Raw genomic sequence first — 121,674 nt, 5'->3', positions numbered from 1 at the left:
GAGGAGGAGGAGGAGGAGCATTAGTGTGTTGCTTCTGTTTCTCCAGCAGGAAGAAATGAAAGAAGAATCATTTGTAAAACAACAAAGAGACATTTAATTTGTTTCTCCTGTGGGCAAAGTGAGATACAATGTAAACATGTACAAGATACAAAGAAAAGATCTGGAAAGGGAAAAAAGAAAAAAAAAAAGTCCTGTTTTCAAGAGGAATGATGCACAACTTTTGTTTGTCAAACGGATCGTTCATGAGTGGAGCAGGTTTCTCCTCGTCTCCTCGTCCACATGGCGTCGCGTTCAAACACAACTCGTTCACTGACCGTGGTGAGAGAACGGAGAGAGAGAGGGAGAGAGAGAGGGAGGAATGAGGACAGCAGCACCTTTGGTCCGCCTGCGAGCTGAGCTGAGCTGAGCTCTGGTTCTGGTTCTGGTTCTGTGGTTTAACATGCTGGTAACGGATTGTGATCAGATTCTACAGATCCAGAGCTCCACAGACTTCCTGCTTCTTGGTTTTTGGCACTGATGGGGGGGGGGGGGGGGGGGGGTTTGTCACTTGAGTGTGGAGCGATGGTGACAGGTGTTACGAAGAGTTCTGCATCACTGCGGAGAACTGTACCCCCGTCTCCCAATTTCATTCGATTTGAAAGTGTTTTGCAGGAAAACTTCCCCTCCACCCTTTTAACTGGCTTCACACAAGTTAAAGTATCGTGAACAAATGTTATTTACCTCTTTACTAATTTTATTCTAATCAAAGTAAATAAAATGCACAGACAAGGGGTGCACTATTTGGCAGTCTGATCACAGTTGCATCTCGTTCACGGTAACTTGTGCACGGGACAAAAGATTTCACCGTGAGAATGCTGGTTCATTCAAAAGAAGAGCGAGGACGAGGACAGAATTTGTTTCAATTGGCATTTTTTGACAATAATGCTGTCGCACGTCTTAACGTTAAACTTTCTGAAACCTGCCCAAAAAAATGTTATCATTTTATTTAATAATCATTTCAAGACACTTTGCATAATATAAGCAAGGCGGAACACCTGCCAAATAATGTGCCTCATCATTTAAAAAAAAAAAAAAAAAAAAAAAAAATAGAATGCATGAAATTAACTGAATATATATATATATATATACTTTTGTTCGTCTGAATTTAGCAAACTGACAAACTAATGGTCCACAAACTTTGTTTTGGTCTGTTCAAGTCCAAGGGTGCACTTTTTGGCAGCCATGCACAACTTCAACTTTTAATTGGAAATGTTAAATATCTAAAATGCCCACAGACTAATTCACATGAAGTGTATGAGCAAAAGAATTTGACCCCAAAGGTATCTAAAATGAGAAGGTACATTATTTTTCAAGTTTCTTTTGACCACTTGCCAATCACTCGGGAGCATGATTTGGCAGTCGTGCATTACTCTGCGTAACACCAGGGCCTGCGATGCAGAAGCTTCCTGATGAAGAGCCAGACCGCAGATTTCGATCAAGATGCATTGTTGTTGCGGCATTGTGCTTCAGCGGGACGCCCTGTTCCTCGACACGGCCTCAGGACTGGAGCTCAGGCGTTCGACTCCCACCGGAGCCTCTAACCCTCTGGTCCGCGGCCTCGCTCGTTCTCTCTCATTCACAAACACAAAAACCTACAAAGTGTCCTCCTTAAATGAGGCGTCGCTCAGAGGAGCCCCGTCCCAAACTCTGAAACCCTAAAGCTCTCGATACTCTGCGCTCACACCCTTACACACTCAACTTTCTTATAGAAAATCACCCCCCCCCCCCCCCCCCCCCCCACCCCTACTAACCCCCCCATAGGCCGATCACAGACCCCCTACAAGCTCTACACATTCTCCCCTACAGACCTCCTGCAAAACCCCCGTAAAAAACCCCTTTACACAGTTACTATTTCATTTTCGGTAACTAATAATTAGTCATCTCAGTACTCCTTCCTCTAGGCCCCTCCCCCTCTCTGATAGGCCCCTCCCCCTTTCTTCAGCTCTCAGAATCCCTCACTTGATCCACTTGACCTCCAGCTTCACCTTCCTCCACCTGCAACGGTCCCTCTCATCATGAACACACACACACACACACACACACACACACACACACACACACACACACACACACCTGTCATGTCGGCTGTGTCGAGGAAGAAGAGATTCTTGGCGCTGCCGCCGCGACAACGATTATTGGAATAAACAGGTTTGGCTGGGACAGTTTGATTCTTCTGTTCAATCAGCTGCAGGAAAAAAATGAGCTTGAGTCACATGACCAGGCCTCCATTTTTCTCTTAGCTCAGCATAAACACAACACAAAGCCTGTCTGGTGGAAGTGAGCGTCTGAAACACCCAGAGTGGGAATTTCAATTATTCTTAATGTTTGATTTCAGCAAGATGTCAGGATCATTATCTTCTATAGATGGAATTTATATTCCCACAAACTTCACTGATTCCCAACCTGGGCTACGGGCCCTACTTGGGACACCAGAGGTCACAAAGTGGGTCCCCAGTGCTTCCAGGTTATAACTGTTGACTTTGACTGCGTTTCGTCTCCATGCTAAGCTAATAAGCTAAGCTAATTGCTTTTGGACGTGGGTTTGTTTCTTTTTCCCGCAGTCGTCAGGTCGAAGGTTTGAACCCCGGAGTCATTTCAGACGTCCTGTCGGAGGAAGGGAGTGAACAGTGTTAATTCAACTCCCATGTTTGGGTAAAATGAGGCGGGACAGTCGCTAACTGCTGAGCTCAGACCAGAACGAAGGCAGCTGATGGATTCCACTGAATCGGCATCCGTGAAGACGATCTGAAACCGTCTCTGACCGTCCGGCAGAAAGGCCACGAGACGGCAAACCGACTCCAGAGGAGGAAAGTAAGCAAGTAAAGAAAACGACACAAGAAATGGTCAAAAACTTCCAATCAGGCACAAACGTGACAGCTCAGTGAGGACCCCCCCCCATCCCCCAACACACACACCAATGAAAATCCCCCCCCTTTTTTTTTTTTTTTTCTGCTGAGTCGTCCATACTGCCCCCTGCTGGGAGTCTCCGGTGGTCACGTGACGGCTGCTTTGGTCCTCTGATTCCTTTTTTGTGGTGCTTTCAGGGCCCATATGAAAGGCTGGCAGTTTGACTGGTTACACCCCAGACCCCAACCAAACCAGGACCCCACCCCACTCTGCACACCTCATGGCATCCTCCTCTCATTGATAAAATATGATTTCTTTTTTTTTTTTTTTCTTTTTCTCCGTATCTATTGCACAATTCCTCATAATCTGACAGGAAATAGAAAAGAAAGCATGAATAAAAAGATGCTACACAGATAAATGTTTTTGCTCTGCAGGTGAAGGTTCCCTTCCAACAACAAGCGATATGCAGCCATACAAATAATTATAATAATATTCATAATAATATGTGCTGGAGCCAAACGATAAAGTGATTCCACACATTTACACAATGCCTTCGTCTAAGAAAAAAAAAGATAAAAGAATAAAAACGAAACCAATTTCTTCACTTATTTAGAATTTTTGGAGACAGGTTTTCCGGGCAATTAAAAAACAACATTTCTCATAACTGCAATAATTTATATTTTTATTATTTGTTGAGCTTAAAATAGTCTGAAAAACTTTGATAAAAATGTTTTTGACCAGTATTTAACCTTAAAATTATAAGAGTAATTAAAATGAGTGGGCTTTAAAAAACTTAAAAAAAAATAAAATAAAAATAAAAAAATTGTTTCATTGTATTTATTTTTGGGAACAAAGTGTTTCGCCTTCAAATGACTAAAAATAATAAAACATTTTGATTGGAAAAATCATCTTCAAATGGAATTTTATGTCTTACAAAATGTAAAGTAAAATAAACAAATACAACTGATAAAAAGGAATCAAGGAAATAAAAAAAATCAACTGTAATTACAACGTTTTTTAAGAAATTTAAAAAAAGAGAGCGAAAAACGAAGGGCCCTTAAAAAACACAATTACATTTTTATATTTCTATATGTCATTAAGTTGTAAGGAATCTTGAAAAACATAATAAAAAATGTGATTTAACAATGGAAGAGGAGCCCAGTCAAAATGTCGTCATTATAAAGAACAGAATATAGTTCCACTTTATATTCTTGATGGATAAATTAAACAGATCTGGCATCTTTTTAGATTCAGTTTAGTTTGCATAGAAAACCTGTTGATTGTGAAATATATAATATATAACTTTAATAAATAGGCTTCGATCAGGCATTATGTAAAGCACAATAAAGATGAAGGAAGTGTCCATGGTTTGTAAAAGTTGCAGCACGCAGCATGGAGGAGAAAAATGTTTTTTATTAGAAAAAAATTGCCCAATAGGAAACAAATTTTAGCTGCACTAAGATTGCAAAAAAAAGCAAAAAACATTTCTGTACAGTTTTGAGAGACTCACTGACCAGCAGTGCATTTCTTATTGCACTGAGGTAAGAAGGAAGGTGGTGTAGTACCTGAACGCCTCCACAAGAGGTCTCTATTCATCCAATTCCACACACAGACTTTCTGGAGAAAGAAAAAACAAATCTCCCCTTCTCATATAAAATATTTAAGAAAAATAAATAATGTGCTTAGTATTTACTGCATCTTTACATTAATGCACCAAAACAGTTTTAAAGTGCATTAATTCACCAAACGAAACCACTTCGTTCCTCATTATTGTCGTTGTGCGATCACAAAGTAACAAAACAAAATGTTTTTTTTTTCTTTTTTTTCAGTTGAAATAGATAACTGCAATCTAGCAGGTACTGTACTTTTGTTTAATACTATGATACTGTCCAGCAGAAACATAATGAATGCAGCTCGTTAGAAAATGTATTTCAGCAGTCTTGAACATCAAGCCGTCTGAATGTGAAAAGTTTCAGCTCAGAGTTTCACATCTTTAGGTTTCACGTCTGCGCGGTGGGAAAAAAAAAATCACTTCTAACTTTAATTCTTATGGCTTAAATTCAAGTGGTTGCATTTGGATCGTTTCATCGAAACAATTTTCAAGATGTTAAGAAACTAAACTTCCTATTAACGCCCAAAGTTGCATTGAAAAATCTAATATCATTTATTTCTTGATAAATTTGAGGAAAAAGTATCAAGTGCTTCCAGGACATGATAGAAAAAAAACAACAACTTATTTTAGGCATTTTGGTGAGGAAAAAAAAAAAAAGAAGCATAATTACCATCATAAAAAAAAAAAAAATGCCAATGAAATATTTTTTTTCTCTTTGGTTTGATCACATTTTGGGTAAAAACTAAACTATGCCCCACATTTCCAGTACTTGTTGACTATACTGCCGCTGTAGCGGTCTTGTTACACGTACAAAAAACAAAATATATACAAAATCAATTGTTCCTGGAGCTACAAACACAGTAAACCTTTGTAAACTAATTCTTCTGAGGTGGTTTGGTTTTAGAGGGACTCCAGTTGCTCCTTAGATTTTCCAAGAAATTTCAATTTCTCTTCATTTCAAGTTTTTCAGGTTGTTGTTTCTTTTATCACTAAAAAAAATAATAATAAAAATTCCAGCCCAAACGGTTACATCTGGGACTGAAGATGTGAATATTAACATGTTTCTGTTGGATCTTCGACAAAAAAAACAAAAAACGATGTGGGAGCTTCAACTTTTGCAATTCTTGGCTGTTGGTGGAAATCAGACGTCGCAAGAAAGCAGAAATAATTCTCTAAGAAGACTTGAACCAACACAAGAAGACGCTGCAACATGAACGATAAAGCGGTGGAACAGATTCAAACGTCCTCGGTTGGCTCGACCGCTTGAAACTAAGTGAACCTTCTGGTGACTCGAATCTACGATTCTCTCTTGGATTTGCGAGCGATGTGGAGCTCTGTGGACGGAAACCTGGGCGCTCGGCGGACGAGCCCCACGGTTTTGGAAATACTCTCGGTGGTGTTCATAGGACTATGGCACTCTGAAGAGATTTGGTTGCTCTGATGTTTTTCCCCCGTTCACCGCTTTCGGACCTCCGTTCAGATGATCGGATTCAAAAGGCACTTATCGGCCATCGTAGTCAGTGATGGGCAGGGATACACGTCGCCGTTACCCTCCTCTGCTTCTGGATCACACAATGGAAACCTCTTTAAGAGGTCGTATCGCTCCCATTCATATCATCTTATACCCAAAATACTCCAGGTTTGCTTGCTCAGAAAGTGACCGAGTCCACTTGTCGGTCGCTCTTTCTCAGGCAAAATATTTCAAATTTTTACACTCCTTTTTTTTTTTTTGTCCGTATACATTTTTAGTAAACCAGCACTAAAAGTGTCCCACCTCCCCTGATTAAAACGTATTTGTTTTCACACACAGCCTTCCCATAAGTGTACATTTTCATGGACATATTGCTTTCAGGAGATTGTGGGTAACATTCGCAAGGAGCAATGCCACTCAGGTCTTTGGAGACATCGCCAAGAAAAGGGGGGGAAAAGGATTAGGGTAAAAAGAAGGATGGTTGGTTTCATTTTTTGCGCTCTAGGTAGTTGGACGGGACCCAGCCTTTGCGGGGTATCAGGCTGTCCTGTACCTGGCAGTACCACCATCCGTTGGGGTTTCTCTCCAGCACCTCCAGACAGGTTCCCTCAGTGAAGCCCATTGTCTCTTCGTCGCCTCGATAGTCAGCGATAGACACGTACACCTCCCGGCCCAGGTTGTTGTGGATGAGCTGGTTCTTCTCGATGGGTTTGGGCCGGACTGCGGACACGGGGATGCCGTTACGTTGGTTGACTCTGCTCAGGGCGTCTTGGACATTGCTTGTGCTAAAGGCGCTCCCCGAGGACCCCAGGCTGGAGCGCTCGGCGGGCCTCGTCTGACTCTCCACAACCACGTGAGGCCGCACAGTGCTGAAGGAGGCATTCCGGCGGACGCCAAGTGTCGCCGAACCGGAGCCGTAGTGGTCGCTCCTGCCAAGGGAGTCGTTTCTCCTTAGCGATCCCGTCATGTAGTGCGTGTCCTTAGCGGGCTGTGTTGTGGTCACAAACACAGACTGAGGCCTCACCGCCACCTGGCGCACCCCGTTCCTCATCCGAACGCCTCCATTAACTATCCCAGATGGTTTAGTGAAGCCACCGGGGGGCTTGGAGGGGATGGGTGGCGAGTTCCTCCTGATACTCTGATGCTGCTGGGCCAGGCCCTGGATGTTGATGTTGTTGAGGGTCAACACATGCTGCTCGTTCTTCTCCAGGCTGTTTGATTTGCTCCCACCACTTCCATGGCCGTCTGATTCCAACCCACCTATGTCAGCCACCTGTCGGACAGGTTCCAGATAGTATGACGGAGCCCAGCCCTCCTCAGAGCCACATCGGATGTACCACCAACCACTTTCCTGCTTTTCAAGGACCTCCACCTCCACTCCAGCTGGGAAACTGATCTCTGAGTCCTGGACCTTCTTATAGGCATCCAGGGCGCGGTAAAAAATGGGGCCTTCCACGTCAGAGTCACCACGGCTTCCTTTAGAGTAAACAGAAGACAGATCTGAGGTACTGCGCGAGCACATTGAGTCTTCTGAAGAGATGATGGAGCCTGTTTCAGAGTCGTCCCCACGAGACGGTTTCAGGGTGTGACGATATTGACTAGTAGGCCTCAGCTGCCTTCTCAGGGAGGTGATATCCGTCCTCTCAGGACTCTGCGGCTCTGACTTGGTCAGAAGGGGCTTGGGTCTGACGGAAGGCTTCGGCCTGGTGGAGGGACTCTGCCCGATTCTTTGCTCTACGTCCCGGTTGAAGGCATTGACTTTCTTGGGGCCTCTCGTCAGCTCGTCAGACGAGGAATGGGGGCTGTTGTCCTGTGATCTGAGGCTGATGTCAATGTGGCGGCCCAGCGTCTGGCTTCTCCGAGTCATCTCTGGGGTCATGGTTTTCATGGGTCTACCAGGGAATGGTGAAGAACCAGAAGGTTTTCGTGGGACTGTGGACGAGTGGTAGCTCCTTGGAGAGTTGGGTTCACTGGAACCTTTAGCAAGGGTCCCTTCGAGGCCTCGGCTGGGTCTGAAGCCATCATTCTCGTAGATGCACTCCTCTTTGGTGATCTCCTCCACAGACCTGTAGGACGTCCGTCGATGAGCAAACACAGGCGAGGCCTTGCAGACCGGGGGCGACACCTTGCAAACCGGGGGCGAAACCTTGCATACCGGAGGCGACACCTTGCAGAGAGGCGGGGATGCCTTGCAGACCGGAGGGGGGGCCTTACAGACTGGAGGGGAGGCTTTGCTGGAAGGAGGAGAGCTGCGGTATTTGTCCCCCATCATGCTGCTGTGCTTCACCTCCAGGGAACGCTCCTCCTTCAGGGAATCGGTGTCAGACTCACCTTCGCACCCAACTGCCGGGACGTCATATTCCGGCTCTTCGTACACGGGTCTGCTGGGCGGCTCCGTAGGTTTGGAGGCAGAGTTCGCTTGAGGGGGGGCCTCCTCCGAGTCTTGCTTCTTGACAGGCGGCGCTGGAGGCGGGACTTTGGGGCGGGTCAGCGTGCTGCTCCGGCGGCTGAGGTTGGGCTTTTTACGCTTGTCGATGTACGAACAGGGGGCCCAACCCTCCTTCTCCCCGATCTGTACATACCACCAGCCTCCGGGGTTCTTCTCTATTACCTACACAACAGGGAGAACATATTTAAAAGAGAAAGGTTGAATATTTCTTGAAATCAAGCCATCTTGTGTGGTTTTAGGGTTTGTTTTTAACACTTTTTCAAGAGTATCATTTAAAGAGTCTTTTTAATCTTGTAGCCATACTTTGGTGCAACTTCTAAATGTCACTCTCTACAATCCCCAGATGTAGCATGTTTGATGTATAAAGGTGCTGATTTCAGTTTGGCACCAGCCTTACTTTACTAGTCAATGCTGCAGTGCTTAGAGCAGATTCAAAGAAGTCAATGATGACCAACATGAGATTATACAAACTGAGCATTAAGTTTAACATTAATGCACAGCGCTGTAACCAAAATCCAGCCTGGCTTGACATGAATAAAAAACAGTCATTAGTTTAGTTTCTGGGATTTATTCTTTAAATTACACTTCCATTAGTGTTTTCCCTTGTTCATATCAAGCTATTATTGTACATTACATTAAATTAAGTTTCAAAACATCTTAAGAATGTCATTTAATTAGGGCTTATTACGTAAAGTGATTCACACGATACACAAATGCCACTATTTAGTGAAGTTTTCTTTTTGAACAAAATTATATTGGTGATTTCATCTTGATGGATTTTACAAAAAAATCTGATTTCTAATGTGAGTTTTTCTTTTACTAAAAATAACCAACTCTGAATTAGAATCTAAACATTTAATACAATTGTAATGTTCAGTTTATTCAGTTGTTTGATGATGTAGCATTACAAGTGACTAATGTCAGATTGATTTATTAATTTGAAGGATATGAAACGTTATATTCAATAAATTACATATAGCGCTAATATTTTTTTATCAGTTCTTTTCTCATTTATATTTCTCATTGTAATATTCTTTTTGTATTTCTTACTATTTAATTCAAATCCAGTTTTCCCTTATCAGCCTATTATTTCATCTTTTGCTATATTTGTGTTTGAATTTCTTTAATAGTCTTGTATTTAAATTTCGCTTCCTTGTTTTCTCGTATTATAACTGAATCAATCATTTTTTCAAGCTCTTTTAATCATACCAACCTTCATGAAAAGTGCTCTAGAAATAAAGTTTGAATGTCTGAACAGGTTGTTCTTCTATTAACCAATTTTTGGGACTTTATTGTGAAAGATCGGAGCTGAAAAGTCAATTAATATAGCCTTATATGTCACATGGTAGTAAGAAAAAGTAATAATAATTGTAGCTACAATAAGAGAGTTACAAATCAATATAAAATATCTAGAAATTAAAGGCATAAAGACAATAGGAGGTTTTTTTTTCTTCTAATCTGCTGTTGCGTCTTTCAGCATTGAAATGATTGAAGAGGTTTAACACTGTTTACATTCGCTGGCTGAGCAGAACCTGTGTTATCTCTGTCTCTTCACAGAGTCGGTGAAATCTGCCCACATCATCACATCTGCACACAAATCTCAAGGTCGCATCTGCACTGCTTCACACTTCCAGCGCGGCCGCTCTCTTACGTCAGCCTTTTGTCCTCCGCGAAAACTGATGCCGTCAGAGATGGAGGACTGGAAGTCTGCGATGGTGTAGTACTCTGCTTCCACAGCAGGGGGCTCCGGTGGCTTCGGTAACTGGAAACCCTGCAAACAGACAAAAGAGAGAGAGAAAAAAAAAAGAGAGGAGACATGAGAGGCTGACACATCATGAGCAGTCACACTGTGTCCCAATAATAAGAGAGGGAGGAAATGTTTCATACGTGATGCATCTTTAATCATGTGATCATTTGCATATTGAAACCAGCACAGGCACAGATTCTCACAATGAAAGAAGAGAATGGATGTTTATAATGTTATCACATTTTGGACAGTTTTCCTATTTTCTTTGTATAATCCTTGACCCTTGATCTGCTCAGTAACTCTTAGTTTTCCTCTGGTTTCTCACAAACTAAATATGAGTTAATAACTGGCTGTTTAAAAACTGGGATGAAAGCGTCTAAAACAGAGCTCCGACGTCTATCTGAGTGCTACGATCTGTCACAGTTCAGGAATATGTGTTTCGATTTATTGAATGTGTCAGAGTTCTACAGCATGTCATAGTTCGAGAATGTGTCCTGAAACATGCAAGCATTTATGAATGTTATGGGTTTTTAAAACCTTGTCGGTTTTAGGAACGTAATAGATTCTGTCAGAATCACACATACCTGTCAGAATGCACAAGAATTCTAGAATCTGTACGAGTTCTAGAATGTGGGTGACAGTTTGACAAGTTTTAAAACTCTGCCACATTCTCAAAGTTTTAAGAACGTAATGGAGTCTGTCAATAGAATCACGCACAGCTGTCAGAATGTGTGAGAGTTCCAGTATGTGTTAAAGTTATAGAATGTATGTGAGAATTCAAATGTGTTGGGAGTTCAAAAAATATATGAGTTATCGAACGTGTCGCGAAGTTGTGAAACGTGTCAGAGTTCCGGAACATGAGTTTTAAAGCGTGTAGCACTTTTAGAGCTTGTCAGCTTGCTTACCAAGTTGGTGTCTCTCCTTGGAGGAGGTTTTTGCCGCAGGTTTGGAGACCCTGACAAACAAATAAATCAAGTTAATCCATATTCGTTCAGAAATAAAGGCGATGACGAATCAAAGCCGGGCTACAAAGCTTCAAATGAAGTATGATGCAGGTATCGAGAAACTCCAACAAACGTCTGATTAAATCTCTCGACAAAAAGCAGTGGTAGTGAAATTACTATGATAGTAAGTGCAGATAAAAAATAACTAGTTACTTGGTATATTATTGCACAGCTAGCATTGGCATTAGATAAGCTGGATGTTAGCATAACTGTTACCTACTTATGTATATTACATATTTAGTTCAGGATTAATAGGAGTATTCATTTCACTAAATAAGAGTTTACTGACACGTTAACCATAAAAACAACAGCTTTGCCTCATTGTAAAGCGGGTCAGTCTATGTCCGACTGCGGGACCAGGCTAACGCTAATGCTAACCACAGTGGCTGCCAGGAGTCCGTTCACGATGAACTTCTTTAGTAAACATGAGCTCAGTGATACAGAGACAATGATGCCAATCATGCTAATGCTGAAGCCAGCAGCAGGGCAGAGAGACGGCGGGAAAACCGGTAAATGTTTAGAATGAGTTTTGTTCACTTTATGAACTTGAGCCACAACATGAGCGCAGACACACAGCGGCGCGAGCGCCACCTGTCAGGTTAGTGTGACGGAGGCTTCGTTACTCGATTTCAGTCTCTTTAGATGAAAGCTTACCTATCGCCTCAAAGCCTAAACAAAGGAAATGACAGACCTGAAAGTGCCGTACAAACTGTGGGAATCTTTGAATCTTGAAATGAGCAAATGGACTCACCCATCTCCACCCTGTGAGGAGCGACTCGGGCCACGGCGGGCGACCCCGGCTCGCCCCGGGCTTTGCTTTCGCTCAGCGCCGCGCTGGCCGCCGCGATGCCCGGACACGGGCTGTTGGTGTCCCGGCCCGCGCTGAGCCGCCGGCCCGTCTCTGCGTTGATCTCAGAGTTGTATGGCATGGGCAGGCTGATCTCGCTCTTTGAGATGTGGCGCTCGGGCGTGCTACCGCCGCCGCCACTGCCGCCGCCCTCACCGTCCGTCTGGATGTCCTTCTCACTCACGGACTTCTTCTGCAGCAGGTTGCTGATCTCCATGATGTTGCCGATGATCTCCACCGGGCCGGTCTTCTTGCGGGGGGAGAAGTCATCTTTGACCTTCTTCAGGTACGAGGCCGGAGCCCAGCCCTCCTTCCCCAAATACCTGATGGTCCAACACACAGACGGGACGCCACGACTCAGGTCCCGTTTCCACGACAACGATTCAAGTGAAAACGCATCGTTTTTGCATTTTCTTTTCAGAAAAGTTTTGCGTGTACACACAACGTTTTGAAAATGAACATAAACATTTGGATGGACAAAGTTGGATTGTTATTACAGAGATTCTCAACTATAAAACTCATAAAAGTCCCAGGAGTACAGGGACATGAACTCCGGAGGTAAACATTGTTCTAATTGTCCATCTACATTTACAACAGCCACGGTGCATATTGAGCAGTAGCAGCAACTCAGAAAAAGTTGTGTTTTGGTGCAGTTGGGGCACTCTCAAAAAGTTGCGTTTTTAGGGGCTCTGATCTCTGTTATTGTTTAAACAGACGTCCAAAATACTACGAAAAATCAACGTTTTCACTTGAAAAAGTTGTCATCTGAACGATTGGGGCTCCACCTGCAAAGACTAAATGTCTGGAAACACCTCACACAGGAACTGTAGTTTTCTCCTCAACTGGATCCGAAGTTTTCTGTTGTTTGTGGTGGAATAGTAAATCACAGGTTTGTTTTTGTTTTTTTAACAATAAACAGATTTTCTCTCATTTCTGATGTTGAAATGATAAATATGAGTCAAATATTAAAGAACAGATCATTTGAATTCTGTTAATCTGAGCAGCCAAAGGCAAGTAAACAGATTACGTAACAGAAGAGAAGCTCCTTCCACACATTGACAAGCTAAATGAGTCTTTTCATCCGACTCATCACCCTCCAGATGTGCCTGTTTTCTGCTGGGAGGAGGAGCGACGGCTCCTTTTCATCCCCTCTCATGACTCCGACCGCAACCACAAGGAGTCCCCGTGACTGAGGAGTCTTTGTGGAGGAGCGTGAATGAACAAAGAGGAGCCTGCTGAGAGCAGCGTGACTCACACGTACATCTGGAGGATTAATTTCTGCTCCGAAATGAATCTTTAAGGCATCAAACATGGAACAAGAGATTTCCCTACACATATTAATGTGTGTGTGTGTGTGTGTGTGTGTGTGTGTGTGTGTGTGTGTGTGTGAGAGACCCACCTGATGAACCACCAGCCCTCCAGGTTCTTCTGGATGACCTCCACTGTGACCCCCTTCTCGAAGCTCACCTCGTCTTTCCCCTGGCTGCTGTAGGGCTGGATGGTCACGTACTTCTCCTCTGCAAACAGCAGAAACTCACAAAGTGAGCGAAAACTCGACCGACCAACGGTCTTTACACCGCCGTACGGCTTTCTGTGTTCCCACAGGGGTTTCTGAAGGGAAAAAATGTCGAGCGTGACCTACTTAAGATGTGAAAAGTCTTTCCAAACCAACACAAACAGCACTATCCTCTTTGTCCTGCTCAACAATAACAAACGGCTCCCTCTACTGGACAAGCTCAGCGACCCGTTTTGTCCAGACAGACGTGTTGGCGGCCGCATCAGGACCGCCCACGTCCCAGTCGGAGCGCCGCTCCTCTCTCACGCCCTGCAAGCCTCGCAGGACCCTGCAGGGAGGGAAGCCTCCGCCGGGGCTTTATCGGCGAGCAGGAGGAGGTTCAGGAGAGGGGCAGAGGAGGACTGACTGAGAGGTCGGCGCACAAGTCAAACAGTGGGGAGGCCAGGAGAACTGAGAGCAGCCAAACCCAGATATTTAACCAGAGAAAGAGACGTTGACTTTGATTCGTGGTCACACTTTTTTATGTCCAGAGTAAAAGATGGAGTAAAAAGCAGATTCCGTATAACTCAACTTCATATAGAGGTTTATGATTACAACAACGCTGCAAAGCTACATGCACACGCACACGCACACGCACACGCACACGCACACACACACACACACACACACACACACACACACACACACACACACACACACTGGTATTTACTTGAATAATCTGTTTTCCTTCAGTCGTCTGAAGTCAGATTCTCTTACAAGGAGTGAAGATTTGATTCATCCAACTCGTGGAACGTTTGTATTGTTCTTTCATCCATCCATCAACTATTGCATCATCCATCCATCCACCCACACATAAACAAAAAATTGGATGGCTGGATAAATGGACGGATGGTTGATTGGATGGATGGTTGTTTGGTTGGATGGATGGATGATGCATTAGTTGATGGATAAATGGACAAATGGATGGATGGATGATGCATCAGTTGATGGATGAACAATACAACGTCCCACGGATTGGATGAATCAAATCTTCACTCCTTGTAAAAGAATCTGACCTCAGATGACTGAAGGAAACCAGATTATTAGAGTAAATACTTGTGTGTGCGTGCGTGCGTGCCTCCAGTAGGTGTGTTTTGTCCCCTCCAGCCTGTGGAGAGGAATGTGAGGAGCCTGCTGGGTGTGGAGATGTTTGGAGAAGCTTCGGGCCAAGAACAAACAACTAACTGAAGAATCTGAAACCATTAAATCAAATCTGCGTGGATTTACATCACACATAATAACTTTGATTCTTTACATCTGTGTTTGAATTACCTCCATTATCATTGAGGCCCAAAAACAAATACTTTCGCAAGTTATTTACTTTTTGTTACCAGTAAACAGTGGAAGAAATTGACTAAATTCTAAATAAGTAAAATACTGACTGTAAGAGATTAAATAGCTTGCTTGAAGGAATAAATACTCACTGTAATCAATTACTAATAATTGCAATTTGCAGAAAACTGCAGCCTGAGGAGCAGTAAGATGAAGACTGATTTAAGTCTCAGAGTGAGACTCCACCTCCACCATCTGCAACCAATCAGGAGCCTCCGTAGTTCAAGACACACTGAGCGCGCGCTGGGCTCGAGCCCGGCTGAGTCACCGAGAGGAGTTGAGTTTAAATTTAATCTGAGTCTAGCTCTGTGAGCCGATGTGTCACAGAGGGGGAGGAGAAGCGAGTGTCAGCTAATAGAGCCGGCGAGGACGCAGCGGCTTCCTTCCATTAGAGTGTAAATCTGACATGATCGCTCTTTGTTTTCATCCTCTGCTGAATCAAACCGTGTCTGCGGAGCAGCAAAACCTCCCCACAATAAGTCTGCACAGCTTCTATCAGGCAGGACACAGCAGGGAGGAGATCACTGTGAGAGGACCAGACACTTAATGTTGGACGGACAGACGGATTACCACTACCTGATCTGAGTCAGTCATTACAATGTTTTTGATAGTGGCTTAAAAAAACGTTGGGAACTAAGCACTTGAGGTCAGAGTCAACCTAGTGCAGATGGTCTGACATTGTTTTTGGACAACCGATAGAAAAAAAATCAGGAAGTGATGTCACAGCTTGAAGATTTCCAAGAAGGCAACTTGTTTACCAAACTTTCTGCTACTAAAAGTCCGACTTTCTGTGAGCTTCATGTTTTTTATCATTCACACATATCGATAACGTACAAGCAGTGTTGTAGTCAAGACCACCTAACCCGAGACCAGGTCAAGACCAAGACCAGAGCATCGCCAGACCAAGACTTTAAGGGGCCGGGACCGGATCAAGACCAAGAACAAAACCAAGACCTTAAAAATGACTGCTCTCGAGTACTAAACCACTACATACAGGACAGTGTTGATTTTCTCTTGTACTCAAGTCTGTTGTTGCAGCTGATTCACTGGAGAACCACAATGTGCACTTATTCTCGTACCCGAGTTTATACAATCCCCGAGTCCAACAGTATAGCAGTTAGAGAAGTTTTAAAAAAAACAAAAGATGGCAGTTTGTAGCAGCATCACCTCACAAATCAGACACTTATCAGCTTCTTACTATGGGTTCTACCTGAATGATTTGCATATTTGCACTGACAAAAACGTGTGTTTGAGTCGCAGCTTCACCACGTCGATGCCAATGAATTGGCTGAAGAAATGAACCAGGAACTCATGAACGATCTTGAAGCACCACGACGACAGTAGAACGACTGTTCTTGGTCATCTAGTTTCACGTAGCCATGATGGCGCAAAGAAAATGTCACAACGCTTGAGTGACGCTAACGCTCCGTCTCTGAGCGCTGGTATTCAGGAGGAGGTTTCATGCGCCGCTCTCGGGTGGCGACAGCGAGCCGGTGACTCATCCGTGCTCTCCAGAGGTCCGCATGATTAAAACCAGGCTGCAGGTCGGACCGCCGCCTCACTTTCACACTTTCCATCAGCTCGCTGGAGCCCTGCCCGGATCTTCTGGGAGATGCCTGCTAACCTGCTCCCCCGACAGGCTGCTACTGAAACACTTCACACGCTCCGCCAGCGAGGCCGCAGTCCTCGTAAATCACACGGGAGCCACAGAGACCCGCGACGGCGAGGTCTGCGGTTTGAATCCTTAATTTGGCTGAGGGGGAGAAAGTGCAGCGTGCCTCACTGCTGCCCGCTACAACAAACAGGATTAACAATGTGGGCATAACTTACTGTGAATCATCCGCCTGGGGCTGTTTACCATGGAGGGATGTTTGTCTGTATGTCTCAGTGTGTTTTCAGAAGCTGCACACGTCTGTGTGTGTTTGTGTGAGTTGGATTCCTTTAGCGGAACCTCAGATCCCCCGAAAATCAGCCGATTAATCGTACATCCATGCAAGGAGAGGATGCAATAAAGCCAGAGAACCATTTGAAAACACCTTTCTTGACAGATATGTGCAAACAGGAGTATTTAAACGAGGGTTTTCCACGCATTAGAATCTGTTTACACAAGAACAATCTCCAAACAGTATTGGTTTTGTGTTTGTTCAAGCAGGAAGTCGTCAAACATATCGGCGCATTACGGCAAACAAATCTGAATTTGCGCCCCCACCAAAAAAAACAACTAAGAACAAAAAACAAATTCCAGTGTAAACAGAAAACATGTACTGTAGTAGTGCTCTGTGATTACAAACAGAATATGACAGGGACTGCACCGGACTCAAACAACGCGAGCCTGCAAGTACATACAGAGGGCAAACAAAACCCACTCTGAACACACAGCTCTAATTACTCGCACACAAATTTATATATAAAACAAGTTTTTCATGCGAACAGTCATGTAGAAAGGAAATGTAGTATTGTTTTATATAATATTCGTTAATTCCTCTTTTACTGGAGGATGAATTAAAAAAACAATTATAGCTCAAGTTATGTTTTTAGTTTAGTTTCGCTCTTTTGTATAATTGTCTGATTATTAAGTTAAAGCGAATCACTACTGCAACAACTCCGCTGTCTGACCGCAAAATGATGTGTGAACACCTTAGTCGTGCTTAGTGTGTGTGTGTGTGTGTGTGTGTGTGTGTGTGTGTGTGTGTGTGTGTGTGTGTGTGTGTGTGTGTGTGTGTGTGTGTGTGTTCACCTCTGCTCTGCTGGCGGTTGACTATCCCGCCAAGGGTCCAGCGGCGATCCAGCCTCTTCAGGTGGGCTTTACGCCTTTTAGTGACTGATGATAATGATGAGGAGGAGGAGGATGAAGATGGAGAAAAACAAACACAGAAAAAAAAAAAAGGATTTAGCATAAGAAGCGAGAGTTAGCTGTGGTTAGCAGCAACAAAAGTTTAAATTCAACTTTGAGATCAGTAGAAAGACGTGAACACTCTTGTTAAACATGACAAAGATCAGTTGGGACAGTGATACACTCTTGGGTTGCAAACCACCACTGGAGAACAGGAACCTATAGGCGGCCGCTCACTGTGAGATTTTGTTTGTCTCAGACAGAAGACAGACATCATACTGACCTAAAGTCTTTGGTCTCACAGTGCGAGGAGGTCCACAACATCCCCACTCCCACCATCTCTCTACACTTCTCAGTGTCAGGCTGCTACGAGCGAAAGCTGCTCACAACCAGCAGGAAGTGATGCGACGATTAAACTTAATGTTGAACAAAACCTTATGAAATGTCAAAGTTTAGCAGCTAATATACGTATGAGAAGCTAACGTCACTCAGGTTTAACTTTGTGAAAACACATTTCTGTTTGAAATGTCCTGCTAGTTCGCAGATCACATTCAAGGCTTTCAGTACCTGAGGCAGCCTTGCAGCTTTATGGTACCTCCACCATGCTTCACAGTTCAAGGCTTAGTTGTCAGCCATGATTTATTAGCTTGTTAGAATGGCATGAATTCTCATTATTAAAGACATCTGAGCCTTTATTTCATAGCTATGTGATCATCATCCACTTATTGTACATTTAACTGTTTCTTAACCATCTATCCCCAGGATGTCTGTATACATCATCATGCATCCGATGCAAACCAATTCTTATTCACAATGACAATGCGACCGAGATTCAAACACAAAAACTGCACTCATTCAACAATGAAAAACACTTTAAATGAGTAAACCTTTTTAAATTGAAAACAAAATTGCTTAATGAACTCAAAACAGTGAAAACAGAAAGTTGTAAGTGCTAAAAAACCATAACAAAAAACTGCAGAAAATGTAGTCAAATGTTCACCGTCATAAACTGTAATCATGAAACTTCAGAAATACAACATAAGATAGAGTTTTTGCATATATAGTGAAACTATATTTATAACTTTATGAGCTGTTTTATCCTCATTTTAAAGGTTAAACATGCTCAGTGGCTCCAGTCAAATGACATTTGTTGGAAAGTCACAGAATGGGCCACAGACTTCTGGATCAGAGGACTGATGGATGGAAACAACTGTTTTATTCTTTCTTTGCTTCCATTAGCTCCACATCTGACCTTTCCTCCCTTCCTCTGTATTCCACCTCTTCCTCTTTATTCCACCTCTCCCTCTTTATTCCACCTCTTCCTCTTTATTCCACCTCTTCCTCTGTATTCCACCTCTTTCTCTTTATTCCACCTCTCCTTCTTTATTCTACCTCTCCCTCTGTATTCCACCCCATCCTCTGTATTCCAACTCTTCCTCTTTGTTAAACCTCTTCCTCTTTTATCCACCTCTCCCTCCTCCATCCGTCCCAGCTCAGCGCCGCCGCTCTCTGACTGCTGTTGACCTCCTAATTGAAATATCAGCTCAGCTCGGCACAAAGGGAAATGTTATTCTGAGGTAATTTCAGCAGAGGCCTGTCAGTTCCTCTCCAGCGAGCTGAGATGTGGGATCAGATTACAGAGCATGTACAGATAGTGAGATGTAATAGAGGAAGAGGGGGGGGGGGGGGGGGGGGGCAATAAGAAATGACCATGTGTGCAAACAGGAGACATCAAGTCTAATAGAGTGTGTGTGTGTGTGTGTGTGTGTGTGTGTGTGTGTGTGTGTGTGTGTGTGTGTGATGCTATGCTATGCTATGCTATGCTATGCTATGCTATGCTATGTGATTCGTTGAGTAAAAAGCTAAACGTCCACCCCTTGGTCAGTTAGCACCAGAAAACATATGTTGTCAAATGTTGTCATAGCTTGCAAATCGCATTAAATACTGGGAAGAGTTTATGCTAATAGATTAATGCACACCTTGCAATGTGTTACTTCCTTAACTTGCGGGCTGTGTTATGAGATATATCCTGAGATGCTGGGATCCAGTCTGAGAAGCTAACGCAACTCGATGAGCTCCAAAGAACTGCTTCACTTCATTTTTTAAAGGTTTAAATACTAAAACTGACTTATTGGCTCACTGACCATGCGTTTTTCTGAACATTTCAGCACATTTGCCCGGTCAGCTGGTCTTAATTTAAAGTTTTACTCAAGTTTTGAACGACATTAGCTATGCCATGTCATGCTACGCTATGCTAATGCTAACACGGGACTAATGGTGCTTTCCATTTGCCTCGGAGAATCTGAGCTGTTTTCCGAGCTATGACTTGCCAAAACATCAGAGTGAAGCCAAACAGCGAGTGCAACCTCCCCAGTATACCCAAAAGGGGTCCTACACGTGAGGTAGTCCACCAGAGCATTAGGCTCCATCTCCAGAATGCAGCTTGACAGAAGATTTAACTGTTTCTGCTGCTGCCACCATCAAGTAAAAGTGTGAGCATGAGAAAGGAGAAAAAAAACCTTCAGTAAACCAACCAGAGCAGTACAAAAAAATACAAAACAGCGACTGTGGCAGCTGTGCAAGAGCTGTATGTATGTGTGTGTGTGTGTGTCCGGTTCAATGAAGCAGGAGTTGCATGACAGACTGAAGATGTTTGATAATCCCATTTTCCTCTGCAGAAAGAGTTTATTACTTGTATTTATTGTTGGCGTGTTTGCACATAAAAACAAAAGGGGGTGGGGGGGGCTATGATACAGTGATGAAACGCTCCATCCCTGCAGTCAGACTAAACATTGGGGAAGAAAAGAGGTCACAACACAACGAGCCTCCTGCAGCCTCTCAGGGGAGCTGAAAGGAATTTTGTGTGGTGCCATAATGTTGCAGCCCCTCCTGGCTGAGGTCGGGTACCGTTTCACCATGGTGCTGTGGCCTCCTGGGCTCCTAACGTACGACTGGAAGTGTGTGTGTGTTTATGCTGGTCTCAGACTTACAAGTAAGATGGGGGAAAGTAAAAAAATTACTGGGATGCATGCAGACATTTCTTGAGATTACGTCTATGTTTTATTTACAGTGTTGATTGCAGTAAAAAAAAAATTTAAAAAAAGGAACTAATATGAAGTTACGAAAACACTCAAAAAGCTAAAATTAGATCAGTTAGTGAGAGGAAGATGCTCTATTGAGATTTATATCTATAAGATACGATAAGATTTGTATCTGAAGGGACAACAGTTAAAAGGATTAAGATGCTCTGTAACAGCGGTGGCCAACCCGGGCTCATGAGCTGCATGCGGCTCTTTGCCTGTCAGTGCCTTTGATCCATTAACTGAAACCATCAGCGTGCGGCTCGTCCAGCTATAAATAGTTCTCATGTGAAACTCAGAGTTCAGATTTTCTTAATTTGTAGTCGAGTGCATCACTCACCACACAGCACCATGATCAACTGCAACATCATGTCACAAAATTGAACACAAAACCTGCTTGAACAAGATAATAACAATGGGAAAACAATAAAGGAACGATAAGAGGATGATAAATTAACAGAAATACAGAACTATTAGGTTCTACGCTAAATGTAGAAATAAAGTCCTGCGAAGTATGATCCATAATCCTCTGTGCTGCCCCTCTCCGACAGCTTCAACTGTACTCCACAGCTGTCGCTACACTATGTTTGGTAGGTTAGGCTAGTTAGAGCATACAATGGCAAGTAAACAAAGGTTCAAGTTCAGATACGCCAGCACAGGCCGGTATGAGGCTACACCTGCTGAGAGCAGCTCGTTAAAGTTACGCTTAAAGTAAAGTAACGTTTTAACAAAACGTCAACAACACACAAATGACGCCTCTTTCCCATCGTTGTGAGGTAGACAATATGCTACAAGCTCTTTTTTTTGTCAAAAGTAGTTGTCTTTGGAGCAGCAGAAACACCACTGGTCTCTATGAGCAGCCTGCTGTGTGATCAGAGTGCAGGGACCGTCTGCAAATTATAAATCACTGCAAAAGCGAAGACAGATACAACAAAAATCACATAACGTGACTGGTATTCACTGCAGTGTCAACAAAATCACTGCAGCCTTCACTTGGTCATACAACAACACCTGTTTGATAGTGATATAGGGTTTGTAGTATCTGTCTTTGCTGTTGGAGCGGTTTTGCAATTTGCAGACGGTCCCTGCAGAGTTGTGTGGGCTGAAGGGGTGAAATTATTCCTGTTAATGTTGTAAATCCACTCCTTGCCGACTGTTGTCTAACTTTTGTAATCCCATATGGAAATGTGTCATACATTATGTGTGTATTTTCACTTTGTCATTTCGTGTTTGTGTGAAATAGGGAGTTTTGTTTATTACATCACTTGGCAGGAAAAATATCTATTATCTGGATAACATCAGTTAGCGAGAGGAAGATGCTATAAAACCTTGTGTGTGCTCTAACCTTCTCCAGTTCTCGAGGTTCCCAGATCAAGATCGTCTCTGGTCCCATTCTGAGAGTCCAGGTATGTTGCTGGGACCCAGCCCTGCTCCTCGGATGTGCTGACGAACCACCAACCTGCAGACACACAAACACACACACACACACACACACACACACACACACACACACACACACACACACACACACACACACACAAACACACACAACTGTTAAGCACAGCTAAATGTCACAGGGAGCACCAAAGTTGCAGCACAGTGAAAGAAGCCGAGGGAAAAGGAGATAAAGTGGTTGCATCACTCGTCACCTATTGCACAATGCTGAATAATGTTTCAGTCTAACCCACCCAAACATTCTAGGAAAAGTGTGAAAACATCGTGAGAGTATCAGAATACTTAAAAAAAACAGAATCGAAACACTGTAAAACTCTAAAATACGGGTCATTTAAGCAGAAATGTTGTTTGTGTAGAAGGATCATGTGAGCTATGCAAACGGCTGCGGAAATTGTCCAGCCAAAAAAGCGAGACGCTTTAGTCCATGTCAGTGTTAGAATAAGAGATGCAAACATTTCAGAGGCTGAACGTATAAAGAAACTCCAAGAAAAACCTGGTATCTTTTGCTCAATATGCATTGTTTCTCTGCTTCGGACCACCTGAGATCAAACTGGGTTGTTCTGTTTCCCCTGAACTAAAATTTTATTGAACATCCCTGATCTGCTGTCGAGGTATTTGACATGAATCCACGGCTGACAGCCTCATGGAAAACATCAGTGGATCTGTGGGCAGCTCAAATATGTTGATTTGTGGTGTTTAGTTGAGACGTTGGAATTATTTCTGCCAGAAAACCCTGTCATCACTGGATTTTATTGCTTTTAAATTATATAAAATGTTTGACCGATTTCTGACCTTTTCCAGCTTCCGGGAGTTTAAAAAATATATATTTGTACTCAGGAAGGACACGCCTAACAAAGTGTCAAACTGTTGGTCTGCAGTTTGGGTTAAACTGTTCCTGGTCTCCCTCTGAAGAACCTTGAGCAGAGACTCCCAGAGCAACGACAGTCGACTTTTATAGTTTCAACCAGCCGAGTTGACTCAACAAATGAAACCAATAGAACAACAAATGGTTACACTGACATCGAAAGAATTAAACTCAATTGATAAAGATAAAGCTATTGCCATTCATGAAAACTGAAACTTCAATGGGTCCAGATTAGATCCCGGTGGAATGCCACATATTATAATGACTGTACTTGAGCCAGAAAACTATTTAACATTAAATTGTATTCCTCCAGATAACAACCAACAGTATAATTAACAGAGAGTAATCATTACTTGTTACTCTACTTCAGTGGTTCCCAATCTGATGTCTGAACTCATAGAGCGGTCTGAGGCATTGCCTGAGGACAAATTTTAGAACCCAAAGCAGAGAGTTCAGAACTGTGTCAAAATGGAGAGAAACCCAAAGCAGCAAGGGACCGTGGAGGAAACAAAATCAAACAAAAACATCAGCGGTTGCAGCTCCTGCATGGTTTAGTCATATTTTGGTTCGAAGTGCTGGATTTCTTCACGGGAGCTGTGTGTGCATCCTCACGGACCTCAGACGATCCCCTGGCCGTGGAAACTTTGTGTTTTCATTCTTAACGGTTTTTTCCGGCGCTGCCAAAGCGCCGCCTCGCAGCAGCCAGAATAGCTCGGCCCATGTGAAACACATTACAAGCGTCCATATGCTGATTCACTGCGAGTGCCCGAAAAAAGCTGCAGCAGAATTAGAGCCACCTGTACATGAGGGAGGAGGGAGCCGCTTTTCCTTTCCTCGTCCCACCTGGCACACAAACACAAATGTCCCACCCCGAGAGAACCACCGAGGGGGGCTGTGTACCTGGAACTGATAAGAGCCGGCGGAGGCGGAAAAAAGGAGGCGAAGCGACGTTCACGCTCAGAGAAAATTCTGCTAATTAGGAGAATAAAGAGACAACAGATTGAAAAGAGACGACTGCAGCATTCAAATTTCAAGCGAAGCGTCCTCACAATGAGGACAATCGTGAAGATTGATGCCAGAACAACTGCAGATGTGGTGAATTAAAAGCGTGGATTTCTTCTTCAAGGACACAAAAGAAAAAGAGAAACAAAACTGCCGCAATTCTGTTGGACTGAAGCAAGACAGATTACGCAACTTCAAACTCGGGGTGCAACAGTAGAGGTAGCCCACGGTTCGGTCTGGACTTTGATATCTATACACTGGAGATGTATGCTCATATTGCTCATGTTTACCTATACATATGGAACATGTTTCAAGCAACATTTGCAGACAGTAAAATCTCTGTTAACTGTTTTCACTCCGTCGTCAGCGTATTCAAACAGCGAAACTGAATTGAATCCGACGCCGCAGATTTGTGTGACGCAGGCGCGCGGCACTGAGAGAGAGGGCGCGCAGGTCCAACGCATCGCAAAGCTTTCGTAAAACATCTAAACTGAGCTGCGGTGGAAGCAAAACAAGGACAGATTGAGCAACTGCGCAGGTTTTTCTCACCTCAGAAATACTTTTTGCTAAACTATTGTAAGATGAAAGTAAGACTTTGCGACTGAGCAAACAGCCCCGTAGTGACGCCTTGGTAGACACCGCCTAGTGGCCTGCAATACGATGCGTTTCTATGCGAGAGAGAGAAAAAACGCTCCTGTGGACACGAGAGGTGAACGCCACCTTCTCCGGCTCCAGTTGTGGGCGGAGCCACAACAGCGCTTAGACATTAACTCGTGGGGAGTGCTTTTGTGGCCTGTGGAGCATCAATTCAAAATTAATTGCAAAACCGCCATCCATACGGGTGTGTTGAACCGTGCGGGGCCAACTGAATATTTCAGTATCTTACCGGGAGCCGTTGCTCGTCACAGCTGACAGAATTCAGTGTTTTTAAAAGGATTCACTCTCTTTTATTAGTTTGTCAGATCTCACAGACCAAATACTTCTGCAGTATTTATGACTAATTACTAACATTCAGAAAGGGTTTGAAGCCACACACACACACACACACACACACACACACACACACACACACACACACACACACACACACACACACACACACACACACACACACACACACACACACACACACACACACACACACACACACACACACACACACACACACACACACACACACAGTGAAAAGTATGAATATGTAAGGCAGCAGAGGAGCTGTAATTGGCGTTCCTTCCAGCTCTGAGCTGTAATTGGACTTTCAAGCTCACACCGTGTCAGCGGCTTTAATTGGCTGCTTTCTGTCGTGGAGGGAAAGCAGAGGTCAGGGTGAGCACGGCGGTGCAGCAGCAGAGCGGCGCAGGCTTATCACGGCCCGCCACAGGCCCGCCGGACCCTCTGCGGACCGGGAGAGGCGGGGAGATACATGAGGAGAAGGTGGTGAAAAGAAGCAAGGGAAAGAAAAGAGTGGAAGACATTAACAGGGCAGGGGGGGTAGCAGATGTTTGGCTGCAGCTTCAAAGCTAGCTATAGTTTTCCTCGCTAATCCCACATCAAGAGCAAGGCGGCACACGTTCTGTCCACGCGATGGTTGGAATCGGTCAACAGGTTCACCGCGACGGATTTTTGACATGTGACACACAGACGTTGCACACAAGGCGACTGTCATCCTTCCTCCGTGTTCCCTCCTCGGTTTGTGACGAAGAACAGATCCATGAGGGAGCAAACGCAGCCTCCAGAAGGAGCTGCTGCTTCTCTTTCTGCAGAGTAAGCACTTTCAAAGAAACTCCTCAACTCAAACACAGCACAGAGCACCGAGAGATGATTCCTTTCGTGTCTCTCTTCCTATTGTCTTCCTAGTCCTCGACTGTGGAGATATGGTTTTGCCGATGTTTGCATAATCTCCATATTTTTTCAGCAATAAAAACTGAAAAGAACCAGAAGATCAAAACACAGTCATCAGCAAAGAGAGGCACTTTCTGTTAGGGAAGGTTTGGTATACTAGGCTCTGCTGCTTATCCCACAAATGCATGTTCCTTACAAATGTAGCACCATTCAAAAGGTAAGAATTCAGGCTTTCCAATGGCATGAGATTCAAAACCAAGAAACTTTGTTACAATTATGAAACAATCTACCAAACACACATTTTCTTTGAGGTGATAAGGAACGCCCGTATCTCATCAAGGGCCTGATTGCTTCCCTCTCTTCTCCCATGGCAGCTCGGGAGATAAAAGGGAGGAGCCAGAGAAACACTGGAACTGGAAGAGAAGGAAGCAACAGCAGAGCAGATGGGGAGTGGAGGAAAGGGACTGCGTGGCCTGAAATGTTCACTCGACTTCAGTCTGTGCAGCGAAGCCCTGAGAAGCTTTAATGCGTCCCATCACTCAAAGTACAAGCACGCAAACTACCCAGGAACAAAATATCTTCCTCTGATACAGAGTCAATAAAGAAGTCAGATTGGAAAAGTTATTCCAGGCCTCCCGAGAATGATCGTCACGTTTATTTTCTGCACAGCCGGCGTTTGGAGACTCGCTGCCAGGAGTCGTTAGGAGTCCTGCTGAGTCATCAGAACAAGAGCGGAGCAGCTCTGTGTGAAAGTACCTGCTGCTTTTTGTGATAAACCATCCGAACGCCTGCTTAAAGAGACACGACAACTAACGAACTCCGTCAAACTGCTCCTGAGCATCTGCTGGCAGAGTGATACCGACACAGAACTTCATCAAGCTCTGATCAAACAACCAAGCTGTTTCTTGATTTCTGCTCTCTTTTGTTTGGACTCTGTGTCTCTGAAGGCTTCCGTCGTGTCTGCTCTACGATTACAGCAGCAGATCCTTTCTCGAAGTTGTAATATCCAAAGATCGGACTCGTTTGTCCAGCAGATCTCACAGATGCTTCATTAGATTTAGATGTGAGGAGTTCGTTAACACCTCAAACTATTTCTGAACCATTTCTATCCAAAATGCGTCAAACACTCGTGTAAAAGATATAAAAAAAACAGTTGTTTGCTTATTGAAGAGTTCATCAGTGATACTGCTTCCATGAAAACATGGACAGTCTGTAACCATGATGAGGAAGCTGCTCCATATCTAAGCATAAAACATTGTCCAAAGAATTACACTGCACCACCAGTTCATCTTCTTCCCACAATGCATTCTGGTACCAGGCGTTTACCACACTCACGGACCACACTCATGGATCGTCCATGACTTTGTCTCCAGGTCAGCTCTGATAGATCCTGACCAGTGCAGACCAGGAAACACTCCACAAGAGCTGCAGGCTTGGAGATGGTCTGACCCAGTCAGTATCGAATTGGCTCAAATCTTCACTTTCAAGAAAAGAATTTTCACTTCCTGCACCTCCTAACAGGAGCCATCATACAGAGACAATCACTGATATTACCTGCACTTGTCAGTGGTCTTAATGTTATGGCTGATTGGAGTACACATATGAGACAAAGAACTTAATGAAATCCCTGTGTGTAAAAACAATCGTACGCGTCAGCGCTGCCTGGATTGCCAGCTTGACGAACCCTCGCCTGAGGTGGACTGGTTCTCATCAGAGTGACTCAGAAGATGTTAGATAAGAAACGTCTGTCTCACAGAGGATTCATACAGAGGCTGCAGGCCAGCATGAGCTCTGACAGCCTGCATCAATCAGGGTGGTCCCCCTTCTATCCAGGAGGCGGTCTGCTATCATCTTCAGTCTAAGCTATAGCATTAGCCAGATTCAAACCCAGGCCGTTAAAAAAGGTCCTATAACCTGCAGTGCCACGCTTTAATCTGACCAGAGCCACATGTGTCTGTTAGAAAAGGTGAAGAGAACACCACAGTGCAAAGAGCGAGAGTATGACAGCCCGTGTCAGCACATATGGAGGTTTGGTGCAGAGGTCAGCAAGGCCTCGGTGAGCATTTAATCAACAATACTTATAGAAGTCGCCCCGCAGTAACAGGAACCCCTGAGTTTCATGAACAGCTCCAGTCAGGCAACATGAGTTTCACACTCCGACGTAACGCTTCCACGTTAGTGTCAAACAAAGAGCAGGACCTGGAAATCTTCCCGGACTTTCGTGGAAAAAAAAAAAGGTTGATGGTCCACTTGTGCTCCGTTTTACCATCAGACACACGTTTTGAAGTGTCCAAAGGCGTTAATCCCACAGAATGTCAATCAGAAAGCTAGATATTTGCGCCATGCAGGTCTGAGAGGTGGTTTGTATAATGAACTGAGGTTGGAGGTGATGTTTTCACATCATAAATTCTATGCATGTGCAGGTGAAGTGGGAGGACGTGCAGCTTACTTTATTGTAAGATGACATTTAAAAGGTATTGCGATAACCTGAACGTCTTTTAATGCATTTGAAATGACAATTGAGACATTTATCTAAAACAGTCAGCCTGTGAGGCAGAGATGTCCAAACATTATGACCACTGACTCCCCATGCGATGGCTCCTGTTATGTTGTTTTTCATCTAAAGTCTCCATTTGAAGTGCTGAATGTGTTTTTACTGTGTAAAATACAACAATCATATCATTATTATTTGAGCTCTGAAAGCTGAAGCTTCCAGGCAGCTGGATATTTTCTTGATTTCAGTCAAACTGAACTCGTGTTTCTCGCTCAGAAGCTGAAATTATTTCATAGCCTGGAGCTTCGTATCCTGAGCTAACAGGAGCGTGCGAACGACCCGACGCTCCTCAAAGATCTGCAGCTACTTTCCGAAGAGTGGAAAAAGACAGACAGATGGAGAACCTGACGGAGGACACTGAGGTCTCATCGTGGGCGACGCCAAAGCGTCTCGATGCCCCCCGAAGCTCTGCCAGACCTCCTGGCAGTGCGTCTTCGAACACCTCCACCAGCTGACAAGCAGTCACATCACTGAGAGACGTCCTCAGCAACTCACAACTGAAAAGAGGAGATTTTCCAAAACCGAGGATTATCATTAGGGCGCGACGGATTAATCGGGAACGGAGAATAATCTGTAATCAGCCAAAAGTTGTCCAATTGACGCAGATGTTCACATCTATTTTTCAATAATAAAATGCGAGGAATATGTGGTTTTTTTTTTTTTCCTGATGTCCTTGTGTTACGTATCTATAGATACAACCGACGGTGCATTGACTGAATTGATCGGTTTACCTCAGTGATAAGTTAACTAGTTTGTGAAATAATCAACAACTCAATAAGTTTCCCATTGCCCACGAAGTGCCTTGCTGTGTTATTCCTGCTTGACTGATATGTTAGCTCGTTCTCCGTCCATGCTTTTATTGCTGCCACCACATTGACCGTACGTCGGCATCTTTTATGTGACACATCGAAGCACGTCAATACTAATCGGCGTATTTGAGTTAACGCGTCACTTCAGCACTTAAAAACTTAATCAGCTGATACATCAGTCATTAAAATTTTTGATTATCCTTATCAGTATGGCCCTAATTATCATTGTCTGGAAGCGAGACAGGAGGAAGTGGTCCTCCAACCGAGGTACGCAAATCTGTCGAATCTCTTCAAATCAGCTGTGACAAACTGCCCCCTGGAGTCTGGATGGCTCCTCCGGCTGGCATTAGGCTGCAGCACCTCACTAACCCCCAGGATCCCAATCCGTCTCGTCCTGGAAGATCCATTAGTCTGATGAATCAGAGGGAGGACGAGGTATTCTTTCCCAGCCACCTCAGAGCAGCCTCAAGATGGTTAACCACAACGACGTCACGACGGAAGACATTTCTGTCAAGGCATTTTTCTGCCTTTACTAGGTAATTGACAGATTATGAAGAAAAATTACAATTAAATCCAACAAAGAACATTCAGTAACTCCCCCGACTCAAACCTTACACACACTTTAGGCCCATTTAGATCGTGCATTAACATGCATTTTCAAGCATTTTGGTGACTGTTGACACTTTTTGTCTCACATCTGATCAGTGGTACAGTGGTTAGCAATAGGTTTGATACTGGGCTTTTTCGATGAGTGGTTTGCATGTTCTCCTTGAGCCTATGTGGGTTTATCTGCATGTAATCCAGCTTCCTTGCACTGCCCGAAGACATGCTCCTCCAGAAACCACTGGAACAGGAGCAGGAAATAATCGAGTACTGCTTTTCAGTAACAGCAGCAAATATAAACATGATGTATTTCGCGTAACATTGAGAGAAATGTGTGATGTAAAGATTTGCACGTTAACCTTTATGGACTCCTGGAAAGCGGCAATTCTCCATCAGTTTCTCTCATACACAAGTCTGACCTTTCCTCTGCGTTTCCTTCACATCGCTTCGCTCCCATACACTATACTTCACACAGATTTATCCTCGCCAGCTGGGACGTGGTTCCCATGTCCAAGGAGTCCTGCTTCCCTCCCCCTTGACCTCCAACCTCCTCCCCACTTCCATAAATCTCAATCCAGACTTCCAATCCAGTTGCACCACGCTCGTGCAGAGATCCAGCGAGCTCCACGCCCACGCAAAGTGGCCTGCACGCATGCGGATGGTTCATCGTGTGGGTCTGACTCGCGGGGTCCGAAACCTGACAACAACAGCACCACCCGACTCTGGGTCTGAGCTTGAACCGATGTCAGGCCGGGCCTGCAGATGCTTCAAAACCAGCAGAAACATTGTGTGTTGGAATTTTAAAAAAAAAACAACAAAAAAAAAACATAACAGCATATTAATGCAACACACCATCTGTGTTCAATGTGTCGGAGAGGATTTGAAGAGGGGAATACAGAAAAATATGGATTCCAGCATTTCCTGGAGAGGATTAAGAGATATCGCGGCTCTCCGCTGACACGCGCCGACGAGGGTTTTAAGGAAAAATAAGCTCTAATTAACAGCCAGGATGTCAGTGTCTCTGCTAAGTGTAGGAAAATAACAGGGAGCAGCGAAGCCTCGAGAGCTGGAGAAAGAGGCTGTTTGGGATATTATACCAGCTCTCATGTGTTTGTCTTGGCATGGCTCCCGACTGATGTCATCATCATCACCATCACCATCTCATCATCACCATCATCATCATTGTGGCTGTTGCTCCACTTCTTTGGATGACGACAGCGTACATACCCAACTCCCTCAGCCAGAGTCTCGTTTTTAACTCAGTGTGTTCCAACAACATCTAACACATAAGAGTAAGTTTTAACGACACAGAAAAAAAAAAAAAAAAAACTATTCAAACATGATACCTGGCAAATTTTCAAAACCAAATAGCAAAAACAGCAAGAAGTTTAAATAAGGACAAAGGAAATACAAAACCAAAGAGTATGAAAGGAATTTCCAACTAGTTCTCTTTTCCTGTTTTGTTTTGTTTTTTTTGGTTTTTTTTAATGGAGAGTATCTAAGATTTAAGTACAGCTCTACCTCACTTATCCGGACTTCGGTTGTTTGATACCTCGGTTATCGAGTACCTCGTTTTTCCAGATCTCTGCAGTGCATCACGTGATAACCGTTTGTGCTCCCAGACGTGGTCCCAGATTTTAGCCTGGAGGTTTTATGGAGCAGTCCCCAACCTTTTTACACCTCGGACTGGTTTTAAGCAACAGAATTTTTCCCCAGACCTGCAGGACCATGTATGAAAAGGCCTTCACAAGGCTTAACGATGCATGAAAAAAAAAAAAAAAAGCGCTGACGTAACTGATGCGTTTTTCCAAAAATAAAACTCAATGCAGACTAACGGAAATTGAAATGGTCATTTTCAAAGTAAAATTTTTTATTCTCTCTTTGCCAAACTGATCCACAGACACTGCGTTGCCATCGTTGTTATTATCTAGACAACTTGGGTTATCCAGACACATGAGAAAGTGAATCTGTCCAACACTGTCTGGATAATTGAGGTGGGACTGTAATACCACTTGGGTGGCAGCAGTGAGTCACTGCCTCAGGATTTGAGTAAATTCCTCTTTATATTTGTTTTAGTGGCGGCCAAGAGGTTAGAGAAGCAGACTTCAGTTCGGGAATCCCACAGCTGATGTGTCACCACTGTGGCTCCCTGACGAAGACCCTTCACCCCCATTAGCTCCCTGGGGCGCAGTAATGTGGCCACACCTCCACATCGTAGACATAGGATTGGTCCATGTGGAAAAGTTTTCCAAAAAAGAAGTGAATAAGTTATCTGTCAAACCACTGGTCCACCAGATGTATTTCCCAATCAGGTATTCTACAAAAAAGATTGAAAACTGAAGCTATGCCTTTCATTTTGACCTAATGACCTTTGGTGTTGTAAGCAAATTATTTAAATGATGTCATGGAGATCAATCAAATCAGACTTGATCCATCAAATCAGTCTTGTTGTGACTATCTGATTATTTCACTTCATAATTTGATGGGGAGAGGAAAAAAGCGTCTCTTTGTGTCATGAAGTTTTCTGAACAATGTTACAGAATCTCCTGGTACAGTGGAAGAGCTGTCCCATATGAGGGCAGGTTGAGGTCAGAGACTGAAGGTTTTATCAGGATTGGTGAGGTAAACGTGCCTCTAAAAACATGCGTCTTAACCATGTTGGCCACTGTTTTTTGGCCCAGAGGATGACGACAGTACAGCCACTCAGCTCTTCAGACGAGACCTCCTCAGAGTCGAGGAGTAAACTGTGTCAAACATTCGGAGCCTTTTCTGCAGAGCAGATGGTGGGATTTAGAAAACAGGATCAGAGGGAAGGATCACCACATAACTCAGACACACTTATGAATAATCATTATAAAAAAAACGACCAAGCAAAAATTCAAAGAAAAATTAAGAAGTCACTGAGCGTCCAAAACATTGATAAACAGAACAAGATGAAAGGAAATTAAGACATCCAGGACTTATCTGGAAGACGTTTCCTCTTTGACCCAAAGCCACATCACAAAAGAACAGCACTCATTCAGCAATTATCTCATTCAGCCTCGCGAGGGTCAACAAAGAAACAAACATGGGGTGGATCCTTCACAGAAAAGTAGATCCAACCGTGTATCTGTCACATCGCGGCGTGTAATCACTCAAAGATGCTGGAGCCGAGATAACTGGAAGAGAACGGGTTCCCATGCGTGATCAGCAGCGTGCAGATAGGAGTGAAGCCAAACACTTCGCGCTGAGCTCCTCTGAGTTGAGCAAGATGCTGGCTGTTAGCACGGAAAATCAGATCCAGATAGGAGATTCCTACACAGATTTCCAAAGAAGAAAACACTCTCGAGGTTCTGTCAGTTGTGGTGATGTTCAGTCTTTTTGTCTGTAGGTTCAGTCGACGGTATATAGGTCCAGTCGGTTGTCTCTCGGTTTTGTCAATTGTTTTTAGGTTCCGTCAGTTGGTGCTCGGCTCACTCGGTTGTGTTAAGGTTCATTCGGCTGTCTCCAGGTTCAGACAGTTGTGTTCGGGTTGAGTCCTTTCTCTTTACATGCAAGTCAGTTGTTGTTACGCTTACTCAGTTCTGTTTAGGTTCAGTCGATTGTTTAGAGGTCCAACCGACTGTCTCTATGTTTTGTCAGTTGTTTTTTGATAAGTATTTGTTGTTTCTATGTTCAATCAGTTGTTTCTTGGTTCCATCGGTCGTCTGCATGATTAGTGATTTCTTTCTCGGTTAAGTCAGTTGTCTCTGGGTTCAGTCTTTTGTCTGTAGGTTCAGTCGGTTGTTTCTAGGTTCAGTTTATTTGTCCCTACATTCTGTCAATTATATTTAGACTTGGTTATCTGCTGGGTCAGTCGGTTCTTTAAATGTTCTATAGGTAGTTCCTGTTTCCTCGATTGTGTTTAGGTGCAGTCAGTTGTATCCAGATTCAGTTGATTGTTTGAGACACAATGAAAACTTGCATTTTGCCTTTTTTTTAACCAAAGAAAACTTTAGTTTTAGGAAGCAGTACTGATTTGAGACCGATCCATAACAAACGCCGACTTCTGCCAAACAAACAGCTCCTCCAGGTGGTGCCAAGCTCAATCCTTGGAGGGTGAGTAAAGAAAAGGAAAAGGAGGGAGGGAGAGTGTGAGTACAAAAGAGGTGAATACTGTGAGGAGTAAAGTGAATAGATGGAGGAAAGAAGCTGGAGCTCTGAATGTGTCCTGAGAGTGACAGTGATGAAAGCTCTCAGCACATGTGTGAAGAAGCAGGTTTGTTTTGGTTTTTCTGGAGCAACTCACCGCTTTCGCTCTTCTCGATCACGTCCACCGTCTCGCCGGCCTTGAGGCTGATCTCTGAGTTCTCCTGCCTCTCGTAGTTGGCCACGGCCACGTACTGCTCCAGCACCATGGGCTCTGAGCTGTCCATCCCTGAGGGGAAGAAACAGGCTGTCAGCCACCTGCCCGCAGTGGCTCCCCGCGAACGCCCGCTGCCCCTGACTAGGCTGCTGCCGCCGCCGCGCACCCGGGGCGCCGCCATCGGCTGCCGCTGCGCCTCCCCGACCAATCAAAACGCGACCTTGCGACTTGGCTGCATAGTCCCAACCGTGTGGCCATATAGCTGAGACCACCCCCGACCTCGGAGGGATCAAACTAGGAAGGGACTAGGTGAGGACGACGCTCGCAGGGGCCGCATCTCGCTCCTACAGAGGCTCCATGACAGATCGGAACCGAAGAGGGACGAGCAGCTCACGGTCGCAGGGGACGAGAGCAGCGCCAGCGAGGGAAAAACGCTGGAGTTTCTGTGGAAAATCAACAGTGCGGTCGAGAGGAACGGCCTCCCCTCGGCAGCAGTCGGGGGGGTGAAACACACCAATCATGGCAGCCGGCTCTGCTGGCCTTAAATAGAAACATATGAGTGGAGCAGAGAGAGAGAAGGAGGTTGGGTCCATGTTTATGTGAAACAAAAGAAGTCAGCGTCGCTCTGTTTTCACTCTCTCGCGTTTAACCGTTAACTCGCCGGCTGTGCTCCCATGCAGACTTCCCTCACACCCTTTTGCTCGTGTTTGGCCTCAAAGAGACGGCAATTTTTTTGCATATTTAAAAATCTGAAGTATTTTAAGTACTCTAACACTTTTGTAACAGTTTATTGGCTTGACTGGAAACAAACCGATCAAATTTGTGTGGCTTAAAAACTAATAAAACTCACATATGCTACTGGAAGAGTGTTTTTACTAGTTTTTACAAGCTCCTCAAAGTAAAAACGAACAATGTATTTGAGAAAGAAACCTTTGCATTTTAAAAAAGATAAACTTCAGCTTCTGATCAATCCTGAAAGTTAACACTGAATTTGAGACATGTGCAAGTCAACTTTTTCTACAGTAGGGAGTCTGAGCTGAACGGGATCGCAGGAAAGCTGCTCCAAAGCTGCCTCTGTCTGAGTCCATTGTTGCTTTTAGTAAGAGCCAAGGCCGTTGACTCAACAGCTGCTATTTTACTAATCTCTTATTCACCCTACAACATGAAAGATGTCCCACCGTAAGAAACGTGAGCATTAGCCCCCATCCACAGTACCTGTGGTTAGGATTAGCATGCTGGAAGATTGTCTCAACTGATCAATAATAGAAGGGCTGCAGACTGAACAATTTAGTGAGCAGATGGTGGAAGAAGCTGCTCGCAAACATATTACCAATAGCATGCAAAACACGAGACATGAAGCAGAAGAGAAATAACCTGAAGTCAGGGGTTATAGAGCATCTTCCCCCCCACTAACTTCAGATAAACTTAATCGCACCAACAACCTACCGAATGCTAATGCTAACACCGCAACAATAAAGTTATGGCACTATTATTAAAACACTTTTCAACGTGACGAGTTACATTTCTTCTGCAGTATCAAGTAAAGTAAATTTTTTGGGGCAAGTAACGCTACTGTAATCAAGTCTGTGTGTTGGTCTTTTAAATCAGCTCCAAAACTGCCATGAGTACCTCTAAATGCTAAGCACACAATGTCCTGCATGTCTCATATTAAGTTGTTGAGTCAGGTTGGATTCGAGCAGCTCGAATAAAGACTCAGTCTGGAGCTTCCACACAGTGATTAAAACATAATTAAGTGTCGCTGCATGTTGAGTAAACTGACAGCAAGCGGTGGGAAAACGCTCACAGCCCGACTTCCCTCGGCCGAGGCAGAGTGTTGCTCTCCGTCGCTCTGTAGAATCGATCTTCCAGCAGGAAAGGCAGAAACCGGGTACATATTGTGAAAGATACGAGCGGCCGGCATGCAGAGAGCCATCAAAGCCAGCCTGGGGTAATAAAGCAGTGCAGACGCAGCTATTTAAAGACTCAACGCTGCGGTGACGGAGACCACGCCTCGCAGAGAAATCCCAAAGACCTGTTACTTTCTGCTGATAGTCGGACTGCTGAGATCTGAATGGCATTTCTTTAAAGTTTTCCCGAACAATTTCTTTTGTGTTGCTGCTCATGAGCGCTCAAATAGAAGCACTATACTTGGGCATTGTTGGCAAACATGTATCTAGCAGACCAAAATATACCTTTCTTCTTCAAATAAACACTTGAAATGATGAAGCGACTTGCAAATGACAAAATTATAGAGAATTTAAGTTATTTCTATTTATTTACACTAACTTTTTTTGGGAGTAATAACAAACCAGGGACTATTGCAGACACAACGATAACAATAATGAATATAAATTCAACTGATAGTCCAAAAGAAACTCCTGTTTTATTTCAAATACTACCAGTGAGCTTGTTTTCCCAAGCACTCAATTTAGAGTAATTAACAGTCAACCTGATATAGCCAGACGAAAAACCCCACTCATGCAGAACATGCAAACTTTACACCAGAAAGGCCAGAGTTGAACTGGGAATTCTATCAGTGTGAGGTGGCAATGCTAACCACTACATCCCCATGTTAAAGTAGTTCAGTAGTGTTCCTAATTTGTCCACTGGAGGTTGCACTGTATCAGTAAGCGTAAAGGACGGAATACAACTGAGCCATAAACGCCAGTTAGCTTGGTGATAGCAAAGGAGCATTAGCATCAAAGCTACACTGCTAAAGGCTGATGATGGACAGAAAGTGCCCCAATAATCAAGCACATGCCAAATGTAGGACACGCTACAGATCCAAAGTAATGATAAACAGCAAGAATAGACAAAGACAATAAATAATTTGCTGGATGGATGGATGGATGGATGGATGGATGGATGGAGATGCAGAGCTGGATTTGGATGTGAGCAGCTTTGAGCAGTTAGTTTGCATGCAGAGCACAACGCTTCAAACTGAACAGAGACAGAGACAGAACCAGAGGCAGAAACAGACGCAGCTACCTGAGGCCTCTTTCCTCGGACTGTCTGTAAAGCCGTACATCCACACTGCAGACAGAGAAGAAAAGGGAAGAAGCAGAAACATTATTCAGTTTGGCAGCATGCAGAAGCAACAAAACCACAGCTCCACCCAAAACACACACACACCCACACACACACAACCCTGCTGCTGCTAATGGAGCTAATGCTAATGAGCTACCGCCTCATCAACTCCAGCCTGAGGCCAGTAAAGTGCATCTGAGGGCAATTCTTCCACTGCGTATTCCAAACAGATCTGTGCCTCCAGCCTTTCTCAATCTCTTGACGTGTCTTCCACTCTGGACCTTCTCGAATAGTCTCTTTTAAAGCTACCCCCCCCCCCCCCCCCCCAAAAAAAACAAGCTCTAGACCAGGAAATGAAAGACCATGCATCAGACAGCAGACAGCAGAGGAGCAGAGCCAGGAGCTTTTTCCTAGAAGACAAACTAAGATTTCATTGTGACTGTTACTGCCCTGAACCAGGACCAGAATCAACATCAAGGACCAGGAGATGAATCCGAACCACCAAGGCAGCGTCAATAATGTTGATCCTACAGGATCGACCATTGGTTCGGTGTCTTATAAAAAGAGGATCCAACCACAACTTCACCCTGTCACTAACAAACACTCTTGCCATTGGATCGTAGGTTAAAAGCAGGAGAAAAGTCGAAGGGAAAAAAATGCAAACTTCACAGACAAAAGCTTTGAACCTGGATTCAAACCTGGGCAACCAGGTGTGGCAGTAATGAGGCAAAGCACAGTCAATGCTTACAGCAAGATGGCAGAGGCGGCTGGTGAAACAGGACAAGAGAAATACATCAGGAGAGTAAACAATATTATTAATCAAAATATATTAATCAAATAATAGTAAAAATAATGTACATTAATTGATGAGCAAAATAATAGTTGGAGCCCTAAACCCGGTTATTCGCACGGTCTCTACTACCTTCTCTCATTTGAGCCACCCTGAATGAATCTCCCTGCATGGAAAATGGTAAATGGATTTCATTTCTATAGTTTTTCAGCTGCTTGAGCAGTCCCAAAGCACTTTACACCATTACTCACATTCACCCATTCATACACCAATGGAGGCGGCTGCCATGCAAAGGTGCCTAGTCCACACTAAATATACAGATTTTCACCTTCCGAGTATCGGTCAGTAAAAGCGTGGTTCTGTTTCCAATCCTCATACTGTATCTCCACTCCACTCACTCATGTGAGGCAATAAAAGTCAAATCCCCCCTCAGTGTGTGTCCCCCAGTAAGCCTCTGGAGCTTTACCCTGGAGCGAGGGGGTGGCGGGGACTTGTTTGGGGGGGGGGGGGGGGGGGGGGGTGGTTTGGGGCACCGGAGGTCAAATCCTGCACACTAACTCCCTGCATGGATGATTACCCAACGAGCTGCTGTCAGAGAGGCAACATCTGAATGATATTAGCACACACACACACACACACACACAATTGATTTCTTTCAGGTTTTGTTGAACCAAAAAAAACAAGAGTCTTCATCGTCTGCATTTTAGGCCCTGTTATTTAGACTAGTGGTTCCCAACAGGTTTGGGACCCCCTTGAGGAGGCGCCAACCATTAAACAAGGGTCAGAAGATTTGTCTGCGCTGATGTTGTTAGAAATAGATTCAGACGTGTCAAAGAAAAACCGAAAAAAAAGATTGTCTACAATTTTACGTGGAAAATAAAGATAATAGTTTACCAACCAGGATATAGGAAGTTTAAACCTATTTACTAAAACTGTAGTTTATGTTGCATTTATGAAATGGAAAAAAAAAATGACAGTGAGGATATTTTATTTTGGGATTTGGCCATTTTAGATAATTTTGCCGTTTTAGCAAATATAGCTATTTAGCCAATCTGAAGGGGCTGTGAAGAAAATTATGAGAAATAACGCAAACAGGAAGGAAGGTCAAAGATGAGGCAGCTTCTCAAGATTGTCAAAAACCAACTAAAGGCTTTGTGAACTTAATATTTGTTTGTCTCTCAGAATCCACTGAGGAAAAAGGAACATTTTAGGGCCCAGTTTTAGTACTTGCTGAAAATCTCTAATATGTTGTCAACACATTTCTTTGTCATTACACTCATACAAACACGTAATTCCAGCATGCCCCCCGGGTCTTCACAGTCACAGAAACTCCAGAAGATTCCTGAGGCATCGTGTCACAAGATCCCGTTTGAACAATCGATCTCGCGACATCGTGAAAAACGATCAACGATCAGTTTCACAACATTTAAGACTATTCGCGGAGCTTCAATACTCTTTCTGGCTTTTTTCAGGCTGAATCGGTCAAATGTTGATATGAAACATATCCACTTTGGTGTGATCGATTTAATTTCCAACTGCCGGTTGGAAATTTGTCGAAATGAGTGGTCATGGTCTTTTTTTCCTGTATTGGTTTATTCTATGTGCAGAAGTGATAGAAGTGACGAAAGCCCAGTACATAAAACAAAGGAGGCGGCGACGACTCGGAGCGCAACGTTTCCTCGAGGGTACCTTGAAATATCTACCTGCCCTGCGCCTATGTGCTGCTGCAGCCACAACAGTAAAACACTCAGCCAGGACGTTCAATGATAAACCCAGGCTGCCGGGATCGAGGCGACCGATCACAAATTACAGGTAACCGCTATCGATTCCACGCGGGAAGCAGCCGACAGCGACGCTAACAATGTCAAAGCTGCAGGCTCGTGCTAACTATCATTGATGCCCCGTTTAGCAAGAGGAGGAGAAGGAGGAGGAGAGGAAACCACAGGCGAAGGTGTTTCTGCCCGAGTGGGACGCAAACGTAGCAGAGATAAATAGATTTGTGTGCACAGGGACACGTTAGCATTGACAACACAGCTTTGATCGTCCTCCCTGCGCAGGAAGGTCACGCCGACTTCATCTCTCAATCCCACTACCCCATTCTTAAAGAGTCTTAGTTACTTTGCGAGTTGCAGTGAAGAAAATATAACTAGTTACTCTGTAAAGTTCTTGTGTTCATGAAGGTCCTAGAGTTGCATTATTGTAGTGTTAGTGTTAGCATTAAGCGTGAAGTGAAATCTGGAATTTCTAATGTCGTACTGTCATTGCTGCCAAATAAAACATTCGGCACGATGGGGAACCAAGAAAAGCGTGTAGAGACACTGTAACCGTCATATCACCAGCCTGGAGAATACTAATTAGTTCTGACAGCTTCACAGATACGTAAACACACAAACTGCCCCTGTCGACTACAGCTACACACACACACACACACACACACTCCTCCGGGCAAACACAAGAGGGAAGGCAGGGGGAGTCCAAAGTCCTGACCTCTGAACCTCCCGTGACCCGAGTCGACTTTCAGATAAACACAACAAACCATTTGTCGTCTCTGTCGCCTCCTGCTAACGCTAGAACACTGCGTTATCATTCAAAACTTTCACTGTAGCTTGTTTATAGTTTCAGGTCTTCAACTGTACTTCTCACGTTGTGCAAAACATTCAAATAAATCTACTTTAGGACAGGTCCCCACATCTTTCACTGAAACCAAGGTTAAATAAGCGTTTTTGTCTTCTTTTTAAAGTTGATTATTTTACATGAACGAATTCATCAGATCCTGACAGCACTAAACAAAAAACAAATAGCGATGGTGCAAAACCGCTAATGCAGGGAAACAGTGAAGCGTCTAAAACTGCAAAGAGAGAAAGAATGAAAGAAAAAAATTATAATCAAATAAAACCAGCAAAATGGCCGAAATGGCTAAACCAGCTAAAATACTACCAATGCTAAATGGGTTGTAATTGTTAAACATTGAAAATGGCAAAAACTGACCAACAAAAAAAAGGCTAAATGGCCATTAAAGTGTTAAAAATCTACTTTTAATCTCACAACTCGTCAGAATAAGTTGGAGGTTTTAATGAAAACGTCGGTGACAAAACTCTTTTATTATTAGTTTTGTCTTCCAACTTTAAATTCAGATGTTGGCAGATTGGAGCCTCTATTGAATAAAAAAAAAAAAGAGAAAATACATTGAGCAGTTTCTCATTATTGTCTAAAAACTATTCCAAAACAAAATAACTCCAGTTTGTGATAAATGCAAGCGTGTCTGCAGATGATGTTACGGTCTTTAAAAATCGCACCTGGATTTTTTTTTAGCTGCGTTTTAACACAGAGCATTAAAACGTAAACGTAACAGTATAAAATCCAACACGTGAAGCACGTTATTCTCAGGAAACGGTGAAGTCTGAGTGAAACTCTGAAGGGTTTTAGCCTCTTTAGCCATCTGAGCGGCTTTTAGCTGCTCAGCTTCATGTGAGCCACTCGTATAATTTACACGCTGTTGGTTTAAGGTGGACTGACGGAGACTCCCACACACATGAAGGTTTTACTGGATAATGTGACTCTATTCATGGGTTGTTGTTTTTTTTTCTTCCAATCATAATGACCTTTCTGAGTCACCGTCCTTTTATTAAGTAGAACACTGTAAACAGAGAATTTTGATGGAAAAGCACTTTTTAGTGGTCATCCTTGATATTTCCTTTTGATTTTTTTTATCTTATTACTCTTAAAACATGGGAATTATCATTTAAATGTTTGTTTTTTTTACTCATCACTGACAATGTTTTGGGTTGTATTTTTACAAACTAAATTGTTCAGTATTTTACCCATTTCTTTTGTAAATTTGGTTATATTGCCTCACAATCGTATGTAATTTAATAACATTTTTGATTGATCGGTTTTGTTAAATACACAAATAAAAATACTATAAGAAACACATTTTTAAGGTTGAAACAATTTTGGTGACATTTAATGCATTTAAACATACTTTTTTTTTCATGGTATGAATGTACTTTTTTCCCCCCACAGAATCAACAGTTTGTATGGTTGTTTTTTTTACATTTTTAAAGTCTTAAAATATCCTTTAATCTTGGTTATTACTTAAGAAAGGTTCATGCATTTCACTGAACGCCCAAAAAATGGTTAAAAATATAGAATAAGTAACATACATAATGCATGTTTTCTCTGCAATAGGTTCAGAAGTCAGTAACACACACACACACACACACACACACACACACACACACACACACACACACAAACACACAGACAGGTGGCGGAGACTCACCTGACTTGCGTTTGGATCCATAATCCCTGAAAGAGAAGCAACAGAATAGAGACATGTTAGTGACGGCCGCAGGACGGCTGCATTTGTACGCAGGACGCTCGCACGGCTCGGCTGCACCGACCGAGGATGGAGAGAGACGGAGGGAGGGGCAACAAGGGAGGGGGGGTAATACTGGCTGGCTGCCTGAGCTCTCTGCAACAAACACTGATGAGTCATGTGACTGTGAAGAAGGAGCGCCACCATCCTCCTCCTCCTCCTCCTCAACCCCCCCCCCCCCCCCCCCCCCCCCCCCCCCCGAGTCGTTCTGTCTGATGGACTATAATGGGATTAAAAGGCACCAGCTGGAGATCAGATTGGAGGTTGATAATGACTCTGGGAGGAGGAGGAGAAGGAGGGAGAAGAAGACGAAGATGGCCAGCCAGACGTCCTGACTATTTATCCTAAAAGAATTTTTCCATTTCAATTTTTCCATTTATTTTATTTGTCAGTTTAATTGTTTTGTCTTATTTATTTCGATTTTTTTTTTTTTTGCAATTATTTAAACTATTTATAGTAACTCAATATTTCTATTCTAAAATGATGGAGCTCCTATACGTTTACACTCAGTTGTTACAACACCCCCACCGCCCACTGGGGCCCCCTACTTGTTGCCTTCCGATGGAGGTGGCCTTTGGATAGCTGAAATTTGTCCCTATTAATGACAACACAATGGATTCCCCCCCCCCTTTACTTGGACGCTATTTTCAAGAGATGGCTGACATCGGTCGATATCAATGACAAAATGACAAAAACCTTGTACTTATACACTACTGTCAGCATGTCATTAATCCCCCTAATGCGGCCTTCTTCTGTCAAGAACCTGGAAAAGAACAGTGATTTCGCCAACAAATCATGGAATCCTCCTCCATAGAGTCCTCGACTTTTCATGGTCTTGTAGCTAGAAGAAGGCATCCAACCAATGGCCAACTTGGGTTCATATCAATGACAACAGTGTGGCGCCCCCTGCAGGAGGTCCCTGCCTTGCACTTCGCATGCTGGCGAGCTAACAAAGAGACACGTCCATCGCAGCCGAGGGACTGCAGGTCCCATTGTTCGATTCCCTGAAGTATACAGATATTAAAGAAGCCTTTGTACGAGCTTTCCACCAGCGCGGGTTTGCTGGAGAACAGAATACGTTTCATTGTCATCAAAGTGGGACATCAGGGGGCGGGGCTTCAGCCCTGGCCACGCCGGACACACGCCGCCTCTAATTCGCCCACAGCGGAGGTATTATCAGACCACAGGCAGAGCGGATGTGTCTCAGTGGAAAGTATGCTGAGGACGGTTGGGGCCCCGGGGGGGGGGGACATATTTGATGTTTTCACTCCGAGCTTCACACTGTTTCACACTGTTCAAGTCTATGTGGATGTTTGCATGTTTTCCCTGAGTGAGAATCAGAAACACTCCGGGTCACTTGATTGACTCTATTAACGGGTTTCGTTCGGAGGACGTATGGAGTGAAACAGTGTCAAATCATAGGAGCATGTAGCAAATACTAGTGGCAATTTGCAAGTAGTAGGACCAAGTGGCATTAAAGAGAAGCAAATAGGAGTGATATTAGGCTAGTAGTATTAGTAGCATATAGCAACTAGCAAGTATTGTGGCCTCTTGTGGCCGTGTCCACAAGAGTCAAAACTGTCTTTTTTCTACCTGGCGGTTTTTTTTTCACCATTCACAAGACACGATAAAAATTACACAAAACGACGTCGGACATATGCCAGGCCCATAAGGGGCAGTGCAACTCTGCCACAGAAATACACCAAAAATGGAGAAGAAGACGCAAAAATTCTTGTACTTGACAAGTCCAACATATCCCCTCATTAAACCAACTAGCATCAGTAGCTTCTGCAGCACCATCTGGGGCATGTAGTCCGCCATTGTTGTTGTTGTACGTGACGTCATGGAGGGGGTCGTGGGGGTCATAGGGTTGAGAGGTGGAGCCATGACATTATAATTTTCTTGCCAATCCACACGTCAAAGCCAAAGTGGCGTTTTCAAATTTCTCTACTCTGGAACCCGTTAGACAAACAGAAAAAAAAGTTTTCTGGCTCCCAAAATGCTGTGCCCTGTGGATTATCAATCAAAAACAATGTGGTTACATGAAACGGCATTGTCATGAGGACGTGGTCTTAGTTTTAAGTCGCAGGTATCTGACCCCATTTGACATGGTCACTTGAATAATGTGCTCCCTGCAGAAATCGGATACATTTTCAATATGCATGTAAACAAGTTGTCTGGTTGAACAATGACCATACAGAACGAAGCTAAGAAAAGACGTGAACGGAAAGTACAGTTCAACATTTCATTCGCATTCATTCATTCGGACCCAAAGTGTTCAGGACTTAACAAGAATTTAGGTCATTTGTGGAGACAGTCGTTTAGGTCGTGTGGTCAAAAGGCCCCCCCCCCCCCGACAGTTCTTAAGCATGGATTTCTGCCCGGGGCAACAAAGAGAGAGGGGCAAAACATTCATGCAGTCAGCACATGTGGAAACATACAGAATCGGCTGGGAGTAAAGGAGGAAAAATCTGAAAAAAGTATGTGAATGTATTGCTCCATCCTTCAGTCCACCACAGTTTGATATGGTGGCTGGTTATACACTGTGCCAATTGAAGAAGCTAACGGTAAACGATGTCCAAGAAGAGGACAGCAATGAGATCTGTCTGCTGGAAAACAGCATGTACTTTGCTAAAAGTAAATGTATTTTAAAAGGTTAAAAAGTGAAAAAGGCCTACTGAAACCAGTAGATTCTGGTTGCCTGCAGACACATAAACTGACAACTTGTTTTCATTGCACCTAGAAAAGTAGTGGCAGGTCGCAATAATTACTCACAAGAGGAAGTAGCAAGATAGAGTAGCCGGAAGTAGTAGCAAGTGGGAAGAAGTCTAAGTAGAAGCAAACATTACCAGCAAGTAGGAAAAAGAAGTAGCAAGAATAAGTTCCAAGAAGGAGCAACAGGTAATGACCAAGTAGTTTGTAGCAGCAGAAAGTCGGTAGGCGTCGTAAGCAAGAGCAGCAAGAAATCATAAACACAGCAGCAAAAAGTAGTAAATAATAGGGGATACCAGCATCCACTGCTGTTGTTGATGTTGTTGTTCATTGCTCTGGCGCATGCACGGGGTCACAGGGTCACGCGGACCCTCGCGTACAGGGGTGAATGAGGATATTTACGTGACAGCGACCAATGCGTACCCTGCGGACACGCGGAAAGTATGAATTAGCCTTAAGGTAGTCACAGCACGCAATTGTAGGAAGTAGTGATGAATAAAAAGTGGCAGCTAATTAGCATGATGGTAGAGAAGTAATGGCAAGTAGCAGAAGAAATTCATTATCGCAGCTAATTAGCATCAAAATGATCCAGGTTTTGAGTAAAACATTACTTGAGTAGACATTTAGCAAGTTAGCAAAGAGGCTAACATTTACCATGTCAGTGGGAGCACACCAGGCTATTTCTGTCTTTATTTTCAGAGGTTTGGGTTTGGAGGCATCTGTAAAGCATTAGGCTATAAAGGAGGGGTGGGGGGGCAAGAGAGAGAAGGGTGAGGGGGCAGAATCACAGAGTCCAGGGTGGAACCGGTGACCTGAAGTGTTCCCTGGAGGCTGCAGCTTGGTTCCTCCGTCTCCTCACAGGAGGAAGGCCATGTGTGGCGAACACAGAGGAGAACCTTGCAGAGTTTAATGAACCTCAAGGACTTCTGTTTTCAAAGAAATGCTCGGCTAGCTTTAGCGAGGGGCGTTTCCGACACGTTGAAAGTGGAAAAACACGAGATGTGGTGACAGATGTGGGTTACTTATTTAAAGACGGATGCCAATGCGGCATTTGAGACGTTACTCCGACTGAACTGGGATTATGGTGTTTTCTTTAGGAGTGAGCAAAATGAAGCTGTTAGCTGTTTTAAGCCTCTTAAAGAAAATCAAGTCACGCCGATTAAAACAAAGATGTTGCTCAGTTTCTGCTCACATCAATACAAACAGACAAACCTTCAGTTTGGTTCTCCTTTACCTCTGTTTCATGCTAAATTCAGGCTCATGCTAATGTTACCAACAACGAGACACCGTTTATATTGTTGGACTGATCCTTTGTCCACACGAGCCAAAACTATCTGTTTTCTCTCCATCATTCTTGCAAAGTTTCCCATCCACACAGTAAACATCTTGCTACACACGACACCATAAAAACTACTTAAAATGATGTAGTACATATGCCAGGCTGATAGGTGGCGCTGCCACATAAATACAACAAAAACAGAGAAATCAAGAAATCCAATATCTTATTAAACCAAATAGCATCAGCAGCTTCTGCCGTACGATCTGGAGCATGTCATCTGCCATTGTTGTCGTTAAGTGACGTTGCTGAGAGCACCGCAGGGTTATAGGGTAGAGAGGAGGGGGTGATGACATCATCGTGTCCATCCACATGTCAAAGCTGAAGTGGTGTTTCAGAATTTCTCCACTCTGGAAGGCCTTTAAAAAAAACACAAACACACATTTCCAGGCTCCTAAAACACAGCACCATGTGGACGATCGGCCAAAAACGATGTGGTTACATAAAACTCCGTTGTTGTGTGGACAGGGCCGAATAATGCTAATAAACATTTCTCCTAAAACAATATGGAGACACCTGTGGCTGGCCACTCCGCCTCACTCCACATTCTCTGCCTCAGCTCCCTCCACTGCTCACCAATCAAGCCAATCAAGCTCTCTATAAAGACTCCTCCTCTACCCCCAGTACTCATCATATCATCTGTTTCCCCACCAGGGTAACAAACTAGTCTTTGAAGAGTCTGAGTCTATGTTCACACTGCCGGCAAATGAGACCCAATTCCAATTTTTTGCTCACTGTGACCCATAACTGATCTGTTTTTGTGACAGTTTGAATGTTGCAATTCTGATTTTTTCACACCAGACCCAGAACTTGATCGTATATGGTACAAAATTGGATATGTATCTGATGTCAGGTCGCATGTATGCGACTTCCACGTCATTGGGATGAGATGGAAAATTGTGTCTTGTCTTGAGAGTTGCAAAGAGAGACGCAGACGGATGAATTTAAACGTCTTTCTTGACATTATGAAGCTGTAGATTAACTGTGTCAGTGAAGCTCCTCGCGTCACAATCCCACCACTCCTGGCTCCGAGTCTGCGTCCACAAAATGTACTGTGAACACGCAAAGAAATCTCATTTCAGCAAGAAATCAGAATTGAGCGTCAGTACCTGCACTGTGAATGTAGCTTAAGTGATCAATCAGTTGGTTATTATTATCATTTTATTTTACAGTAAGCGGCTCGTTTGTTTTCAATTTTTCAACCAACCTGTTCTCGCAGCTACCACAGTGTGGCAGTAATGAGCCACCTCTGGCTGTAATCTACCAGCACACCAGGAAAAAAAGCCAACAGTCAATAGTTGATCTTGTTTTACATCATTTGTGCCACAGCACAGTCAATCAACGCTTTCAGCAAGATAGCAGAGGCGGCCTCCAAAAGGTCTCAATAAATAAACCGAGAAAAGAGATAAATCAGGAGAGAAAACTTCATAAAAAGCGTCCTCCAAAGTGTGAGAGCACTTCACACTAAATCCACCTGCGTGACCTGCAAACTGAGACAAGGTCAAGACAGCAGTTAAAATGTATGTCGCTATTGCTGACTAAAAATGAATGAAGCTTATTGTGTCCGCTTTGAGCTGTTTTAAAGAAATTATTTCAATAAATTATAAATAAAATATAAAATATTCTAAAGCTAAACTACAGCTACAGCTTTCTGGACAAACCCCTGGACCGCTCGAAGAAATGACTGAACAAACCAGTAAACATCTTGTTATAAGTATCCTGAACAAACCTTTCAAGGATAACTGTCCCTCAAAGAAATTACTGAACCAATTCGAATCTTTTCTGGAAGAGGTTAAGTTTCTGTAAATAACCTTAGATAACACTTTAACCCACTTTAATGGTGAGTGTGAAGCTGCTCTGATGGTGTTACACTCTCGAATGAATCATTTTGTCAAAAAATGTCCCGGGAGGACTCTTTAACAGAGATGCCAGGCTTTGATTTTATTCTCTTTGCACCACAGGACAGAAACACTTTCTCCACTGTACAGCTGAATGTCTGTTCAAACAACTTCCACCTCAGATAAGCCGATTGCAGCAGAGTGACATCAGCTGAGCTGCAGTTCCCCCACAAACAGACAGGGGGCAGCAGAGCAAGGGACTGCTGAGGTTGATTCCTGCTGTGGGGCAGCATGAGGCTCCTTCTCATCAGAGTGAAGAGTCAATGTTCTTATTACCACCTTGGACAACAAACGGCCTCTTTGTGAACTTTTCTTCCGGGAAATGTCCACCCTGAAGCTGCTGATGCCAGTTCAATGTAGTAGGTACTTGGATCTCAAAATAAATATCCAGAAACTACAACAACACCATGTCCAAATATTCGGATAATTGGTCCAAACCTACTGACAGCTACAAGTTACTTCAGCTTACAACATGCTAGTTAGTTCGTAGAAGCACAACTTGCTACATGCTACCGCTAGTAGTGGCTAATTATCACTATTAATTGATACATGCTTAAAATACTTGCCAAATGTTACTCCTACTTGCTACAGGCTACTTCGACTTGCTAAATGCTACTACTAATTGCTGACTGTCACTAATACAGTACACTAACACAGTAATAAGAAAACTGAAAAACTGTCAGTGTGCCTGCTGAAAACCTTCTAGTGTAAGGACACACACACACACACACACACACACGCGCAAACTCAATTCAAGACTTTAAATCAATGGCCAATCTCATTTCTGACTCCCCTTTCCCCTCCCGCAACACCCTGATTCATTTTCATTTGGCTGATGCATTATGGGTAGGGAGCCCATCCAATTTAGCCTTGACACAAGTCGAGTCTCCGTCTGCATCGTAACATCTCACGGATCATTTAACTGAGCCAAGCATCCTCCCGCCGAAAGTGGATTACTCTTGTGTCCTTTGACATTTTACATGTGCACGTATAATTTCCAGAACAGGCCAAGCCTCTGGCCCTCGTGTGATATCTGCCGTCGCCACAAGTGGGCCCCGTCCCCCAGTTTGAGAACCATTGATGTGGCTTGATTTGATTGTGTGTGAATTATATTCTCCGTGAGTATGACAGTTTTGAGGTAAACTGTGGTGCTCCCCAGGGTCCAGTGTTAGGATCCGTGTTCTTCCACGTGCTTTGCTTTTTGCTATCAGTAAAGTTACAGATCCATGAGTGACTTGAGCGTATATTGAGTTTTCTTCAGGTAATTACACACGTATTCAGGCTCACGGGCTGTAAAAGACGACTTTCTCGCTCTGCGTCACAGACGGAGGCGAACGGGCGACGAGGGTAGCGCACACACATTATCGATGCCTCGCCACGTGTACGTCTCCATCTACTGACAGCAAGATTAATGCTACTTCTTTATGCACTAAAATACAGGGAGCAGAGAGAGAGAGAGGGAGAGGAGGGAGGACAGAGGGTGATGGAGGGCACGAGTCAACTGAGGAAAAAAAAAAAAAAGAAAAGCATAAACGAGACGCGAGGACGCAGGTGAGGCAGAGAGCGGACGAAAGCTGTTTGATCAGAGAGCGACTGTGTTGGCGGCGCGTTGGTAACCTTGAGCTGTCTCGTCAATTAAACATATTTATGAGGGAGAGTTTGGATACGAAGAATTAAAGGAGGAGGGGGAAGAGTGAAGCGGTGCAGGAAAACACTGGCAGACAGAGGTCACCGAGAGAGGAGGACGACGGATACACAGAGAAAAGTAATTAAAATACAAAAACAGCGAGAGACGAAGCCTGGGTCCAGAAGGAGGGCTGGGATGCAGCTTCCTCAATGCATACAGATACATCACATAGGATCACGTCACATTGTATTCCAGATGAAATATCTTTTCTGCTTGAATCAAATCGCTGTGAACAGACTTCACTGAGGATGTATTTCCATTTAAAACGACTTTGTTTCACATGTCAGCTTTTAATAGAAATCTACCAGTTTTGGACTCAGTCCTGATATTTAAGAACGATTGCTCCTTTTTTTTCTTTTTTTTTTTTTGCAATCTTCTTCTTGTTTGTAAATGACAGTAATGACTGTGTGAGCAAAACTTTTTATTTTGAATATTTTCAGCTGGGTAAAAGTGTTTCGCAGTCATAACACTGATATCGATGAGGAGAGAAAACAACTACCTTTGAATAGAAGCCAAGGAAACATTTGCATAATGAATATTGTTTTTTAAATATTGTTAATTACATGAAAGTTGGCGTGAAACAGTCAGGATTTTACCATTACGGACATTCCCAGCACTTCTACAATGAATGTACTACAAGACAACGTAAAACCAGCTTGACTACTCTTGGGTTTATTTAAAATCATTTTAATTAAGTGCATTTATATGAAGAATATGAATTTGTGTTTTTTTTAAACAAAATTCCTACTTTTAAAATGTTCACAATACAGTACTTTTGAATTCATTATTGGATTTTGTGCATAATAATGATCATTAATTGCAATTAATTGTGGTAAGTCATGCCATTTAAAATTGTAATCGTTGGCTGACACTAATTTAAATCCTTAAAAACATTTTAACTACGGTCAATCACTTCAGTTGATTAGATTGAGTGAGTGAGTGAGTGAGTGAGTGAGTGAGTGAGATACTCACTCCACAGGGGGGTTGACGTCCTCCACTTTCGTCTCAAAGAAGCGCAGCACCTCCTCGCTTTGAGAAATTTGAGGCGGGAGTCGCACCAACGCCTACATAGGGTGGGGGGGGGGTTACACAGAATACATAATAAGGCTGAATTCAAACACAGTATAGACACAAATGTGTGTATATATATATATATATATATGTTAAACTTAAAGCTCTTTGTACCTAAAGTTGGAACCACTCACATGTTGTTTTTGACAACAAGCAAAAAAATATCTTCTTTTTACTGCAACAATATGACGAAGGGCCTGTTTATATGGCAATGAGTTCAAGTGCAAATGCAAACCTTTTGTTGGGTTTTGGGTTTTTGTTTACACAACAACTGTATTATTTCTGCAGCAGTTGGCACAAACCAACCAGAAAGGTGTGGGTTTAATGCTACTGCATTGCCAAAAAGGAAGCAAGCTCAGTGATGACCATTACTGCCCCCTGCTGTTCAGTTCTGGATCTCAGCGTTGAAAAGCCTGAAAAAAGCTAAAAATAAAAAAAATGTTTTAACTTGTCGCTCCCTATTTTCACAGATTGGTTATCGCGCTCTTGCGGGACACTTTAGACCCATGTAAACAATAAAAACAAAACATCTTTTTTTTTTTTTTTTTTAAATGTTTGTTTGATGCATAGAATCAGACAAAGCTGCAATTCTTCTGGTAAATAAAGCAACAGAAGCCTCAAGAAAATGTTTTTTCTCAAGAAGCGACAGACAAATATTTAATATCGGGATTACATAAACAGTGTACACTTATTCACTGCTTTATTAGGTACACCTGAACTTTTTGTATTATGTCTGAGTCGGCTGGACGAAAGGAAATGTTTTAATACTGGCCTTTCTGCTATTTCACCGTTCACTCACGTTAACATTACATTCGAATTACATTAGAAACCCCTCCTGGATACTATTGAGTTGTGTTCAACACTATGAATTACAACCAAAACTCCAACTATCCTCCTTAATCAAGGTGCCATTTAAGGTAAAACTGTTGCAGTAGATCACAGGAGATTGTACCTTAGTACAATGTAGTGAAGTGTATCTTATAAATGGCCCTTTGTCTGTATATTCAATCAGTAAGTGAATGCAAGTACTGTTTTGCTGACTGACAGTTCAAAACTCCCTGGTGTTGTTTTCAGGTTGTTTCAACCTAATAATTGCTTTAAAAACAAAACACTGAACTAACACCTTCTGTTTTTCATTTGAAGGAATGCCATAATTAATGCTAACTATCCAAAGTGTTTGGTATTATAATTGTGTTTCATTAACATTGAGGATGTAGTTCTGCTGACGAGACAATGCACCAGCAACACAAAACTTCTCAAAAGTCGTGCTTTATCGCCTCTTCCGTTCTTGATTATTTAGATGCAGACCCGGTCAGAAGGGCATCCTGTGGCAGAAGGTGGTGTCTCTGTACAGACACTGTCCTTTAAGCTCTATAACATGAGTGTCTCCAGCCTGCACTGAAACCGTTTCTGACTGAACTGAAGCAGTTTGGATGCAGTCAGAGTCTGAGCTCATGTTTCTCTCATTTGGAAAGCGACGGTATACCTTCTCAAGGGAGAGGAGAAATAGCCCGGGGTTGTGGTGGAAGAAGGAGCTGAGTTGCAAGACAAATCTGTCTGTTGACCGTCCGGTCATTAACTTTGGCTCATGACCCAACAAATGAGATTGCGGATACAAGCAGCTGGAATGAGTTTTCTCCGGAGGGTTTCAGGCCTCATCCTTCCTGAACGAGTGACAGGCTTGAGTATCCAAACAAAAATGAAGATCAAGCTGCTCCTCCACGTTGAGAGGAGCCAGTTGATGTGGTTCAGATGCCCCCCTGGTCAGCTTCCATTAGACATTTCAAAAGGATGTCCAACTGACATTTGGCTAAGCCCCGCCTCCTAACCGCAAACAAACCAAGAGCATTCGACTACCAACTGCCTGGACTCGGACAAACATTCTCAGCTCGGTAGAGAAACATCAGAGCTGGTGACACTTGTTCTTTTCTGGGCTATTTAAGCTATTTAAGATGCAAAAATGGTCAAACAATATGCCTCGCGCTCACGGCAACAGCGACATGAGGTATCCTGAAGGATGAACAAAGGGGTTTACTTTATTCCATTTCCAAAACCCAGGTAGATCCAGAACCCGTTGGAAAGATTTCCCCTGTGGTGTAGAAGTTCTTGGATTCCCCCAGAAAAAAAGAACAGATGGATGGACCGAATTATAAATACGGCGTCTGTATTCATGCCCACTTTGCTCCACATCCACCCAGTCGCAGTAAAATCAAAGAGCAGGTCCAGCCGCTCCCTTCCTGCATGTTTATAGAGCGAAGCTGCCGCACAGCCAGAGAGACGATCTAATGTCTGTCTCACCATCTATATTTAATGATCCAATCGGCTCCAACCAAAGGAGCAGCTCGTGCACAGCGCCGGGGTGCCGGCCCGTGAACGCACACGACAACACACCTTCACCTTTCATTTAAGTGGCCGCAGTCTGAACCAACACCGTATTTCATTCATCGCATCCTGTATTATTCAGCGCGCCGGAAACGTCAGCTCGGCTCGCAGCGAGCGCCCACAGCTGGCCGCAATCTCCAGAGAGCCAGCCCGACGACCGGAGCGAGTAATTGTTCTTCGCCTCACAAACAGGATGCAGGAAGTAAACAGCGAGGCGGCTGTAAACATTACAGCGCTTCAGGTTATTTGGATAATTCCAGAGGAAGATTCTGCAGAGATCAGGTTCATTTAGCATCTCCTTTAGCTTTTTAAACTTACTTAGCTGACACTGACACTGCTCTATAAGTGTATGCACAGAGACAAACATACGAATGTGCTGCACACTCTGGGTGCTGCTCCTGAAGCCGCACGCCAAGAGGAAGGAAGGAAGGAAGCAAGCAAGCAGAGGGAGGGAGGGAGGAGGAAAGTATACAAATCTGTGATGGATTTTCTTTTTTTTTTTTACTAATAAGAGTGGGGACAGGAAGTGATAAAGCAAGTCTCCCTTCAACCGTCGAGTTAACAAAAGCTGACACTTTGGATTTATGTTTCGTGGGGAGGCGGAGATAATCAGACCTGACTTAAATGAAGAGATGAGAAGCTTGAAAAGATGGACGTTTTATGTAAAGTTGGGGAAGTTTGATGCAGGACCGGCTCGACCTCTGAATTCTAACGAGCTCGGAAAACAGAAGCACACTGCAGAGTTTTCATGTCTCAGGGTGCAACGTCTCTGTTCACACGCTTAATTTGAAAGATAACGATCTCTGCTTCCTGAAGCGGACGAGTGGACTGAAACCTTTGAACAGACTAAAACAGCTCCAAACAAACTGAAGGCGTTGGAATTAAAAACACAAGTCAGACTGGAAAAGTCCACAAAGGCCGAAGAGACGACACTACGGTGGGTAACGGCAGCATCTCTTCGGTGCAAGTCTCGTTTTTCCAGAGTTCTCTGACTAAGAATCAAGACAAAGTAGGCTAAAGAAGATCTGAGCACTTCATGCGTGCTTTAATACTGTTCAGGTTACCTTTCCAAGAGCTGTCTGCATGTTGGTAGTTTATCTCCGCTGTTTTCTTGCTGCTTCATCTCGTTTTCATTAGTTGATGAATCTGTTTCTTTCAAGATGAGCTAAAATCTGGATTATAGAGCATCTTCCTCCCACTTAAGGGAAAGGATCTTCCTCCCAATAATTGATGGAACTTTGAACCTAACAAGAATTGAGTCAGTCATTACAGTGACCACTGCATACGCATTCACAAGTAGTTTGTTTATTATATCATGTAGAAGAGAGTCTCTACACATATAGTGATCGATCTGCTGGCGTATGTCTACGTTGTAGGCGAGTTCTAGCAGACATTCAATATACGGGACACAGCGAGGCGCTCTGGGGGAGCTGATGGGAGGCCGGGGGTCTTGCTCAGGGAGTCACGTTGCATCTTTTTTGGACTGTGGAAGTAAACTGGAGTATCGGTGGAAACCCGCATGGACACAAAGAGAACATACAAACCCCACACAGAAAGGACCTGGCCGGGATTTGACCTTCTGGCTGTGAGGCTCAGTGGGACGTGGGTGAGTAGAACATGGATCATCATATCAGATCAGATCTACAGTCTTTATTCTGTCGTTGTTGGCATCTCGTCTTCAGATTTGTCTGAATCTGTGCCACAGTTTCTCGGTTGACCATCAATATATGGCTCAAATCTGTACGGTCTGACATCCAACGCTCCAACGAACACTCTCTTATGCTCTTCTTCTTTAAAAAAAGTCTTCAACTACCGCAGAAAAGTGTGAAATGTCAGAAAATATTTTTGCTTTTCGGTGGGTCCATCGCATGTGAACAGACTACACGGATCATGACCTCTGTCCCCTGATGGGCCTAGTGGGCTCCCCAGAGCAGAGAGGGAACTGAAGGATGTTAACAGTAAGGCCTCTTTATTACCCTGCAGTAGTCATCGATGAAACGCAGCCGCTTCATGGCCACGTCTCGCACATGACTCCTCCGGAACAGGATTTTGCCTGGAGGGGAAGGAGAGGGAAAAGAAAAAAATCAAAACGGAGGTGAAGGAGAACATATGAGTGACAGAACGAAAGAGGAGAGAACAGACAGGGAAAGAAGCATGCGAGCAGCGACATGTGCTGATACGGAAGAGAACCGCCACTGCTAACTGCGCCATGTGATACTCAGTCAGGCTAGCAGATAGCGCTGATAAATGGAGTCGGAAGAGTCCACGTCCCACAGAGGGGGTTCTTGCTGACTCCTTTGATCTCTGTCTCCATTTATCAGGCTAGCAGATAGCACTGATAAATGGAGTCGGAAGAGTCCAAATCCCACAGAGGGGGTTCTTGCTGAGTCCTTTGATCTCTGTCTACATGGCAACAGACAGAGATGAAAAGATGTCATCAACCAAGACATCAAATGCTGAGCTGATGATGTCACAAGCTTGAAAGGCACAGATGTGGGATGTAATAGGAAGGCAGTCCTGACAAAGCATTTGTGTGATTGTATTCAGAGTTGTACAGTAGCATTTCTGACTGGAGATTGGCAATAGATTCAACCACAGCAAACAAGAAACACAATCCCACTGAACAACCAAACCAAATGAAACTACAGAGCAGACGTCAACTACTCAACAAGATGGAACGTGGACAGAATGTAATCCGTCGTCAATCTTCATTTATTCCCGGAAAACAACGACCATATCAACCGATTATCCGGCAAAAAAACTGGAGGACGCAGCAGAAGATGGATGATCGCGCGTACGCCATACATCGGGAAAAGATCCTGAACGCTAAACCTGTGGTAGACATGTCTCTACCCAAGACGTTCCATTTAAGAGACAGGATCACACGTTACCCAAAGGCGAAGTGGTCCCAGAAGATGCCAACCAAGGCGCAAAAAAACATACCACCATCTTCTCCTCCTCCTCTTTCTCTTTCTCTTACTCATTCTTCTTCTCCCTCTCGTTCTCCTCCTTCTCTTGCTCCTTCTCCCTCTTGTTCTCCATCTCGTTCACCTTCTCCTTCTCTTTCTCCTTCTCCATCTCGTTCTCCTTCTCCCTCTCATTCTCCATCTCCTTCTCTTACTCCTTCTCCCTCTCATTCTCCATCTCGTTCTCCTTCTCCATCTCGTTTTCCTTCTCCTTCTCTTACTCCTTCTCCATCTCGTTTTTCATCTCATTCCTCTTCTCTTTCTCCTTCTCCATCTCGTTCTCCTTCTCCCTCTCGTTCTCCATCTCCTTCTCTTACTCCTTCTCCCTCTCATTCTCCATCTCGTTCTCCTTCTCCTTCTCCCTCTCGCTCTTCATCTCGTTCTTCATCTCGTTCTCCTTCTTCCCATTAGAGGTTGCCACAGCTGATCATCTTGGTTCTGAGAAGGAGGGAAAGGTTTGCATCATCAGAGGAACGGAGGCTGCGGGAGGGAGTATGGCAGTGGTGCAGGTGTCTGTGGTACCGCTGTGCTTGATTATGGAGGGCTTTGTGGGTCAGGAGGAGGACTTTAAACTGGATGCCTTGTGGGCACGGGACCCAAAGGGAAACTCAGAAGGCACGGGGGCCAAAGGGAAACTCTGAACAGGGACCGACAGGTCAGGGAACACGGTAAACTTGCGACTGGGGAAAACACGGGAAACTAGAGACTGGGAAAAACACGGGAAACTAGAAACTGGGAAAAACTAGAGACTGGGGAAAACACGGGAAACTAGAGACTGGGAAAAACTAGAGACTGGGGAAAACACGGGAAACTAGAGACTGGAGAAAACACGGGAAACTAGAGACTGGGGAAAACACGGGAAACTAGAGACGGGGGAAACAGTCTGGCCTGTTTCCCAATGACCTGTTCCTGTCTAGCCGGACTGGAACAGGCCAGACGGGAACAGGTCAAAGGCGCACAGGCCGGGCTGGAACAGATCGCAGAGACGGGTGATGTTTTTTTGAGGTGAATGAAGGTGGTCCAGGTGATCTGGTTGATGTGTTTTTCAAAGATGAGGTTGCTGTCGAGAGTGATTCCAAGACTACGGATGTGAGGTGATGGGGAAAGGGTGGAGCTGTCAATGGTCAGAGTGAAGTTGTCACAGTTTCTTGTGAAGGATTTGGAAAAGATGATTATTATGTCTGATTTGCCATAGTTCAGTTGTAGAAAGTTGTTTTCCATCCATATTTTTATTTCAGTGAAGCAGTTGGTCAGGGTGGAGCAGGTTGTTGGGGTGCTGGATTTCGTGGAGATGTAGAGCTGTATGTCCTCAGCATAGCAGTGGAAGTGGAAACCATGTTCATGTATGATATTACCGAAGGGGGAGGATGTAGAGGATGAACAGTAGGAGGACAAGCACCAAACCCTGGGGGATGCCTTGCAGTAGAGGAGTGATGGTGGTGGTTATTGATGTTGATGAATTGATGTCTTCCTGAGAGATATGACCTGAGCCAGGAGAGAGCGGTACCGGTGATATTTAGGGATGATTCCAAATGGGAAAGGAGGATGGAGTGGTTGATTGTGTTGAAGGCAGCAGCGAGGTCGAGCATGATGAGGATGTTGAGCAGGCCAGAGTCTGCAGAGGGGAGGATGTCGTTGGTGACTTTTAGAAGGGCTGTTTCAGTACTGTTTTGTGAGCAGAATCCAGATTGAAAAGGTTCAAACAGGGAATTGGAGATGAGATGGGTTTTGATTTGGGCAGCTGCAACACGTTCCAGGATTTCTGAAAGACCAGGGAGGTTGGAAATTGGACGGAAGTTGTTCTGTCCAATATATCCACCAGCGGGTTGGCTTCAGTCAGGAAGTTTCTCGACACCAGCGTGCCCCTGTCAGATAGAAAAGTGACCCCCATGGAATTTATATTATTATAGAATTCTGACCCGCCCAATGGAAATGTGATCCACTCCCATTAAGTCATGGAAAAGTGACCAATGTCTCAACACCTTACATACATACTAAGGGAATAGATGATATAGCATTAAAATAAGCATGGGTCAATAGTCTATTGCACATTGTTTAGTCTTGAAATAAAATTTTTGAAATTAATTTAAAAAAAAGTTGTATTTGTTTTTTGTATACACAGACTTGAAAACCTCATTTCTGTGCATGTGATTGCATATAGTAGTGCCTTATTTTGAAATTGTATATAGGAAAGGAAAGATCAAATAACACACAAAAGCAGTAGCTTATGACGTAACCAGTATTATTTATATTAAACATCTACATTAGAACATTCTTATTAGCAAAAGGTAAAGTTTCATATTAGGGGTCAAAATTGTATGGGGCCGTTCATTTTTCCATACTAGAAAAGTGACCAGCGGGGTCACAATTCTATATGACACCCCCAAAGTTCCCCAGAGAGAAAGCTCGCAATGCAATGAGCAAGGAAACAATCCATCACACCCTGAGGATTCAGTTTGGAGGATGCAAAATGACACAATGTCGACTGGCTTGTATTTCCAGTGAAAACGCAGAACTTTCTTTGGGTTTTGGGCATCCGTCTACCTGACAACGGAGCATGGAGTCACTGTAAACACAACTTTTTACTTTCTCAAAATGGCTCCCAAGATGGAGCTTTCTGAAAACGCGCCGACTCGGTCACCTACACATGAGTAGATGGAAAATAAGAACAATGGTTACCTCCAGAGTGTCATGACTCCCAGTGCATAGTCTACTGGTTCTTGGCAGTTTTATAGAGTATAGACAGTCACCCAGAACAACAATCCAACTTGGTCATTTGTCCGTATGAGTGTCAGTGTACTCTCATTGTTAGGGTTTACAGTGTATTGTTCTTCATGTGCATGTGTGTGTGATTTTATTACAATAAAACCAACAGCGGCAACTCGTGGCTTGGCCTGCAAACTACTTTGTTTTCTGTGTTTCTGTCATTGCAGTCTAAATGGACATTGTTTTCAGAACGTTGCCATGTATATGCAAAACTTTTCTAAACTGTAAATGCAAAAACGATGCCTTTGCACTTGAAACATTGTCCTGTAAACGGGGTCTCAATCAGGTTCAAGGAGTCTATTCAGCTGCCCCTTTATTTCTGCTACACACTGAACAATTTTACTAATCTTATAAGTTTACAGCTAGCCACACTGTACGACACGATTCTGATCAACTTTGGGGATAACATGAAGTTGGCTATATGCAGATTGCACGATGAAAACACAAGCTGGATCGCAGCCTACGATGTACGTGAGTCAAGGTAGTAGCAATAAAAGCAAGAAAAAGTGTGCATCATCCACGAATAAGGAACTTGTGAAACACGAATGGAGCCATTGCATTTGTGTGTTTGGAAAGAAGTCCCAAAAATGTTTATGTTTACATCCCACATACTTTTTTTTGACGCCTTTTTACTATTGTAACCGCAAAGCATCTATTTGGGTTTAGCGTCAGTGTCGCACTAATCTGTACGTCATTTCATACTATTTCTATTGATTAGTTAGTTGACGGAGGTTGCAGCAGCAGTCACAACCCAAATTTCTGACACTGTCAGAGGTTTATCGCACGTCATCTTTGGTCGCAAGACAATGACATCTGCCTGTCTGACAATACGACATAGGACCACCGATTTAGAACCAAAATCAAAGACATGTCCACAATTGTCATCTGTCGACCGAAACGGCCAGAAATTGCACAGTATGTTGCTTGAACATACACAAAAGACTTTGATGGTTTTTAATGTTGCTTCCAAACACAATTTCACCTGATGTATCACCAGGGGGACGCCATGGACTGATATTTGATTAATATTCATTCATTCATTCATTTTCTTCCGCTTATCTGTTTCTGGGTCGCGGGGGTGACAGTCTGAGCACCGTCTCCCAGATCACATCGCACCATTTAAGAGCCTTCCTGCAGGTGGTGAGCCCACAGGAAGGTGGCACCCGGCGTGGGACACGAACCCACTACCCGGAGATTGTGAGTCTCATGCTCTACCAACTGAGCTAGCCAGGGGCTTGATTAATATGATAAACAGTAAAACTTTACTGCTCGAAACGATTTCTGATCAGTTTTAGTCCTCGATGTGTGAGTCATATATCAGGTTGTGAGCCTACTGGGTCAGGAAAACAAGCGTGCACGCACCCGCACCCGCGCGCGCACACACACACACACACACACACACACACACACACACACACACACACACACACACACACACACACACACACACACACACACACACACACACACACACACACACACACACACACACACACACACACACACACACACACACACACACACACACACACACACACACACAGTGACTGTGTGATTAGTAGAATCACTGTCAGCCTTTCTGTCACGGACATCGAGCTGCCATAAACACGACCATCGATCACGGCCTTCACTGTGTGTGTGTGTGTGTGTGTGCGTGTGTGTGTGTGTGTGTGTGTGTGTGTGTGCGTGCGTGCGTGTTTGTGTCATCAAATCAGCAAATTCATGCATAATCATCACCTGAGTCAGAGTCAAGGAACAAACAGCGCACAGACTTGCAGGCATGAAAACACAGCTGAGATCTAAAAGTCACACATAGTGCTTCGTCAGCAGTAATACACACACACACACACACACACACACACACGCACACACACACACACACAGAGCTCGTGTTGAGTGCACCCATGCAATATTAATGTGTGAGGCTGTTGCGGCGGGGCAGCAGACGGTTACCTGGGAGAAAGGGGATGATCCTCTTCTTGGGGTCTTTCTGCCCTCCCTCGATCGGGAACTTGTCGAGAATCTGCATCTGTGGAAACACCAGCACGCCAAAACTGCTCAGCTTTGTGTCTTTTCTGCGTGAGTGTGACGTAATTACATCCACATCTGTCCCATCTCATGTGTTACACACATTTCTAAATAATTTGGGATGTATCTTATACTAGTTTTGAATATCCTTTGGACTAGTTTTGGGTTACATTTATATTTCAGGTTAGTGTTGGATCTCAAATTTTTTCACTGGTTTACAACATCCCAAAGCAAAATTGGTTCAAAGAACAGGTCAGACCAGGTCAGACTCGGTGCCCGTACACACAGCAACGACTTCAAGTGAAAATGCTAAACTTAAGTTACGTTTTGGGAGTCCATTACCCGCTATAACCACTGAAAACACAACTTTTTGAAAAATCGCTCCATAAGTGGAACTTGTCGAAAATGTTTGGGCTCTGTCGCCAAGGAAACGGGACAAGATCCTGACTTTCTGGAAATGCTTAGGACCCGTCTCCTGGTTGGCAGCAGAAACGCAGCGACTCTGCATGCTCACCACGGCTGTAATAAATAGTTTTTCTGCACATGTGAGTGGATGGACAGTAACAGAAATGGCGGCCTCCAGAGTGGCTTGACTCCCAGTCCATCGTCCATATTGGTAGTTTAAAAGTTGTCAGTCCCCTGGAATACCATCCAATTTCTTGTCTGCCCATATGAATGTCTGTGTGCTCCCACTGTTAATGTTATAGCGCATGGTTCTCTACACGCGTGTGTGTGTGTGCGTGTGGTTTTATAACAAAAACAACAAACAGCAACGAGTGGCCTGGCATGCTAACTACATTGTTTTCAGTGTTTCTGCCGTTGCCGTATAAACAAACATAGTTTTCAGAACGTCGCCATATAAGCGCGAAACTCTTCTGAAACTAAAACGCAAAAATGATTAATTTTCACTTGATACATCGTCGTGTAAACGGCAATCAGGTAAATGTGGTCCATTCAGCTGCTTGCATTAACATGAATCTAATGAACCGTGGGCACGACATGAAGTTTGCTGTCGACACAATGAACTCGCAAGCTGAATCGTAGCCTGCGATGTACGTGAGTCGACGTGATTGCGCAAGAATAAAACGTCATAAGTGTGCGCCTTCTATCCTGCTCAGACCAAGTGAGACGACCTGCATCTGACTGCTTTCTGCCCTGCGAGCTGCACACGGACATCTTTTCCTTCAAAACAAACACGAGCGCGAGTCCAGGTGGTGAATTTCTCTCGGCACAGAGAAGAAAAGCGGCCAAAATAAATAATAAAAGGAAGAAAAAAAAACACACACACACACACACACACACACTGGTGCCAATGCTTTTTGCTTCACTTCTCAGACTTCACTGTCTCCTTGGTAACCAGCACGGAGAGACGGCCGAGACGAGTTGTGAAGAGCCGTGATTGGACGGCGGTGTGCAGCTCTGGACCACTGCTGGAAATGTTGGAGTCAGGTAAAAAAAAAAAAATAATTGGGTTCTTCTCTGAGCTGTCGATCCCAGTGACGTCATGTTGACTGTTGGTTTCAGAGCTGTACACGCACGCACACGCACACACACAAACAAACACGCACGCACACACACTTCAGCTTCATAAGTCCTTCACTGTTACTCTCAACGCTCACCACAGCATGTATTTTATATATTTCGAACAAATTTTCCATTTACTTTTAAGCATTTTTTGTGAGGAATTTTCTTTGCAAATTTTAGATTAGTTTAAGATCAAAGTTTAACATATTTTTGGACAAATCTTGGAAATATTTTGGATAGAATTTCTGCTCCACTTGGGTTATATTTTGTCATATTTTAGACTCATTTTCAATATAATTTAAACTAGATTTGGACACATTTTTAAAAGCTTTGGTCATATTTTTGACCTAGTTTGGACTGAGATTGGTTGTGGACAATTTCTGATATAATTCAGACCATTTGGAATCAAATTTGACATATTTAAAACATATTTTGGTGTTTTATGGCGTTGGAAGACTTTGGGACATGTTTTTACGAACTTGGAATATATTTTATTTTAGTTATGGTCAAACTTCACATATAATTTAGACTCATTGAATAAAATATAGACTAGATTTGTTCAAATTGGAGTCATTCTAACCATATTTTGGACTACTTTTGAAAAATTTTGGTACACATTTGTAACTAATTTTTAAGTTTAAAAAATTTACTTCCGTGCAACAAATCACGAATTAGCGTCTACAATGCAAATTACATAGATAGCATCACAGCAAGAGTGGCAGTACAACACAGAACACCCCTGCATATCATATCCATATCACTGTCAGTATCATATCGTACCATTATAATGTCGACATTGTGTCAAGATATCATCAGTATCATGTCTGTATCGTGTCCATTTAATATTTATATCATGTCACTTTAATATCAGTATCATACCTCTCATGTCAGTGTCGTATCATTTTGTACCATTTCGCATAGGGAATAGAGTTGAGATTGTGCCAGTATATTATCAGTATCATATCTGTATCATATCAGTATCAGTTTTGGATCGGTTTCATGTCAGTATCATGCCAATATCGGTATATCATCCGATATCGTTTCATATCAGTATAACATTGAGATATTATCAGTACCATATCTCTATCTTGTCAGTATCATTATTGTGTCAATATCAGTATCATATAAAACCATTTCACATCGGTATCGAGTCATTACGATATCGTATCATATCGTTTCATATCCGTGTAATGTCCACATATCATCAGCATCATATATGTATCGTGTCCGTATCGGTATCAAACATCAGTAAACCTCTAGCCCACTGTGCTCATTCATTCACTACAGGACACTGAAGCAGTGGAATAAGTGCGACAGCTGGTGGAGCTTTTGCCACCAGCAGAGGTCTCACGTCTCTCCCTCATGAACGAGCCAAACAAGGACTCTGTTATTACCCATGTGAAAGAAGCTCAGAACCATCTGAGGAGCTATTTCTGTCACCACACTGACACACATACCACATCACAGCCTTTATTTCAACCCCCTGTACATCTGATGATCCGACACACACACACACACACACACACACACACAGAGTCCTTAGAATAGAGCCTCTAAATAAGGAGCTCGGACAGTCGGGACAGTTACTGTGATTGACTGATGTCTCACTTCCTGTCTGTGGTCATGTGACTGCAAGGGTTCACCCAGGACCCCGACACGCACACACACGCACACACACAGAACCTGTGGAACGTCTCATGACCGGCGTGACGAATCAGCCATGTGATGGTGGTAGCGTTACCGCGGCAACATGTTGATAGGAGATGGCAAACTCGCAGTGATGAGTTCAATGACCTCGTGTTGTTTCACGCAAAGCAAACATTCTCTCATTACCAGGACAAGTTCGTACCCACAATGCAACACAACGAGTCGCTGCCGTGAGGTCTGCCTTCACATTTTGGGTTTGCAGTGAAAATCTGAAGTCAAAAAATTTCCAAAAACAAAGTGACGACTTTCTTGCAAAGAATTAGTGACATAAATTTGAAACTTCAGAATAGAAGTTTCAGAATAAAAGCAGCGGGGTGATTGTGTTTTTGTCCCAGACCACAGGAGGAAGTGACGAAAATATGTTTCATACAATGTGTCGATGTAACGATATGATTCGCAATAAATGCAAACACGTTTGTCTAAGATGTTAATGTCTTTGTTCTTTGTTCTTGTGAATAACAGTGCTTTTTCTCTCGACACTGATTTCCACCAGAAGCGAAGCTTCTAAATGTGTGTGTGAATCAGTAAAGATAAAATTAGGAGCCTTGCAGTAGTTTGTGTCCTGGCAGTGGTACTCAAAACAATGACAGTCTTCCTTGTCATGGTGCCAGACTCTGCGAGAGATCCGGTTTGAGAACCGGATCAGGACGCTCCCGTCTCGTCCCCGGAGTCTTGTCAGGGGTCCTGAGCAGTCTGAGCGGCTGTTCCCACCCTGCAGCTGCCGTCCCGCTGACAGCCACATGAGGCCAAGCGCCACGCCGTGTTGACACGTCCGAGGACACGGCTCTGAATCTCTGGACAAACCCTCCTAATATCTCCCGGGAATCCTCCCACACCCCTCAGAGCATGCAAACTCTCAGGTTTCACCCCGGTGTGAGGATCCAGACCTGCTGTCATCACTTTATATTTAGAGGCGACTGTGAGGGGCTGTCTGGGAAACCTCGCCCCAACCTCACACTGATTGTGACTCTGCTAAAAATGAAAATCACCAAAGGTACCAGTCTTGCATGTTGAGCTATTGACAGCTAGATTTCTCTCATTATTATCCATGATTGTAATAACAGAAACAAAAAGCATATAAGAGAATTAAGGCAGAGGAAGCAATAAACGCATGAAAATAAGAACTACTAGCAGAAAGAATCTATAAACTATGAATAAAATGTGTATAAACGGATATAAGGAGCAGATTTTCGATGGTAAACAAGCACATAGTGCGCTAAAACGGCAACACACACACACACACACACACACACACACACACACACACACACACACACACACACACACACACACACACACACACACACACACACACACACACACACACACACGTCTCACAAGGCTGGGAAATGTTCCTGAGGAGAGTCAGCGGGGATAATTCAGATGTCAGTCAAACCTCTATTTGTCCAATCATTGCTTATTGACCTGATCACAGAGACAGCTTCTCTGATTGGCTGAGCAAGGAATTGACCCTCCTACTGATACTGTATATAAGAAGGTCCGTATGAAACTCAAGAAAGCTCCAGTTTGAGCTGTTAGCAGTACACTAAAAGAGACTCGCGAACAGGACTATGCTTTAGAAACTCTGCATACGATTCATGATATACTTGTTTTAGCAAACAGAAATATGCAAACAGAGGCATATCAATAGACATATGTTAGGAGTTTAGCAGTTTTCAGTTCCCGGTTAGTTTTTCTTGAAATAAGGAAGCTTTTTGTCACTCTCATCTCCTAACTCCACAAACGTTTTTGACAGTTTTGTCCTTTTCTCGCGATGTCCCACAAGTAGCTCTACTGTACTCAGTCGGCCTAAATTTAGCCCACCCCGCTGATCCCTTTCACTCGGCTGTGGGAAACACTAACATACCCAACCCCTCAACCACCCAACCCCACCTCTGGGCCCGTAGTGGAGCGAGGACCTTGGCCGAGGCGGTCCTGTCAGAGTGCCTGATTGTAACTCAATAGAACAGGTCCAGTGTTCTGTGTGTTGGTGTCCTTCCTCCTGCTTCTCTGCCATAAATAAAAACAGAGCGGCCTTCATTCTGCCCCGCCAACAAAGCGCCCCTCATCGGGGTGAGTTACAGTGCGTCCACTGAGCACCTCAAGGACAGATGGGCTGAGGCGGCTGGCTGACAGGGCTGAAACGTCCTGTAAAGCGAACAACATTGTGACCAGCAAGCTGACAATTAATGCTAATGCTAACAGTGTGCCGAAGCAGGACAGAGACAGCAACTGTTTTCATTTACCCACAGAAAACCTAAAGAACTGTAACTCTGTGAGTAGTAATCCGTTACTAACAAGTCATCGCTTAAAGTAGTGCTGATAAAGTGACAGATTACTTTTTTAATTTACGTGTTATTCTGTTGTTAATTGACTGAGGTCCGCTAACGTCACGCCGGTCTGTGCGTGTTTTATTTCTCATGACTCATCGCAGTGGTTTGGAAGTAGCTCTGCCTTAAACCGAGTTGTTACTGCTGAATTCTTCAGCTTTATGAGACAATTAGGCCAAAACCCAAAGTGGATTTTTTAGGTTTTCGCTCTACTTTGTACATGCTTTATCAATTAGCATAAGCTAGACAACATCAACTGAAGCAGTGGAACATTCCCACCAATTGCTGCGCACGTTAGCATTAAAGCTGCTAACTCACTGTTATAACCCATTTTCACACGTTAGCCTTCCATTTACGAACTTACTGGTATTTTCAGTTTTCCGATGCGAGTTGTCAAATGTTTGAGATTCTGTATTTTCACTTTTAGTTTCAGTTTTAGCATACAAAAACAGCTAAAACAAAATAAGTAGTGATTTAAATGGTTCATGGCCTGATTCTTAAATCCGAGCTTCTATTTTTAGTCATTGAAATGTGACTGAGGGAGTAACAACATATTTCTCTGTGATGTGACAAACTTAGAACAATAGATTTATTACTTAATTTAACTGTTTTATTTAACCAGTTCCATTCTGCTGATGTTTAAAAATACATACTAAATCATTTTACCCATGTGGGTGGGGGGTTTGGGGGGGGGGGGGCAGTTCGAGCCTGGCAGGGTTCAATTTGCCCCAGGAAACCCTGAAATTAATCGAAGGACAATGGCAGACGGCAGAGAGAAGAGGAAGGCAGTTTTCTCCCCCTGGTGATGTGGGCAATGTGGGATCAGCCCATTTTTACCAAAGTAAATGACTCCCTGCAGGGCCATTCTGGCAATATTTCACATTAATATATTCTCTCTATTATCTGTAAATGGGCTCTTCTTTTTTACTAAGTAGCACTAACATGGCTGCTGTTATATTTTACTCTGAGTACAGTCGGTGTGTAAATGTAACCGGGCATTAGAGAGCCGAGCAGTCGGGCCGTCATCGAAGACATCAAACAAATTGGTGAGTGAATCACCATCAAAGCCTGCAAGGCTTTATTTCCTGCATTAGCACACACTACATGACGAGTCGGCTTTGCTTTGGGGACAGAAGTCGGTCAGAACAACATCTGCGGCTGCTCCGGGTTGGACGGACGCCTGCAGCTGAAACCAGCGTGTTTCCAGGAAAACCGGACGACTCCGGCTATTACCAGAAAAACTGCCCAGGAATCCAAAGTTTGAAGGAGCCTCAGTGCAACTGTTTGGAGGAGCCTCACGTGTTTCGTTGGGTGAAAGCTGCACATTCTCTACAGCACATGAATGTCCAATCTGTTACAAATGTTACTGAAAGTAGCAGAGCTATATTAGCACATTACGTTATAAAGCAACATTCCCTACAGTGTTATAGCTAATTGCATTATGTAACATAATATGATAAGAGACGGTATGAAAGTATGTATTAATATGAATAAAATGACTATGTTCACCCTCTACTCCCTTTTGACAATGATTTCTTTTTAAAGAACACATGCTAGGAACCTGCCCCCTTTGGCTCTACTCGGATCCACCCTGAGTGAGTCCCATAAATAAGAAGCTGAGGACCTTAACACCAAAGCTGATTTAAAAGGCAGCCAAACTTTTACTGGACGACTCGATAGGAGAAACAAACAGAGTTGTGCAATCTTTGACCCACAAACCCAACAAGCTCTATCTGACTGGAGCAAATCCATTCGTGAAGCGTTCGGGTTCATTGCCCCCCCCAAATGGAGGGCGTTCACACTTTGTCTTTGTAGTCCACTCTTGCACCAATCAACAAGTCAGCCGGGGGGGTCGGGTCTATTTCATCAATGGGACCTTTCAGAGAGGAACCTTCCCTCTGCTGATTGGAACATCATTTCCTGCTGCACCAGTACACTGCCGCCATTGAGGTGTGCCCCCTGGAAAGCTCTCACCGCTGCCCTTATACTTTCACTAGTGACCCACAGACCTCAGGACCAACATACATATGGTCTCAGCTTGCAGTAGGCTGAAGGTGGGGGGTGGGGGGGTACACAAACATTGGAACAGTCAATCTGAGAGACCCAAGGAAGATTGCTGCTTCGTTCCAGACAAAAAAGTCCCAAAGCAAGAAGCTTGACGTTTTAAAGGTGCAGTAACTGATTTATGCAATGTCACGTTTGTGCAGCAGGTGGCAGCGCTGAGTCACAATCACCAGACAAGCTCAACTAATAGCTACATTTTAGAGGCTCACTACACAAGCACACAAGGAACAAGCAGGGATGGTTTGTAGACTTAATTTTATTTCTGCGGGCGATACACTGGATGTCTACACGTTGTACCACAAATTTACCGTTATGGTGATATCAACAGGCACAATATCTATCTATCTATCTATCTATCTATCTATCTATCATCCATCTATCCAGTGAACGTGTAAGATGCAAGCAGTTCAGTAGATGCCGTTCATGTCTTTGTACCTTAAGATTTGTCAATAACAATTTCAACTCTTTACTTAGTCAATTCGTGATATATCATGCAGCACAAATGTTTTTTGTTCTTTATACTTTAGAATAGACCTAAAACTGAGCAAATTTCAGTGAGTGAGCGAAAAATTTGCGGGTTCCAAATAGCTAAACAGGATGTTTACTGGGTAGGTGAAAAGAATCATACATATTGCAGCTTTAAAAAACCACCAAACAGATGAAGGGTGTCAACAGCCCCCCCTGCAGACCCCCTGCAGAGCATGCTACTTTAAACTAAGGAGGACTTCTTGCTTGTGCTATAAAAAAGAAGCAAATCTGTCAGCCCGCTGACGTTTTGAGGGCAAAGTCAGGCGAGAAAAGAAGATGGAAGGAGGGGACACACAGACGATCCAAACAACCCCCCCGCCCCCTGAACCCCACCCAAAACAAAATCACCGTGCCCCACAGATCCACAGAGGCCATCAGGTGAGCAGGCTTACCTGAAGGTCGAAGAACTTGCTGTATCTCCGGTAGATGATGTGTGACGTGTTGTCAGAGTACGTCACGTTGATGAGGTACACCTGCAGGAACAAACACACGTTCAGAACTGAACAATAAAAAATATTTAGAAAATAATAATCAATGTCTGTTATCACATGTACAGCACTGGTTTCCAAGCAGAAAGCAAAGCCTTCTGCTTCACTAGGGGGCGCCACAGAGCAGTTAGCACAGCTGCATGGAAAATGTGAGGTCAGGGAGATGCCTTTTCCAAGCAGGGTGGAGGGATGGATGGATGGATGGATGGATGGATGGATGGATTGTAATACCAGAGGCGTCATGTTTACGTCAGAAGGTAAAATCTCAGAAAAAAAAAGCTGAGGAGTCAGATTATGCGTAACACTGAGCGTTTGAACCCACCCCCTCCATGATGTCCTGGTCAGCAGCAGGAGCTTAAGGAACAGACTCATTCCACCAAAGTGCACAACAGTGCACCACAGGAGATCCTTCATTCCTGTGGCAATAGGACTCTAGAACTCCTCTCTGTAAATAGTGTTTGTTGTGTTTGCCACTTATTCTCACTCTGCTATGCTACACCAGTCACCGCTGAGCTTAAACCCGTATATATTGACATTTTATCTAATATTACTTATTTTAACTTTAAACTGCAATATTGATTGCCTTACTTCAACTTCTCTCCAATTCTTTCTGTGTGGAGATATGTCACAAGAATTTCCCCCAGGGATTGATAGAAGTATTTCGGATTCGGATTCAAGCTTCACTGAGCTCAACTCCACCACCACAGAGACACTGAGGAAGGACAAACTGAAGGGACTCTATGATAGAGTAGCAAGTTAAAAGGCTCGAAGGAGCCGATCTGCTGCTAGCACTGCGTCCCCCTCCCACCATGCACACACGTCCCATCGTCACAGGCTGATTAGCTGAGATGAAAATGTGACTCTGCAGGCAGAAGGTTTTCCTCCACCTGCAGTCTGCCATGTTTCTGAGAGTGTCTGTGACTTGTGCAGCATTACCAGTGATCCAACTACCAGTGAGCACACTGCTCTCTGAGTTTGTCTTCACAACACACCAAGTCTCATGTCCTCTTTTGGAGTTTCAGTGACACAGTTTCCCAAAATATCTTCCCGCTGTATGGGAACGTTGGTAAAACAATGATGTTATCAGAGCAGGAAGTGGTGACTGCGGAGATGATGGAGGATCGGAGAACTACAAACCGACAGAACCAATATTTCCCATTAAAAAAACACCACCGAGGAAAACCTTTTACAGTTACCGATTACGTTTTTCATGGCGTTACTGCAACTAAAAAGTAAAAAAATTACAGTCAAGGCGTTGCAGCTGTATTCTTGCAGCGGTAGCATTAGCTGAACTTTCAGCACCCAAAGACTGATTAATTTTTGCGGAGCTGACTTTACATCAGTTTGTGCGAGGAAGATGTTCTATAATCTGGATATTAGCTCTTCTTGAAAAAAACACATTTAATAATATTATAATCGACAAAACAGCTGAGATAAACTACCAAAACAGACAAAAAAGCAGCTCTTACAAAAGAAAAAGCGAACTCTTATTTAGGCACACTAATGCTAATCACAGGTACTGTGGAAACAGGCTAAAGCTAATAGCCCTTACAGTGGAACATCACTGTTGTTTCTGTTAGGAGTTAGTTGAGTATTATATAAAGAGGCTCTTCTTCATCTTTGTAATCCTTACACCTTGTAACGTCATCTTGAAGTCCGGATTATGGCTCGCGGGCCTCATGTTGGACCGCTCCTGCTAACGTGGGGAGAATGTGGAGTTCATGCTGTCATTTCACTGGTCCGGCCCTTTCTGAGTGTAAATTTAACTGTATGTGGCCTGTGAAGTAAACCAGTCTGACCCCTCTGATGGAGATCAAACCACAAAACATCCAAAACCTCAGAGGAAGGCGGAAAAAAAAACAACCACCAACAACCATCTACAGACCAGCACCCAAAAATATCAGCCCGCCACTAAAGGGCCAGCCCGCCCCGAAATAAACTCACATCTGCTGCTGCTGCTGCCTCTCAGGATGAAATATCTCTAATTGAACCTCCATTTTTCACCTCCAGGCTGTGTTTTCCTCACCTTTTCACTAAACTGAAATAATCTGACATGAGCTGGAGTACGTTGGTTCGTGAGGGCTCAGAAAGGCTCAGGAAAAAAAAGAGGAAGGAAGGACTCAGAAAAATGTCAGCTAATGAAATAATCCCACAGAGGAAAATGATCCGTTTTCACAGATTATCTGGGACTCATTCTGAGCTATGTCGGGGCTAAAGACACAGCCTTGAGACGGCTGCAGGGCTTCGCTGCGTGCCCAGACTGATGGAACATTCCTGAATCGGGCTGAAATGTGGGCGAGGTGGCCATGCTCGAACCTTCACATCGTCTCGTTGTTTCGTGTTTTCACGTGTGGAAACAGGAAGGTCTGAAACTGAAGTAAAATGATGAGAAAACTCAGACACGACGAGGAATCACTCTGAGAAGACGGTGAAGTTGCATTGTTTGCCTTTGAACTCATCAAAACCCATCGCAGCCCCTCCCCCACTCACACTATGGAGACGTGTTTTACCCAGAATGCATTAGGATTCATTAGTGCTGACCTAATTGTCAATTAGCATCCTTTAAGTTAACCGTGAACAAGACTGTTCTACATCAATACCTGCAGTTCGACTAAAAGTACCCGGAATCTTTAAATCTTTGTACTTCTCTTCAAAGAACTAGAAATGTTCCTTTGCCCATTGTTGCTTGAAGTTCATCAGATTTCCGCCAATCAGGCTGGTTATAAAGAAGAAGAAAAAAACAATGACTGGAAATAGAGTACATGTCCGATCCAGAAGAAGCTCAAAGATGTGAAAATACAACTTAAAAGTGAAGAGAAAAGTCCATTTCCTGGATTGATTGATTGAGACAACAGTGAAAAAGGACGACTCTTCAAAGAGACAGATCACAATATCAGAAATACTCAAGTACTCGAAGTTCAATGAGGATACTTATAAAAACATTACTTTTTAAAATGAGGAGGTTGGAATACAACGACAAGCAGTCATCCAATCAGAGATTTTCAGCTCTGAAAGCCACACCCACAAAATTACTCAAACTTTGCAAAGTACCCCACAACCATTTTCACAGGTATAAAAATGACCAAGGAACAACATTTGGAACCTGATATTAGTGGTCGGAACATTGATTGAAGTTCTTCTGATGGTCCCTGGTACTTCTAGGAAAAATAAAGGAAAAAATTGAAGTTGATCATCACTATGGTAACGTGTGCCAGAACATAAATTAACCTGAAAGAAGTTTTTTAAGAAGTCCTTCCTCCATCCCACCCAACACGGAGCCTCACTGACCCCACTTTGAGGGACGACGGGTAAAAAAGCTCCCATTCTAAATTAATAAAAAGAAAAGTACAAAGAGGCAGAACTACTATCAAATATTGTTTTGCTGAGTGGGGAGAGTTACGTTAAATCAGCCAGAAAACCTTCCGGTATTTATTGGAAAATTAAAGCGTCTTACATTTATAATGGCATTTAAGCAAACTTTTTATATGAAAGTACCCACTCAATGAAAAAAACTGTGATTTTTATTGGAAGTGATTTTTTTTTTCCTTTGGATTTTAAAGTATTTTTGATTTGTGACACGTTCTTTATTAGACGTGTCTGAAACATCATTCAGAAGAAGAAAAAAGACAAATAAGAAGTAAAACAAGGAATAAAGAAGATTAAAAAAAAAGAGGCTTGAGGGGCTTGGATGTCCCAGATAGTAAGAAAAGACGTTTGTTATTCCCACCAAGAGAAAAGTCTGGTTCCCGCTCGGATTCAAAGACTGAAAACAAGAATTCTCCAGACTGAACAAATTGGACGTCTGATTGTTTCATCATGTTCTTCTCCAACATTAAAGTCACAGTAACTTCCCCTGACATGCAGGAGATGAAATGAGGATAAAAAGTATAGAAATGGTCCGAAAAACTCACAGTTTTGGAGGGAACTCTGCTCCATGTGTCACCGTGATGAAGAGAAGGAGGAAAGAGAGCGAGGCCAACGAAGGCAGGGAACCGCCTAGACGACTAAATTTAAAGTCTCCCATAAAACAGACGCTGCGCACAGTTTCAGACCATCAAAGCCCAAATGAGCCAACTACAAACAGTCAGGTTTGGAAAAATCCTCGTCGCAAGAGTCACGTCTTTCCACAAGGAGCCGCGCCGGGGCCAAAAATACCCACAAGTCTAGTTTGACCGCAAACTTGCAGTGAAACGACAATGAAAGCTGTAAAAACGAAGTGCTAAGTGAGCGAACAGGAGGGAAACAAACTGAGGAGACAAAGAAACAGGGATTATTAGAACTGGATTACAGTTACTAACTCTACACTCCATCTGTACTGAATTCAAAGAGACCTCGTAATGTCAGTCAGTGGGAGGAAGACGCTCTTTGATCTGGAAGTTAGCTCTTTCTGAACAATATGTGAACCAATGACAACACGAAGAAGCAGCAGCAAAACAGCTTAGATAAACGACCAACACGCTCTTCGAAAGGGAAGCTAACTGCTATTAAAACATCCAAATGCTAATCGCAGCTACAGTACATGCAGGCTAATGCTAATGTTCAACTGACATAAACATGCAGACAGACAGGATAGTGCTAAAGCTAATGATATTTTTCATGTTACTGCTGTGAGTTAGATCAGGGGTAACGCGGGCTCCGCCTCCAGTAAACAGGAGTTCAGGGCATTGGTAACAGTTCTTCACAGGAAACAACAGGTTTAAAGAATACTTGTGCTGAAGCCGTGCAATAACACTGAAAAGTCACATTACAGTGACTCAACACTGAACTTCGAATTTGCTCCTGGTCGGTCATTCCTTTTTAATAGTACAGTTAAAATGTAGGCGGGGTTGTGAACGGCTGCGTCACAATGTAGGTATGTGACATCCTTACACGACAGTAAACACGGGAGGATAGCGGAACACTTTTGGTGAGCCACTGCTGAGGCGTTCGAGCAAAGCCGTGAGTAGGGATGGGTACCTTTCACATTTGAACCGGTACAGTAAACTTTAACAAATATCTCAAAACAACTGGTTTTCGTGCGGTCCCACTGAACAAAGTTGTGGATGGTACGGAAAAAAAAAAACTTAACCACCGGTTACGATTTTTGTCACTCCCTCCGTTGAGATACCTAGCACTGAGGGTCTCATAAGGAGGAGCGACGACACAGCCGTCTGCTGATTGGTAGTGACGATCGTCGCTCTCAACCTGCCCTCAATATCTAAATATTTCATCGGCCGTAAACCCTCCCGTTGTTGTTTGCATACGCCGTTTTGCTCACACTGGTGGTTTTGTTGACTTGGTTTATTGAAATGTCGGCGCGCAACACAGCACTCGGGTCTTTCAACGAGGCGCAGACGCTCCTCTGAGTAACAGGAGAGGAGATTCAGCGGGAGCTGGACGCTGCTGCTCAGAATGAGAAAGTTTAAGCTGCATCACATAGATATGAGGCTCACGGCTTTAGTTGGACGGCCGCTTCCGCATTCTTCGGCCGACACATACCCGCGTCGTTCACAACCCCGCCTACATTTTAACCATACTTTCTGCGGTGGGACAGTGTGACAGAGTTGGGGCTGGGTGCGCTTTGCCCTACCATGCCTCCCAGCATGCCGTATGCAGTACTGCCCAGTGGGACTGCAGATAAAAACTACAGAATTCGGTACCCATCCCCAGCGAGATCAAACCAACCAGTGTGCGCAAAATGGCTTATGCAAACAACAACGGGAAATTTGTCTAGAGTGACGATTGTCACTACCAATCAGCAGACGGCTGTGTTTTAGCTCCTCCTTATAGAACCCCTACTGATGTGCGAGGTACTTCAATGGAGGGGTTACGAAAAATGGTAATGGTTGGGTACGGTACTTTTGGTACTATCTGACTAAACTGTACTATACTGTGCTGTACTGGGACATATTGCGCAGTGGAAACGAGGCTTGAAAGTTATTTTACGAAGTCAGGAGTTATTTTTTGGGGGGTAAACAGTAACTCCATAACTTTTTAAAGAAGTAACTGGTAACCACAATCAATTCCAACTTCTCATTCGATTGCACAGAACCCATTGAGCCAGATGCTCTCTTTGGCATTAGCATTGTCTCAAGCTGTGGTCTCCCTCTGTCTTACTAGCTGAGTTAATAGCTTTCACGTTATCCAAAGCCAGTAAAGTATCTTTCCTCTCTCTTCCTAGAAGCATTCACTGTTTGCTTTAGCATTTTATTATCCAAATCAGTTTCGAAAAGTATTCATATGTATCTGCATGCTTAAATGAACGTTACTGTTGGCGAGCCGTACAGATGGACGCTGTTTGACTCAATTAGCAATTAGCTGACTTCCAGGACAACGCGCGAGAAAACATCCTTAAAAAGGTCATATTGTGCAAAATTCACTTCCTAATGGTTTTCCAACAGTATGTGTCCTCATACCTGGAATGACACCCCAGAAGTGAAGAAAGTCTGTCATCTCTCTCCCTGGCTTGATTGAATTTTTTTTTTAAAGTGTGTGGCCCTCCCGTTGATCCTCCCACAATTATGCAACTCTGCTCTGACACATGGCACCACAAGAGGAAGTACTTCCTGCTCTTCCCAAGATGGGCATGTGTGAGCGGAGACAGTCCAGCTCCCACAGACACAGCAGATTCTGAATGCAGCTCATATGATCCAATTCCAATGGCTAGGAAATCAAGGAAAAGCTGGATTTGTGGCAATAAGCTTTGAATGAAATGTGTTTGGAACCAACAAGACCCACATGACAGTGTTGAAAAGTTTTATAATATGACCCCTTTAAAAAAAACTCAAAAGTCAAAAACCTCCCAAGTTCCAGATAAGCTGCTAAACAGAGCTCGTGGTAAGATAATTAAAGGGTGACAGTATCATTATTAAAACAAGAACGCAAGGAAGTCATTCAGATTGAGGTGAAAAATGAAGACTGAAGAATGAAATGACAGTTTCATCTGCCGGTGACGTCCATGAGATACGATGAAAAGCTGCTGAATGAGCGGCTGTGTTCAGGCCATCTGCTGAAGACGGGCATGGAGAGAAAGGTTTCAAGTGTGTGGAAAGCAGTTCTCTTGACGTGTACAAATATGAGCTTGAATCATGTTGAAACACTTTATGTCGTACCGATTCTGAAGTTAAAATACTGAACGACTCTCGGTTTGAGTGTCCCAGGTGGTAAAAACCATGTGATCGAAGACAACATTTACGTAAACAATCACTAAATACATGTATTTTGGAGATGCTCGCCTGAAGCTATTCAAAGAAGTGACCTGAAAACCCAACTCTGTCAAAAGCTGTTTGAATGTCTTGATGGACATAGATCATAAATAAGAACACACATAACATTAATTTGTCCCTCATCTATCTTGATCAACATAAAGTCTCTAATCTTAATTTGTACTATTGGTGATTGCAGATTACTTTTTTAATTACGTGATTCAATTTCCATGAATTTACAGCCTGTGACAGCCCATATCAAAAGAAAATGAAGATTATTTTCTTGCTTTGAAATGGTATATTGAGAATACTTCATTAATCGTATATATTACAGTGACCATGACAACTTCTGTACTCTAATTTGCTGTAACGACTTGATGAACCCAAAGTGTTTACGCTGTTTGGAACGGAAACAAACTGTGACGCCCACGACGGTATGATTCGTCCGAACAATATTCCGAACAATTCTAAACATGTCTATGAATGACGTCATGTCGTATTTACATAAATTACAGCAGGAAACATTTTTTTTGGGAGTATTTTCCGGACCCAATCAGACTGTGACACCCTATATAGTCTAATTTGTCTTAAAGACTTGATGAACCAAACGTATTTACACTGTTTCTCTGAACTATAACCGTTTTTACTGTTCTGTGGATCATGGGAAAACTCAATACACATAATAGACATGAATATAGATTATTTATTACAGTGACTGTGACACCAGCAACATTCTGATTCATAGGTGATGATTTATATTATTTCCAGTGGTTTGCCGAATAATGTATTTTGCCTGACATGTAAAAAAATCACACAAATCTGACTATATAGGGTTGCCGACTGCACTGATTTTACAAAGAATTTGCAAAAGACCTTTCAAAATATCTTATGTAAAGACCCAGCTTTGTAGATTTCTCTTTTTTTATTGACTGGGTATCACCCCCAGTGGGTGCTCAACCTTTTTAATGGGTGCTGGAGCACAGGGGCACCCACAAGATTGATACCGACATTGCAAAGAAAGGGTTTGCCCAAATATAAGATATAAACATTGCATTTGAGAAGAAAATGACTTCAAATGTGTGAAATGATCCGTCCGTGCAGCAAGTAAGATGTGCTTTATAAGAAATCTTGAAATGAGATTTCTAAATCTAGATTAAAGAATATACTGTAAAAATCAAGGACTTGAAATGATTCAATAACTTTTGAAACAAGCTAAATTCGTCAAAAAAACTAAGATTCGGAATCTTGGCAGGTGCCAAATAATTCGCAGTGTATTAATGACATGTAACCCAGAGTCACATTTACGACTAATTAGTTGCATTTTGTAGGAAACTTGATAATAATCTATATTATGTTCTCGATCAAATCAGACTGTGACGTCCCACCAATGACTTCATGAAACTGAAGTGTCTTGAGCTGGAGTTTTTTCTTTTTTTTTCCCACCTGATTTGCATTTTATCTGCAATCCTTGGCTGCACGTTGCGGGGCTAAACGGTGCGTTTAGGTGTCACGCAGAGAGCGCGAACCAACAGGCCGGAGACACGCCGGAACGGGACCGGCGTGTGTGTGTGTGTGTGTGTGTGTGTGGTGTGTGTGTGTGTGTGTGTGTGTGTGTGTGTGTGTGTGTGTGTGTGTGTGTGTGTGTGTGTGTGTGTGTGTGTGTGCCACGGTTAAAAGAACTCACGTAGTGCTTGGACGGATTGCGCCTCTTCTCCACGTCCACGACTTTGACGTCCAGCACTGTCCGGAACTGCATCTTGACCCTGCAAAGGCTCTGCATGGAGACGCGGCGCGCGGGCGCTGCGCGCGGCAGGCGGGCGGGCGACTCAGGGAGGCGGGAGAGGGGGGTGGGGGGGACGACAATCACCGCGGAGGGATCACCGCAACCATCGCTGCTGTGTCACCGGGCAAAAACCGGAGCCCGATGCGGAAGCTCTGACGCAACCAGCATCGATCCGATCGGAAACTTACCGATAGTCCCGCGCGCGTGTGTCGAGCCGCACCGCGCGCGCGCACGGCGGGGGTATGATAGTGATAATAAGGCTCCGGGTCTGTAGGATAGAGGCGACAGAAGAAAGTGGAGCGCCTGTCTTTTGTCGTCTGAGGAGATCCTGGAGATTCTTCCAGGTGGCGGGGGAGGCAGAGGAGATCCGAGCGGCGCAGGGATTTTTTTTTGGGGGGGGGGGGGGGGGGGGGGGGGGGGGGGGATGGGCTTCAATCACGTCCTCAGGGCTCCTCAGAATAAATCTCTCACGACCTTAAAAAAAAAAGAAAAATCCACAGTCGCCTCTGGGATGGAGATCATTCATTCCCCCCTCCAACTTTTCCTTCCCCAGCTTGAAAAGGTAGAAACACATGAGAGGAAGGAGGGAGGGAGGGAGAGGGGGAGAGGGGGGGCATGTGGCCGGTTTGCAAACAAAAAAGAGGAGGATGATGATGATGATGGTGAAGAAGGATCCTGGTCGGTGACGGAGGGAAAGGCAGCGTGGTGAGAAGCACTGTCGTGTTTCAGCTTTCTCCGGCCCGGAGACACAACGGAGGCAGCTGTGGATACAGATGTTAGAGAAGCGACCAATCAGAGCCGAGCTGCTCTGCATGAGAGGGCCAATTAACGGCCAAACACTGCCCCCCTGCGCACGCACACCGACACACACATGCATCATGAGCTCTGTCTGTCTCTGTGTGTGTGTGTGTGTGTGTGTGTGTGTGTGTGTGTGTGTGTGTGTGTGTGTGTGTGTGTGTGTGTGTGTGTGTGTGTGTGTGTGTGTGTGTGTTGGGGGTAATCAGATTTATGAAAGTTTGTGTGGATTTGTGCACCACTGCCCCTAAAACCAAAGAAGGCTGCCCTGCAAGGCACTTATTAGGAACCAGTGATGTGGCCATTGTTTTCAATGACAAGTCATCGTTACTATTTCCAAGCAAGTCATCAGATTAAAGTTACTTATTCAAGTCACTGTGTGTTACGATTGTAGAGTCCCACAGGACGTTGGAAAGGAAGACGAGTCTCTAGTCTGTAAAGCAGCTTTATTACTGAGCAGAAGAAAGGCCGCAACTTCATTCTCCTCCAAACGGACACACGCACACACACACACACACACCGTGCGTGCAGTCTCCGCACGCTCGCTTGACCCGCCCCCTTGTCTACTCTCAGCCAATCACAGGCCACCTCACTCAAACAGCGCGTTCAGGTGACGCAAAAGAATCAGAACCAACAAACATAATCATCACTAAACCTTAACACTTTGACAAGTGCACACAAGGTGATACTGAATTAAACACAATTCAAAACAATGACAAAAAGGAGGTTATGCTTTGATTTTTGCCCAAAACTAAGACTTGCAGGCTAACCGAGTCGGTGTGACGCCTGTGAGTCCAGGCTGAGGGCAACAAAATCCATCACTTACACACAAATACATAAAATGCTTGAATATCAGCAGATATGACCTGTGCTGTGTAGGCACCCAAATGTAATTAAACTATCATTAAAGCATCTAAAACTCTCCACGCAATATTTTGCTGATTTAGACGTGTATAAAGTATAGGTCATTTAATTTGAATACTGAACACATGGGACTTCTCTGTGACGTCGGCTGGGTTTACAGGACAACGCTTTGAAAAAGATGCCCGTTTATACGGAAACGGCAGAAACACTGTCGTTTTCATATTGGGCCGCGAGTGGGTGCTGTTGGTAGTTTCTGTAATGAAACCGCACACAGAATAATATGTAAGTGTTAACAATGGAGGTACAAAGACATTCATATGGACAGATGACCAAGTTGGACTGTTATTACGGTGACTGTCAACGATAGAACCACCAAGTCCCAGGAGAATCTGGACGGGAAGTCATGACACTCTGGAGGGCACCTTTGTCGATGTAATAAACGGTGTCTTTGTAAGAAACCACAACTGGCCCTCGACCCCCACCCTCCGCCCAACAGGACCCCTGAAGGCTCCCCGGTACATTGGGTGTGCTTTGTGTTTCATTTAATGACGTATACAAGGCGGCCCCAGGCAGCTCAGAATGATCCTATGGGCCCCCCCCCCCCCCGAGTTCACAGTGAGGGGATTCATTCATGTCCAACTCAATGAATTACTGCAATGTGGGTAATTAAAAAAGAAACTTTGAGGAAACATTTATATTTTAATGGAGAACATAAGTCTCTCTTTGTAACCATGGAGTCAAGCTGAAGTGTTTTGTTTTTCTTCTTTAATCTTTTAGTCTCAACAGGAAGCAGATTCTCCTCTCCAACCCAGAAAAACTCCCACCACCCTTCAACCCCAACCCCGAGGACCCTCTTCATGCTCGAGGTTCTTTTTTTAAACTGATGTTTTGGGGTCTCAGGGACATTTGCAACATTTGTGTCTTTTCATGTTGATTTTGTTCATCTCACTTTATTTCATTTTGTTTTATTTAACCTGGAAAAGAACCCGTTGAGTTCTTTTACAAGGGTGAAGGGGTCCACAGCGCACATCACATGATCTGATCCAAAACATTCCAAACTGATTTTACACAAATAACAGTATACAGTAGTTAAAATTATAAAGTGCAGATTAAAATAGACAAAATTTAAAAGATAAAATGCAGATTTTCTTTTGTCATTTGTTCTGGAAAAATGCTTTTTCCTCATCATTACACAGCTTTTTATGTTTTTTCATCAATGTTGTGCTGTGTGTTAGCTTTTTGCTTGTTGTGAAGTCATTTGGTTTGACTGCTTTCTGTCTCTTTGTTATATAGCCTTTCTTTTTTTATTATTTAGTTTTTTTGGAGTCTTGTTCCTGCGAGTGTTTCAACAACCAGCAGAGTGTCTCTGGAGTTTTACTCATTTTATATGAAGTACTAAACTTTCTTTAATAATATTAATGTGACTGATTACAAACGTTTTTTCATGGTAAAAAACGATATATATATATTTATTTTTTTCCAAAGCTGCACACAAATATTCATACGGGATATTGGGGACATGTTGAGAGTGTGTCGTGGTCGCGTTGGGGACGTGTTGAGTTAAACTGCGATGTAATGCTCGTCGCTGGGGCTGATGATGTCACTGCTGCACTCCAGAGAGGAGAGGACGAGCTCCAGAGCGGCTCGGCTCACGTTCAGACTGAACCGCTGACGCACCGCCGACAGGATGTGCAGGACATGACAGCCCTTATCTGCATCTATACACACACACACACACACACACACACACACACACACACACACACACACACACACACAAAGTCTTTTATGACGCAGTAAAAGGTGAAGGTGTGATTTAGAGGAACAGTAACTTTCACTCACACTTCTCTCGTTTGGAATCCTCCCTGATGACGTCCTGCACGGCCATCAGAAGATCTTTGTCCTGAGACGTCACCTGAAGACGAGTGACAGGGTCAGAGCGTCAAACGATAACCGAGCTGCTGCAGCTGGACGAAGGCGGGTTCCTACCAGATAGACCTCGTCCTGGGACTTGACCCTGCAGTACACAAAGCCGTCGTCCCGTAGAGCCTGCAGCGCCTCCTTGAGGAGCTGTCGGAGCTGCTGTCCCGTGGACGGGCCTGCAGATGGACCCGCGGACGGGCCTGCAGATGGACCCGTGGACGGGCCTGCAGATGGACCCGCGGACGGGCCTGCAGATGGACCCGAGGACGGGCCTGCAGATGGACCCGCGGCCTCCTGAAGATCATCAGAGGAGCAGAAAGTGATCACAACATTTCTATAATAGCTGACTTATTGCAGGAAACTTTGAGTCTGAGCTCCAAATGACATCCAGATGTTTGATGTTTGACTTCATGGTACCTGGTACCTGTAGAGTTACCTGGTCTGTAGCAGTGGTATGAGGCTCAGCAGAGATCAGTGGCTGCAGGACGTCCTGGACATCGTGTGGTCTGAACCTGGACACTGACTTCTGCTCCAGGAAGTCCTTTATAATGCTCTTGGCTCTGTGCAGCAAGTCGCTGAGAGGCGGAAAAAAAAAAAAAAGACACACCATTAAATTCATGTTCTGAAAATGAGAGAACACGAGATGTTTCAGACTTTTATTTCAAGGTAACCACTTTTTCAAAAATACTCAAACGTTACTAGACCGGAGATCGTATTCTGTAACTTACATATTACTTCCTACAAACTTCACATGAATACATTCCTCCTTCTTCAACCAGAGGTAACGGAGTACTTCTGACTGAACGTTATATTCGTCGTCACGGCGCTAACGTATTAGCATGTTTGTACCCCACTTCGTCAGGCTGCAGCTGCAGACGTTTGTCGTAAAACTCCCTGTAGAGCCGCGGGAGTTCCATCATCCAGGAGATCTGCTCCGACATCACTGGATCGTTCACTTTGTCTGGAAATACGTACAGATTGGATAAACAACCAGCAGCTGTTAGAGAAGGAAGCTAACTTCCATCCAAGCCACTAATGCTACTCACAGTAGGTGGAGGCCATGATTTCTCTCTGCTGCCTGGACGTCTTCACGCACCCTCGGACCCGAACCAGCTCTCCAATCTCCAGGCGGTGGCTCTCCTGCTCAGCTCGTCTGAGCTCCTTCAGCTCCTTCAGGAGGTTGAAGCCCCCCGGAGCGTTTGCAGACTGACCCGTAACGGGGGGCTCCTGGATTTTTCGCTCGTCACTCTTCCAGCAGAGGCAGTTGATCACGGCCGTTCCGTCGTCTACTAGGAAACAGACGACACGCACGCTGCCCGTTAGCACAGTGCACACAGCAAGCAGTGGGAGGATGAGCGTTAGCATACACACCACCGTAGCAAATGAAGTCGTCTCGCTCTCTCTTATAGACCACCGTTCCCAAGATGTCCACTTTGTACAGCGGGTGCAGGTTGTAGAAGTAAATTCCTTCAAAACACAGTGGAAACTCAGTGAGACTAATGCTTATAAAGCAACCGCTAACACAGTACAAACTTAAGGATAACAATAACAAAGTTAACACTAACTAAGGTAATGCTAAGAAGCTAATGCTGAGAACGTTCTGACTTGTAGGGATAACACTGACAAAGCTAACATTACCAGATTTAATACTAACAAATATAACATCAGCTAACAGATGTAATGCTAATAAAGCTAATGCTAGCACACTGGACTAACAAATCTAACAAAAACAAAGCTAAAGCTAATGCTAACAAAGCTAATGCTAAGACATTGGATAAGAAATCTAATGCTAACAAATTGGGCAAACACATCCAACAATAACAAAGCTAATGCTAACAAAGCTTTTATTAAAGGGTGAGGGTCAAAGCTTTTTCTCCAAATGTGCAATTTACTTCACTACTTTTAAGATAACCAAGGAGTCAAAGTAATCTCATTAGTATGTAAGTATGTGAGTATGTAATACAGGAGTCATATGAGTATTAATACTTTTATGAACATTTGATCAAGTATTTTCTCCAGAATTATGTTACATTACATGACAACACTAACAAATTCCTATCACATTAGTTACTTTACTGTGGTTAAAGTAGTTACTGGGGAGAGTAGTTAAGAGTGGTTAATGTATGCCTGACCGTGCGCAGCTCTCGTCTGGTACCTGGGGGGGAGTGTGCGCGTGCGCGTGCGGCCCTCACCTGGTACCTGAGTGGACTCCGCCATCTGCAGGACGTCCCGGACATAAAGCCGAGCGAAGGCGGTGAATAGAGGGTCCAGTCCCCAGAGGATGGACGGAGGCTCCTCTGCTGGATCCGTCGCACGAGTCTGCATCTCATTATTTACAGTCAGTTAGTTTATTTTTCTCTTTTCCACTTTATATCCGCTCACTTCTCAAACCGCTCCGCCTCCTAGCATGCTCCCACCAAAACAGCGATCACGTGACCACCCCATTTTACTTTTTATATTAAGAATTGCTTTTTAAAAATTGAGTATGTTTGATGAAGATACTCGTATGTAACATAAAGACACTTTCTGATTATTTTTTTAAATATATAAATATAGATTTGCCTGTTTTGTTTTAATCTCTCCCGCGCGTCCGTGTTTCGCAATGACTCATGGGATGTGTAGTTCGAGATCCATAACGACAGACGTCAAAGCACCGGCTTCGCCGCCGTATTGGATGGGTCCTGCGTCTCCTCTAGCGCATTCACTTCAATGGAAAAAGAAGGTTCTTACACACAAAGGATTTAAAAGAAATCTGAGCGTATACTCAAATATACACTTATTCTTACCCTTTTATACTATCACTATTATTAAGTCACATGAATAATTCATCACAATTCAATCTATTACATGAATACATCAATATACATGTTGTAATGTATACATATGTAAATAGTATATGTACATGACACACACAAACACACACACACTTTATCACCATCTACCTTTATTTAAACAAATTTCTTTGCTTATGTATGTAGTGGCCCTAATACTCTTCCGTAATCATGTTTGTGAGGTTTTTCGTTTTTTTTCTAGTGCACCTAAATTTTTTTTATGATTTCCACCTGTTGCATCATGCTTGGAGATGAGATATAACAATTTTATTGCATGCTGTAAACTGCTGTTTTTATCTGATGTTCCCTTGACCGTAAACATTCTGACTCATTTGACCGTAATCGCTAAGATAACCAGTATACTTTCATTATCTGATAAAGTATTCTACTTTGAAAAGCTTCATTTACATGTAAAAAATTTTAAATAAATAAAAGTCCTGGATCATAACTACATGTCTCCTACCGGTCACAATCCAAACCAGGGCAGCGTTGGTTGTAAATTCTGTGTGTTATATTATGTTAATTCCTTCATCAATAGAAGTGACCACACTGGAGAAGAAGCGCGTCCTCATTCAATATGGCGGCCTGGCTGCTACGTCAGTGAGGAGTCCACAAAGCGCGCTAAATTGGGTCCAATTCGGACAGTTTTACTCGCATAATCGAACAGCACAGCTCGAACTGGTTATTTTTGTGGAAGTAATAGTGACAAATGGCAGACTGAGGCCGCCGTTTGTCTGTTTTATTCCGCGGCGGATTTTAAAACTGTCACCACCACGAGGAGAAAGAACCGCGGGCACGCGCGCGTCGCGAACGCGCGGTGACACTAAATCCGCTATATCGCTAAATCCGTCCGACACACCAAGGAGAGAAAGATGACTGTTTTCTACCGTTTTGCCGACTGTAAATACTGGGATATATCCCCACCGTGAGTGAAACTGGAGCCGGGGTGTGCGTGGAGTGGTAATCCGGGAGCAGGGACGCGGTTTTCTCCTCTTTTTCTCCTCTTTTGGTTGAAGAAAGAAGCCCCTCGGGGCTTGTCGGGCCAGGAGTTGGAACAACGAGCCTCCACTAACATTTCCCTATTTCACATTTCTACCACAAATTTTCCTCCGGGTGGACTGGAAATGCTCGGACTCGTTTAAAACGGACGTTTTGTATGAAGTTTGAGGGTTTAACAATGAGCCGTGATGTGTTGAACCGCTCCTCAGTGGACTGGTCGAAACCGTGTCAAAGGCTTCGCTAGTATTGTTTCTCTTCTGTTTTCCCACTTAACTTCAATAACAAACATTTAATTTCTTAGTATTTCTGTTTAAAACTCAACCGGACACACATGTGAGGACCGGAGGTTGTTCTTTTTGCGCGTCAAAACCAAGAGAACTGTGAGAAAAGTTGAGTTTGTTTGTGGAGTTTCGAGGGCTCTACGATGTCGTTTTTTAATTTTCGTAAAATCTTCAAACTGGGATTAGAAAAGAAGAAGAAACAGTACGAAAATGTGCGAAGGGACGAAAATCCGGAGGAGATTTGGGAGATCATTGGAGAGCTGGGAGATGGAGCCTTTGGAAAAGTCTTCAAGGTAATCACACTCAGCCTCTTGCTATCGTGGCATCGCGATATAGACCTGCACGATATCTTTATCATCGAAATCATATTGTCATGATCTGCATATTCAAACAGACAGAAGTTGAAATTAAAGAAACTAGTGATTCATCAAGATATAAAGCCTGTCCTTAATGCATACTATGAAGACCACCACGTGATGCCTATATCGCCAATTACAAAAGGTACTAAGATGAATCCTGTTTTTAGGTTGTTCAATTTCAAAATTCAAATATGACATGTGTCATTCATCGCTATTATAACTTGTGCTTCTTTGTCCACACAACACAGAAGGCTGTGCATTGTCTCAATGTTGTCATGGACCTTTGAGGTTCTGCGCAGTGATTCGCCTCCATAATGTTAGGGTGTCTCAAGTTTCACAAAAATCTGTCGTGGATATACATGAAACTTGTTGGTAGTGTTTACTTCCTGGTACGAGATAGTGTGTTGTGGCACGCTTGGACGATGACTGAAGCATTTGCAATTTGATTTAAACGTGGCTTCTCCTAAACAGCCAAACACACCAAATTGTATTTTTTTGTGTGAATGGAACAAACCGAAATGACATAGTAGAGTGGACCAATCACAGACCTTGCGGTCTGTGCTGCTTCAAAGTGTAGGTAGGAATTTTGGGAAGTGTACGTCGCAATGGCATCAATGTGACACGGTACCAGAAATTGACCTGACAACCTCGCCCACGCGAAAACCAAATGGTACGTATCAAATTGCATTGTTTACGTCCACACAAGACCACTGGAAAACACTGAAGTAGTATTTATGTTTAGACCTGACTGTAGTGGTGCTGTTACACGCCTCAGAAATGCACCAAAACAAAGAGAAGAAGACATGATTCACACACGTGAAACTCGACGCATGTTAAGGCAATTCTGGACAAGAGGCAGAGCTACAATGTCGGTGGATGCCTGTCCAATAAAAACCTGGACAAATGCACCTGATTCCACCTTCATGTAACACCATCTGATTCACAGAAATAATGGCATCAACAAAATAATTTCAGTCGGCAGAGTGCTGTTATTTAGAAGAACACATCTAAAAGCACAAAGGCAGTTATACATTTATACATGAAATAACAGTCACTGGCCATTTTATTTTTATACTATTACACGGTTGAACCTTTTTTTTTTTTTTTTTTTTACCTTCAGTACTGCCTTTATTTACATGTTTTATACATCCATGATGTAAAAGTCCCATTCCTCCATGTTCCACGGGACCTCTGATGTATCAGTGACTGGAGGTCATTGGAGTCCAGTGGACTCAACATCATGTTCAAACAAAATGTTGAGATGGTCTCATCTTTGTGAGCTGCTGCGTTGTCCTGCTGGACGTCGCCATCAGAATATGGTACAATGTGGTCATAAAGGGAATTACATAGGACACTGTGGAACTACAGGGGGGCTACAGGAAGTACAAGGGACTGCTGAACTACAGGCAACTATAGAACTTCAGGATCTACAGTGGACTACTGAATTACAGAGGATTACTGAATGAAAGGAACTACAGTGGGCTCCAGAAACTTCAGTTGGACAAGTGAACTACAGAAACTGCAGGGGACTTCAGGGGACTTTGGATCTACAGGGGGCTACTGAACTACAAGAACTCCAGGGGACTATTGAAATACGGGAACTGCAATGGACTACTAAACTACAGGAGTCTACAGCAACAAAAGGAGACTATAGGAACTACATGGGGCTACAGGTCCATTCAAGTTAGGATGTAACCTGCATTGAATCCGAACAAACACATTGTTTAGGTGATATGATGTTTTTCCTTCAGCTGCAGGTCTCGATGCCATATGGACGTCAGATTTGATAGAAGAGGATATTTATCTGCTGTAGATGCTACCGCTTGATGTTTAATGGACTAACAGCTTCAGTCCCCGCTGGTCTCAGAAGGGCCCAGCATCACGTCCCCTCAAAGCTTGACCCCTTCTCATCTCAATGGCTCAGACAGAAATTTGTGAGCGAAGCCGGGGCTTTGTTAGCATGAGTGACAGTAAATGTTATCACACGGGAGGCCTGTTCCTCAGTCCCAGCACTCCCAAGCCCTCATAATCTGCTCCCACCTCTGTGGCCAAAGGCTATTTTCAGACCCTTTTCAAATAGTTACCTAAGATTTTATGGCTTGTGTACGACACTTGAATGAACTTTAATCTGACTGCACGTGTTCTTCAACTGCAACAACAGAGAATAGACCAAAACATACACCGATAATGCTGCATTTCTCAGTGTTTATGTTGTCATGCAACCACTTTCAAACACAATGCTATTTTTAGCTGTAACACAAAACTGTCATGGAAATAGTAATTATTGGGGGAGTTACTTGTTCTTTTTGTTCTGTTTTAAAACCAGTTGGAGAGCTGCTGTCTCTGATCCACACAGCGCTAACACTGACGTTACAACAATACAGCTTTGTAACCATTATTAACAAAGGAACTTGGCTAAACTGGAGCTAAATGAGAACCACAAATATCCAGAAATCGTCAGAGGTGTTGGCTTTGTGTTCCTGTGCTGTAGCACACCACTACAGAGCCCCCTCATCATGACCCGTATGTGTTCGGGGATAAATGGCCTTAACACGGGCAGGTCACCAGGAAGAGGCCGCTTCCCATATTGCCACGGCGACTTCATCGACCACTTCCTGTCTGCAGGAGACCAAAACATACTGGAGGAATTTCCTCTTTTAACAGCTCCGGACGCATTCCTGGATCCACTTTGATCTGTGAAGTGCAACATGATTCAGTGTTTCTCCTCCTGCAGGCTCAGAACAAGCAGACGGGCATCCTGGCTGCAGCCAAAGTCATCGACACAAAGACGGAGGAGGAGCTGGAGGACTACATGGTGGAGATCGACATCCTGGCCTCCTGCGACCACCCCAACATCGTCCAGCTGCTCGACGCCTTCTACTACGAGAGCAAGCTGTGGGTGAGTGCAGAGCAAAGTACTGGGAGTTGCCTTGTGTCTGAATGGTGCTCTAAAAATAAATTTGCCTTATCTTGCCTTACATCTGATCTGAGTCGGACTGATTGAAAACCTACCAGGAAATCAAAAAGATTCACGTAGCTTTAGTACAGAGACGTACCAGTTGGTCCTCAAAGTGTTCGCATGTAACTCAGAATATTCTAATAATCGTTTCGAGTTCTAGCATTTAGTGCCATTGTGGCGCTAACAGATATTGATTTGGGGGTTCCGAATAATCGCCACCCCGCCCTCAGTTTCAGTTGGAAATTGACCTTTTCTTCAAAGTCTCTGTTGACGTGACTTGAAGATCTTTTACAGATTATGTTTAGTAACCTCATTTGAAATATGACAATTGAAAATGTTTTTCAGAGTTCATACATAGGCGATGACGTCATTGTTTTCCATAGATGTGCATCTTTGACCATCCATACCTCAAAGCCGAGCCGGGGTTTTAGAACTTCCAGGGTGAGGAAGAAAAAAAAAAAGGGAATGATCGGCCAAAAACGATGAATTCTCGTGTGGACAGGCCCTAAGAGTTCTCATGTTTGAACCTCCCCCGCTGCACTCAGTGGTAATCTTTTGCTTCCAATATCCCCTGAAGTTGTTCACATTTTCTCTCTGCATCACTGTGTTGGTGATAAAACTCCCTCTTCTTGTAGTATTTCTATCAAAAATTGTGGGCAAAGTTCAGCCGAGCAGCAGAAGAACACAAGCTTTCCAGGCTGTTAATCATCATACAGCTTCTGAGCCCTCCGCTTCTGATATGAGCAAATGTTTTAAAAGACCTTTGCTTTCCACAGATGTCACATATTTCCCAACCACAAGGTGCGATTGTAGCTTTCTAATGCTAACCACTGCTACGGTGGATGGATACAGGCTAATGCTAATCACAGCCACTGTGGACACAAGCTAATGCTAATCAGGCCTACTGTAGATGCATGCTAATCACAGTTACTGTAAGTGGATACAAGCTAATGCTCATCGTAGCTACTGTGGATACAGGCTGATGCTTATTACAACTACTGTGGATGGATACATGCTAATGCTAATCACAGCTACCATGGACACAGGCTAATGCTAATCAAAGCTACTGTGGACACATGCTAATGTTAATTAGAGAAGGGCGTCCTTGATGTTGAATATAAAACAGTGACCATCAGTTCAAAAGCTCATGGTAACGATGGGCTCATTGTGCAGGGAGAAAGAGAAACTGCAGCTCTGTACCTCAGCGAGGGTTTTCCACCACAGCAAATGTCCCAACTTTTCAAAACTTTAGTAAGTGCGATGACAATTGAAGTGTTGGACATCACCCTCCTGTATGAAAGCAGAAACGTCAGGATCAGCTGAATGTTTGATTCCAGCCTCACTCTACATTTTTCCCTCCATTGTCCCCTGGACAAAGAGCCCATGTTTATCTGCTTGGCACCTGTTGGTGCAGAGACGAGCCGGACTCAGCGGGACGTTTCCTCTTGCAAATGAATGGACTTCTCGCTGTGGAATCTAATGTCAACTTGTTTCTTATAATCACCTGTCAGTGACATCAAGCAGGGACTTTTCACACTTATTCATGGGATTTGGACCTCGTGTGGAAAAATTGTTTTACTCCTCGAACCACATAAAACCCTCCGTGATTCATCTGTAATGAAATGTTTACCATCTTAAATTATAATTGAAACTTCATAAATGCAACATAAGATACAGTTTTTGTACGCGTTTCAAATCTATTGCATATATGAAACTTAAGACGCTGTGTTCGCCTCATTTTAAAGACTAAATGAGTTTTCTGGCTCCAGGTCAATTTGATTTGGTGGAAAATCACAAAAATGGCTCTTTGGGTCATTAAGGTCTAGACTGAGACGGAGTGTTTTCAAAAAGTTCCACCTTGGGAGCCGTTTTAAAAGTTGCGTTTTCAATGGCTCCCACCACTGTTGTCATATAAACAGACCCCCAAAAACACAACCAAAGTTTTGCGTTTTCACTTGAAAACGTTGTCGTGGAAATGGGGCCTGAGCCTTTTGAGGCCCCTGAGCTGAAAATACATGAAACCCTGCTCTAACATTTGGAGCATAGGATAAACTGCAAGCTCACGTGATCGATCCGTGCTGCGTTCACACTCCATGCTGAGCTTATGTACAAGCGGGCGGAGTGCTCGCTTGGTGCCACCAGGGGGCAGATGGTTGCTCTTCCACACAACGACCACACTGAGGTGAACCAAACACGACAAGTGCGATAGTACCGTAAACCACCTTCAGCTTTCGACTCTGTCGTGTGTGTGTGTATGTGTGTGTGTGTGTGTGTGTGTGTGGGGGGGGGGTGTCTTTGTACAGGCTAAAACAACAGCCGCCTACAGAGTCAGCGGAAGCGTGCTGGGTCTGAATGGAGGGCTGTTCCTCACAGCGCAGGCTTTGTGTGTCTTGTCGGGGTTTTGTTCCTGGAAGTGGAGCAATAGCTGAATCTTGAAAAAACACTGCTGTCTTTTTTTCCGATCTGTAAGATTTCAGAAAGCTTGTTTGAAAGTGGAATGACCCCGAATCAAAAACCAGCGTCCAAACCCACTCATTAACCACAATCGGTTTCTCACTTGCTGCAGATTGCAGAAGTGCAGTTTGACTTCCTTGTGTCGGGGCTTGATGTTCCCCACACGTCCTGAGACAGGTCTCAGCTTTTTAAAGACCCTTCCAGATGCTGCACGTTAATGCTCCCGCCGCTGCTCCTGGCTCTGCCTCCACATACAGTCACTAATCCTATTTGCAGAATAAGGTCCAGGTCTGGTAACGTAGCTCAGGATCTAGCAGCTGGGTGGAAACAGTTTCCACAATGTGGCCCCAACTGGGCCAATCCTCTTATGTCAGCGGCCATATTGAAAGCTCCTCAGTGGCTTTAAGAGCTCAGAGAGTTTCATTCATGCAGCCTGGTGGGGTTAATTCATGTAAATAAGCCTTCAACGTACACCACTTTAAGTCTCATGTGTTTGGTCATGTTTTTGGGTGATTTGCATAATATGCAACTCCTCAAAAACACCACCTGGAAACGTGTTGTAGTTATTGCACAAGAACCAGAGATAGACAAAATCTAGTTGGTACAACACCAGCAACTTAATCACCAGAGACATTTGGACCAGCCGGGTTAGCTCAATGTCGCTCATTAGTATTGCTGCTCAGCGCGCAACTCCGAGCCGTGCTCCATGATAAAAAGTTTCAGGGCTCACACACCAGCAATACTACATGCTCAACGTGATTGAAGTATGACTGATACACTCATTGAAACGTGTGGCGGCACTCAGCGAACTCATAGTAGATCGACGCTACGTACTGGGCTATGCGTGCTGTAGAAGCGGTAGTAAACCGGCGCTGTTGGAGGTGTGCGTAGCATCAAGGTTGTTCATGGCAACATATCGCCTCCATGTATTGTTTGCGTATGGAGTATGAATTTGGGCTTCATGGCAATTAATAAGTACTTGTATCGGTACTCTATCGGCAAATAGCTAAAGGTTTGTACTCGTCCTTAAAAAGGTGGAATTGGTGGCTCCCTCGAGAGCTTCAAGGTAAATAATAAATGGATTTAACTTATATAGCACTTTTTCCACCACTTGAGCATTTGTGGAAAATGTTTAAATGATCAAATGCTTTTTAAAATATATTTGTTTTGTTTCTCATAAAATATTCATCCCTCTCTTTTGTTTCACTGTTGTGTTTAACTGATGTGACATCTCTGATATTTGCAATGAAGTAATAATCAGTACAGGTTGTTGTGGTACTGTTAAGTGGATTAGAATAGAGAAAATTGGATTAGATTAGATTAGATATTCCTCTAATAGTCCTACAGCTGGGATACTCCAGGTGCTTTAGGCCCCGTTTGGATGACGTTTCAAGTCGAAAGGTTTTTTTTATTGTTTTATTTTGCGGATTTCATTTGACTTTTACACTGCAGCTTTTTGTCAATGATGTCAGTCGTTGAATATGAATATATATATATATATATATATATATATATATATATATATATAAAACTATAAACTTGTATAATAAGCAATTTAAGATGGAAACCTTTGGTGCTACTCCCATCATTGCACATGTATGTTGAAGTGCATACAATCCAGATTAGCTCAAAGGCAATGGACCCCCGGTCACAGGACGATTTCTTCGATCTCACGATTCTACAAAGTAACAGGTTGGGAGGCACTGGACCTTTACATAGTCGAACCTGACCTGGATCAAACTGTTTATAAGAAGGATCTTTTACATCAAGGTCTTGTTTCTCCCGCAGATCCTCATCGAGTTCTGTGCAGGAGGAGCTGTAGACGCCGTCATGCTCGGTGAGTCAGTGTTACATCACAGCAGAACACTGCTCACATAAGTGAAAAAGTGAAAGGGAGAAAAGTCTGTAAACGGTGTATTTACAGCAACAGGGCTAACTGTGTGTGACCCCCCTGCAGAGCTGGAGAGACCCCTGACGGAGCCCCAGATCCGCTCGGTGTGCCGGCAGACTCTCCAGGCCCTCGTCTACCTCCACGACAGCAAGATCATCCACCGAGACCTGAAGGCCGGGAACATCCTGCTCACACTGAACGGTGACGTCAAGCTGGGTGAGAACCCACAGAAACACGTCTGACTCACACCGCAAATGTATCCACTGTTAAAGCAGCACAGACGTTATCTAACAGCTCCGACTGAGCACAAGCACACAGGAACACTGCAGCTGAGGCGTCATGTGAGAACGTATAAGATGAGGAAAGCAGCTTTAGCACTTTGAAGTCATGTTTCAACCTCTTTCATACAAGAAGCTTAAACATTCACATGATCGCCGTCATAACATCACTCTGAAAACATCCTCACTGTGACCACCAGCCAATTTGAATGAAAACTTCTGATGCAAAGAACAAAAAACTCCTTCGATAGCTGTTGCAATATGCATGGCTCTGAGGCTAGTTTGTTAGCAACGAGGGAGCTGTCCGTCAAGGCAGCATCACCAATGTCTCAGCTCGTGTCTGTGTTGCGTTGCTTCCGCTGCTCTTAAAGAAATGAGTTTAAAAAAATCTTTTTCTTTGAAATTGCTCCAATTCACTTGGTGGTTTGGCCGTATCGGAGCCTCTTGCGGGCCGGTTTTGGCCCAGGGGCCTGATGTTTGACGCCTGTGACTCCAGGTCGTCTTCAGCATTTTGGACCTAATTTCTGGATTTGCTTGAATCTTCCAGCCGACTTCGGTGTGTCTGCCAAAAACACTAAAACACTGCAGAGGAGAGACTCTTTCATCGGAACGCCTTACTGGTGAGTAAACATCACAGAGTTCACCGGCCGTCGGTACGTCCCCATCCAATCTAATCTTCCACACATGTGGTCCCAGGATGGCTCCTGAGGTGGTGATGTGCGAGACGTCGAAGGACCGTCCCTACGACTACAAAGCCGACATCTGGTCCCTGGGAGTCACCCTCATCGAGCTGGCCCAGATCGAGCCGCCTAATCACGAGATGAACCCCATGAGGGTGCTGTTAAAGATCGCCAAAGCAGACCCTCCCTCGCTGATGCAGCCGTCACGCTGGTGAGAGTCGGCAAACGTCCCTGAATATTTATGATCCATGACGTGTGAGGAGCGGTACTAGAAACTTGAAGTTATGACCGAGTCAACGCAAGAAAAGGAACTAGTTAGTTGGTAAAGTTCCTGTGAATAATGGTCACTTAGCTGTGTTATTGTAGTGTTGTCATTAGCATTAGCCGAGCTGACACCACTATGTGGGTCAGTCTAAAGACTGATTGACACATTAAGTTGATCTGAAATTACATCGGTTGGAGGAAGATGCTCTGTTATCTGGACCTTAGCTCTGTTTTATAAACAGATGAAAGGAGAAGAAGCGGCAACAAAACGTCTGAGATAAACTACCAACACGATGACGGCTCCTAGAAAGGGAAGTTATTTAAGCATGCTAACGCTAATCCCATCTGCTGTGGATAATGCTAACGTTGCCGTCGGAGAACTGAGTTAGTCCAGGATTGGCTGCTCCTCCCCCAGTAGAACACAAAAGCGAGCAGCAGGACAGAGCGAGACAGCAGCTCTGGAACAAAAGGAACTTCTGACGCTGAGGTAGCCGTTAGTGACTGGCAGCTGGTGTTCCTCTCAGGTCTCCAGAGTTCAGCGACTTCCTGAAGCGATGTCTGGACAAGAACGTGGACAACAGATGGGGGGCGCCACAGCTGCTGCAGGTAAAAGCTGTTTTCCTGTACTCTTTAAATCCTCCCCCTCCCCGACCCGCGCACCACCTGCTGCCAGCGTCGGCAGCAGATCTGCGGATGACACCTGTCCCGCTGAGTCCGTCCTCCGCTCACGTCAGCACAGCACCCGGTGCTCAGAGCCGCCCGGGACACTTCACACACACACACACTCACTCACTCACTCACTCACTCACTCACTCTCTGAGAACACGACCGCGCCTCGCTCCGGGCACAGGAAGAGCTCATGGGCTTGAAGGTAGAAAAATGCGACCTGCCGCCGACCAAGTTTCTGATCCGGAAAAGGCTGCACCTCCTCAGACCTGCACTGGAATATGTGCAGCAGATGTCCAGGAAGGTGAGGTCGTAGTTAGTTGTTCATGTGCTGTGCTGACAGACGGTTTTTAAGTCTCTCTTGTCATACGGGCATTTTAATCAGGAGGGTTCCGTTTAGCGTCTTCGGACTCTTCAGCCTTTTAAGCTCCACCGCAGATCTGCTCGGCTCTGCAGTGTTGTGTTCAGTCTGCTGTTCTTCACTACAATATTCTGAAGATCTTTAAAATATGAGTCTGTGCTCTCCATGTTGTCATGGTTCTGCATCTTCTCATGGCTCTTAAGTTCCCTGCATACTCATAAGAACAAGAAGAGTTTGGCTGTGATGTCAGCCAGCTGCCGGAAAAAAAGCATGGTTTGGCAGGAGAGTTCATACTCTGAGAAGAAGCAGGCCACGCCCCCCTCACAGCTCGCACACGCCTGTGAAGCAGCGTTTTAACTTTTCAACTGCACAACTTATTTCTTGCTTCAAAACTTTTGAGAAATATAATTCGCTGAACTGTTTCAGTAATAAAAGAGTGTCCAAGTTTGGTCTGGTTATCATCGCAGGAGCTGACAGCCCTGACTGATGCGTTCAGGGGCATCACGTATCTCCGACTTGCTACATGTTAATGGGATGCTGGCTCATACCGTAGCGATGCTACATGTTAAACATGATAAAAATACGGAAGGCACACAGAAGAAAATGACGTCTCTTTGTTCGGCAGGACCCCGGAGTACCGAATTTTGTTCTTGTTCATATGGAGTATGAATCGGCCTTTAGTCTTCTCATGGTTCTCTTGGTTCTCCGTCTTCTCCCTGCAGCACTCCTTTGTGTCCAGCCTGAGCGACAGTAAACCTCTGCGGGAGCTGATCGCTGAGGCGAAGGCCGAGGTGACAGAGGAGATCGAGGAAGAGGAGGAGGAAGCTGAGGCACATCTGGTGAGATCCTCCATCAGCCCCAACATTACAACCACCCCCATTCAAATGATTTACTTTATTTCCCCACTAATAACACAATTCTACAGATTTTACAAAGCTCGGTCAGGTTTTTCCGCCTCAGATCGAAGCTCCTCTGGTCTCTGTCGATACGAGTGTGGCCTCCTCTCAGTGGATTCTTCCTCTCTCTGCAGGGTCACAAACGAGCCCCCTCAGACATTAGCGTTGCCAGCTCGGAGGATGAGAAGATCCCCCTCTCCCCCTCTATCCTGGAGTCTGTCCCTGAGAAGGCCGAACCGTCTCTGCCCATCCCCGCTGAGACCCCGCCGGTCAACCATGTGGTGGACGCCAGCATCACAGAGGAGTCTGCGGACCCTGCAGCCCAGCAGGAGCAGCAGCAGCAGCCGGAGGAGGAGAAAGCTCCTGAAGCTGTGGAGGATGTGTCCTCACCCGAGGCTGAACCCGAAGCTCCTGTGAAGGAGCTTCAGCAGCTGGAGATCTCTGTGGAGGATGTGTCCTCACCCGAGACTGAACCCGAAGCTCCTGTGAAGGAGCTCCAGCAGCTGGAGATCTCTGTGGAGGATGTGTCCTCACCTGAGGCTGAACCCGAAGCTCCTGTGACGGAGCTCCAGCAGCTGGAGATCTCTGTGGAGGATGTGTCCTCACCTGAGACTGAACCTGAAGCTCCTGTGAAGGAGCTCCAGCAGCTGGAGATCTCTGTGGAGGACGAGAAGGAGGTGGACACTGCAGAGCAGGAGGAGCAGGCCGAGAAGACTCCTGCTGTGGAGGAAGCAAGCACTCCGCAGGAGGAGGACGAGGAGGAGCGCTACAGACACCTGAAAGTGTCCTTGACTCTGCCGGAGCAGGAGAAGGTGGGCCCGAAGGAGGAGGACGGGCAGAAGCCCCCCGAGGAGGAGAAGAAGGTTCCGGACAGAAGCAAAGACGACAAGGAGAGAGACTCCGACTCAGGAAGGAGCAGCCTGGACCTCAACTTGTCCATCTCGAGCTTCCTGTCCAAGGCCAAGGAGCCGGCAGCCGCCTCCACACAGGTAACACACACACACACACATAAGTAACACACACATACAGGTAACACACACACATACAGGTAACTCATAGACACGCACACACTCACTCACCTCCTCCTCTGTGTGTCCATCAGGACACCAAGCGACAGAAAAAAACTCTGAAGAAGACTCGGAAGTTCATGGTGGACGGAGTGGAAGTCAGTGTGACCACGTCGAAGATCGTCACTGACAATGACACCAAGAACGAGGAGATGAGGTTCCTCAGGTACACATGCACACACACACACACACACACACACACACACACACACACACACACACACACACACACACACACACACACACACACACACACACACAGAACAACAAAAATCAATAAGAGAATCAGTAAATGGTGCGCGTCAGATATAATAATAATTTTTAAACAGTATCAGTTGTTTGTCTATTCAAACTATTGTGTGCTGGGATGTCTGTAGAAGGACCCGTGAACGTCCTCACCTTCACCTCTTCTCCGCCTCTCAGACTCAGACAGATCTGTTTTAAAGTGGATTTCGCTGTGACAGACATTTCATCTGTCGTCACTTTAAACCCGACATAGAACCTGCAGCAAGAATAAAAGTGTTGTCTTCATGCAACTCCACTTTTTAAACACATACACGTCTTTGTGGACACAGATCTTCATACACTCATGACACAGACTCTTGACTGTGTGCAGCCTTTTATAGAACAAACACTGACCTGGTTCCTCCTCCTCTCCCCCTTCTCCTCTCGTCTTCCTCCGCTTCCTTTCTTCCCTCCTCTCCCCCTCCAGGCGACAGGAGTTGAGGGAGCTGCGTCTCCTTCAGAAGGAGGAGCAGAGAGCTCAGCAGCAGCTCAGCAACAAGCTGCAGCAGCAGAAGGAGCAGATCTACCGTCGCTTCGAGCAGGAGACCACGGTGAGTCTCTGGGGAATTCCCACTTCCCAGGGTAACCGGATCGCCTGAGTCTCGGTTACCGTGTCAGGTAGTGAGAGCTCTGTCTGTGTGTCCTCCAGAGTAAGAAGCGTCAGTACGACCAGGAGGTGGAGAACCTGGAGCGGCAGCAGAAGCAGACCATCGAACGTCTGGAGCAGGAACACACCAACCGGCTGAGAGATGAAGCCAAACGCATCAAAGGAGAACAGGACAAGGAACTGTCCAAGTACCAGAATGTACTGAAGAACCGCAAGAAAGAGGTGAGAGACACACACACACACACACACACACACACACACACACACACACACACACACACACACACACACACACTCACTCACTCACTCACTCACTCACTCACTCACTCACTCACTCACTCACTCACTCACTCACTCACTCACTCACTCACTCACTCACTCACTCACTCACTCACTCACTCACTCCTCCACCTTTTGTCAATAACTGCTTGGTGAGACTTTGAGGTTGAGTCGCTCTGATGAAACTTTAATTAAGGAAAAGAGCAGAAGCAGATTTCAGAGTTCTACTTGAAGAGTGTTAAGCATTAGGCCGAGCCAAGTAGGACAGATTAATGAGCAGACAGTTCCCTGAGCCAATAAAGGCTCAAGAAACTGTCGGAACGCACACACAAACGAGCGAGCCGTGGCCCTGGTGCGTCCTCACATTCTGTCTTCCTCCTCCTCATTGCAGGAGCAGGAGTTTGTGCTGAAGCAGCAGCAGGAGCTGGACGGAGCTCTGAAGAAGATCATCCAGCAGCACAAACACGAGCTGGCCACCATCGAGAGGGACTGTCTCAACCACAAGCAGCAGCTCCTCCGAGGTAACACACAGATCCTCGTTTCTTTATGCTCTTAATTCGATATTTATTAGGTGATTTATTCTCCATACTTTTTTTTTTATCCACACATTTATCTGTGCTTTTTATTTTTCATTGCTTTTTCCTATTGTCACTTTTCTTTTTTCCCTTATTTAATAATTGTATTTATTTTTTTAATTTATACTTCATTCACTTATCTTGATATTCATGTATTTATTTTGATTCATCTTTTCACTCACAAACTTAATTTACATTTTTTTTTTAAAAAGAAGAAATTCCTGTGTTTGCTTTTTATCTGTTTATCCCATCAGTTATCTCTACATTCATTCATTCATTCAAAAGTTATATAATTTGAGGTAAATCCATAAATGTAGACGTATGTAGATCAATACACACATGTCCAGAATGTGTATGTGTTTATTTGGTTTGAGGACTGAGGGGTGTGAGGCTAAGCTCTGTGTTTGCTCTGCAGCTCGGGAAGCGGCCATGTGGGAGCTGGAGGAGCGCCACCTGCAGGAGAAACATCAGCTGTTCAAGCAGCAGCTCAAAGACCAGTACTTCATGCAGAGACACCAGCTGCTCAAGAGACACGAGAAGGTACAGGTCGTCTCTCCAGAGAAGAAGTGGGTGAGAAGTTTCCTCTTTCTAACCTGCCGCCGCCTCCTCCTCCTCCTCCTCCCGCTTCCCTAGGAGATGGAGCAGATGCAGCGCTACAACCAGCGGCTCATCGAGGAGATGAAGAACAAGCAGACGCAGGAGAGGGCACGACTGCCCAAGATCCAACGCAGCGAGGCCAAAACACGCATGGCCATGTTTAAGAAGAGCCTCCGCATCACCGTGGCAACCATCACCCCCGAGCAGGAGAGGGAGAAGGTCAAACAGGTGAGGAAGGGGGAGGAACCCTGAGGTCAGAGGTCTCGGTTCTATTGTTCATCAGGTTGGGCGATGTATCGAAATTAACGATACATCAAGATTTTTCTCAATTCATTTTAGAAAAATAGCCCCGCCCCCACCTGCTCTCTTGGCCCCGCCCCTACCTGCTCTCTTGGCCCCGCCCCTGTCCGCACGCTCACACCACTAGCGTCTCCAGTTTGCAGACAAACACAACAAATCATCGGACAGAGACGATTTAAAAGTTGAAGAGGAGGAACTGGAGGTTTCACCTGACCCAATGTTGAGCAGAAAAACACAACCTGCAGAGAGTACTAAAAACATGTTTTGACCAAAAGTTTGAGCACGACAATTTAATTAGATAAGCTCTGATTAAGAAAAACACGTGAATAATCAGGGAGACACATGAACACTTTCGTGTAAACCTAAAACACAGACCATACTTTACTTGTATACACATGATGATAATAGGAGTAAATCCCCATCCTTTAATGTATAATCACACTCTGGCTTCTTATGGATTTTTATGACACTGTGCCACAAGGGTTAATCTGATTCAATGAGGTCCCCGACTTAGATACGGTCGATGTTTCATGTCATGTCGGGTGAGCATGAATATGTGTCCAACATATGGCTCATGGGCCAAAACCAGGACGTCAGAATGTCCAGTCCGGCCTGTGAGATCATAAAAAAAATATGGAGACATGAATTTTGGGCCATATCACCCAGTTCTAACTAGTTCCACACTGTGTGTGTGTGTGTGTGTGTGTGTGTGTGTGTGTGTGTGTGTGTGTGTGTGTGTGTGTGTGTGTGTGTGTGTGTGTGTGTGTGTGTGTGTGTGTGTGTGTGTGTGTGTGTGTGTGTGTGTGTGTGTGTGTGTGTGTGTGTGTGTGTGTGTGTGTGTGTGTGTGTGTGTGTGTGTGTGTGTGTGTGTGTGTGTGTGTGTGTGTGTGTGTCTTCAGTTTGCAGCTCAGGAGGAGAAGAGGCAGAAGAACGAGCGTCTCCATCAGCAGCAGAAACACGAGAACCAGATGAGAGACCTTCAGCTGCAGTGTGACGCCAACATCAGAGAGCTGCAGCAGCTGCAGGTAGAACACACACACATGCACACACACACACACACACACACTCTCAGCCCTAACACTGTGTAAATGTTTCAGAACGAGAAGTGCCACCTCCTGATCGAACATGAGACCCAGAAGCTGAAGGAGCTGGATGAGGAGCACAGTGCGGAGCTGAAGGAGTGGAGAGAGAAGCTCCGACCCAGGAAGAAGGTCATCCTCCGTTCATCCATTCGTCACTCATAGTCATAATTATCCAACACTTGTTTTGACACTTGTCCAACACAAGTCTCTGATCGCGCCGGGTTTTGGTGGAACTACCGTGAAATTGTACAGTTTAATTTTCTGCAGTTTTCTGTCAACACAATGAAATTCTGTCTTTTAAGTAAAGAACGGTTCATATTCTCCTTTTAAATTGTGCTGAAACACAGAAATCACATGTTCACAAGTATTCACAGCCTTTATCGACAAGCTGAGCTGTCAACAACGAAGGCTGCCTGGTTTCCTCCCAACATGAGGCTTTGGATTCACGTGGAGGACTTCAGTCTGTCTCCTCAGACCAGAGAATTTAGTTTCTCGTGGTCTGACAGTCCTTTAGGTGCATTTTGTCAAACTCCAGAGAGGCTGACATTTACCTTTTACGAAGGAGTTTCTCCTGTCTGGTCATTCGGCCATAGAGGCCTGATTGGTGGATTGCTGCAGAGAGAATTGTTCTTCTGGAAGGTTCTCTTCTCAGCACAGAGGAACACTGGCGCTCTGACAGAGTGACCGTCGGGTTCTTGGTCACCTCTCTCAGTCCCAGTTTAAATCAGTTGAGATGGCCGGTTGTAGAGAGAGCCCGGTGATTCTGAACTTGTATTACAGACGATCGAGAACACTGCTCATTGGGACGTTCAGGGCAGAGGAAAGGTTTTTTTTTTTTTGTTCCCTTCCCCAGATTTGTGCCTGGAGACAATCCTGTCCGAGGTTTACATTTCCTTTGACTTCATGCTCAGTTTCCACCATTGGACCATATATAGACTGTGTGTCTGTCCTCATCCTGTCCAATCCACTGAATTTACCACAGGAGTGCTCCAATGAAGCTGTAGAAACATCTCAAGGGTGATCCATGAAAACTGGATGTTGAGCTTCATGGTAAAGGTTGTGAATACTTTTGGATACACTTTATTTCTAACGAGATCGTGAAAAGTAAAAAAAAAACTCCGGTCCAAATAACTTTAAGAAGCTGAATCATCTGAAAGTGTTGAGCAGGGTTAAAGAAAACGTTGGATCATTTCAGGATGGTCTTTCTGTCAGCAGTTTGCATGTTCTCCCGTGCGTGTAAAGAGCTTTTTATTAGACTGATGTTGTTGAGGTGACCGAGCGCGATGTTTGCTTCCTGCTGCAGGCTCTGGAGGAAGAATTCACCCGCAAACAGCAGGAGCAGGAAGTCTTCTTCAAGATGAGCGGAGAGTCCGAGTGCCTTAATCCGTCCACCCAGAGCCGCATCTCCAAGTTCTACCCCATCCCCAGCGTGCACTCCACCGGCTTCTAGCCCCGCCCTGTCCACCGGCTTCTAGCCCCGCCCTGTCCACCGGCTTCTAGCACCACCCCGTCACTCCACCGGCTTCTAGCCCCGCCCTGTCCACCGGCTTCTAGCACCACCCCGTCACTCCACCGGCTTCTAGCCCCGCTCTGTCCACTGGCTTCTAGCACCACCCCGTCACTCCACCGGCTTCTAGCGCCGCCCTTTGCACTGGCTCCTAGCACCGCCCGGTCCACTGGCTTCTAGCACCACCCCGTCACTCCACCGGCTTCTAGCTCCGCCCTGTCCACCGGCTTCTGGTGCCGCCCTGTCCACTGGCTTCTAGCCCCGCCCTGTCCACCGGCTTCTAGCACCACCCCGTCACTCCACCGGCTTCTAGCCCCGCTCTGTCCACTGGCTTCTAGCACCACCCCGTCACTCCACCGGCTTCTAGCGCCGCCCTTTGCACTGGCTCCTAGCACCGCCCGGTCCACTGGCTTCTAGCACCACCCCGTCACTCCACCGGCTTCTAGCTCCGCCCTGTCCACCGGCTTCTGGCGCCGCCCTGTCCACTGGCTTCTAGCCCCGCCCTGTCCACTGGCTTCTAGCAACGCCGCTGTCACTCCACTGGCTTCTAGCCCCACCCTATCCACTGGCTTCTAGCCCCACCGCTGTCACGCCACCTGTTTGAAGCTTCGCCTCTCTACCGGTCCACAAGGATTCCATCCCTGCCCTGTCCACCGGATATAATCGCAGCTCTGCCCTCGGGATTCTAGCCACGCCCCTCAACCAGATTCTAGCCCCACCCCTTCACCGCTCCACTAGGTTCTAGCCCCGCCCCATCACTCACTGGCTTCTATCCACGCCCCTCTACTGCTCCACCAGCTTCTAGCCCCACCCCTTCCACCGGCTGCCCTGATGGTAAAGACTGAGGTGGGAGCTCCTTCCTTCCTTTCTTGGCTCTCTGACCTTTTGACCTCTGCCCGAGGCCTCTGGAGACATTTTCAGCGCCTCGTCAAACATCTGAAGGTTTTCCTCCTTGAATCCAGTGCCTGTAGAGCCTGAATCCAGGATCTTCTGATAATTTGCTGCTCGTTTGGACTTTTGCACTAAAGAAGCGACAGAAGTTTTCTACCACACGATTCGATTCATGGCGATTGAATAAGATGGAACTCCTGGTGAAACTTTATTATAATGGAATCATGCAGATTTCTTAGATTTTTAAATGCAACCATTACACAAACAAGTTTCTCCTGCAGGTTTTTATTTGTCCTCTAGCTTCAAGGACATGACTGTTACTTCCTGCATTAAAAGAGCGTCGACCACTACCGCTAGCTTTATCTGTTTGAAGGTACACTATGTCAGACTGAAGTAAAACCACCTGTCCACTAGGTAGTAGCAGTGAGTCAGAGCTTCTTCTTCTTCTTCTTATGTCTTGGACTGAAATCAGGACTCACTGCACCATCTACTGGTACAAAGTGGGATAGTGGCGCTGTGCTAGCTGGTTAGCGTGCAGGAGCTAAAGCACATTGAAATCATGATTTCTTTTCTTTTCATTGCTCATATTCAGACTTCAGAATGAAGAATCTTTCTTACTGTACCTTTAAATTTGATACTCCACTAAATGAAGAACTCCAAAAGCTCTGCTAGCTTGTTTTTAGCTTTCTTTTTAAGCTTTGTAGCCTTAAAGAAATCTTTTCTTTTTTTTTAATGATTTGAATTTTTTTTGTAAAGCGAATCGAACGGTTAAAGAAAAATGGCCACATGTTTTTTATTTAATCAGATTTATTATGAATGATACAAAAATAGAACAAAAGAAATGGACCTGACTGGTTTAGGCCATGGAGACCTCTGATTGGTCCATTTGATCTCCTTTCTGATTGGCTACTGTGAGGTTATGTACAATAGGAAGGAGTGCTGTGCACCCACTTTACTACAAAGCAGAAACATGAAAACATATCAAAGGTTCAGGATGTCTCTCATGTGGCTGTAAATAAAGTCTCTCCTCTTGAATTCTGCCGTTTGCTTCTTGAACTGATCCCTCCTGACAGGAAACACTACAAAATAAAGCTCACAGGTAAATATAACCCCTCACAATGTCCCCCATGTCCTCATAAGTGACACAAAATACAATTCAAAACTTCAGATTTCAAACGTTCCTCCTCCTCCTCTTAGTCGCCAGCAGGTAGTCTCCTGAAAGAAAGACATTTTGTTTTATTGAAATGAGCTGGATTCCATGGTTTTATTATCTAATTACCTTGTTGCTTGTTGCTAAGCGATCACAGAGTGATTATTGTTAGTTTGTTTTATGGAGAAAAAAAAATAATTTTACATCTCTTCAAATAGTCCAACCTTCAATATTTATCAGTTCTTGTTTGTTTTGGACAAGATGAGGAGCTGATGTTACAAATGTTTTACCCACTTGTCCTCAGGATCCACATGCTAACCAGCTGGGGAAGTGACGGAACGCTGCGACTAGAAATTTTAAATAGTTAACAAGCTTACTGACACTACGCTATATTAACTCTCACAGTAAGCTTATTTCGTTGGCTCTAAAAAAATCTCAACTTTTGGTCTGAAATTAGTTTTAGTAATTACTAACAACCTAACTGAAGCTTCTGTAAAATAAACTGAAGCGTTTGAATTTTCTCGACGTCATAAATATTAAAGGTAAACTTTGATTTGGGACTAAAACCTGAACTTGAGCAGCACATCCTGCCTGAAGATTTTGAAAGACGAGCAAGCAAGATGAAGACTAACCTCTGTCCCCCTTTGGTCCTGGACGTCCTTCAGGTCCAGGAAGACCTTGATCACCTGTGAGTCCACACAAACACACAATTCAGTCACAGTGCGTTTGGGGTCCTCAGGAGGTTATTCAAAGGGGGAGTTCATCAAATTTACACAAAAGATTGAATTATTAAAACTGCCAGAGTCTGCATGTTTAGTGGCTTTGACCTGTGGAAATATCCAATCATCCTCCTGTTGGATGTGATCAGGAGCAAACATGACTAATAAGAATGAAAGGGAACTAAGAACAGAACCCCGTGGAACTTCACAAGAGAGCTCCCAGAGTTTGCTTGATGTTTGATTTTTGCTGATTACAAGCGTAACTTTGAAGTCTCCAAACACAAGGAGGATAAAAAGTGGTGCACCTTTCTCTCCTTGGGGTCCCGCGTCTCCCTTCTGTCCCGGCCAGCCCGGTGCTCCCACGATGGCTCCGTGTTCTGTGGAGAACCGACCGGTCGTTAGCGCACAGACTCTCACGAGTTTCATGATACCTCGGTTAGATTTGCTCACTTCGGATGAATTCCACTAAATCCGTGACGTTGGCGTTAGACCCGAACAGGCGGCTGTACCCTGGTGGTCCGGGGGGGCCGGGAGGTCCATGGAGCAGGCCTTGAGCTTCAGGGATAAAGAGAAACGGATCAGGTTCAGTTTGGATCATGTTCTCCACAGTGAAGGAGTGATAAATATCCAGGTTTAGTTCCAGACTGAGACCTTAGTGAGTGGAGTCTACATGTTCTCCCTCGGTGTGTCGACTGCTGCGGTTCTCTGCAGTTTCTCTGACAATCTAAGAATGGCAGTTACTCACATTTGATGTACTCCACTAAATCGGTGGTGTTTCCATGGGAACCAAGCCCGCGGCTGTACCCGGGGGGTCCCGCTGGTCCGGGGGGTCCCGGAGGTCCCTGGAAGATCCGACTGTTGTAGTCTTTCACGATGTCATGCAGGACGCCGCGAGCTGAGGAGGAGAGAACGAGATGAGAGATTTGTAGTTGGTCATTGATTCCAGGAACGAGGTACTTCTTGAAAACTTCACAGAGTTATGAACTAATCACAGAGTGAAAAAGTAACTAGTCACTTGGTAAAAGTTTCTGTGTTAATGATGGTCACATAGCGATTACTGCAGCAGCTTGTTTTATACAGACCTCCTGACAGCTCAGTAACTGGGGAAAAGTACTGTAGTTACAGTGATTGGCTCACATTTGATGTACTCCACCATCTCAGCCAGGTTTTCTGTGTAGGCTGGTCCAGGAGGTCCGGGGGGGCCCCGAGCTGAGCCTGTGACCACGTCCTGGAGGAGACCCTGAGCTGAGCGGTGAATACAGAGGTCAGAGGTCAGACGACGACTCGCTCCGGCTTCAGTCCGACTTTCAGGATGTCACCTACTTCTGATGTAATCGGTTACTCTGAGTGCCATACTCGAGTAGTCTCCAGCCACACCCGGCTCTCCTTTGTGTCCCGGAGGTCCTGGAGGACCGGGAGGGCCAGGAAGTCCGAACATGGAGCCGCTCAAACTGTCGGCTGTAGGGAAAACGGCTCAGGTCAGAGATCGCACACATTCTGTTTCTATTGTTATTGTTATTGTTATTATTATTATTATTATTGTTATTATTATTATTATTATTATTATAATTATTGTTGTGTTTTCTTTGAGGGGATTAGCATGGGAAATAAACATTCATACCTGTAAAAACAAAGAGTAATAAAGATGTATTCAATTGTTATTATAAAAATGTATAAAATGGTTATCTTATCAAAGAATAGATCCCAGATAAATACATTTTCAATAGTATATTAAAAATAAATAAATTAAAATAAATGTATAAATAAAATGATGAATGTCTGCATATGTTTAAAAAGATAATTAATACCGATCTGAAGAAAAATGAATAAACTGATAAGGCTGAAAGATTTTGTCAATGACAAGAAGAGATAAGATATTCCACAAAACTTCAATAAATAAATATCATTAAATACATCAGTGATAAAGGGAACTACATTTCTCCCCCTCACTCACTCTTCATGTACTCCTGCCTCTCTGCTCGGGCTCGCTCTCTGTTGGAGTGCTCAGTGAAGGAGACCAGGCCGTGGACGGCACCAGCAGGCCCAGAGGGCCCCGGGGGTCCGGGGGGTCCTGGAGGGCCTCTGAAGGCAACACCTGAGAGAAACAAAGGAACTTTAGAAGTGATCAACATCAACGTTGTGGCCCGTACGGTCCCTCAGTTTTCTCTGCTGGACTCACTCTGCAGGTAGTCTTGGATACTGGAGCCCGCGTAGCTGGTGAACCCTGGTGGTCCGGGTGGTCCCACTGATCCCACTGGGCCTGGTGGTCCAGGAAGACCTGGCACTCCAGGAGGTCCCTGAAGGCCCACGCCATTTTCATGGTGACCTGAGATGAAAACAGCCTCATGAGTTCAGCTGAGGATTTAAACTTTCAAGCACGCTGATGCTACTCGCAGTCACTGTGAATGCAGTGCTAATGCTAATCACAGCGACCGTGAATACAGGCTAATGCTAACAGTATTAGCATTACCGACTGAGAATCCAACCTGAGACCCCTTCAGGAGGCGCTGTAACACTCACTGTTCATGAGGCTCAGTACGCGTTCAGCCACCTCCTGCGTGTTAATGCTGTAACTGCTGAACCCTGAACCTCCAGGAGGTCCCTCTGGTCCCGGGGGTCCCGGGGGTCCGGAGATGTATCTCCTCACATCGTCTCCTGCGACACAAAGAAGAAACCGAGGTGGAGATCTGAAACATCTCAGACAGTCATCGCCTCCTCGTAATGGTAAAGAGTCGTGGACTCCAACTGAGACTTACGCTGTAAAAGGCCGATGATGTCACTGACCGAGGAGGCGCTGGCTGGTCCAGGAGGACCAGGGGGACCGGGAGGACCAGCCTGACCAGGCAGACCAGAACCTGCAGAGAAAACGTTAGAAAACCTGCAGATTTCCAGAATAAATGCTGGACCATTGCGTGCTCACTCTGGATGTAGGCAAGGACTCGCGTGGCAATGTCGTCCACCTGCCCGCCAGAGCCTGCAGTACCGGGAGTACCGGGAGTACCTGGAGGACCGGGTGGTCCCGGAGGTCCGGCCAGGTACTGTCTGATGCTTCCACCTGTGGAAGCAAGTGAGTGTACTCAGCTGTTTGGAACAGTTTACCTGGTACATGAACCAGAGGAGAGCTTGGCTTACTCTGCAGGTACTCTGCAACATACTGGCCCACATCAGCTCCAGATCCACTTCCAGATCCGTCTCTGCCTGGAGCTCCAGGTGTCCCTGGGGCTCCAGGCTGTCCAGGCGGGCCTGGAGGCCCAGTACTGTATGAGCCCCCTGCTGAGGAATTCAATTTATTTGTTAGAAATGAACAATATAATCATTGCAAATCTCCCTGCTGTTTTTGACTGCAGTTCTGCTGTAAAGGTTCCTGTTCGATTTGTTGCCGGTATTTGCAGTATTACTCCAACCAAATGTTGGAAAAAACCAATGAATGTCAAAGCAGTACACCTCCCATCCAGAGGGGGTGATGAGGAGAGTCAAACAGTGTTGATCTACGAGTAAAAACAAAAGTCCACTTTATTGGAACTGTGGAAAAGAGACGAGTCCTTGTCGAGACGGAACAACAGAAATACTTAAATAGTTGAAGCTCAGTGACGATGTTTGGGTTCTTTAAACCGTGGAGGCTAAAAAATAATGAGAAGAAGTCGTCCAATTCTAGACATTCCTGAACCTCTAAAGTACATCTCAACAAAACAAAAATGACCCAGGAATTAAAAGTGGACCCCAGTACTCGCAGTCAGAACATTAACTGCAGTTCTTCTGACGGGTCCTGGTACTTTTAGAAGTTTGGAGTTCTTAGAGTCATGTCTTTACACATATGAATCAAGGTTTTTACCTGCAGAGGAGACTCCTGGAACTCCTGGAGAACCCGGAAGACCTGCATCTCCTGGAAGCCCGTCTGATCCTGATGGACCCTGAGCCCCCCTGGGTCCAGGCTGACCCGGGAAACCTAGAGACAAACAGTTTGGAATCAGACGTTTGCATGTGGACCTATATCTTCTTCTACTGGTTTCCCATACCGACACCTGGTTCTCCTGGACTCCCTGGAAGACCTGGTTGTCCTGGTTCACCTGAAACATTCATCATTACATCGTCACAATTCTGATTCTGAGATCCAGTTAACACCCAGAGTGTGATGAGGGAGTCTCACCTTGGTACCCTTGCGGCCCCTCGTCACCTGAGAACAACAAAAAAGAGAGAATTTCAAACTCTATTTGTTAAAAAGCTTCATAAATAACACAAATATATTGTTTTCAAATGATGGTAACGGTTGAGTCTACCTGGTATACCCTGTGGACCCTGAGGTCCAGGTGGTCCAGGTGGTCCAGCAAAGAAGGTCTCTGTGATGAGAAAAAGAATTTAAATGTGACACAAAGATAGAACATTTGTCTCCCAACAGCCCTGAACTGAGGTAAACTTCAGTTACCTGAGGTCGGAACAAAACTTCCGGGCTCTCCTCTCTCGCCTGGGGGTCCTGGTACACCCTTACCTGTAAAGATGTAAAAAAAAAAACAAAGATTAATATAAAAAAAAGCAGGACCAATCGCTATATGCTGATGATGCACTTGGCTCTTTCTCTCTATCAGTAAGTCCAGTTCACCTGGCTCTCCAGCAGGACCTTTGCGTCCTTGGGGTCCAGGGGGTCCTTGAGGTCCCTCGTGAGCCTCCCCTGAACAACAGTGACACAGCGTTTTCCCTCATTGTTGGTTCGATTTTATCTCATTTCTTTGCAGACTTTCTAGGTGCCTGATGAGTAGACGTGAACGTACCAGATGGACCTTCAGGTCCAGGTGCTCCAGGAGGTCCTGGTGGTCCCGGTGGGCCAGGAAGTCCAGACACTGAGGAGAGTTTGGGAGGTGAATGTTACCGTGTCACGACCACCGGACGCCAGCACAGACACACAGGTGACTCACAGTTGACTCGACTGGTGCTGACGGTCTCTGATGTGACTCCTTCTCCGGACTCGCCTTGTTTTCCTGGTCCCCCCTTCTCCCCCCTCTCACCCTGTTCCCCCTTTTCTCCTTGTTCCCCCTTTGGACCTGATGGAGAAAGACCAGCCGTCAGCCTGCAGGACCTCGACACACTGGTGGAGGCTACACACGCTTCAGGAGATGGCATTTACCAGGTTGTCCAGGACTCCCGGCAGGACCGATGGGGCCAGACAGACCGGGAGCTCCGGCAGGACCTGGAACTCCAGCAGGCCCAGGAGGTCCAGGTATGGCCACGGTGTCAGAACCCACTGGAGGCAAGACACAGGGACATGTCACTTCACAGGACACGATGTTTTCCAGACGACATAAAATCAGGCAAAATGTGGGTCTTACACGGAGAGATGATTTTGCCAGGTGATCCCGGTTCGCCTGGAACAAATCAAAACAATCGTCACTTCAATAAAACTCTTTTTAGCTGAAGTATTACTTCTTGTCAACATTCAAAACTTTAATACTGTCTAAAAACAGACATTTTGGCTCGTTTAATCGGTGAGCTCATGATGAAAAGTACGTAAACGCGTCGAATTGTAAAAACGAGGGAATTGTGGATAGGTTACCTCTATCTCCAGGTATTCCAGGTTTTCCAGCAATGCCTCAGGTAATGGGAAGAAAGATTTACTTAGTTTTTTTAATCTTAAACGATGATTTTTTAAAGGTCACAAATGAAGATATCGTAGATAGTCTCTCACCTGGGGGTCCTTGCAGTCCAAGTTGGCCTGACGAGAAAAAAAAAAAGAAGCAAAGTCAATGTTGTTTATTTGGGGTGTTTTTGTGTTTAATGTTGATGAAGGAGAAAGTTCTGGTACCTGGAGGTCCGACATCTCCAAGAACTCCAGGCTGTCCTCTGACTCCGGGAGGTCCCATCGCTCCGGCTTCACCTGATGTTAACCGCCGTTACTCAGCCGTCAGTATCACAAATAATCACTGGTACTTACTGAGCGTCACCTCACCTCCGACTCCTTTAGTCCCCTTTGGTCCGGGTATTCCCGGAACTCCGCTTTGTCCATGTTCACCTTCAAAGGTAAACGTACGTTAGTTTCATGGCAGAAGCTAGAAAGTTCCTGTAGATGAGTTTCATTAGTTTTTAATTTATACGTTATAGACAAAGAATAGCCTAAAAAGATGAAGTAAAAAATGACAAAGAAGCCAGTATGAGTCTTTAAAGAATCACCTGCGGGTCCTCGTGAACCTCTCTCTCCAGAGTCTCCTTTAGATCCCGGGAGCCCCACAGACCCTCGGTCGCCTGCGCACAAATGACCAATTGTTAGCAAGGCAAAATGCTTAATTTCTTCCATTTGTGCATGTTTCTTTTAAAATCATACATTCTATCACTTTATTATTTTTCACTTCATTAACTTGTTTTAAAAATTTCCAAATATATATTTTATTAATTTTGCTTCTGCAAAAGTCAAGAAAAGTCATCACTGCTAACAGGAAGTTAACAGGAAAGAAACAAGAAGCTAACAGGATGGTAAGAAGTGAACAGGAAGTTCACATGGAATTAACAGGAAGTTGTAATGGGAAGTTAATAGGAAGTTTCTAGAAAGTTAACAGGAAGCTAATAGGTCGTTAGGACATCAACAGGAAGTGAACAAAAAGGTAAGAGGAAGTTAACAGGAAGTTACCAAGAATCTAACAGGAAGTTCACAGGAAGATGATATAAAATGTGTGCTATATACTGTGTGTGTGTGTGTGTACCTTTCTCTCCTGGCGCACCAGGCTCTCCGTTGAATCCCTTGGCACCTGGAGCACCTACACACAGGTTGAACACTTTAAAGACTCTGAAAGCCGAAATAAAATCCATTTGTGCATTCTCCATGATTACCTGGACTACTAGGAGGTCCCTGGTCTCCCATCGCACCTGAACACGCACACGCACACACACAGGTCATTGATAACAGACTGATTTAAAGCTGAGATTAAAGTCCTGCGAGCCGGCAGTGACCTCTGACCTTTCATCCCCATTGGTCCGGGGAGTCCGGCCGGTCCGGCTCGTCCTGGTTCACCTGCGGCTCCTGAAGAGGAAACACAGTCAGAGCCGCTCGGCTCTTCTTCGCCTCCTCTCTCGCAAACATGAGTGTCTCCAACCTTTCTCTCCTTTCTCCCCGAACCCTGGCGCTCCGGGCTCTCCTCGGGGGCCCGTCGGCCCCTCCCGGCCCCTCTGGCCTTGCGGGCCCTCGACCCCGGATTCACCTGGACCAAACACAGAGTCACACACTCTCCTCACTTCTGAGACAAACCTCCTGGAACTCCTGCTTACCTGCGCCGCCCTTCGGTCCTCGAGGTCCGTCCAGTCCGGGGTGTCCCATCTGACCGGGGGGCCCTTTAACAAGAGGGGGGGTCATAACACCAACAAACTTTAACATCAAGACCAAACACCAGCGCAGGTAGTCCAACAAGGACCAGAAAACACTCCAACTATACGTAAACTGGAGAAAATAGACAAAGTACACAAAAGAATTCACAAAGAAAACAGACAAAGTGATTAAAAATGAAAAAAAACAGACACAAAATGTTAAATGAATGAATGTTAAAAAGATTAACAAATAAATGAAATGAAATCACCAAAAGTGAAGAAAAACAAACATAGAATGTGAATAAAAAAAGAAAAAGACACACGAAATGAGTATAAATGACAAAAAAACAGACAAACTGTGATAAAGACTTGTGAATTGATGGAAGATGCGTTCGGACGCCACGGGACATCACAGCACTCACCTGGAAGTCCAGGAAATCCCCCGTCACCTGTCAGAGACACAAACATCAGAATGTCCAACAACCACGAGCTCAAATACCTGCAGAACCAGAACCACACTAACCTTTATGTCCCATCGCTCCCGAGTCACCTGGGAAGGGGGGGGTTAGGGAAAGGGGGGATGGGGGTGGGGGTGGGGGGACACAACCACAGCTTGAACAACTCACACACCAACATGGCTCAGCAGTTTTTCTGAGAGAACGCTGACTCACCTTTAGGTCCTGGATCACCTCGTTCTCCTTTCAGAGAGTACACCAGGCTGTCTGTACACACACACACACACACACACACACACACACACACACACACACAGGTCACATGGCTGTATTATTGTAGTGTTAGCAATTAGCATTCGCTAACATCCAGATTATAGAACATCTTCCTCCCACTCATGATGGAACCATGTCTCGTGTACTGGATCATTGGACTGACCCACACAGTGCTAATGCTAATGCAAACACTGCATTATTAATAGGAACTAGTTACTTTCCCTCTGCAGTATGTCTGAGAGTAACTTTCAGTACTTGTTCGGTGTGGTTCTGTACTAGCTCACTGGTTAGAGGTTTGTACCTCGTACGGGTCCTGAGTGGAGTTCCGCTCGGACCAGCTGTTGCACAGCTCTCTGCAGGGAGGCGCTGTCCATCCCCAGCCCGCTGCCGGCTCCTCCTCCCGCTCCTCCCAGTCCGACTCCTCCTCCTGCTCCTCCCGCTCCACCCAGGTTTATGGTGTTGTCGGAGCGGGTGAGGCCGGGAGAGGAGCTCTGGTCGATGTAGTGAGAGTCCAACGGGTCGATGATGTTGATGCCAGAGGAGGAGGAGAGTCGGCTGGTCCGTGCCGAGGTGGCGGCGCCGGTGCCAACGGCGGCCTCCAGCGTGTCCACGCGGTTCTTCAGGCGCTTCACTTCCTCACCTGGAAGACAGAGGGCACTAGAAACCAACAAGAAAAACCATTCACGCTGTAAAAAATCATTTGATTCAAAGTGTGACACATCGATTTTATATTTAATACACATAAACTGAAATGGTTTTTTGTTTTTAATTTTAGTTTATAAGTCATGAAATCAAAAATATCCCTCCAACACTCGATCTGTCCGTCCGTCCATCCATCCATCCATCCATTGATCCATCCATCATCCATCCATCCATCCATCCGTATGGGGTCACAATTTCAGTATAGAGAGTAAAGAAGCCCAGATATTTCTATAACCCCTCAACTTCCTCCAGCCCAGAGATTTAATCTCTCCAGCCCACCTCCATCCCATGAGATGAGATCAAATAAACGAAATCAACGAAAAATCAGTTGAAGACGCTGCAGTCGTACCTAGAGCGATGAGGCCAAATAGGAGTCCGAGGAGGAGCAGCAGGGTAAGCAGGAGGCCCAACAACCATTTCCACCAACTACAACACGAACAAAAAGACAAACCGCAGTCGTCCTTCTGGGTCTCTGCAGGAAACACACACACCTGAGGTCAAATTTAGCTGGATTACTAGGATAAAAGAAATCAGAACCTTTGTCAATGTATAGAGAAAAGTATTGTGAGGATATCGTACCAATCGGGAATGAGTACTGTACCAACATTGACAGCCTTGCACAAGTAAGATGTGATTCTCAAGTGAGTGTCGTACAAATCTCGAGTGAACATCTTGAATTGAAAGCAACCCGCAAAGAGACCGTTAATTGTGAGTGAACATCGCACAGTGTTTTACTAATGTTGAGCAAGCTGTCGGCGAATGTTGAGTGAATATCCAGGAAATGTCGAGCGTATCACGCGAATGTCAAGAGAGTATTGCCGTAATATCGTGCAAATGTTGCAAAAGTATCATGCAAATGTCGAGTGGCCATTGACACATCCATTTTCTCCCGCTTATCCGTTTCCGGGTCGCGGGGGTGGCAGTCTGAGCACTGTCACCCAGATCACACTGCACCGATTAAGAACCTTTCCTGCAGGTGGTGAGCCCACGGGAAGGTGGTGCCCGGCGTGGGACATGAACCCACTACCTTGAGATTGCGAGTCTCATGGAGCAATGTTGATCAATTTACAGGCAAAGGTTGAGCGACGGTTGTGCAAGTGTTGAGAATATACCCAGCAAATAACATACAAATTTCAAGGAAGCATCCTGTGAAGGTGGTTTGAATGTCTAGTGACTATACCGTATAAAAGTGTCAGGTGAATGTTGAGAGTGAAAGTCTATCGAGAGAATGTTGTATGAATCGCATAGCGTCTACAAAGGCACTACTGTATAGATATCATGGACAACTGCAAGGAGTATTGTTCTCATGGTACGAAAGTGTCGAGTAAGTCCTTCAACGTTGAGAGAGAATCGGATAACTAAAACATGATAGTCTTTGGGTTTTTATTACAAATAGAAACTGTACCTGCATATGTGGCTTTATCCTTTGTAGCTACTTTGACAGTGGAAGCTGTAAAACAGTGACAAACATGAACATGAACAGTAATGACTCTTTATGTGCCCATTGATGAGTGTAAGCACACTTTTACCATCAGTTCCTTCCTCCACCGTGCTGAATGACTGTTTCTGTTTCTCTCTCTTCAGAGAGTCGTCAGAGTAAGAAGCTGCAAAACAACGGTCACATTTTTTGGTCCAACACATTGAAAAGTTGAATTACTACATCTTTTTTAACAGGGTAAGAATTTTGTGGAAGTCCCTCAGACTGATAGCCGACGATCCTGTGGGTGTTCTGCTCCCCATCAATCTCCCATGGCAGCTGATAATTCTACCACAGATGAAACATCAAATATGTTTAAAATATAAGTCGTACTGTCGAAGGAAGCGGGAGCAGCGGCCATGAACGTCTTCCCAGTGTCTTTGGCCATCACCAGCCGCTCTGTCTCCTTCTTCACCGGAGCGTTCTCCTTCTCCATCAGCACAAACTTGGAGTCTTTCCCAGGAGCCTCGTCGCTGACAAAACCGCTCAGTCTCGCTGCTGCACATCGATGACAAGGAGCAGGACGGAAACAAAATTCAAACAAGTGGAAGGTGAAGGTGGAGCTAAATCTGTTGAGTAGTTCTATGAGAAATCACCTGAAGTCACACCTGTTCCACCAACGTTCTTCTGTACTCCGTAAACTGAGAGGAGATAGTGACAGGCTGTCAGACTGTGTGTGTGTGTGTGTGTGTGTGTGTGTGTGTGTGTGTGTGTGTGTGTGTGTGTGTGTGTGTGTGTGTGTGTGTGTGTGTGTGTGTGTGTGTGTGTGTGTGTGTGTGTGTGTGTGTGTGTGTGTGTGTGTGTGTGTGTGTGTGTGTGTTCCACCTGTTGAGGACGATACGGGTGCTAAAGGAGAGAGGAGAGTTGGAGGTGTGCTGCAGAGGTTGTTCTGAACCCCATAAACTGGAAACAACAGAGAAACAACCTGTTAGCGTGTGCGTTTGTTTGTTTTCTCATTTGTGCGTGCGTGTCTCTTACTTGAGCTGCCGGCTGACAGTCCTGGAGATCCCATGGTCAGGTTGTTCTGCACTCCTAAACACACAAGGCGAATGTTATAGTAGTAAGTAACTGTTGGGTTAGCTGTTTTGGCATATGCTAACAGCTAGCACTGGCAGATAGGAAAATACTACCGTTCTGTTTTCTTCACAACTAAAAACCTAAATCTCAGAATATCATATCGTTGACATTTACTTCAACAGAATTTGAAACTTTCTGGTTTGGCGTGTTTCTGTTGCCACTTTTTACCGTTTAGTTTCCTGCTATTTGTGGGCGGTACCTGTGTGGTAGAGGGCGGAGCCTGATGACAGGTTGTTGGGGTTGCTGTTGTAGGCGTAGCTGCTGCTCACCCCTCCAGACCAGACGCTACCGTATTGCTCTGCGGAGAGGGTGGCCACAAGTGAAAATGTTTTCAAATGATTGAAGCAGAATTCACAAAGCGTTTGATTCTTTACCCACTAATAGAGAACATGAGCTTGGATTAGAGGAGGTATAACAAGAGGTCTTCATTTTCGCTTGAAAATATTTTCGTGTCAACGGTGTCACAGAGAGCATTGAGGAATCTAACCTGCAGCCGAGCTCTCGGAGTAGGTCCTGCTCTCCACCTTCCTGGGGATGGGCAGCGTGTTGTTGGGGGACGTGGAGGGGCTGGTCCTGCCCGACCCTTTCCCCCTCAGCAGGCGCTTGACGTCGTCCAGCTCCGTCCCTGCAGAGGACGAGACAGAGGACGAGACGATGAGACGATGCTCATACTCCTGCAGCTGTTCATCCTCAGGAAGTCGTACTCACAGCTCGCTGGAGGTGAGGCGCTCTGAAGTCTGGTCCTGATCTCGCTCTCTGGAAAACATCCCCAACAATCATTGCACATGTTAGCATTACCACTGCTAACTCGCTGTGGTTATCAATTCCCGTACATTAGGAATCGAGCGGTTGAATCACTTAGATAATTTATGTTCATTCGTTAGCATGGCAATAACTAAATCACACTCGGTATCTGTTTTATCCTTTAGTACACTTTTTGCTATTTTTACTCATTAAAATGTGGTTGCTTGGTCCATGTCTTAAGTTCTTCTAGACTTGCAAACTGGGAATACAGATTATTAGTGTGAAATCTACAAAAGAAAAACAAAGCATTAGCTTGAGACATTGTCACTGTACCTCTGCTCTGAGTTCGCCCTCTGGTGGCAGAAGTGGAGGTTGTACTTGAAGTTACTGAAAAGAAAAAAGTTAACAAAAGTTTGTTTTACGCCATAGGCCCAGTAAGGATTTATGAAGTACTTTAGGAAGAGAAGTTATTTTTATTTGCAACAGAACTAATTTCAACTGCAAGCTAATAAACATTAACACAAAAATGACAAGTATTAATATGTAGCCAGGGAGCTGTTGAACTAGCCTGAAAAGCTAACTACCTAATATAAATGGATAAATTAATATAACACTCATAGATAGAGAGAAATAAAAGTTACAGACACATAAATAGCTGTAAAAATGAAAGATTAAAATAGATAAAATAGAAACTTGAGATGGAGTCCTTCTGAGATGTTGAAGATTCCAGAACTTAAGCGTCTGCAGTGATTTCTTTTGCATTTTTCTGAGAGTTCATGGTCTTTGTGGTGTTCGTGGAGTTCATGGAGTTTGAGGTGTTACCTGCTCTCTGTGTGAGACTCACCATAATCCTTCCTGCTGTACTCTGGAGATGAGTTTGGACTGGAGCTTTCTGAAACGTGGAGATAAACGTCTCGTGACGTCGGGCTTTTCTTTCAAAGCACATACAGTTTGCCATTTGACACCTGACTCACCGTCGAAGACCTCCGCCAGGGCCACAGTCTTCCTCTCCTTGGACGTGGCTGAGTGAGTGAGAGCAGAGGATGAAGACCCCCTCCTGGCCTCCCCGGACCCCCCAGAGCTGTAGCTGGTCTTGGCGACTGAGGACACAGTCACAGCACCAAGCCCCTCCTCTCTTCTCCCCTCCCCGCTCATACTTGAATAACTGTAGGACATGCTGGAAGACCCCCCTGGAGAAACGATTAAGCCTTCTCTGGAGCCGGACCTCCCTGCCCCAGGCCCCCCTGCCCCGGAACTCCCTGCCCTGAACCCCCCTTCTGAGCCCCCTGCCCCAGACCCCCCTGCCCTGAACCCCCCTTCTGAGCCCCCTGCCCCAGACCCCCCTCCCCCGGAACCCCCTGCCCTGAACCCCCCTTCTGAGCCCCCTGCCCCAGACCCCCCTCCCCTGGAACCCCCTGCCCTGAACCCCCCTGCCGAGCCCCCTCCACCTGAAGCCGAGGAGGCTTCTACAGTGGTGATGGTCATGCCTCCAGAGGTCTTTGTGGCTCCAGATCCTCCATAGGCATTTGCCTGGAAGCTGCTGGAGCCCCCTCCACTGGACCCTCCTTCAGTCTGGTCACCTGCAGAAGAAGAAACTGGGTCATTTTCCGTCAAAACACCCCTTCACGTCCACATGGTTAAACCCCTGTTGAACCCCTATTTCCTTGGGAAATAACTTTCCTCAGCCCTGTCCCAACACGTCTCCTCTGCTCAACTCTTTAAAATCTGCATTTATACTTATTTCATTCCTGTAAAAATGTCAAAAATGGACAAAAGTGTCTGCGATTTTTGACATTAGATCTTAGGAATATCGCAACCGTACAGCCCATAAGAGTTTTGTTATTATTTATGAGCTATTTAAATATTGCCGCTTGTCAAGGGTGACGATCGTCTCTACCAGTCAGCAAACGGCTGCGTTGTAGCTCCTCCTAATGGAGCCCATACCGATGTGCTCGGTTCGTAAACAGAGGGGTCATAAAAAATGATATTGGTTGGATATGGTACTTTCGGTACCATCCACAACTTTTGACAGTGGAAACACACAAAAACCCGCCCCATCCCATATCTGCACATACTGCGCAGTGGAAACGAGGCTTAAGCTAACACAGCTGTATTATCTCAAACAACAGATGTGCGAAAAGAAGGACTTACTTTGTGATATTAGTCTAGTCGTCGTCGTCACCGATTTTGTGACCACTGAGAAGAAAAATAACTCATTAAATACACAAAGATGTCAGAAAGAATCAAGCAAATTCATAAGGTAACACCAGTACTTTATATAATAACCTGTTTGTAAGTGATTATTTTATTTACTCTGACAGCACAGTTAGAGGTACTCTACCAGAAAAAAACATTATAATATACTTATATAAACTATACTCGGGCGGCATGGCTTGATTGGTAGAGCGGTCGTCTCCCAATTGGAAGTTTGCAGGTTCGAGTCCCATCTCTGCCTGCCCACATGCCGAAGTGTCTTTTGGCAAGACACTGAACCCCAAACTGCCTGGGTGAATGCAGTGTGAGAGTGAGTGGTTGGTGGTGGTCGGAGGGGCCGATGGCAGCCTCGCCTCCGTCAGTCGGCCCCAGGGCAGCTGTGGCTACATACGTAGTTTACCACCATCGAGTATGGAATGAATGAATAATGCAATGTAAAAAGTCTTTGAGTGGCGATATGTTTACAAAAAACTGGAATTTTTATCTATCAAACTGTGTATTGGATGTGCCAACTGACGTCATCTTTGGAAATCTGCCGCATGGATTTCTGGGATACCAAAGATGGTGAGCCATCGAAAATATCAACATTTGACCGATTTTGCCAAATAATTAGAAAAAGCACGAATTTCTCTTGAAAAGATTCATGTCATGATAATAGTCTTAAATGTTTTGAAACTGATTAGCAATGACTTTTCCAGTGTGAATCTTGAGCTTGCGAGAGCGAGTGCACAAACGGGGTCTTGCTTCGGGAATCTTCAGGCGATTCCGTGATGCTGAGATGTCAACAGACCCAGGTATGTTCTGCGAATTATAAATGCTGGAAATACGTGTTTGTCAGAGTGTAATGACGACTTTCATTCAGAAAGGTATTGACAACGTATTACAGACGTACATCATCAACTAAAACTGTCTCCTAGATATTTCATTTTTTCCGTATGGATTCTGGTAGAGTAACTTTAAGGTGACTGA

General features: G+C 44.6%; 4 protein-coding genes across 8 annotated transcripts; 1 reads left to right on the top strand and 3 right to left on the bottom strand.

Annotated features, from left to right (window-relative positions):
* Positions 1-4,718: 4,718 nt before the first annotated feature.
* Positions 4,719-79,315, bottom strand: sh3pxd2aa (SH3 and PX domains 2Aa). 4 transcript variants are annotated; one of them, XM_080463435.1, is made up of 15 exons: positions 78,821-79,315; positions 69,857-69,937; positions 61,237-61,312; positions 55,528-55,604; positions 51,071-51,162; positions 42,370-42,395; positions 37,259-37,303; positions 34,214-34,342; positions 22,162-22,275; positions 17,641-17,724; positions 13,416-13,533; positions 11,909-12,339; positions 11,071-11,120; positions 10,070-10,189; positions 4,719-8,580 (listed from the first exon to the last, which is right to left on the bottom strand). In XM_080463435.1, the coding sequence occupies exons 1-15, from the start codon at positions 78,914-78,916 to the stop codon at positions 6,457-6,459; spliced, it is 3,663 nt and encodes a 1,220-aa protein (XP_080319561.1). In that variant the 5' UTR covers positions 78,917-79,315; the 3' UTR covers positions 4,719-6,456. The 4 variants fall into 4 exon arrangements, with proteins under 4 accessions (XP_080319561.1, XP_080319562.1, XP_080319563.1 ...); XM_080463436.1 differs by having other exon boundaries at positions 11,921-12,339; XM_080463437.1 differs by lacking the exon at positions 37,259-37,303 and having other exon boundaries at positions 11,921-12,339.
* Positions 79,316-80,143: 828 nt separating this feature from the next.
* stn1 (STN1 subunit of CST complex) lies at positions 80,144-84,930 on the bottom strand. 2 transcript variants are annotated; one of them, XM_080463112.1, is made up of 8 exons: positions 84,694-84,930; positions 83,873-83,968; positions 83,548-83,790; positions 83,351-83,462; positions 82,938-83,076; positions 82,568-82,795; positions 82,421-82,493; positions 80,144-82,296 (listed from the first exon to the last, which is right to left on the bottom strand). In XM_080463112.1, exons 1-8 carry the CDS (start codon positions 84,824-84,826, stop codon positions 82,139-82,141), a joined length of 1,182 nt encoding a protein of 393 aa, XP_080319238.1. In that variant the 5' UTR covers positions 84,827-84,930; the 3' UTR covers positions 80,144-82,138. The 2 variants fall into 2 exon arrangements, with proteins under 2 accessions (XP_080319238.1, XP_080319239.1); XM_080463113.1 differs by having other exon boundaries at positions 83,548-83,787; positions 84,694-84,925.
* A 1,205-nt stretch (positions 84,931-86,135) lies between these two features.
* On the top strand, positions 86,136-105,767 carry LOC308109670 (STE20-like serine/threonine-protein kinase). The gene is made up of 18 exons (XM_080463397.1): positions 86,136-86,905; positions 89,706-89,870; positions 94,173-94,221; positions 94,342-94,491; positions 95,101-95,173; positions 95,250-95,444; positions 96,022-96,103; positions 97,247-97,363; positions 97,555-98,409; positions 98,523-98,653; positions 99,200-99,323; positions 99,422-99,601; positions 100,050-100,179; positions 100,649-100,773; positions 100,867-101,058; positions 102,030-102,155; positions 102,228-102,341; positions 103,516-105,767. Exons 1-18 carry the CDS (start codon positions 86,756-86,758, stop codon positions 103,660-103,662), a joined length of 3,105 nt encoding a protein of 1,034 aa, XP_080319523.1. The 5' UTR covers positions 86,136-86,755; the 3' UTR covers positions 103,663-105,767.
* On the bottom strand, positions 105,410-119,667 carry LOC308109791 (uncharacterized protein; the record flags this gene model as incomplete). The annotated part of the gene is made up of 50 exons (XM_080463596.1): positions 105,410-105,825; positions 106,393-106,446; positions 106,785-106,856; positions 106,930-107,034; positions 107,225-107,374; positions 107,617-107,724; positions 107,803-107,937; positions 108,434-108,574; positions 108,659-108,805; positions 109,000-109,134; positions 109,236-109,334; positions 109,400-109,534; positions 109,612-109,752; positions 110,312-110,425; positions 110,496-110,546; positions 110,627-110,653; positions 110,757-110,816; positions 110,903-110,965; positions 111,077-111,145; positions 111,246-111,314; positions 111,390-111,515; positions 111,599-111,715; positions 111,801-111,836; positions 112,025-112,060; positions 112,157-112,183; positions 112,274-112,345; positions 112,418-112,480; positions 112,639-112,710; positions 113,166-113,219; positions 113,293-113,328; positions 113,420-113,482; positions 113,556-113,660; positions 113,728-113,790; positions 114,186-114,212; positions 114,287-114,313; positions 114,435-114,485; positions 114,793-115,131; positions 115,543-115,665; positions 116,599-116,643; positions 116,723-116,797; positions 117,004-117,168; positions 117,267-117,311; positions 117,496-117,573; positions 117,649-117,702; positions 117,947-118,045; positions 118,235-118,372; positions 118,456-118,503; positions 118,825-118,878; positions 119,336-119,383; positions 119,466-119,667. 50 exons carry the CDS (start codon positions 119,665-119,667, stop codon positions 105,782-105,784), a joined length of 4,407 nt encoding a protein of 1,468 aa, XP_080319722.1. The 3' UTR covers positions 105,410-105,781.
* Between the last annotated feature and the right edge of the window lie 2,007 nt (positions 119,668-121,674).

This window comes from Lipophrys pholis, assembly GCF_963383615.2.
Source record: "Lipophrys pholis genome assembly, chromosome: 5".
NCBI classification, from domain to species: Eukaryota; Metazoa; Chordata; class Actinopteri; order Blenniiformes; family Blenniidae; genus Lipophrys; species Lipophrys pholis.
This window is presented reverse-complemented; position numbering and strand designations above follow the sequence as displayed.

Excerpts from the sequence above, each read along its gene's own strand:
- sh3pxd2aa (XM_080463435.1), bottom strand. The coding sequence starts at position 78,916 with ATGCAGAGCCTTTGCAGGGTCAAGATGCAGTTCCGGACAGTGCTGGAC. Across the intron at positions 34,343-37,258 it reads TCCGAGGAAAGAGGCCTCAG|GGATGGACAGCTCAGAGCCC; the intron begins GTAGCTGCGTCT and ends TCTTCCCCTCAG. Across the intron at positions 22,276-34,213 it reads GATCGAGAAGAGCGAAAGCG|GTTGGTGGTTCGTCAGCACA; the intron begins GTGAGTTGCTCC and ends GTGTGTCTGCAG.
- stn1 (XM_080463112.1), bottom strand. The coding sequence starts at position 84,826 with ATGCAGACTCGTGCGACGGATCCAGCAGAGGAGCCTCCGTCCATCCTC. Across the intron at positions 82,494-82,567 it reads CCCAGGACGAGGTCTATCTG|GTGACGTCTCAGGACAAAGA; the intron begins GTAGGAACCCGC and ends ACTCGTCTTCAG. Across the intron at positions 82,297-82,420 it reads GGATTCCAAACGAGAGAAGT|ATGCAGATAAGGGCTGTCAT; the intron begins GTGAGTGAAAGT and ends GTGTGTGTATAG.
- LOC308109670 (XM_080463397.1), top strand. The coding sequence starts at position 86,756 with ATGTCGTTTTTTAATTTTCGTAAAATCTTCAAACTGGGATTAGAAAAG. Across the intron at positions 96,104-97,246 it reads GGGCGCCACAGCTGCTGCAG|CACTCCTTTGTGTCCAGCCT; the intron begins GTAAAAGCTGTT and ends TTCTCCCTGCAG. Across the intron at positions 102,156-102,227 it reads GAGAGCTGCAGCAGCTGCAG|AACGAGAAGTGCCACCTCCT; the intron begins GTAGAACACACA and ends TAAATGTTTCAG.